The sequence below is a fragment of the Nilaparvata lugens genome, chromosome 10 (assembly GCF_014356525.2).
Source record: "Nilaparvata lugens isolate BPH chromosome 10, ASM1435652v1, whole genome shotgun sequence".
NCBI lineage: Eukaryota > Metazoa > Arthropoda > Insecta > Hemiptera > Delphacidae > Nilaparvata > Nilaparvata lugens.
In genome coordinates this window covers 14670858-14799267 of record NC_052513.1, presented here as the reverse complement: position 1 = coordinate 14799267, position 128410 = coordinate 14670858, and the positions used below count along the sequence as shown (strand labels likewise).

General features: G+C 32.9%; 2 protein-coding genes across 3 annotated transcripts in view; one reads left to right on the top strand and one right to left on the bottom strand.

Moving 5' to 3' along the window:
• The first annotated feature begins 9114 nt into the window (after positions 1 to 9114).
• On the top strand, positions 9115 to 113203 carry LOC111046824 (calcium-transporting ATPase sarcoplasmic/endoplasmic reticulum type). Its single transcript, XM_039436398.1, is given in 20 exon segments — positions 9115 to 9572; positions 32396 to 32531; positions 55827 to 55844; positions 62769 to 62851; positions 67438 to 67542; positions 69221 to 69359; positions 72200 to 72342; positions 73672 to 73935; positions 75315 to 75538; positions 77784 to 77997; positions 78895 to 79188; positions 81097 to 81381; positions 82906 to 83118; positions 85713 to 85742; positions 85744 to 85934; positions 87099 to 87387; positions 90304 to 90437; positions 91437 to 91554; positions 96109 to 96226; positions 112217 to 113203. Coding segments are annotated over 19 exon segments (3012 nt in total). The 5' UTR covers positions 9115 to 9572; positions 32396 to 32413; the 3' UTR covers positions 112249 to 113203.
• A 5127-nt stretch (positions 113204 to 118330) lies between these two features.
• Positions 118331 to 128410, bottom strand: part of LOC111048961 (glutathione hydrolase 1 proenzyme) — a 19803-nt gene continuing 9723 nt past the window's right edge. For both annotated transcript variants that reach the window (XM_039436396.1, XM_039436397.1), the window contains exons 7-11: positions 128212 to 128410; positions 124215 to 124405; positions 121289 to 121529; positions 119724 to 119837; positions 118331 to 118598 (exon numbers count right to left, since the gene is read on the bottom strand). The exon at positions 128212 to 128410 is cut by the window's right edge and continues 33 nt beyond it. In XM_039436396.1, the coding sequence (XP_039292330.1) occupies positions 118455 to 118598; positions 119724 to 119837; positions 121289 to 121529; positions 124215 to 124405; positions 128212 to 128410 (889 nt within the window). In that variant the 3' untranslated portion in view covers positions 118331 to 118454. The remainder of the gene's footprint in view (positions 118599 to 119723; positions 119838 to 121288; positions 121530 to 124214; positions 124406 to 128211) is intronic.

The window sequence follows — 128410 nt, the reverse complement described above, 5'->3', positions numbered from 1 at the left end:
TTTGGCCACACAGTCCAACCCATAAGAGCAAGCGCCCCTGGTGTCAGGCTGATGAAGCTCCTCTTCAGGAGTGAAATGCATTCCTCAATACTCCAAGAAAAGTAAGTGTTTTCAAATATTTACAAGTAACACAGTGTCAGAACTACAACAGAGTTATTGTATAGTGTTCGTCATGGAAAGCAAAATCAAGTACATATTGCATTATCAACAAAGAATATTATTCCTAAGCCATACAATGTTCGCAAGTTTTGTAAAAAAAATTCGCTCGGTGGAACCCCAGAATACGGTAAAAATTAATTTCAATAAGGAGTTATTTTCTCAAATATTCCGATTCCGTTGTTGGGAAAGATTATGAGAGGTGAATAATTTGAAAAGTAGAAGAAAGTAAGATGGAAGAAGAATTGAAATTGAAGAGAGACCAGAATTATAAAGAGGATGAGTGTTGATGCTGTTAAAATCGATTCGTTGCCAAGCTACTTTGAGATTTTTATAGCAGTTTCAATTTACTGTTCCTTTTCGCTAAATTCCTGTGCAGTTAATCGGGAGTTGAACCACTCGTTATTATAAGGTGTGTTCTAGAACAAAATTCGCTGCTCCCAAGAGACTTATTCTTGTCATTTGTATGAATAAAAGAACAAAGATTGTTTATTTTTTTTATTGATTCTTAATTCTTAGATTGATATATAATTGAAATTGATAGAAGGTTTTGATTTATTGATAGAAACAATCGAACCTATAGAACCAATAGATTAAATGAACTAAATGAAGAACTAAAACTAAATGAACCTATAGATTTTTCCACAGTTGAAAATTTATCCATACCTGGGTACTACAGTGAACCATTACAACCAAACAAAGTCTGTGTCCTTACTAACAAACGCTTATATCTATTGTAGTACCTATATAATATTGCGATAATTATACTCTTACACTGTATCATAGTATATATCTGTGGCTTAGTGCAAAAACTACCAATGTCAATTTTTTCAAAAATGAGTTTAATACAGTAATATAGGTTATTTTCAGTTCCAGAAGTGCCAATGTCCTATCTCAAAGCAATAAAAAGTCATACAATTTATACTGCCAATGTCATGGTTTAGTAACTAAATTATAACTGTTATTCCACTCTCAGAGTGCGAAAACTACCAATGAAGACATACTGTAGGTTTCTATATTGTCATTCATACTCTGTGCCAGAACTACCAATAACGACTTCTGCACTTCTAGCACTCGCATTTCCATATTGAAATGCCGTAGATCGAAAATACAGAGTGAACTTAAGAATAAGAATAAGAATAAGAATGCTTTTATTCCTTTGAGCACATAAAAAATGGCAATTGGAAACGATGGCAATCTCAAGCTGATTTGTGAGAAAGTTGATATTTTGACATAGCAGGTAGTTCTAGCACCAAGCCACATATATATTCTTGCATGTGTTGTAAATTTACCACCCATATTCAAGGATTACATGGAAAGTCTGATAGACTGATTTTGGAGTACGGTGTACGGTATCTTATCATTTCATATGTGTATGTGGGATATTATAATTAATTAATTTTTTCAGATACCAACCAAATTTCTCTATTATAATAAAAAACTAGATTTTTTGGTTTTGATTCATTCTATTCCAAGTCAAGTTCTGTTTCTTACTTTCTTGTAACGTATGATTTTCTTCCTTTCAATAAATAATTTTATTCATTTCAAATGCGTGTTCATTTCTTTCCACTTAACATAACAAAACTGTCATTGAATGCCATCAGCAGTACGGTATTCAAATTTATATTAATGTCAGAGTCAGATAGCCTTATATTATAATGGAGTAGATCAAATTAAATAGATAAAGAAATATTGATGATGTATTGATATAGCAAAAGTAGTAGGTGGAACCACAGCATAGAAGATAGAATATAAAGGCTTCAGTGGAGATCCTGTAGAGTTACATAATATTCTACTACATAGTACTTTTCATAATATCCTAGAGTAACATACTATTCATAATATTCAGTAACTCTACTGGATCTTCATTCATGATTAGAGCCTTATATTATATCTTCTATGCTGTGCTTTCATATACTACCTTTCCTATATCAATACATATCATCAATATTCATCATCAGGTTTTTGATTTTGTATTCAAATTTTTTAAATAAGTGCAATATTTCTAAAGTTTTTAATTTATTGTGATACATTCTGTAATTCATTTAGAGTATAAAATCAACCTTCAAAATTCAAAATTTCAAATCATCATTCTTGGACCGAAAATCAAGTGACGAAGCAGTGTGTGATTACATAACCTTATCTTTTGGACAACATTTTATCAAAATTTTTGGAGAGAAATAGTACAGGCTCAGCCTAGTTCTTCCTCCAATGTCATAATTGTATTATGATTATAGTATTTTATACAATAAATGAATAAATGAATAGTAATACATCATCAATCTAAGTAAGTCCTGTATGGTAGGGTACTACTTGTTAGAATAGCAAAATTAATGACTGACAATATAAAATGGCAGAGCATTGTTATTGAGGGAAATTAGCATTTGAGTGAGGAAGGCACCTTTCAGTTTCCATAAAATTATTTGAGGGAATGAAAGAGCTATCGCGCATCTAAATTTAAATCGTAGACAAGCAACGTGAAATTCAAGGTGATAATTTTGTTTAGTATTTGGCAAGCTTTCAAATTTACTGTCGGTTCAGTTTTTGATTTTTAACTGAAAACCTGATGGCTGTTAGTAAATTACTGCTTGATGAGTTTCAGCGTAGAATATTATGGTCGAGTTATTATTCTAATAATGAAATTGATTGAGTTTCTTGCCAAATACCTGTTAGTAATCTATGGAAGATTGGAGGGCTTCACAGATTTATCATGTGATTTGGCCTACTTTTCAATTTTCTGATGCGGTAGGTACCGTATTCTTGATCTAGTTTTGGTACCGTAGAGTGGTACGATCTACGGTTAACACATTACTGTAATTCATATATATTGGATAACTCAATGGAAGATCATTTAAGTAAAATGAAATGATAATACAACTTTATTGACTGCCAAACAAACAAAACAAGGCAAAGTCATAATTTCATACACATTCATCAGTGTAATAAATATAAAAATCTGGTGTGGCGCACTCACACAACTTTCCTTGCCGTTATGAAAATTGATCATCTGACGCTAGTGTTCCCGCGCATCTCAAGTCTACTTATAAACAAAGATCTGAGCCAGCTGGTGACAGGGCAATAACGCTGGAGACACACATGAGGTCTGCTATCTCTTCATAGTGAATCATTTAATAGAATCAACAATAATTTGCAATTGAATAATCACATTTTGTCAAATTTGGAGCTTATTTTCAATTTTAGGTGAAAATGTTACTGAACATTAATTGTAGGGATTTTCATGCTCAATCTACTCCACTTGATTTTTTACCTATGGTAATAGGGCAAGGAAAGTAACAACACAAGGCAAAGTCATAATTTCATATACATTCATCAGTGTAATAAATATAATAAAGTAGGCTAAACAGTAATTTTTACATATTGAGATCACATTGTGGCATTTGATAGAGCTTATCGATGACTATTTTGGGTATAAATTTGATCAAAATCGTTGGAGCCGTTTGCGAGAAAATCACGAAACACACACACACACACACACACACACACACACACACACACACACACACACACACACACACACACACACACAACACACACACACACAGACCAACACCCAAAAATCATGTTTTTGGACTCAGGGGACCTTGAAACGTATAGAAAACTTGAAATTAGGGTACCTTAATTTTTTTGGAAAGCAATACTTTCCTTACCTATGGTAATAGGGCAAGGAAAGTAACAACACAAGGCAAAGTCATAATTTCATATACATTCATCAGTGTAATAAATATAATAAAGTAGGCTAAACAGTAATTTTTACATATTGAGATCACATACACATATTCAAGTATTTCTAAAAGAAAAGCCAGAAATACAGACCAATCATCAGACAAGCATGGAGCTCGTTTCCTAACAAGTTAGGCTACATCATCCTTTATGATTGATCACTTTATTTATTAAATGATTTAATAAATAAATAATATTATATTTGTTGTTGGTTATCCATCTTGTTTCCACTATTATTATTACTATTAAATTTTATAAAACTTTAAAGTGAAAAAGCACTCACATTTTTTGATGTGGCGACGTCCGTTTCGTGCCGGTATCGCACGTACATTTTCAAGCCAAACAGGAACTGACTGTCAGTGAAAATGTGCGATACCAGCACGAAACGGACGTCGCCACATCAAAAAATGTGAGTGCTTTTTCACTTTAAAGTTTTATAAAATTTAATAATAATAATATTATATTGCATAGCATTAGATAAATAAGAGACCATAATAATGTATTTCATCTCAGACTTATCTAATGCATACGGTAGATAATTTTGTCACATTCAATTTCTTATATCTATGATAATCTACTGTACTTACAATTCTGTCACCGTTCTTCATGCAAAAACTATATTATTAATTGGATTTTCATAACAATTCATTATTATAGCCTAATTTGTGTATATATCATCATTCATTTTATATACCTAGTGTAAATCGTTTAGTTAGAAATAAAATATGAATAAATATATTTCATGAACACAATATTATTAATTACAATTTGATCATGCAATACGGGGTGAATTTGATTGACAAATGTGTTTAAAACTATTGAATTTTTTCATTAATAAACCATTAATTTGATTTAGTTCACATGACGTTTATTTTTTTTTCAAATGCCTTAAATAAATTGAACATTATTATTCAGTTATCCTTGAAATTGTTCGATTAGTCACCAAAAGCTTTCAATTTATTTTTTTATTTGAGCTGAATCAATGCAATTGTTACCAATCAACCATTCATATCCGATATCTGTTGTAGAAACTATAATGAATTTTTTTTTAATGTAGGCCTATAATAGGCTTAGTTTCAGTATTTCAATTTGTTGAACTCTTTGTTGTTGGATAATAGAAAAATTGATAGGAATATAGTTTTTACTAGAACAAGAACAGTTATAAAAAATTCCAAAAAAGATATAATATAAAAACATTATTATCATCTGATAGCCACACCAAATGAATGTGAGTGATGTTTTTTTACTTTAAAAGTTATAAAAATGCAATACTAATATAACATCATTATTTATGACAAAATATTATGTTTCTGTAGGATGGTTATAAATGAACTATTTTAGCATAAGAGCTTTATATCTGAAACAATGTTCCCACAAGTAGCCTGCAAAATAAGATGTACCTAAGTAACTCTATAGCAAAATAGGAGTTGATTAAAAAACAAAATACGGTACGAATATAGCTCGTTAGTATATACATCAGATTCACGCTTGGGGAGAAAACAAAATGATCCATTACTCGGGGAGATAAAAGCTGTTCCATTTTACAAAATAAACCATGATTGATTACAGTACACTCTTTTGAAATCAACATAAACACCTTTTCTGAGTTCAAAAAGGTTTTGTTTTGAACCTAAAGCAACATGGTTTGTATTGATGATAATACAAGATCTGATTGCTGGTATGATTATTCGTAGCTGTCCATTAGTAAATCGTTTCTTGTAAATCTATGTTAATTAGAGACTTTTATAAAACACGGTACTGAACAAAGAAAAAAATAACTTTTGATTCAAATCTAGATAAAATATTATTATCAGGGAACCAAAAACTATAGGCCTATTCATTATCCTTCAAGAGGATAATGAATAAATCAGGAGAATGTGGGGAATAAACTTTCAAAATAAAATAAGGGTGTAGTTTGAGTAGTGATTTATGTGAGTTAAGCTGCGTTTACACCAAAGTTACTAACAAAATGTTAATAGCTTAATCCTTATAGATTCTATTAGATTGAACATAACTTATCATACACAACATGATGAACATATGTGTTTGTCAAGTTCCGTTCAATCTAATAGAATCTATAAGGATTAAGTTATTAGCATTTTGTTAATAACTTTGATGTAAACCCAGCTTAACTTAGAATAAATGTTAAATGTATGTAAAGAATGTAGAGAGTTTAGAAGTACCGTATACAGTAAGCTATAGAAAAAGTAGAAGATAAAAAACAATGATGATACTAACTTGTTTTCAATATTGTTTCTTGTTGATGATTTATTTATAAATTTGAAATAAATAATGGAAGAGGAAAATATTAAGGGTTATTCATTATTTATAATTATTATTCATTATTTATATTATAGCCTTTTACCCAATGTGGGATAAGCTTGAAGGTATGGAGCATTAAAAGGTCGGAATAATCCCTATTCGCTTCTGTTGAAGATAGTCCACAGCATCAAAAAAATAATGATGTTATAATATTATAAAACTAAATACTTATTATATTATTTTGATCATTTACAGAATATTATTTATTTGATAATAATCATGAATATCAAAGTAGTGAAAATTAGATAATACATTGACCAATGTTGGTGAAACTCGCTTTTATTCAATAAGTAGCATACGGCTGTAATAGATGTTGTGATATTGTAATAAGGATATTTCGTTCATTTATACTTTATTTGTAAAGTACTAATGGCCAATGGTCGAAACTAGTCGTTAAAATGTTTTAAAGTTTTTAAAATGTTTCAATAAAACTACAAGTTTTTATATTGTTTTATATTATTTGTATTATTGTTTTGTATATGTTTTGTATTAAAGTAGCCCATATAAGTGAAGTGATTTTGTAAAGTACCTATTAAAACTTTTTCAGGTCTGGATGAAATTAATTCAACAACCTCAAAATCTATCAAAATAATAATCATTAAATAATTGGAAGAGCGGTGCGGCCGGGTCGCATTCGTTTTTGAAAATTTTGCGCCATAATTGGTTTTGACTAGTGGCTGGTCGTTCCTTCAATTAAGCACTGGCAAAAATTCAAGTCTGGCCACCCGATTAAGTCCCGCTAAGTCCTCTCAAGTCCCATACGACGCCGGCAAGACGTTATTTTTGCTGAGTTTTACTTGGGCAGTAGCTATTCCTTCTATTAGAATGCCAATTAGCCGAACAAGACATTTCTGTTTCACGTTCTAGAACTATCTTTGTGCGAGAGTTAATCGGGATGCGCTTTTCTTATCAGGAGCACAATCACTGCTAACAAACCCTTAGTCATTATTTTGCCTTCCAAGTTGAAAATACACATGCAGTTGCTTATGATTTTCAAATAATATCCTACTAACATTTATGTATGTAGGCCTAACAGAAAATCTTCCTTAAAGATTCAGTTTTTCGGAAATTCAACAATAAATGTTTGAACACTGCAGACATATATTATTTTTAATCTTTGTACGTTCACCAAGTGTAGTTTATTGGATCTTATTGGCACATGATGTCTAAAAACTAAAATAAAGGCTACAAGAAATAATATTAATATAATTTTTGGAAATTCAATAATAGATATTTTAATACTGCGGACATATATATTCTATTTTTGATCTTTGTACGTTCACCAAGTGTAGTTTCTTAGATATTATTGGCACATGTCTAAAAACTAAAATAAATGCTATAAAAAATAATATTAATATAATTTTTGGAAATTGAATAATATATATTTGAATACTGCATACATATACTATATTTTTAAGGTTCACCAAATTTAGTTTCTTGGATCTTATTGGCACATGTCTTAAATATATAGGCTACTTAGAATATTATTAATAATTTTATTCATTTATTACCGGTACATTCTGAACAAACACTTAACTTTAGGAATGACACAAGAGGCTCATAAAAAAGTATGCATATTTATTGCCAGAAAATACATAAAGCTGGAATAATAGTATATTCTACATAGAAGTACAATTTATTTAATTTGTCCAATTCAGAAGAGAGACTTTCATTTAATTGAATTATTGACAATTTTTATCTTCAAATTAATAAAATAATGTGCACCGTATCTTTGAATACTATAAGGACATATAGGTAATATTTTTAATCTTTGTACTATAAGGACATATAGGTAATATTTTTAATCTTTGTACGTTTACAAAATCAGTGTCACACAAAATCTTGGATTTTATATGCATTTAAAATATAGGCTTCTTGAAATAAAGAAAATGTCATGTTTTTGTGATAGATAAATTAATGAATAATATATTGCCTTTCCTGTTTTCTCTATAGGGCTACTGAAATTATTGAAAAAATAAAAATTATCCACTCCTCAATATCGATATTATTAGCATATTCTATTTTTAAAGTACCTATGAATAGATTCCAGTTAAATATATATAGCCTCCATGATTTATTCATCTAAACCTTTATTAATTCTAATTTTGCAAAGTTCTGATTTAGAGTTTCATCAAATATAACTGAATCTTCTTACTGTTTTTTCATTAATGAGAGAAACAACACATTAGAATGAAAAGAGTGCATAAAATTTATGATAGATTCATGTAAAAGATGAAGCTATTGAAAAATGATTAGCCTTAAAATTTAGTTGTACCTCCTTATTTATTTCCATTTTAATCAATACTATTTATAAGAACTATTTCTTCAAATACTATATAGTAGCCCTATATACAGAGTGGTTCGAAGTCACTTATACAGAGTTATAATTCACTTATAACAGTAGCCCTATCTACAGAGTGGCCCAAAAGTCACTTATACCATAGAGAAACGATAGCGTAAATAGATATCCCATGGTATATATAATGAGTTTATATCTCAAATTTTACTGTTAACTCAAGCCGATTACTGTCGATTTTTACTGTTTTGGCTGGGTGAGAGTGTATGAACGGCACAATATGAGAGAATACCAGTGTCACACAGCTTCAAGGGAAAAAACTACGTGGACTATCGGCTTGAGATAACAGTAAAAGTTACGACATAAACTCCCTATACCATGGGATATCTACTTACGCTATTGTTTCTCTAGGCTCATACTCATTATGAGGCTTCAGCTGTAACCTCATGGATGGTTACAGAGTTACTTTTGGGTCACTGAGTGTTTTTCACGTGTCCTTTTTGTTGTACGAGTTTAGTTGAATCAATAAAGCTTTTATGGCAGAAACAGAATTGAACTGCACTACAATTTCCACTTTCACTTCATGACTTCGACATTCACACCGGGGTGGGTTCGTTGAGATCCCTGGCGGTGTTTCACGGGAGAGCGCTTGAGCTTAGACGCGAGGAGAGGAGCATATAGAGGAGGAGTGGGCTTAGACGAGGCGAGGAGGTGCATAGAGTGGACGAGCGTTCAAAAATACTTTCGTCGTTGACCAGGGGCGCACACCTGCTGTCCGAGCGCCCTCCCTTCCCCGCCAGTAGTTCCGATTTTGTCCAAGGCGCAGCGCTGCCACCGGCACTACTTAAAGACGCCCCCCTTCTACGGCTTTGCCCGTTGAAGCGAAGTCCCCAGTGTGCCGTTAACAGACACTACTCAAAGCAACACCCTCAAACATGCGACAACAGTGAAAACTCCAAGTGATTGTGTGGGCACTCTCTATAGACTGTCAGTGATATTTTTTTTTCTTCATACGGGATCGAACCTAGACAATAGTATACGCACGTTCATAAGTGTGGTGAGTACAGTTCTTCATCCACTTACTAGTTTTAAAATAAATATCAATAAGTTTCAAATAATATCAATTCTATATTGGACTATATAGTGCATAAATCAAAATTCGGGGAAGGAACCGTTTTGGGCTGTGCCTGTTGGTCCTTCCCCAATCATTTTAATGAATTCTGTGTACCAATAAATCAACAATTTCAAATAATCATGGACCTACATTACTAATTTTCCACAATAATATATAGAATTTATCAATATCAATAGGTACCAGTAATACAATTAATCAGATCAAGCAATAGATAAAATTCACATTATATACCAGTTAATAGAATATTAACAATCAGAAATGTAGTGCTAGTTGCAATAATATGACAATAATTTTATTCATAGATAAGAGTAGGCCTAGTAATAAATATTCGCCTCATGAAAGAATAATAGTAATAGTTAATGATTAATAGGAGTTATTTCATATTATCAGCTTATACAGCTAAAAATTATAGGCGGAATAGGAAAGTTGAATAGTTGCTTAGGCTAAATTAATAAATTATTATATACTTATTATCTAGGATGCATCAAACATAATCTTATACATCCATTGATTGTGATTATTATTATAATGGTTTATTTGTAAAATGCATAGTGCAATGATTTTGTCAGATCAATCAATAGGTGAAAATGTACATTTCATGCCAGTGAATAAATTATATAAAACAATCATGAATGTGAGTTGGAACACTAAATAAGAATAATATTATGTAGGGTTTCAATAATGAGCCTACAATAAATTTGATGGAAAAATATAATCATACGTATTTATTAATAAATTTAGAGATAATTTATTGGTATTACACTCATAAAGAATAAGGTGTTAGGTAGGTGGTTAATATTAAAAAAATTAATCTACCTAGCTAAAGGGCCTAGAAAGAGGCCTATTTTAAGAGTGTATTCAATTGAGGTCAACATATATACAATAAAGATTTGCATCTCCTTTATCGCATTTCCAAGTGAATGGATTTTAGATTAGCTTTAGCTTATTCATATAAAATGATGTAATCTCTTCAAAAAGTAAGATTAACTTACAATTTGAACAGAGCTTCCAGTAGTTTAAAATTCAAGTTGGCCACTTTAGTAATTATATATTGCAAAAATAGCCTGATAGGTTCATTGTTAATCAAATGAAGAGAGAGACTTGGTGAAGGGGGATGAAGATGAATAAGTGAAGGCAAATAATAACCTCATGCTAATAATTACAGGTAGCAATAACAAGAGTGTTTGAAGAGGGTGAAGTTGTGGAAAAATAGCAGCGTATTGTATTCAATCTACAATAAATATTTTAATATAAATTTTTGTAATTTGTGATATTCAAAGATTATCAAAAAATATATTAGAACAGAATTTTGAAACCATATTCCACAATTATCATTATTACGGTACCTACAAAAGAAGATCAATAATCCATAATAATATGATTCTACACTAATCATTGCTCTATCTATAATAATATTGATTCAAGAATGATCATAAATAAGAATTGTCTAAGTTGAGTTTATTATAATCAATTATTCTGATAAATTAATCTAGTTTTTGTCTACTCGAATATTAAACAAAATGAAATTCTTCTAAATCGTCCACACCAAGTTTTTGAACAAAAAAAATTGAAATTGAAAAAAATAAGATATGAACAGTGTTCGCATCGAAGCTATCAAACTATAGGTACGGTACCGTTCTCCATGAAATCAATAAATAATATTAGAACTTCACATGTAGCCTAATTCTATCAAATAATCAATATAACTGAATAATGAATATCAACTAAATTTATAGAGCTAATAGTGAAAATAATTATAATCTAGAAAGAACTGGCTTATACACATACGGGATAGGAAAATTATGTTTGACGCATCATCACGTCTGAACTACTGGACTGATTAACTTGAAATTTTGCATATAGATTCTTAATTTACCGAGGATGGTTATAGGCCTATTTTCAATTCTTCAAGTTTTCAGTTCGTCAAGTTTTAAAAAAGACCATTGCGGAGCACGGGTTTCCTGCTAGTTATGAATAAACTCAAATTCATTGAAAATTGGTCGGCATATTTAGGAAAATATGAGAAATGTTAATTGATTTATTTCAACTTAATCAAGTTCCTCATAAAATTCAATAAATTTTATAGGTAGTGTATGATTTATTCCTATGGTAAACAATATTACAATCAATGAAAGTAAATTATAATCGATTTTGTGACATGTGATAGTTCCTCGGCGAGTGGAAAATACCTTTGAATAGGTAGTTTGTTGTAGGCCTATAATGACAGAGACCATATTGCTGTGATGTTACACTGATGCGTCACGGTAGTTAGGAGAAGATTCCACTTCAATAACGTATAGGTTCTTACTTCAATCATAAAGTAAAGAAATATGTTAATAAAACGTTCACTTTGTATTTAAATATTATTTCTGTCCTCTCTGCTTTAATATACCGCGGACTGCGTTACTTGATGTTTACTAGTGAGGTGGATTGTTTGAAGGTTGCTAGTTGCTAGTTATCATCAGTGTCCATTAGCTGTTGTAAAAATCTATCGAATGAAGCTAATAGATTACTTCATTTGGCTGAAAGCCAGAGCACATTAAAATTAGTCAGAACCGAAATGGAAGGAAACATGTAATGATCGCCCGCTGAATGATTCAGACTGGAGCTATTTTAGACTAAGCACACTACCTGCTAAATGTCATCTTTTTTAGTCAAATCTCATACGGTGATTAAAATTTATTTCCAAAAACGGTCTAGTTATTTCCACAGAGATGGTTTGGATGTGTAGATTGATTCAAAATTTGTAGATTCTTTTTCAAATGTATTGTTCTTCTTCTACGCTTATCCTTCTCGGGGTTGTAGTGAGAAGGAATGATAATGATATCACAATGTGCAGCAGTAGTCCGTCCCAGATCATAAACGCATTCAGATATCCAGCTAGTTTTTATTATAGGGTACGCACTTGGAATTAAATAATTGAAGTGAATTGAGGAAACTTCATAAACTACTAGGAAAACTACAAGTGCCCTACGGTACTAAACTACCTTCTTGACTTCTTTTGAAAATTGTAGAAAATATATTATAAGATTGGGGTAGGCCTACTACAAAGTGCACTACCATCTCGATATGATATTATTGTGATAAAATAATTGACCGAGCGAAAAGAGGTCTAAGATTCAAGTCGACGGTTTGGCATTTCTCTTAATGTTTAAATGTTTATATGTTGCGCATTTACGGCGAAACGCGGTACGGTAATAGATTTTCATAATATTTGACAGGTATGTTCCTTTTTTAATTGCGCGTCGACGTATATACAAGGTTTTTGGAAATTTTGCATTTCAAGGATAATATAAAAGGAAAAAGGAGACTCCTTCATACGCCAGTATTAGAGTAAAAATCAGACTATAACATTTATTCATCATAAATTAGCTGACCAGTGATTACACAGAAGTGTGGAGAAGCCAGCCTATTGCTGTATTTCCATAAGGTCTATAGTTTCAATCAGGTACTTGTGGATGAGAATACTGCGTGAGGTCTACTGTTCACAGAACTACTAGTAGATTATATTGTAATAATTACATTAATCGGCGTGGGTTAAACGAATAACTCACAACTCTTCGACAATGAAAATCCTGTACGGTACTGAACTACTTGAAATTCTGTCTATTTCTGTCAAGGGCACAACCCGTAAAAATTGGCTATGAAATGGTGCACCCAACAATGAAATGCATTAAATACTTTACATTCTCATCAGGACATTACCGTACTAATTAGTATTTCATGGTACCGGTGAGGTATTTGAAAGTATGTTTGGAATTTTCATTTCTTGGGAAAACCTTTTTAAATTCCTTCACCGTACACCACAAGAATTTTTAAGACTGTTGTTTAGTTTTCCATTTACATTTTATTACCTTATACATGTCTGTCATGCTCCATATTATCATCTTTGTTGATAAACTGCATCCTAGGTACTCCAATAGTTTTGATCAATGATTCCTCAATTCGTGCAGAAAATATTCTGTACTTGCAGTTATCATATAGTACCTATAGTAAGGTCCACGTTATAATGACAGTAATTGATCAACTTTGATTTCGCTATCCTTGTCTGTCATTCGACAAAGCCGGTGATACTATCCTTTTCCAGGTCCACAACGATGCCAAGTATGTTTTTGACAGTGTAGAAATATAATTAATTAATGCAGAGAATCGGCATCGCTATTCTTTTTCCCTTATCCACTGCCATTATAACGTGGACCGCACTATACAATAACAAAGTATTATTTGATCAATAGGAATTTGAACATCCTTATTTTGAATTTATGAATGAAATATAACTTCTAGTTATAAAATATATATATCAGTGATAATATTTGCATAAAATTTGGACTGTATTTATGAAGACTGCTAAACAAATAGAGTACCGGGGTATGCCTACTTGGAATGAGAACTTAAGCATTTTACAGAAAAACACATATACCATACGGTACTTTCTATCAATTCTTCAAATGATAGTACAATTTGAATAAAATATTGCATTTCCTCTCTACACGTGTAGAGATTTTTATACAATTTTACACACTTTATTTATACATAAAGATGTAATAAGGTTTTACAATACCGGTAATGAACAAATAAATTGAAATGTGTCAACTTTTTCTTTATAGGGCTAATAGTATTATTTAAATAAAATAAGAATCATCCAGTACCCAAAAATGAGAAACAAAAAGACTTTAAAATATTTTAGAAATAGAGAAGGAAGAAAGCAGCTAAAAGAAAAATAAATTGAAAGGGAAAAGCTGGAAAGTTATAGAGGGAAAGAAAAATGACAGCAGCAGAAGAGGGAACGACTTATGATATCTAAAAGTGAGAAAGAAAGAAGACAAACAAAACGACGTTCTTTCACATGTTGATTAAATAAAAAGAAAAGGGACTTACAATGCTCAGGAAAAGAAAGGGAGAAGGACAGAGAATTGCTCAATGTTTTGATTAAAGAAGAGAAAGAGCTTATATGATGATGTTGAAGAAGGAGAAAGAAGACAGAAATCTGTTTCACGTTTCGGTTGGGTGTATTGACGCCACGGTACATTTACTCTTGAAGATGTTGAAGACCAGCGGATGCTGAAGTAGCCATGAAAATAGTTTCTTGAAACGATCTATTTCAACAGCAAGAATAGATTGCGCTCATAAAACCTGATATTTACAAACGAGATTCTGGTGGACGCTGGGAAAGATATTTTGGCAGCAACTGCGAATAAATTGATTTTGGTTGTTGCTGATTATTGGATGCTTTGTTTGTTTGAGGTGGATATTTTGTCAGCTTCAAACGCTCGCAAATTTTATCATATTTTGTGTAAGAGAAACATCAACAATGTGTGAAAGGTGTGAGTTTCAAAAAGGTGAATTCTGTTGTGGATTAATGTGAATATTTTGTCACCTTCCAACTTAAGCACGGTAACGCAAATTTTAATGTTTCCACTCAAAAGAAACAATAACAACGAATACTGTGTATAACTTTGTTGTAATTTGGCAAGGGAAAAGATAGAAATTCTACAAAGAGATTTGTTTATACAATGTTGCCAGAACAACCAACACACCACCATATTATAGTGAGGTCTACGTTATAATGGCAGTATTTGATTAGCAATGGTATTGCTATCCTTGTCTATCATTCAACAAAGCGGATAGCGCTATCTCTTTTTCGCTTTGCTCTGTTTCCAGATCGTCTTCTAGCAATGTAGAATTAATAATCAATTAACAAAATATTTCATCTTGATTATGAAAATTCAATTTAAAATTATTCAAAAATATAATTTGTTCCTTAATGAAATATAATTTATTATTTTAAACGAGAATCAACAGTTAATATTACATCAATATACCTGTATCAGCTACCGTCTATAGAAGGCATTGACAAGACAGAGGTAACGACAACTTTGATTTCCTATCTTTCTCCACTGCCATTATAACGTGGACCTCACTATAGTAAAAGTGATTAAAAAATCACCTTAATAGATCATAAGACAATAATAATTTGGTCTTTTGAGACTCATTTGAAATTCATTGACAAAGATTGTTAAATTTCAGAGTGATTGATAAAATAAAAATGTAAATTTCAAGGAGCACATTATTTCCTCTTGCAGAATTAATATTGGGAGCCGTATGATATATGATTTTATTTTTAAGAATCATTATATAGCTGTGGATTTTAGAATTAAATATGAAGTGAAATAGATTATTGCATATCGGTTGTGGAGGGAGGGAGTGAGAGGGTGATGAGGCGGAGGAGAGTGAAGATGGTGAATGATGTCAGGGAGGAGGGACAATACTAACTTCATGCTGAAGAGAATAGCACAGAACAGAGAGAAATGGAAAAGGAGAAATCATGTATGGACATACATCTATAATCATGAATTAATTTCCCCAGGGCAGAACACTGATTATGACTGTAAAATAATGAATTATTGAATACATTAAATTTGGACCTGCCCTAACTCTGCAGAACTCTGATGATGATGGTGATGATAATGATGACTAAATAATAAAATAAAATATAATGAATTATTGAATACAGTAATTTTTTCTGATTCTGAAATGCTTGAAACCATACATAAGTGATACAGCTCAAAGTAGAGATAATTTGAGGATTTGGATAGAATAAATACACCATCTTTCTAATTTTGTTATGGCTGATCCAATAAATGAAGTGCAATGTATCTTCTCTGCATGTAGTAGAAAGCATTTTCTGATTTTTTTTTTAACATTGATAATCTAATTGGATGAGGAAAGACTTGACCATCAAACATTAATCAGTAGGATAGGAGGAGAAAATTGGAAATGCATCGACAATAAAATATGTAACAAAATATGTGTTATCGGATGGACACTTTAAACTGTAGGTCCCGGCTGAAGTATGACAGTCGTAAGGCCCATTGACGGCTTAAATTATATATTCAGGCGGTGGGCCGGACCTTCCCGCAAGGGACTCCCCACCAACAAAAGCCATACCAATTTACTTTTTACTTTATGTGACAAAAAACAATCAAGAGGTAATTCAAGGATCAGAATATCAGAAAGGTCGTACATTTTTTCAGTGAGAAAAAAGATAAGATAAGAAGGTCATCAATCTGCTAGAGCTGTAACCTACATCATTCTTATATGCCCATCTTAATGCTTTATCCTTGTTATCAACCCTTGGAAAACCCTTCATAAATATAATATAATATGGATGAGATAAATACTGAGAGACCGACATCATTATAATTTTATCATAAAGGGTACCTACCTATATTCACTACCTTCTTTAAACTTAGTATGATAGTATTGTATCACTTATATCACCCTGTTTTGTGATAGTATACTCTTCTCAAGAAAATAATTTCAATTTTATTTATTTATTTTTCCATAAGAAAGCACTGATTGGGAGAGAAAAACTAAGGATACTCCTTGTACTATTCCTCTCCCAAATTTAGATAATATTTGAGATAAAATTAAGTCCGAGATGAGGTTATGATTCCACTTCTCTGAAATTTAGTCCTTTTTTACAAAAACAACAGAAACTAAAAATATAAGAATTATTATCTCCACCATACAACATAAATGCTAACACAAACCGAGGTGTAATCGAATATTGCATCTATACTGACTAAATAATACTTTGTTATTTTAGAAACATGTAGCTCATTTGTTTCTTTTGGAATCAACAGAGATTTCATTCCACTATTATACAATAGTTTTATTAATACTGACATTTTGGCCAGTATACTTACAATATTAGTCAGTATTGTACAGTATTGCACTATTTTTTTATGGAATAAAAAATATTTGATTTTATTTGAGTAATAGGTAGGTACTTGAAAGGATACCATTGAAACCAAGCAATTCAATGAACATGACAATCTCATTGGAGATCACATTCCAGTATTATTGAATAATCTTTGTTTTTTCAGCTCTGGTTACAATGTTTTGTAATAATGTTTTATCTTCTGAGAAATAAATTGATTTTTGAATTGGAAAAGAATTTTAAATAATACTGAAATTTTGACCAGTAGTCGGTGGTATTTGAAATTATTTATGTATTTAGCGTATGGCAGATACATAACAAATAGCCTATATAGCTCATGAGTCTCAAATGCCTAGATATACACTGTATATTTCCAAATTATTTTTTTTAAGATTTCGTCTTGGAGACTCCAGGAGGGAGTATAAGACAAGTCATTCTTAAGAATACTCAATTCCATACAATACAGAACAGTCAAAGTGTAACCTAAATCACCAATCCATATGGAATAGTCAAGTAAACATATTATAAGCAGTCGATAATACAGCCCTATTCTTATTACTCGTCATATTTAAATTCTTTGAAGCTTGTTCAATCTGAAAGGAACTCTTTGTAAGCTATTAAAAGCTGCATCAATTAAATACTTTTTCAATTGGTTTTTAAATGTCTGGGTATTTTCAATACTTTTCAGCATGAGCGGTAACCTTCATAGAATAATCTACCAGTATAGCTTGGTTTTTTTACTATTATGCCTCACCAAGTGATAGTCAGATCGGTTTCGTGTGTTGTAATCGTGAACGTCAAGATTTTGGGACTTATTTGAAAGACTTATTTGAAATCGAAACCAAGTCGAAACCGACTTTACCATCGAAACCAAGTAATGCAATGCAACAAACTCTGTTTACTCCCATCATTTCAATCGTTCCCCCCAGCAATCTGTAGAATGCAACAAAAAAGCAGCTTCATCGATTATGAGCTAAGTGTGCGCTGGCTGGTGCCGTCTTATGAAAGCCGCTAAAATATGAAAATACACTGCAGACCGCTGAGAGATATGGACCACAGCAGACCTGACTGCACCTATAAATAGCTTCTTGTTCTTCGCACACTTTTCAAACTCCTCACACTCTTACACAAAATACTTGAACAAAAGCTAGTATAGTATTAGTAGTGGTGATAACACACTTGGCGCCCTCTGTATTTTGAGTTACAATTTATTTTTGTTGTAGAATAATATATAATTAATGTAAACCTCGACCGTATTGACCTTTGCGAAGTTCCCCACATTTTTGTTGTCTGAATATTGCAGATTGTGTGTATAGCTTCTCCCTGAATTTCTTATTTTTATTTCATCTTCTTATTCTACTTATTCCTTCTCACTCTTCTCCCTGAATATCTTATTTTTATTCCATCATCTTATTCTTCCTCCTCCTTATTCTTTCCCTGGTGTTCGTCACACACACATCAGAGCCCGTACACTCTATTTTCAGAACGTCCTTACGTTCTCAGTCGTTCGTTTGCTTTTACAGAATTACTCAACTCAAATATAAGGGAACGGCACTGCCGCATCGCATCTCTGTGCCAAATGTGACGAGAGCTACCTCCACTTCTCTTTCTTATCTTCTTTCTCCTTCACACATACATTCTCCGCGTCAGATCTTCTCTTTCGAATCAGCTCCACCACCTTTGATATAGGTGCGGATTCGTTTTGGGTCTAGACGTTTTTATTTAATCCCCTAGCCCCGGGCTGAGTGTGAGGTCGCAGCTTTTATCTTTTTCTGGTGACTTAGCTGTCGCTGTTTGACGGCGCAAATTTGTGGAGATTTCTTACAAAACTGGCTGAGCTGTACAGACGTCAGGCAGGGAATTGTATCATATATCTTCATGTGAATATATGAAGATTTATTCTTACAAAATTATTATTGTCTGCATCGCAAATGCATCAGGAAGGAAATTGTATGATACGGTACATCTTTATGCGAATTTGTGAGAGATTTATTACAAACTAGTTTGATTGCAAATAAATCAGGGAGGGAATTTTATGATAAGTTACATATTAATGTAAATTTGTAAAGCTTCCTGACAAAATCGTTCAAATTTTACCAAAGTTGTGTTTTGTTGTACCGTATAAAGGTATTTTGTGTGTTTTTTTTTTTTATAGATATTGATGTACCGCGATTGTCAAATTTACATATTGATATACCGCGATTGTCATATTATAGAGGTTTATTTTCGATTGAAAAGGGGAAATTGATAGGAAGAGGGAATTATGTGGAGAAATATTGTTTTGGGAAAGGAAAATTGTGGAGGGACAAAAAATTGAGTTTTACATATAATGAAGTCTTTGTATGTATACAGTCATGTATATTATTATAATATCGCGGCACCGAGCTTCGCTCGTTATTTTTATTTATTGATAAACAGAGCACAATTCTCTAAAATGATCATGTTTATATTTCACAGCTGGCTATAAATGTCATCTTATGATGAATAATTTCGGGAATGCGATATTTTGATTTTTCACATACTCACTCACTTTTTTACTATCCACAGCTGTTTCAGCCAAGGATGAATTATCCTTTTAATGTCGTTCAGCGAGTTTTCCCAAGGATGAGACCTAGTGCAATCGAATTTTTATATCATAAACCTACTATGTTCCAAATTTCGTGAAAATCGTTAGAGCCGTTTTCGAGATCCGTTTAACATAAATAACCAGATATAAAAATATATATAAAAATACAGAAATTGCTCGCTTAATATAATAGGATAATTATGCAGGAGGGGAATTGACCTGTTTTTCTTCAAGCAAATTCGTAACGAATGATCTAAAAATTGTTCAAGTTGTACAAAGGAAACTGTAGTCGACTTCTAGGTTCGCTCCCAATTGAAAAAGGAAAATTGAGGAAGAAAAAAGGAATTGTGTGAGAAGAGGGAAGTCGTGGGAGAAAAATTTGTCAAAGCATAGGAGAAAGGCGGGAAAACAAAAAAGGTGGTAGAAGAAAATAAGTTTAGTGTTGGAAAGGAAGGAAAATTGTGATGATAAGCAGAACTTTTGAAAGAAAAAAGCCTGAAGAAATAGGGATTTTTTTATGGAGAAGAAAAATGTGATACTGTAAAAATGGAATTTGTGGAAGAAGGAAAAAGCTGGATTCTGTGGAACAGGTCTCTCTGAATGGAAAATCCAGCGATAGAAAGAAATTCCATTTATTGTCACAGTACGGGGAAAAATTCAAGTGCAACACTCACGTTATTATAACTAATTGGTTGCAGTCTGTGGTATTTCTCAGCACTTCAACTGTGCACTTGAAGCTAGACTCCTTCTTCCCCTTCTCACATTCCCGTTCCACATACTTCTTTCTCACTCTTGTTTCCCTTCTTTCACCTCTCACATGTTCCTCTCCTTATGCTTTCTCTGTTGTACTCGTCATAGCGTTCTTGGAAGAACAGATGGAATTAAATAGAGAATGCATTTATTCAAATGCTAATTAATATATAATTTTATTATTTAACGAAAATCCTAAATAAATGCTGTAAATCACCCCGAAGACTTCTGCTACAGTAGACATTGACAACAGGGTTAACAGCTAGATGGAAATTCGATGAGAACTACTATCCAAAAATTAGTTGCCAGCCCAGGAATCGAACCCGGTACCTCCCAAATGGGAGGTTCGATTCCCGGGCTGGCAACTAATTTTTGGATAGTAGTTCTCATCGAATTTCCATCTAGCTGTTAACCCTGTTGTCAATGTCTGCAGTAGCAGAAGTCTTCGGGGTGATTTACAGCATTTATTTATGATTTTCGTTGAATAATAAAATAATAAAATTATAAAATTCTTGGAAGAAGCTTATTCAATTTTCTTTTTTCAACAATATTTATAGTATTTTAAAAACAAGTGATAATATGTGAAATTTATAAACTAATATAGAAGCAGAAACACACCATAGAAAATTACAAGGTTTGAAAAGGAGTTGAAGAAAGAATGAAAGCCTTGAGATGTGTTTATAAATAATCAATTTAACAAGCCACTTATTTCAAGTTTATTTCATATATAGGTACCGTTCATTATACCGTGAATTCATCTAACTTGATTCCAATGGATAAATCGACTAATAAGTTTAAAATAAATTACTATGAACATCTTAAATAAATTATTCACAATAATGTGTGGATCGAATTCACATTATATTTTACAATTATACAATAATTATTATAAATGTAATTTTATGAAAAATACATTTCCAAAATAGCCCATTATATTATAATATTGTGAAAAAGTATTTATTTCTCATAACATTAAAAATACAATAATAACCTTTTATTTCTGCTTACATAAAATTCATTCATTCATTTATTGTATAAAATAATATAATCATAATACAATTATGACATTGGAGGAAAAACTAGGCTGAGCCTGTACTATTTCTCTCCAAAAATTTTGATAAAATGTTAATGTTGTCCAAAAGATAAGGTTACCGTATGTAATCACACACTGATTCGTTACTTGATTTTCGGTCCAGGAATGATGATTAATATATAATATATTATATTACTATTTTGTATTTTTATAGAACTTCAAAGTTAAAAAACACTCACATTGTTTGGTGTGGCGACGACCGTTTCGTGCTTTTATGGAAACTCTGAACAAATTTGAACAAAAAAAGAGTTTCTATTTGGCTTGAAAATGTGCAGCACCAGCACGAAATGGTCGTCGCCACACCATACAATGTGAGTGTTTTTTCACTTTAAAGTTATATAAAAATACCATAGTGATAATATTGGTGAAAACAAGATGAATAACCAACAACATATATTATATTTTTCATAAAATAATACTGTATAGTATCCATAATATTCTTTATTCATGTTCATATGCACCGTTCTCTTTTGTTTTTGTTTTCTGCAGAAACTTCCACAGGATGTTATCATAGAGAAACAATCAGTAGATATCCCATGGTATAGGGTGTTTATGTCGCAACTTTTACTGTTATCTCAAGTTGGTTGATAGTCCACGTAGTTCTTTCCTGTGAAACTTTATGACGCTGGTAGTCTCTCATATTGTGCCGTTCATACACTCTTACCCGGTCAAACCAGTAAAAATCGACAATAACCGACAGTAATCGGCTTGAGATAACAGTAAACGTTGCGAAATAAACGCCCTATACCATGGGATAGGCTATTGTTTCTCTATGGTGTTATACATACTCAGAATATTCTGTGAAAAAATAGGTGTCATTCCTACCACTAACTTAACAGAACTACTCCAAAATCACCCACTCGAATCCGTGATCTTGAAACCAGACATTATATTAAGATTCAAGACTTTTCTATTTTATTTTCAACCGGGAAACAAAGTTAGCCGAGGTGCGGAGTGTGGAGGAAGCTGAGTAAATAGAAGAAGAAAAAGCTCTGGCACCAAGGTCAGTGATCATGATTGATGTCGCGCGGAGGGCGAAATTAGAAAGGAAAGTGTCAACTTACTCTTTTTCTTCACTTTTAACTGTCAGCATTCTTTATGAATAACATCAATGCTCTCCTCCTTCAAACGATGCTGACACTTTAAAGTGCGCCTTGCAACATTGCTGGTCTCACCGCCTGTAACGAAAATAGTGGATAACAGAAATAGACGTGAGGACTTTGAGGTTATGTTAGAGCGGGTGGATGACTGGGTATGCTGAATGATGTGAGTTGAGTATTGTGCAGGGTTGAGGAGCTTGTTTCACTTTTCCTTTCATCATTTTATTCTCTCTAAAATTCTATTTCCCTCCTCTTTATAATATTATTCTTTCTACAGATGGAAATAAATAGGAAGTTGCATTTGTTCAAATGCTAATTAATGAATATAATTATAAAGAGGCGGGAAATATAATTTTAGGGAGAGAAATGATGAATTGGGATTTTTGTTTAATAATAATTATCAATTATTCTTTCCTTTTATTCAGCCATATTTCTATTTCACTCATCTTTCTTTCTTAGTTCTCATATCCAACTTTTTAAACAGCATTCAATTATTATTGGAATTCCAATAGAAACAAAAAAGATGTAGTGTATACACTAACCGATATCAGTACTAAGTTGAGAAAATTTCTGATCCTGAATCAAGCAATTTTCCATTTTCTGATTGAATGCATGCTTGATTAATTAATAAACTTCATTCTTTTTTATCAGTATACATTTTTTATTGGCTTTTATATTGCCAGCCAAATATTTTGTCGTTGAGTAAGCTAATTCATCGAACATTAATAATAGGTACTAAGTACAAAATTGGAGGAGTTTTGGTGATTAATCGTTTTCATCCTGTGTAGAAATCATTGATAAGAAATTATAACTGGGTTAATTAATGCACGTTCTTTTCTAAGTAACTAACATTGTAGTGCTCCTCCACATTGAAATATAAATGCTTCAATCATTCAATTATGAAAAAAATGAGAATCGTTCTATTTCAAGTACAGTATCCTATAGTGTATATATATATATATATATATATATATATATAATATATATATATATAATATATATATATACACTATATATATATAATTAAAAAAATCATATAAAGAGTGTTGATTAATTAATGCACTCTCTCAATAATCCTTCTACTGCTGAAGTGCTGATATACTGTAGCTTTGAGGAATTGATTTCCCAAAAGGCATTAAATTAATTCCACTCTCAAAATTAATTCAAAAATCAAAAATGAAAAATTAATTGTACTCTCAAAAGCATTGAGTATATTCAATAATATGTGGAGCTAGATGCTTTGAGGGTAGAAGACTGCAAAAATTGCATAAAACAAATAATCATTCACCCAATTGTTGGATACAATCAATGATCCACTAAAACTGTAATTAAAAGTTAAAATGTATGCGTGCATGTATGCCAACTTTCAAGCCTTCTTGTTAATGGTCCTCTTAAACTGTCATAAAAAGTAACTTTTATACATGCCAGACAATTATCATATTTTGATTTTGAGTAAGAGTATAAGTAGTGAATCTGATAGTGAAACTAAATTAATTTGATAAACTCACGGTTTAAGATTTCATGTTGATTCCAATATAACAATTTGTAATCTTTCACCTCCCTCTACCTCTTTAGAAAAATGAAAATCTCATCTTTGTGACAAATTTTATTAGCAGAAAAGTACTCATCGTGAAAAACTGTAGCATGTTTGAAGATGTCTTATATATTGGATGGTTTCATTTTTGAATGAGCTTTACTGACTCTCATCCACTGTTGACTCTCTTGCAATTAACCTCCTATGATTAAATTAAAGTTTGCTTCTAGCCAAATTACTGGTTTAATTCAGAAAGAATTGTATGATTATTAGGACAAAAGACAAAAATCATGTCACATTTTTCAACAGAAATGTAACTCCCCATTTTGTAAATGAACGTTTTGAACGGTGCGGCACCTCTCACTCAAAATTTATTATAATTAGACAGACTTATGAATAAGAAAACTTCAAAAAACGTAAAATAAAAAATCCAACATATTTTATAATGTTGGACTCACAGTCCAAATCTATCACAAAGTGGACTAGGGTATTCATTTTACAACACCGGGAAAAATTTTTATTCAATGCATTTAATCAGTTCTAGTGTTGGAAGAGACATATCATAATGGTTGATTATAATAAGATGATGGACTTTCAACAATAATTGGAACAAGCACACCTCAAATTAAAAAAAAACTGCAATGCTCCACTTTTAGTGACATCCGAAATTCATAAAATTGGAAACAACAGTTGGATGAGTTGCCAGGTTTGGGATAAAACCAGCTTTTCGGCAATAGCTGGCAAGGAACAAAGCCAAAGAATTTCGGTCGGGACTAAATACTAGAATCGTAGCTTTTTGGCGACACAACTGCAAATCTAGGTGCTGACTGAAATCGACCAGGTTGGCACAAAAATACGCGCAATCTCTCATCTCTAATATACACTTGCTGGTCGTCTTTCTTTCTATCTTTTAGCAAAGATCGACCGCCTTAGTTCAGCATACACAGCAATCGTCCGTGTGCTAAAATTGTCTAGTGGTGGGACTTGGCAGCCGCTCTCGCTTTGCCCGGGCAACTAGTCCTACGCATTGTAGAAATAAAAGTAACTTGAGAAAATAATAGTACCGTTTCGCGCTTTCACAAAAATGCGTCGCTCCTTCTTCTAGTGGTTGCCGCGCGCTCCGTACTTTGTGCTTTGTTGCATTTCTGTAGATGTGCTGACGAAGCTACTCCATCAAAAAGAGGTACCGTAACTCATGAAATACGATTGAAAAATATGGTTACAATATTTTTTTATTGTTCTATTATAATGATTTTATGAATGTCATATATGCCTACAACACATAGGGCAGGCCTCTCCTATCATCACTATAAAAGAAAATTATGATAATGAAAGTTTGCATTGATGAAAGAATTATTAGTTGTCTCCTAAGTATCTTATAGGCCTAGTTTGTATTTTTTTCTTTAGGGCTACTTTTATTATAAATAAAAATATTAATCTGTGTACCATTTTAAATTATTTTAGCACGACATGTTCCGGCTACTAATGCCATTTTCAAATCATATTAAATGAAAAAGACTAAGAAATTGTCAAAACCCACAGATTTATTGATACCGTACTTAGAAAGACCGGTTTCAAAAAAAAAATGTTCGAATCACTTTAAAATGGCATTAGTAGCCAAAACATATCGTGCTAAAATAATTTAAAAGGGTACCTACTCAGATTCATATTTTTATTTATATTCTAGTTTATATCCTAATAAGTTTTTAGAGCTATATGTACCGTATCATGTATACGAGTAAGTTACACTTGAATACACTAGAAAATACAGTAATGATACTATAATGCCCTAAAATTGAATTGTAAGATTAACCCAATAAGAAAATATCATGCATGGATGATATCCTTTGATGATAATTTGAATACTGTAGGCGCTACCATATTATCATAACAATAGATTCAATGATGAAGGTAGGACAGTTTTTTCTCAAATTACCTTATTCTACATATATATTTTTCTGAAATTATATATTAAATATCTAATTAATATATGATGTGTGAAGTTTGATTCAGCATAATAGAACTGTTTATTGTGTAATTTTGCTCTGATTACTACTAAAATAAAATGTGTAGCCTATCATTATAATAATAAAACATATTGTTGTTCAATAATTATTCTTCAAACCAAAAATAGCAGAATTCTTATTCTGTACCGTATTTTTTTATTTGTTGTTTAATGCTATAGTTTTATTCCCTTTATACAATATTGAATAAAATTATTGATCTGTTGAAATCCTTCGCTTTAAACTCATCCACATATCTCTGCTTGAATAGATGGTTAATCTGGAAGTTAGTTTATAAAGAAAACTGCAGAAATTGAAATGAAAAGTTACATTCTTGATTGAAACAAAGGAAATACCGGTAGGTAACAAGGCGACATAACAATTACATCAGTGCTGTTATTTATTTATTCCTGGTCCTTGTAAAATATGCATTTTCTATACCTATAGAGCTTATAGGCTTCTATAACCTGGTATCGCTTCTATAATAAGCTTGTATGGTGAAATCTACGATACATAAATTGATTAATGGCTTTATAATTTTCAATAAACTTTTAAATTCCTCAAGGTGGATGGATGGATAAGTAGTTCATTTTCATTACAGGCCATGTTTTTAGTAATTTTTCCATTGATATTACGTTTTTAATTAATCTATGAGTATTAATGGAGATTGACACTCTAAATGAATGAAGTAAATTACTGTCTAAATTTTTTTTAGAATATATTGTGAAAAAAGTCGGGTCAAGGATTTCGTCCCGAGAAATTTCAAATTTCCCACCAAACAGAAGCTGCTACGTCACAGCCACTCCACGTGACACACCAGCCAATAGAATCATTCCACATGAAGCTTGCTTCAAGAGCACTAAAATTGCGTAGGGGCTCACGAGAACAGCTGCTGGACATAAATTTTTAATGGATTATGTCATAGAACACATTATTCAGCACTGAAATACTTAGTTCCACATTTATTTAGAAATAATGGAGTTGAAAAGAAGTTTTTAGTGTAAATTCAAAACTTTTTCAATTTGTCAAATACAATAGCGACGGTGAAAAAGCAGTGACGTTATCTTTCGTTCAAGTTGGCATTGGTTTTAGTCGTCTGGTCTGAAGTCAGTGGAAATTGAAAATGTCATCGTTGTGCAAGAAAACTGTAAAATGATTCCGTTTTCCATCAATTTGTGATATTAAATAAGTTCAGTAAGAAACTTAGTAAAATAGTGAGTGGTTAGGTCCTATCAATAGTTTAGTGTTTTTGTTTTCTGCGATCAACGACTTGCAAAAACATTTCCTTGCGCGTGACGTATCTCATGCTCATTTACTTATTTCTTTCGAAATTAGGATAGGTTGAAAGGTGAGTCGATCCTTAGTTTTTGAGACAAATATTTCATTCTTAATCATTTATTGAAAACAATATCAAGTATAATTCAATGTAACTGAGTAACTTTTGCTATGTGGCGTTGTTCGACTTAGGTTATAACGACTTAACCTATTTTATTGACCGCTACCAGTTTTTGTCAATTATTATTATAGCAAATATTTTTGCTAGAATTCAAGGGTTTTATCAATATTCTATTCATAAATTTCTGTTAATTTCTACAGTTTAAATATTACAATTAATTATTTTGACCAGTATTTATTTGCAATTTTCATTTTGCAACGTGTTCAAGTTTTGTAACGGTTTGGTTTTAGTGATTTCTTGATTTGCTTCAGTTCTATCAAACTATCAAAATTGACTCGATTTAATGCTAATTTGTCAATTGCTGTAATGGTTATAAGATATTCAGTTTTTTCCGTAATTGCATTTTTGTTTTGAAATTTTTATTTGATTGAATAATTGTTATAATATCTAAAATAGTTAAAGGTTTCTAAAGTGTGAATTTCCCTTATTCTTCCCAATAGATTATACACTTGTCAGACAGATTAATTTTATTTTATATTTTTTATTGAAATTAATATAATGTCCATATGTCTAGAAATTCCTTAGATAATTTAACAATAAATAAATCTTATTGCTTGAAATTCAATAGTTATCTAACATACGCCTGCATGCAATTTATTGAATCCGCAAAATAATTGTGGTTGAAAATCTAGGCCTATGGTTTTGGATCCACCTAGAACTGTAGGACAGCATACTCATCTCTTGTCCCTCCCATGAACCGTATGTGAGAATACACTAATCAAATGCTAAAATAAATCCTCAAATAAAGAGATAAGTTAAAGTTGAATTATAAAAACTACAATAACGATTAATTTGTAAATATTAAAGAGTTTTCTAAAATATATTTTCTCAACAATATTACATCAAACTTTGTTAAGATGTATTTAAAAGTAAAAAATCAGGGTTTGATAAGTTTCTTGCTGAAAATAAAGGTACTGCTCTGTAGTCCTAAATGATTTTTTATTCAATTTATCACTAGGCCTACTAAATCTGATTCAACCTTAATTCCGTTCCAGCAAGATATTGTTCAGCACTTCAAGATGATCAAATTTGCCATTGTTAGTTGTTAGTACGCTTCGTTAAGGCTCAAATAAGAAGTTGGTTGGGGCATGTGATGAGGATGAGTGAGGCTAGAATGCCCAAAATAGTATTCAGTTGCACAGCAGACGAAAAAAGGTAGGCCAAGGAACAGGTGGGTAGACCAAGTGATGGATGGCCTGAGAAAGATAGGGGTGAGAGGATGGAAAAAAAGATCCATTGAACAGAGAAGAATGGAGGCGTGTTGTGAAGGAGGCCAGGGCTCACCTAGGGCTGTTTGTAGCGACGGATAAAGAAGTAGAGAATTGTTTCTACCAGACTATTTTAGCTGGTTTGAAAGGCTCTGGATTAATTCTAAAATTGAGAATAAAATATTGTGGCCTAGAACTCTAGATGCCTTCAACTTTTGCAAAGAATTTTGGCAACATTATGCAATGTCGTGTTCCTTGTTTATTTTTTGGCAATGATTTTTTATCTCACGGGTTTATTGTGTCGTGTCTGCAAGCTCAAGGTGAATTGAATCGCATTTTTTTTAGAATCTCATTTGGTGTGACAGTGGCAATGTGAAGAAATAATACATAAAAATACTGGGGAGTTTAACAGTTTTGACAGATATACAACAGGCCGGTATCTAGCTTTGTGAAGGCTCTGATAAAACAAAGTTGGTTTCCTCAGTGTGTTATTAGGTGAATGTAATCGCTAGTGTTATACCATTGTCAAATAATGTACAGCTCACTTTATTTGAGTTGAACACTTGTTGAGTTGAATAAGGTTTTGTGTGTCTGAATATGATGTTCTAAGTAGTATTCTAAGATCAATGTGTAATTTTTCAAATTGTTGGTTTGAGTGTTCTTAATCAGTAAGTCCCGTTTGATAATTTCGACTATCTCAATTCTTTAAATATTCCTTTCTAATGTATGAAACTTGGAAAATTTTGTGTGAAATACCTTAATATTAATGGAGTCGTTTTAAATTACAAGGTTTTCCATGGACTATCCAAATTCTAACTTCTGCAATCTGTGGTTCTTTATAAAATAAACTCTGTATTACTTATTGTTGTACATACGGTGATTTTTGCCGAAAGATTCTATTGCTTTTCAATATCCAAGCAAGGATAAATGCTCATTTATTCAAATATTTATGTCTGAATAGTTGAATATTTACATTATACCTTTTCCAATTTAGAAGTCTCATATTTTCGAATTCCTTTATGCAAGTCTATTAGAATTTCTGAAGTACCCACCAACTATGATGAGCAAGTTGTTCTCTATCACTTTCATTTTCAAGTGGAATTATTCAAAGAACAATAATTTCAAGGTTGTAAGTCACTGTTTTTGTTATTATGGTTTTTGAAGTGATAGATATTAGATAGGTATCTGACATTATTGAATTGTTTTATGATTTTACCACTCAAAAATGCTATTCTCATTTCAACAAATAGTTTTGTTGGCCTGCCTATCTATTGTAGCTTAACTATCTAAATTGGCTTTGACTCTCAGACAATGTTGAATTTACTTATTCCCTATGAGGATTCTCTTGTCACTGAACTGCGGACAAGGCAGAACAAGTAACGTGCAATTACATGATGAATTAACAAGAAACTCATCAGAATTCGATCAATATGTATTTTTAAATATTTAAACCTCATTTTTACTTTCCTTGCCCTATTACCATAGGTAAGGAAAGTATTGCTTTCCGAAACAAATTAAGGTACCCCAATTTCTAAATTTCTATACGTTTCAAGGTCCCCTGAGTCCAAAAAAGTGGTTTTTGGGTATTGGTCTGTATGTATGTGTGTGTGTGTGTGTGTGTGTGTGGTGTGTGTGTGTGTGTGTGTGTGTGTGTGTGTGTGTGTGTGTGTGTGTATGAGTGTATGTGCGTCTGTGTACACGATATCCCATCTCCCAATTAACGGAATCACTTGAAATTTGGAACTTAAGGTCCTTGCACTATAAGGATCCGACACGAACAATTTCGATCAAATGTCATTCAAGATGGCGGCTAAAATAGCGAAAATGTTGTCAAAACAGGGGTTTTCGTGATTTTCTCAATAACGGCTCCAACGATTTTGATCAAATTCATACCTAGAATAGTCATTGATAAGCTCCATCAACTGCCACTAGTCCCATATCTGTAAAAATTACAGGAGCTCCGCCCCATCTATGCAAAGTTTGATTTTAGATTCCTAATTATCAGGCTTCAGATACAGTTTAAACAAAAAAATCAAGTGGAAAAAATTGAGCATGTAAATCTCTACAATTAATGTCTAGTAACATTTTCACCTAAAATTGAAAATAAGCTTGAAATTCGAGAAAATGTAATTATTCCATTGACTACTGTTGATTCTATTAAATCATTCACTATAAAGAGATAGCAGACCTCGTGTGTCTCCAGCGTTATTGTCCTGTCACCAGCTGGCTTAGATCTTTGAATAGTAGACTTGAGATCCGCGTGAACACTAGCGTCAGGTGATCAATTTTCATAACGGCAAGGAAAGTTGTGTGAGTGCGCCACACCAGATTTTTCGATTTAACAATATTATAAATTGTGTAGTTCTTCTAGCAATGGGTGAAGATGATAGTTCTGTTTTTCTACAAGTGGGTTACTTAAAATTAGATAACTATAAAACTCCCATTGGCTGATGGACTCAGTATCGATAACTGTTGCTTGAATTTTATTTTTAGCCGACTAGAAATTTTGTTGAACCGCTATGAAGAAAATTGTGAGACTCACCGGACTGCACACCAATAAAATTCGGTTTCTTATTGAAAAGTTGAGTGGCGTTGATGCCCACGGCATCTGATTTATGCTGCTGTATTCACTGAGACAAAACTCGAATTTTATTGAGACAGTGGAGGCTCTGAAATTTTCAACTCACCCTAACATCGTTACATATTTTTAGGTTTGTCACTGTCAGTGCTCTGATCTGCACATTTGCTAAATTTCAAGCGGTCATTATTCATTTTTTTTATTTTCTGTAATAATTCCCAAGTGCACAATTTTTATTGCATCGTTTCATACGCGTGAAGTACAGATTGGACCGAGTTATTGCCTATTAAATCATAATTTCTATCCTCCCTAATATACTCGTTAATAATAATTGGTTGGGAAAGTATTACGGTATTATTTATGATGCTTCCAATGATTTAAAGTTTGCTGTGTATTCATGTCTCTTGAATAATTGACATATACTTATTCATATTCTGCCAGTAATTGGCTATTCAGATTTCTGTCAGAATGTCTTCTCTGCACTGTACAGGGAAAGTTACCATTTTTTCCAACTTCCAGTGCGTCACAATCTCTCAATTGTTGTATTTGTTGAGTATATCCATAGAGAAAAGATAGCTTTGGAAGATATCCCATGATTTGGGGCGTTCATGTTCTAAATTCACTGTTGACTGAAGCCGATATATATGTTATACCTTTACAATGACAACCTTAATTTATTTCGGTGTATGAATTTACAAATATTTTACTAATTTTTGTGTTTTTGTGTGTTGCAGAGCGTGTAACCGTCCAAAATGGAAGACGGTCATATGAAAACCGTTGAAGAGGCTCTGACCTACTTCAGCGTTGACCAAGAGAGGGGGTTGTCTCTTGACCAAGTCAAGAGGAATCAGGAAAAATACGGGCCCAACGGTGAGTTGCTTTCTCTTATTTTCATTTCACTCTTTACTTTTTCGTAATTCAAAAATACAGTAAGACACTTATTCTAGTTGCTATTATAATATTAGTGCCGGTTACACAAAAGCCAGTTAAATTTTAACCGTTATTAATTCCACGTGAACCAATCAGAGAAGCTGTCTTTCCAAAAACACCTTCTCTGATTGGTTCTCGTGAAGTTAATCACGGTTAAAATACAACCTTTTGCAACCGGGCCTTAGAGTCGTAACTCTATATTTAGCAATCCAATTTAATAGAACATATTGAAAAGGAATAGGTTGACATTTTGGCTCATACAGGGATAAAATAAAATATAAAACAAAATATTTCAAATTAATATTTATTTTACAGTTTTGAGCGCTAAGTAGAAGAAATTTTGTTTTCAATTCGGATCTTAATCTTTCTAAATTGAAATTTTATTATTTCAAGTGTTTGGTGAGAAAATTAGACAAAATTTTATAAAGTGAAGAAATCATAACCTTTTTTCTGGACTATTTTAATGAATCGAAATTCGGTGGAGGAACAGTTTTGGGCTGTGTCTGTTGATCATCCCCAAATTATTCTACATACTAATTTTGTTTCATTGAATCAATAAAATTATAATGATAATATTTTCAAGTGCCATAAATCCTTCACAAAGTACCAAGTTATACTTCAGGTGATATTTTAATAATGCGGGTAGTATTATGAAAGATAAATTATAATGATACACTTTGTAATGTTAACGTCGATAGGGATATTTTAGGTCTACAACACTGTAATTCATTTTGAGGATACTAACTCTATACATGCTCGAATATTATAAGAGTATCACCAGTAATTTGTGAAAATTGAAATGAATACATTCTTCATTTAGCGGAGCTAGGACTATTTAGTCCTCTCTCAATCTTGTTGAATTTCATGAATAAGAGAGGCTTTAACAATCGTGAATAGCAACTAGTAAACGTTATATAGATGTCATGGAAATAGATGAAGTATCTATAATAATTGTCAACCCAAAGAAATTTATGAAGCAGATTTATTATGACCTCAACTGTTTTACAGAGCTAGAGCTACTATTTTTTACTTTCCTTGCCCTATTACCATAGATAAGGAAAGTATTGCTTTCCGAAAAAAATTAAAGTACCTCAATTTCTCAATTTCTATACGTTTTAAGGTCCCCTGAGTCCAAAAAAGTGATTTTTGGGTATTGGTCTGTATGAGTGTATGTGTACACGATATCTCATCTCCCAATTAACGGAACGACTCGAAATTTGGAACTTATTGTCCTTACACTATAAGGATCCGATACGAACAATTTCGATCAAATGTGATTCAAGATGGCGGCTAAATGGCGAAAATGTCACCAACAGGGTTTTTCGCGATTTTCTCGAAAATGGCTCCAACGATTCTGATCAAATTTATACCTAAAATAGTCATTGATAAGCTATATCAGCTGCCACAAGTCTCATATCTGTAAAAAATTCAGGAGCTCTGCCACATCTATGCAAAGTTTGATTTTAGATTTTCAATTATCAGGCTTCAGATACAGTTTAAACAAAAAAAAAATTTAGTGGAAAAGATTGAGCATGAGAATCTCTACAATTGATGTTCAGTAACATTTTCACCTAAAATTAAAAATAAGCTCGAAATTCGAGAAAATGTGATTATCCAGTTGCAAACAGTTGGCAAGGTGTTGATTCTATTAAATGATTCACTATGAAGAGATTGCAGACCTCGTGGGTCTCCAGCGTTATTGTTCTGTCACCAGCTGGATCAAATCTTTGAACAGTAGACTTGAGATACGCGGGAACACTAGCGTCAGGTGATCGATTTTCATAACGGCAAGGAAAGTTGTCGTTGTCGAAACCAGATTTTTTTATAGACTTGCATATTGCTCCTAAGTGTTAGTGTTCACAGGCACACGACTGACTTTCATGTTGTTGACATATTTTTCCAACCGATTGCCTTTGTTCTATTTGCTGAGGGCAAGAGGTGAAGTGAAAATCTCAGGCATCAGTAGTTTTTTGTTGTTAGTCACTGCCAAAAACCCGTAAGGCCTGTGTTTGATGTTATGCCAAATGTGTCATTATTAATCAGCTCTAGACTGAAGAATGCAACTCTGATCCAAAGTGGCTCAAACGTTGTTCTGATTTATGCTATTGGAAAGAAATCTGTTTGTCGTTGCATGTCTATAGAGCTGGCTAGCCATGGTGTAACAAAAATTATCGATTTGGGTTGTGATTGATGTCATACGAGTAATGCTTCGTTACTTGAATTTGCGACTGATAGATGGATTAGGTTGTTGAGAATTGAACTTGCATCACCTGGCAACAGCTAATAGAGCGCATATTACGTAAATAATTCGGAATAGATAACGTTTGAAGGTCGTTACAAATCAAGTTGTAATCGTTTGAAGGAAAATTGAAGAATAGCATTCAGTAATTTTGGACAAAACTAAGTTTTTCACTTCTCCAATATTTAGGTTTGATTTGTGTTCAAAGACATTTTATTTTCTTTATTTCTCCCATTAGTCTCTCATATACATAGTACATCTCTTTGCTGAGGATGGCTTGAATCCCGGTTGCACAAAAGCCTGTTAAATTTTAATCATGATTAAATCCACAAAAACTAATTAGAGAAGGCTATTTTGAAAAGAAGACTTTTATGATTTGTTCTCTTGGAATTAATTACGGTTAAAATTAAAAAGGCTTTAGTGCAACCGGCACTTGACTTTTCCATAAGAAACTGGAGGAATGATGTTGAGATATGAATTACGGTTCACGAATTAATTACGGTTAAAATTTAACAGGCTTTTGTGCAACCGGCACTTGAACTTTTCCGAAATTGCAGAAAAGATGTTGAGATATGAATGTTCCTACAGTTTTTATTGGGTTCCTCCGAGAGATGGTTTTGAAAGCAGACATTTTCAAGAATTACATTCAATATTTCTTTTCAATATTGTAATGTTCTGACCTCTAACAAATGAATATGAATATGCATTCTCTCATCATGATATTTATCATCCGAATTGATACATCTATAGACTGATGAAAAATACTTCTTAACAGTCTGCTAGTTGGTTTATATCTTATACTCGTGCATTTGGTCAATGTCTTTTGACTTCCGTGAATTCCAGACGAAATATCATCCAGGCAGTGGTGGTTGGTAGATAAAAATCTTATTTATATTCATAAAATGTGATGAAATTGGTACTTTTGTTGATCTAATTAATCTTTCACACTATTTTGTCTATCGACTTGTGTTTATAAACAAACGTGATTGTGATTCATCAATATTGTTGCCTATGAGGAAAACAGGTTCATGAAATCAAGATCGATTCAGAATCTGTTAACAAGATTTTTACTCATTTTTATATAGGTTTCAATCTCTTTTTCAATTCATAAATTATTTATAATTTACAGTGCCTCCTTATAATTCACAGTCCTTTAGAAAATTTTCTCTGCCTCCAATTGTGCTAATTTCTTCAACAATTCGGTAATAAATTTTGTATTTGTACATTGAAGATAATGAAAATGTTCTCAGCAAAACAAAATTCATGAAATCAATATCTAGATGCAGAATATAAAAATATATTGTCTTTCATTGGCATATAATATATTAATATTAATGCCTATTTTTGTTCTGTATATCCAGTTCCATTCTATATTAATTGATGCATATTTTTGTGCTGTATATCCTGTTCCATTCTATATTAATCGATGCATATTTTTGTGCTGTTTATCCAGTTCCATTCTATATTAATTGATGCATATTTTTGTGCTGTTTATCCAGTTCCATTCTATATTAATTGATGCATATTTTTGTGCTGTATATCCAGTTCCATTCTATATTAATCGATGCATATTTTTGTGCTGTATATCCAGTTCCATTCTATATTAATCAATGCATATTTTTGTGCTGTATATCCATTACCATTCTATATTAATTGATGTAGCTATTTTGTACTCTATATCCGGTACAATTCATAGCGCATTGTTCCTTCCAGTTTTATAGTTCAAATTAGTTGAGAAGTAGCTGAAAATCGAGTAAACGTTGAATCTGTTCAAGCAGCGTCTCAGTTCTGTGCAGTTTACAAGCTAGAAAACGTAAAGTACAAACGACCTTCCTAACTGACGGCTAGCTCATTCATTGCTCATAAATATGTAAAGAATGAGTAGCATTATTACGTAGGCCTACCAGTGTAATGAAACTATTACTGTGTAAATACCATTACAATGCAACATGAACAGGCCGGAGATCATTTCGTTTTCAAATTAGCTGACATCTCTCCCAACTCGCTTGAAATTCTCCATGGATGTTGCCGTTTATAATTTTCATGTGCCAGATGCTTTGAAAAAACTTACGTCACATACGTTTTTTATTTATATGGCACATTTATATTTCACGATATATTTTAGATATACTTGAATTATTTCCAATCGTTGACTTTTATACAATAATCACCTTCATACTATAAATTATATTTTCGAACACTTCATACGCTAGATTCAAGTTTATATATTACATCCCTGATTAAGCTGATTTACGACTCACACTGGCGCACAAGGAATCTTCCTTTTGCCGGTGTTTTTGCCTCACCTATGCATGTGATCATAAATTGAATCTTCATTTTAAAACTATTATTTATAATATAAAGGATATCATTTCGTTATTATATCTAATTAAATAAATGTATGTATCTTGGTTTAAGTGCAGTAGTATATACTTATATTTATTTTTTGTATTTTGTTTTTGGCAAATAAAATTCATTCATTCATATTAGAAATATAATATTATATTTCATATTTTTAGATATACGTTTATGATTTTGTATATGAAAATAAAAACATTCTAGCAGTAAATGGTGATACATTTTAGTTGTAGATTTAAATGTTTTAGGTTTAAAAAGAAATCCTGTCGCTTATAAAAATTTCAAGAGGACTGTACATCTTAATTTGAATAATTTTCATATACATTTCATGAAATTGATGAGTGAATTTCTGAGTTCATGAATAATTTGAAGGAAATGTATTTATTTGTACTTCATGCAAGTTAGATATTAGGTATCATACCTAATAGGCAAGTTAGATATCTTCCACGCCCACATTTATCAATGTCATTCTCCATTTAGATCAACGTAGTCCTTCCATCAACTTTTTAGTTGAAACTATCAGCGAATTCGCTTTAAAAATCTACTCAGATCAGAGTGAATTTTGGAGGGGAAGTTATTTGAATGGTCTATGATTTTGAATGCTTCATTGAAAAATTGAATGATTGATAATTATTGTAGTCCACAGTGTTGTCTGTACAGCATATATTCTTGATCATTCTCATCTATCCTGTTTCCTGCCTGATATTGAGTATTCGCTTCCCCATAGGTCATTTTTTCTAATCCATCTTAGTGTTCGATTTATCATTATTTCCTTGCCGAATTGTCGCTACCCAACTTAATCCGAAAAATCACAAATAAATCTCTGTTCGAATGAAAGAAGGTCCCAAAAAAATCAGGGTGCATGATTTCCACCTCAGTTAATTATACAAATTTTGCCCGTAACCCAAATCTGTTTGATAAGAGAGAAGCCTTCCTTCACTGGTGCCGAGGGACTATTTCTGTCGACATGGCAGTGACTGATTATTCTGAAGGCAGTGTTCACCTGTTTTACCCCCCTGCTTTCCCCCCCACCACCCGAGGGGGCACCCCCTCATCCATCTATTTTGGCAAGCGGTGATCCGCTATCACTCGTTCACCGAGTGAGGCTTCTTCTTCTTCTCTGCTCCTCTCCTCCTTTATTTTTCTTCTTCTTCTTCTTCTTCTTCTTCTTCTTTCCCTTCTTATTCTTCTCCATCTTCTTCGTTGCTAGCTTGCCAAGTCACTATATTTGAACATAACGCCCGCCACCGTTGCTTCAGTGTCTTTTCGTGACGACGATGATGATACCGATGATGATAATCATCGTCATTAAATTCAGCATCAATCCCGTTCTTTTTCTCTTCACATTAACTATTCGCGTTCTAGACTACCTAGCGTATCCTTGTTCAACGTCCCCTGTTACCTCCCTGCTAATCTAATAAAAGTCTGGCAGCTGTTTTGTGAGATTTATCAAAATCTGTAGATTTTCATCGCTGGCTTGCGAGTTTGCTCTGTAGCTTTGTCGTCCCTCATGTTCCGTTTTGATTTTTTCTTGAAAATCTGTTGAGAATATTATATTATCTTTATTTTCATGAATTTATCCTGAGAATTTTGTTTGTTTTTTTGTGGGATGCGAGTGTGCACTGTAGTTTTCTCCCTCTTGTCCCAGTGAATCAAATCAAATCAAATCATTTATTTTCGCCATTTAAAAAAAACAAAAACAATCACAAATAAAGAGCAAATCAAAAATTATTAACAATAAATTTAAACAAAATACAAGTGTTAACTTAGAAATAAGAAAATAATAATACAAAATCATAAATATCTCTTTACATATGTAAAGAATCTTTCTCAAAAATCTGTAAAGAACATTATAACTTTATTTTTATAGATTTTCCCTGATAATTTTGCTTGCTTTTTTTGTGGGATGCTAGTGTCAATGTAGTTTCCTCTCTCTTGTTCCAGTGAATCTTTCTCAAAAATCTGTAAAGAATATTATTATCTTCATTTTCATGGATTTTTCCTGAGATTTTTTTTCTGTTTCCTTTGGGGATTCAAATTGAATAGGCTATTATGCTGAAATTTCCAAAATCTCATCTTATTTAAAGAATATTATAATATTTATTTTCATTGATTTTGGCAGAGAATTTTGGTTGTTTCCTTTGGGTATTCAAATTGAATAGGCTATTATGCTGAAATTTCCAAAATCTCATCTTATTTGAAATACTGTATCTTCAATCCTCATGGACTTATGGATGTTTCTTAGGAAACAATTTGAAAATATTGTATAAGCCTATTGATTTCCATGGTTCTCCCTAAAATTGTCATTTGTTTCTTGTAGTTTTGAATCTAGGATATTCGTCTGTACTTTCTAGAATCAGTCCAGTTTCCTAGAGTTTTTCTTTTCACATATAACTCTGAAATCCTGTATTGAGATTCAGTTATACTGGCGAAAATTTCATGTGACTCCCATAAAGGTTTAAAATTTCAATGTGATAGTATTTGAATTGATGCTAATTAAAACTAAAATATTCAAATTTATGCAAAAAAGCGGCTCTATGATGATGCTTTGAAATTCAATACGAAATTGGTTATTGTAACATACATGATTTTATTCAGAACACAATTAGTGAGGTACATATAGATGATGAGAACTTTAAAAGCACTACTTTCTCGAAATTAAAAAAAAAAAATGAAAGAAAACGAAGAGACAGAGAAAAAATGAAGAAATCGAATGAGTACTGTACGAGTGTTATGGTTCAGAGTTGAATGATATGTGTCTAATACCAGTTGACCTCCCGATATTTATGTAATCTGCAAACTTCTAGTAATTGAATGTAGAATTAGTGAGAGAATGGAAAATTGGTGAATAACAAGTTTTTTAAAGAGCCTAAGTCTTTACACTAACTTGGCAAATGTATTAGACTTAGCCTCAATCGAATTAGCGTATAAACTTCGTAACGAACTAATATAAATTCAAATCCCACATCCTGCGTTTGATTCCAAATTGGGAATTACGTTTTGTGGGATGTTAAGCCACCTGGTGTCTCTTTTTTGACGCAGTTGAGAGAAATACAATATAGAACAAACAACTTTTAGTACAAGGTCAAGATGGCCGGCTAAACTATTTCTGAGTGCTACCTTTTAGAAAAAGTTGGCATCATTTTTAAAATCGTGGTGCGTCTCACATTTAATCTGTGTTTTAAATGGGGTTCTATTTATTTTTCAAACTGTTTTTAAAATTGGAGGTTATATAGAATCCTGATATTCAATCAAATACATTTTATTTTCCATTTTTTACAATATATTCAGAGCATGAAATTACAATAGTTAATGAAATAATTACCATGTAACTAAAAAATCACAATTATACCCCTGAAGAACATTACAAAAAATAATTTTATATGAAAATAATCCCAAAGGCTTCAAAAACCTGTTTGGGCAGAAAAAAACTACTTGAAATAAAAAAGAAGTGTTACAGTTACAACAAATCATATTAATATTTTTCAAACAGTTCTTGAATCACAGTATGTATCGAATCCTGATTTGTTTGCATTTTTAATTCAAGCTGCGTTCAAATTGGTTTAATTTTTTCATTATTATTCATTCTAGTCGGAGTATTCTTCTACTTGCAGACAAATACCTAGGCTCTGTCCTGTCCCGACTCAAAATCAGGTTTTCATTTATATGTTATCATTCAGGCCAGTTTTCAAAAAACCTTTTAAATTTTAACCAAGATTGAATCCCACGAGAATTAATTAATTCTAAGAAGGCTTTTTTGAAAAAAGCCAATCTTCTCTGATTGGCTCTCGTGGGATTTAATCACGGCTAAAATTTAACTGGCTTTTGTTGAAACCAATTTTTGAAAGCCTGTTAAATTTTAATTAAATCCCAATTCTGAGGTTTTTTCTTTAAAAGAAGGCTCAAGATTTAAAAGACGTTTATGCAACCGAGCCTCAGTATTTTAAATCAGAGCTCGTCTCAAAGTCATCTGAGAGTATTGCGCTGTTGTATGTAATTTATTTCTCATAGATACTGTACGTACTAAATCAAGTTTGAACTATGAGCTGGAGTTAGTTACACGACTTTGTTTCCTTATTACAAGGTGATGACGTGTTTCCAGGCGATAGGGTGATGTTGAAAACGAACGGTATAAGAGAGAGACAGTGAGTGAGAGAGAGAGTGCGTGTGTGAGAGGGAGAGTGTGTGAGTGAGGCTGGTCAGGAGTAGGGAGAGAAGTTCTTTGAATGGGGAAAGTTGGGGAAAGAGAAAGAGGAAACTCTCCTGAAAGGAATGCGAATTGAGTGCTAAGGAAATGTCGTCTTCAAGGCAAATTACTTGGAAATATTGCAGAGAAAAAGGAGACGACAGAGAAGATGAAGTGGAGGAAGAATGAGAGGCAGAAGAAGAAGATGGAGAAGAAGAAGAAGATTAGCACGAACCTCACGCCCTATTTTCCTGAGACTCAGTTATGAACGTCTCTCGTTTCCTATTTCAACATTCCAAAAATGTTGAATGATCTTCTAATGAAGTTTTCCGATATTTTTTTACAGTTTTTCCTTCTTGTATGTTCCCTCCCTTGATCATATCACCTATTTGGTACTTCAGAACTCACGCATGATGTGTGAAGCTCCCTGAAATTTAGAATGAATAGTATATTTCAGTAAATTGAAGGGAATATTGCCAAAATTCATAACTTTTCAGTAGTTATGAGGAAGTTACTAGGGATTTATATGATCTTAGTACAAAATATTTCAAAAATCTTTATTTCAGTTTAGACTTTTACTTTTGAAATCGAGGTTTGATGAGTGGTCTCATTGTCTTCCTTTCAATTCCTCTTTCAATATTGGTTGATTCAGCCATATTTTTTTTTCAATTTTCTTGAAATTATTATTGTGTATTAAATAATATATCGAGTTTTTGCAACTTCAATTATGTCGCTTCTCACATCCCAATCGCCATCTTTCCTTGTTTATCCAGTCTCTTTCAAAGAGACCTCTACTCTTCATTTGAATGTGGACATTGGATACCCATTTCTTTCGCGGTCTTCTACGCCTATTTTTGGTCGCTGGTACCCAATTCCATACTTCCAAGGGTAGTCTTCCTTCATTCATTCATATTGTGTATTATTATTGATAAAATTATAAACTGTCTACTCTTGTGCATTATTATTGATGAAATTACAAACTCTACTCAGCTCTGATTCTAAACTGGCTAGGAATCTTTCATTCATCATTCCAGTCTCACATGCAGCAAAAAATAACTCAAGTGATTTTAGTTGTCGATAGTGGTTTCAGTTGTAGATTTCCATCAAGTGAGTCCAGTTCGTATATTTCTGTTTTGTAGTTCCCGTCATATTCCTGACTAAGATTTCTGGTTTTAGTGACTGATAACGCTCATCACAGTGAAGGAGAGTTTGCCGAAAAAATAGTCCAGACTCTTATTTTATTGAAACAAAATATTTTATTTTAATTCTCCTTCACTGTGATGAGCGTTATCAGTCAATAAAACCAGAAATCATAGTCAGGAATATGACGGGAACTACAAAACAGAAATGTACGAACTGGACTTTTCCTTCCTTCCTCCGGCATTTTATAAATTATTTTGCAAACTTTGACTCTGAGAAAACTGACTGACATGGTTCTGGTTGTGTGAACAAACCTTGAAGTCAGCTAATGACACTTTGTTCCACTTTCTTGCCATGCAGTGCAGCTAGCTACCTTACCTCCAAAACTATGTTTCTTGAGATGTATCTGAAAGATATCTATATCTATCTATCTATCTATCTGAATTCTAGGCTATTTTCTTTCCGCCAATATCACCTGTTTTCCACAACTGCTTCAGTGAGAATCATTTCAAATTGTCAGCATTGCATATAGTTAACATCAATGCTTTTATATTGAATCAATGCTGACAGTTCAAAGTGGACACTGACCAGTTACTACACAACTGTTTATCACTTTAAACTGTCAGAATTTCTTATAAATAACATCAATTCTTCCCATATTGAACCAATTCTAATTGTTTGAAATAAGTACTTTCTATAGTGAGGTCCATGTTATAATGGCAGTGCAGAAAGATAGGAGAACAACGTTGCCGATCCTCACTGTCTTGTCAATGCCTTCTATAGACGGTAGCTGATACAGGTTTATCGATGTAATATTAATTGTTCATTCTCGTTTAAAATAATAAATTATATTTTATTAAGCAAGAAATTATATTTTTCAATAATTTCATAATGAATTTTCATAATTAAGATTGAATATTTTGATAATTAATTATCAATTCTACATTGTTAAAAGACAATCTGGCAACAGAGCAAAGCGAGAAAGAGATAGCGCTATCCGCTTTGTTGAATGATAGACAAGGATAGCAATACCATTGCTAATCAAACACTGCCATTATAACGTGGAAATCACTACACACAACTACCACTTCAGTCAGAATTTCTTATAAATTAACCAATTCTTCTCATATTTATTTATTTATTGGTTGAAGCAAATAATACAATAGTCGGAAAAGAAAAAACAGGCTATTGCCCAAAACTTTTTCAATTTCCTAATTTTGTCTCAAATTGTTCAAATATTATGTAGGTTACGTCCATTTCAATTTCTACACCAAACCATTAATCTGTAATTGCAAATTTGAATTTATTTATTTCATTGGCATTCACAAATCATACTAGTAGTTCTGCGAACAGTAGACCTCGCTCATGAATACAACTCTCAATCTAATTAGAAGGTCCAGTAAGTACAGTATATTTTTGTGAAGATTTAGCCACGTCATCTATTATTTTCTCAATCGAAAGTGCTAGAGACACTGTTTGCAGGGACACCGGTCTTATCAAGGAGGTATCTTTATATCGTCTCCATATTCACAATATAAACATATATTACAACTTTTCTAATAATTAATTATAAGAAATCGGTCAACTGACGGAAAAATGGAATATGCAGTAAACAATTTAGATGATGAATCGTCTCACAGACGATGGTGAGATGGAAAATTATTCTAAATAAGATGGGTTTGTGGGTGACAATGACAGGAGGTTGCTAATGATGTTTTTCATGAAAAGTGGATTCAATATTATGACTTGTTATGCCAATGCAGAATGTTAATGTCACAAATCGGTTTCCGATCTCAGACCAAAAGGAAAACAAAAGACTTGACACTGTAGAGCGACACAAAAATGCACAAATGCCAATATGCGAAAAAGTAGGAACATGAATTGCTGTATCTTCAAAGATACTTTTGAGGTTATTCTACGGTTTTTCAAATATTACAAAAAAACCGGAGGTCTTACCAAAATTCGCAACACATACGTTTCTGCGCCTTGTTTCAAAGAACTTGCATACCAAATTTCATCCAAATCGGACAATAATTGCGACTGTAACTGCGGTACAAACAAACATACAGACAAAAGCCGATCGAGTCGAAACTAAGACCTCGGCATCGCTTCGGTCAATGATTGGGAGAAGACAACAGGCATAGCCCAAAATATACCGAAATGTTTCAAGTTTGTTATGTATGTTTATTATTTGGGAAATGTAAAGTGTATATTTTAAATCCAATAGATTTGAACTGCTACCTTGCCATTAGCATTGCGGTTGCAAATCAGAATAAAAAAATCTGGTGTGGCACACACACTCAACTTTCCTTGCCGTTATGAAAATTGATCACCTGACGCTAGTGTGCACGCGCATCTCAAGTCTACTTTTAAACAAAGATCTGAGCCAGCTGGTGACAGGACAATAACGCTGGAGACATGCAAGGTCTGCTATCTCTTCATAGTGAATCATTTAATAGAATCAACAGTTGCCAACAGTTTGCAACTGAAATAATAACATTTTCTCGAATTTCGTGCTTATTTTCAATTTTAGGTGAAAATGTTCTTGAACATTAATTGTAGAGATTCTCATGCTCAATCTTTTCCACTCAAAATTTTTTGTTTAAATTTTATCTGAAGCCTGATAATTGAGAATCTAAAATCGAACTTTGCATAGATGGGGCGGAGCTCCTGAAAGTTTTACAGATATGAGACTTGTAGCAGTTGATAGAGCTTATCAATTACTAATTTTGGTATAAATTTAATCGAAATCGGTGGAGCCGTTCTTGAGAAAATCGCGAAACACCCTGTTTTTGACAACATTTTCGCCATTTTAGCCGTCATCTTGAATTGCATTTGATCGAAATTGATCGTGTCGTATCCTTATATTGTAAGGACCTTAAGTACCAAATTTCAAGTCATTCCGTTAATTGTGAGATGAGATATCGTGTACGCAGACGTACATACACTCATAAACACACACACACACACACACACACACATACAGACCAATACCCAAAAACCACTTTTTTGGACTCAGGGGACCTTGAAACGTATAGAAATTTAGAAATTGGGTTACCTTAATTTTTTTTTTGAAAGCAATACTTTCCTTACCTATGGTAGTAAGGCAAGGAAAGTAACAAGGAAAGTCTGTTACTCCATGGCAATAGTATTGACCAGCTGGAGCTGAAAGCCAATTTGTGTTCAAATGAGGTTGTGCAGTTTTATAATGAATGTGCTCTCTCCGTTAATCCCGACAAGAGCTTCGCTATACAATTTAATTCAAGGAGAATATTTTCTTTCGAGCCTGTAGTCATGATAGGGGATAATGCTATTAAAAATGCTAATGCAGTAGATTTTACTTGGTTTGACTGTAGACGAAAGATTGTCATGGAATGAGCATGCTGATAAAGTAGCTGGTAAGATTAGCAGGGGTCTCTTTGTATTACGGTATATGGTAAGATTTGTAAATAGAGATATTGCTAGGTGTGTGTACTTCTCTCTCATTTACACTCACCTGGTATATGGCGTAGAACTTTGGGGAAGTACGTCCTGTTTAAACTATCAGAAATTATTCATTTTACAAAAACGTGCAGTGAGGTACTTGGTAAACCTGGATTACAATCAATCGTGTAGGAATGCATTTAAAGAACTACAATTACTCACTTTTCCATGTATTTATATTAACAGAGTAGTATTATTCATTGTTAATAAGATTAAATTATTGAAAAAGAATTGTGATGTTCATGGTTATTCTACTCGTGGCAATGGGGACCCATTTATTAATCACCACAGATTGATTGATTGATTGAGTACTTTATTTATGTAGATTACAATACTGGCTTATACACTTCTATACAATAGCTTACAATACAGCAAAATTATAGATGAATTTACATAATATAGACTAAGAAAATAATTATTGAACTGTATATGATATGAAAAAGCAATTTGTAATATAATAACTATAGATAATAATCATATTGTTATGCATCTACATAAATTGGCGGAGCTTTGGACATATCAATGTCCATTCTTCGGAAAGAATATTAAAAATATCCTCCCCACTTTTTCCTCCAGATTGAGGAGGATTGACAGATTGACAAATCCTCACAGATTGAGATTCTCTGACAAAAGTCCTAGTGTAATTGGTTTGAGACTGTTTTAAAATTTACCAAAATGTTTATATGCCCCATCAATAAATTTTAAAAGAGAACTCTATGCATACTTAGTGAATAGGGCTAACTATAGTGTAGATGAATTTCTGAATGATGACACTTGAACTCTGCTGTTGTATTATAAAATGTATTCTTACCATTGTTATATACTTAAATTTTTAATTTTACATTGTTATTCTGTCTATTTTTATGTTTTGACTTGGCCTGTATGTTCTTTTTTGGCTCAATAAAATGAATAAATAAATGAATAAACAATATTGAACTAAATATGACAGTTGAAAGTGAAAACAGGCTACCAGTCTACTACAGAACAACTATTTACCAAGGGCAGTGCAATACTATACACTACGATGTTGTTTGGTTACTACTGAGAAGGAATTACAGTATATTAGGTATTCGTAGAACGTCTTCCCAGCCGGTTTTCTAGTAGTCCTGGCGGGTGTGCGCGAGTGCGCGATTTGTGCGCGTGTGCGCGATTTGTGCGCCTTGTTCGGTTTGACGTCACCTGTGCATTGACGTCATTGACGTGCTATAGACACGTATACAACGGCGTATATTCAGCGTATATACGTATATAAATCCCATGTCCAAGTCCTTGTCTTATCTAACTCGGTTGCGCTGTCAATTTATGTAGCGATGACTCGCTATTGTGTTGCTGCATTACCGTTTTTGTCTTCGAAAAATTGTGGCTGTCTTCCTCCAACCTATTCAGACAATTACTGTTTCAATATTTTCATCCTGTAATTCCTTATTATTCCTTGTATTTGAGTATATAGTGAGGTCCACGTTATAATGGCAGTGTTTGTTTAGCAATGGTATTGCTATCCTTGTCTATCATTCAACAAAGCGGATATCTCTTTCTCGCTTTGCTCTGTTGCCAGATCGTCTTTTAACAATGTAGGATTCAATTCAATTCTTTATTGTCAAAATTTAAGAATGCAACAAATCAAGGTTAATAAATCAACACTTATTACAAGAAAATAAAATAAAATCAACTACCGAGAACTAAAAAACTAAAAATTGTTTCAGGCAACACCCACCAGCAAAAGAAAAGTCTTTGACCGCTGGTGGGAGTCGCAAAAAGTCCGATTTAAAATGAAAACTAAAAACAAAATACAAGTTACAATACAAAATCGAGTTGATGACAAGAAAAAATACACCACTGCAACAAACAAAAGAGTGATAACGAATTTTGAGAGAGAAAAAAAGATTCTCAAATAGGAAAAACTAAAATAAAACCGAGTTAAAAAAAGTATGACTACCATTAATTACTAAAATATTTTATCTTAATTATGAAAATTCATTATGAAATAAATTATTGAAAAATATTATTTCTTGCCTAATAAAATATAATTGATTATTTTAAACGAGAATGAACAGTTGATATTACATCAATAGACCTGTATCAGCTACCGTCTATAGAAGGCAGTGACAAGACAGAGGATCAGCAACGTTGTTCTGCTATCTTTCTCCACTGCCATTATAACGTGGACCTCACTATAGTAATATAGTAAGATTCATTCAAATCTTCCTCAATGCTATTTAGACAATCACTGTTTCAATATTTTTAACCCGTAATTCCTTATTAGACCTCGAATTTGAGTATAGTAGGATTCACTTCAAACTGTCAGCATTGTTTAAATGGGAATCATTGATGTTTATCCATAAGGAATGCTGACAGTATAAATCGAATTTCACTTTAGTTTTGTGATGAGAACTACTCAATCGTTTTTGGGGTTCATGAAATTATTTTGGTGATTTCTTGGTTTTCCTTGTTAGCTAGTTAACAAGGGAAATTTCTTTATTCCTTTTATCGCAACGTCAACAAATAAAAAAGTCATTATATTCTATATTGGAACCCACCTAAGGCTAGCACACACTAGTAAGTCAAGACAAGACAAGACATGATCAGTCACAATACTTCACATAGTTGCTTATGAAGCAACACACACTGATTAGTCATTGCAATTATACATGTCTTCATAAGCAACTATGTGAAGTATTGTGTCTAATCATGTCTTGTCTTGTCTTGACTTACTAGTGTGTGCTAGCCTAAGGCTAGGCACTCACCAGTTAGTCGAGAAAATACAAGACACGTTTAGTCACAATACTTCACATAGTTGCTTATGGAGACATGTCTAATTAAAATGACTAAGCAGTGTGTGTTGCGTCATAAGCAACTATGTGAAGTATTTTGTCTGATCATGTCTTGTCTTGTCTTGATTAACTGGTGTGTTACCTCCCTTAAGCTGTAGGTCCACTCATCTCTCATCATCTGTCTCATTACCCCAAGCACATGCCTAGAGCTCATGTGGACATCATCCTCTGCAAGAAAAAACATCATTCGGTTTAATCTCTATTGTCGTTCTCTTATCTTACTGTTCAATAAAAAAATCTTCATCTCTGAAGTAACTATTTTTTTTTGTTGTGATCAGCATTAGAAGTGACGTGGCTTAGAGACAGCAAGTTAGAATCCTTTGATGTATTTTCCTTCTTTCAGCGACTTGAGACTTGAAAGAAGTCTATAGAGGATCTTCTGATAAGAGCTGTACAGATATTATCATATATGTCTCACTTTAAACTGTTCAAAGCTACTTTTCACATCACAATATATTTAAAAATAAAATATTTCTGGTCTACTTTTTGAACTGTCATCACCTGAATTTGGAAGGAAAAATATTTTTAGCCTTAGTATTTTATACTAAATATCACAAGCCTTAGTATTTTATCTACCAATGTACATCAGTGTTGCTTGTTACATAAATAAATAAATAAAAACACTTTGACTGGGCTATTTAATCCATTAAGGTCCGATTTCTAGGACACTTATTACTTATTATTACCACACTAGACACTTTTTAAATCTAATGGACTATTTAATCTATAGGTTTAATGGTCTTAGAATCCAGGTCTAAGATAGTTCCTTTTCTTCTATAGAAGTACTCAGAAAATCTATTAGATTTGGTTAGATTATTAGTGTAGTGGTGTTTCAGTCTGCTTGAAAACTGTCATTATTTTATTTAGAAATTCACTAAAACTCAGGCTTGTAATCTTTGTTTTTACCAAAATATTGTGCAGATTTTTGTAAGATTTGGATTCTGATAAGTATCTCTGGAAGATTTCCTTTGATCTAGTAAGAAGTTTCGACCAATTCATTTCCAGTTTCTGATTTGTAGTTGGATTTCAAGGAAGCATTCTGCTTATCGTGAACTCTAGTTTTGTAATTTTGAGAATCAAATGCTATTCATGACGTCATTCAGATTAGATCTAAAGTTCAATGCAGGCTACCTAATATGAGTTATAGGCGGCCTTGAACTCAATCGCAATTATCTTCATCTAGAATGGACTAGACTTAATTAAGTGACTATGTGGTCTGGTCAACTTTTAATATCCTTGTTGGGACTGATTTGTGATGGAAAATGCTGCCAGTGAATGATTTTCTCGTACTGATTTTGTTCTACAGGAAAATAGATGTAGAAAATGAAATATTCCATGCTATAAAAATGTATATATGTTTGCAAGTAGAACTCATTTTGTTATTTTTTTCTAATCCTATAAATTGATGTTATGGCCAGTCACTAACGTGATGTTCCATCGGACATTTTCGACTGACAGGTAAACAGTGTTCTGTAAAAGTTGACCTGCAAGAGTAGCTACACGAACTACTGCACACCTGCGTCAGAAGTGACTGTCACTAACGTTCAGGTTTTCGGCTGTACAGTCGTATCCTACATGTGAAACGCTACGTTAGTGGACAGTAAACACTATTAAGGATGGAGCTAATACATGATATTAATGATGAAAATTGATTAGAACCAAATTACAATTCAGGGGTAAGGGAATGAGATGGATGGTATTGGCCCCATAAGATTTTTTGCCAATATCTGAACTTCAATTTGATCTGCTACTATTGACTTCTACTTATTGACTTTGAAAATAATAGAAGTTTTGGGAGAGAGAAACCTGTTATATCACTCCTTCACATTATATATTTTACCTGGCAAAATAATGAACATAAGATAGGAAAATAAGATAGTATGTGTGATTCACAAACGAAAATTCGAAATATGTTGTGTAAAAATAAAAAAACCGTCAAAAAGGTACTTTGATTTTTAATCGTTTGTATCAGATAGGAACCATAGAGAAACGATAGCATAAGTAGATATCCCATGGTATAGGGCGTTCATGTCGCAACTTTTAATGTTATCCCAAGCCGATAGTTCGCATAGTTCTTTCCTATGCAGCTGTGTGACGCTGGTAGACTCTCAAATTGTGCCTTTCATAAACTATCTCTCCAACAAAACAGTAAAAATTAACAATAATCGACAGTAATCGGCTTGAGATAACAGTAAAAGTTGCGACATAAACGCCCTATACCATGGGATATCTACTTACGCTATTTTTCTCTATGTAGGAACCTATTAGAGTAGTAAAGTGGGCGATTGTTACTAAAGAAAAAATTAGAACTCCAACAGTCTTTGAAAGAGAATATTTTGTTTTTGGGAAGAAATAACATTTCATTTTGAGTAGGCTAATCTTTCAGTGTTCGAAAAAGTTCTGTCCTATTTATTTATTAATTCAGTCATGTATAATTATCACACTTATGTGAAAAGGCACAACTGGCTTATGCCCAAAACTTTTCCTTCTCAAATTGTGAGAAGAAAAATTCAATTTTCAGAATTTATTACTTTTCCAGTGTTTGAAAAAACTGTTTGCTTAAGAGAATTTTTTTTCAAAATTCAGTATCTACTTTTGTAGTGTTTGAAAAATGTAAGTTTTTGAGAAGAAAATTTAGTTTTAATTTTCAGTAGTTTTAATTTTTCTGCTCAAAATTTTCAAATTTATTTCAATATTATTGAAACTTTCGGATTGTTTAGTGTTATTTCCGGCTCTTATCAACCCTTCGAAATTCAAAATTCATCAGTCATATCTCGAATACGTATTCTCTGAGTGTTAATCTTTGGTGAAAACAGAAATTAAACTTAACCTCACTTTGGACTATTTATGTGCCAAAATCAAGGAATTCAAGAAGTTTTGGGCGATTGCCTGTTTCTCTTTCCAAATATCGTGTTTGTGACTGTTCTAATAAATAAATAAATAAAACAGCAGTTTTCAAGGAAATAAATACTGTTTCAAAGATTAAAAGGACCAAAAAGAATTGGGATCCAACCGGATGAAAGAAAGGAAGGGGCTCCAGCTAACTAATGAGAGCATCCTGGATTCTGCGCAAACGATGCTGTAATTAAGTGTAGTGTGCTCCAAAAGCAAGCTCATCGTTCAACGTTTGAGATAGGGTGTTAGTGGACAAGACAGTATTTTCTTATTTGAAATGAATGATCCAAAAAAATACAAACTTTACTTCAAATGAAATCTACTCAAGAAATGAAAGAATATAAATTCTACTCAAGAATGTGAGGTGTTTTTACACGTCACAGTCTATCAAACACTTGGGCCAGGAGCACACCAGTTAGTCAAGACAAGACAAGTCACGTTTAGTCACAATACTTCACATAGTTGCTTATGAAGACTTGTCTGTTTGCAATGACTAATCAGTGTGAGTTGCGTCATAAGCAACTATGTGAAGTATTGTGACTAAACGTGTCTGATCCTGTCTTGTCTTGTCTTGACTAACTGGTGTGCGCTTTGCTTTACCAAACCAGTCTACTTACAGTACCAGTCTACACACAGTTTAACCAAAAAATACCACTGATGATGATGCCTTGCTAAAAATAAACTTTCTACTGTACTGGTGATATTTTTTTCGATTTGTATATCATGAAGCTATCAAAATGAAAAAGTTTTCTCAGGAAAACATTTTTTTCCGATCATTACTTTTTTTGAGATATGAGCGTCTAAAGTTTAAATTTTTGGGACAGAACATTTCAAGTACGGTAAGAGATAAATCCATGAGATTTAGAGGACAGATTATTCATGGTATTGTTGATCTAGTAAAACAAAATGTTTTTTGAATATGTTTTACTGGATATGAGTTTCTAAACAAACAAAGAGTAGGCAAGTAAAATGTGCATAAAAGTTCCAGAAGAATGGCTAATCAGGGAATGCTTGTTGAAAAGTGAAAGAGAACTGGATCAATATTACGAATATTACTGGATATCATTATTTATGGATGAGTATTTCTGTTTTACTGATCTTAAATGACATATTATTATAATCTTCCTTACAATATTAATTGTTTGTTTGTTTTTTGAGTGAACCATTTTTATTTCGTTTAATTAGATTCGCCAAGTTGTTGGTGTGAATTATTTTTCTTATACTCAACAACACATTGTGGAAAATACTCACAAATAGCTATCAAGCATATTATTTCAAAATTATTTTAACTGTTGGATGTTCGCTAAGTTGTCGGCCCAAGTTGTGAATTGTTTTTCCTATACTCAACAGCACATTGTGAAGAATAAAAATAATTATGAAGTATATAAGTTCTATATTATTTAAACTTTTGAACATAGTAATTCAGAAACTATCAAAAATCACCCAAGTTGACATATTACAGGAAAATTGTAACTGATTGATTAATAGCAAATATTTGACATTGTTGTGACATGATTGTAAGCTAGTCGATCTGTTGACTCTGTAAGTCGCATTAACATTGAATGGAATAATGGCTTTCAAGATAGAAAGGAAGGTGTCATTCTGAATCATTAGTTTGTATGCTCCAAGCCAGTTGCGGCAGTCAATCTTTATTATCCATTGATTCTTAGTTGGATATCAGTGTTGTTATACGAGCTATGCTCAAACTGCTGTGTATTTAGTTAGTAGGCTTAGTTATTCAATTCAATTAAACAAATAAAAACTATATGAATAAATAAATTAAATAAATAAATGTTTATTTCCCAAAAAAACTGAAACTACTACATCAATTACAGAAAATATTAGATAAATTACAATTACATACAATAGTTAGTTACAAAACATTTCTCATAATGTGTCCTCTACATGTTTAGTTTTTTTCTGTGTGGAAATGGATTATATAATTGTATTAAGAATTTTAGAAATTAAATTGTAAATTTGCTTTTTGAAATATATTTTTATTTCAAATGCAATATCATGAAATAAGTTGCCCTTTATGGCCCTATGATATCTTCTCATAATTTGAATCTAAATTCGTTGAGAAATATAGAGTGATCTCAATCATTAATAAATAAATAAATAAATAAATTAAATCAAATTAATTTAATTCGTTTCCGGATTCAAAAAAGAAAACTCCTTCAATTCCTCAAGTGAAAATGAAGTAATTAAACGTAATTATATTCTCTATTCATAGAAAAAGCATCTCAAATAGTATAGAATAATTCAATTTTTTTAATATGAATTAGTAATTTGGAAGCTGTATCTTCAACCCAAGTTCCATTTCCATACTTAGTATTTTATAGTATTTTAACCACACCATTATTACTGATTAGAATATGATAACTAGCAAAACAGGTAAATATATTATCTATACTCTATTCATAGAAGAAGCCTCTCAAATAATATGCAACAGGTCAAACTTGGAACCTCTATATCTTCAATTCAAAATATTATCTCCATACTTAGTATTTCTCTTAGCATTCTAACCATGCCATGTCCACTTATTAGAACCTGATTACTAGCTAAATAATAAATATTCATAGAATAAGCCTCTCAAATAATATAGTATCATTCCAAATTTGGAATTTCTATATCTTCAATCCAAGAATATCATATCTCCATACTTAGTAGTATTTCATAGCCATCTCTTCTTCTTCTAGCCTCTATATCTTCAATCCAAGTTTGCATTTTTGTATTAGTACTTATGACATTTTAACTAGGAAAGCTTCTTTATCTAAACATACTAGTGTGTTTAGGTGCATAGAGGATACTCTAAGTCGTGTGCACACCGTTATAAGCATAGCAAATAGTAGTCGGAATACATCAGAATGTGTAATAGTATTAAAACGTGAGCCGGCAACTTGACCTGAGAATAAGCGAGCCATGAAAAGAGAATAGGTGACGCAAGCAGAGCTGGTAATTGTGGTTACCTTTCCTTCTCTCCTTCTTCTTCCTATTGTTTCCTGTTCAGGATGTCTTTGTTCAGCCCCACTGAATCCTGCTGGATTTTCATGGAAATCCGCTATTTTCCCCTCAGTTGAGATTGTATTTGCACTGTCTGTGCCGTTTCACTTTGCTGGATGCACTTCATCTTCAATGTTGCATACTTTATTCTTTATTGATTCATACATTAAGTAGCCTTAATCATCAAAATGATAGGGAGAAAAAAATAAGGTAGCCTTATCCTCTAACAAATTTAGATAAGGTTACACATAGTCCGAAATAGGCCAAGTCTTGTAGTTGTTCACTTCACAAAATGTTCAGTCCTTATTGCACAAAAGCCTGTTAAATTTCAATCATGATTAGATGCCACGAGAACCAATCAGAGAAGTCTTCTTCATGGAAAAGTATTTTGTGATTGGTTCTCATGACATTTAATCACGATCAGAATTTAAAAGCTTTTCGTGCAACCGGGCCATAGTATTGTAATTTATATACTTTTTGTTTCTATATTCTGTATAATTTTATTTTCACAACGTAGATTTTTTAATTCAGATGCTTCAAACCTAAACATAGAAGAAATATTTCACATTATCCATACTACTTATTCATTTATAATTTAGACACAAATAAAAGACTGTACATTATTCATTTATTTTAATTGAGTTGTTTGTAAGTTTTATAACATAGAATTACTAGTACCCTTTCTATTTTTTTCATTATAGAAAATGAGAAGGGTGCTATAATAAATAAATATAATTTTATTTCCATTCAACTTATCATAATTACAGACTACGTCATATTCTAATTCTAATTCAACACACTGTAAGTATAGTGTGTTTACAAGTATTCTAATTCAATACTTGTAAATAAGGTTTTATATTGTAATTCTGATAAAACTGTACATTAATAAATGAATAAAAGATAAAACTGTACATTATATTTTATTAATAAATGAATAAAAGATAGTGTAAAGTTGTACGATTTTATCAATGAATGTGTAGGTATATTTTTCTCATAAAATTCGTATTCATATTTTATAAAATAATAATATCCTCTTAATATATTTGTCTTTCATATTTTGTTTTTGCATCTTAATAATTGAGTATTTTCCTCTGTTTCAGAATTGCCAACTGAAGAAGGTAAGTTGGGAACATCAACTAGTTTACACATACAAGAGCTTGTTAATGATAAATTCCAATACAGCCCACTAGCCAAGTCAAATAGTCATTATAATAATTTTACTGTAAATAAATTATTGTAGAATAACAAATAGTCCAAAATTTGAATGATGTCCAACAAGAATTGTTTTAAAACTTTGAATGATGTCATACTATTAGGAATTGTATTTCAAATAGTTGGATAGGATTTATGCTACAATGCAGTCAACTATTGTTATTTCATTAGGACAGAATACATCCTTAAAATATAAGACTCCTTTAGAAATATATGCTACTTATATTTGTTTAAAATAATAATAAAAATAAATAAAGTTATGACATATTAACTACCATCTAATTCAGCCTTGCAGATACATCACTATCAAACGATAACTTATCAAATTTTTATTTCATAGAAACCAAAACTTATCTAAATTAGCTAGTAGGTAAAACAAACCTTTTGTTAACAGAAATTTGTACAAAATTGTTCAGTTTTCAAAGTTTAAAAAAAAATTTAGGTGGGTTACAAAATTGTTTCCAAAATATGGACTCAAAATTGTTTTCAAGAGTTCTCAGTTCTTAAACCTAATTCACTTTCTGCATTGAGCCAAATCAAACCAATTGAATCTTCTAAAAATTAGAATCATATTTGCCCATCTATTGTTAAAGACCGTCTGTCTCTAATAATAGTCATCTATTATGACTAGCTGGTATTGCCATTCTCTAAATTATATTCAGCTCACCGAGCAGCGAGGAATGCAAACTATTTCACATTGGGAAGTTCTGTAACTGCAATCCAAACTTGTACGGTGCTGTTAATATTAATTTGGTCCATATTATGAGCCAGAGTTTGCAACAGTACCAAACTATTTAAGCTCAAACAAGAAATAATTTCAAAGTGTTAGTCTTCATTCAGAAAGTTTGAAAAATATAGCTGCTGTGCCTGATAATAAACTTTGCCAAGTTTGTTGGTGACCAAGGTTAATTCTGTCGTAAAATAACCTGGAGAAGTTACGTCAGTTAATGTTTAAAACACTCCTAACCATCAATTAGTTTTAAGATTGATGTGTTTCCTTTTGGATACTTTTCAATGTTAGTAGACCTACTTGAATATTGTTGGTAATAAATGTATTGTGCTGGAATTGCTAATATCAAATTTCAGTTAGGATCTCCATTTATCTATCATAATTATTTTATTTTACTAAATCAAATCAAATCATCGCTTATTGCCATAAAACATACAATATGTTGAGACAATAGTCATTATCAATCAAAAAATAGAAATACGAGTTGAAGAACTCAACTAGGCCTATCACAGATAAAACTTATACTACACACTACAATCCACACATATCTAAAACAACAATGGATCCATGAGCAATCACTTCAGCACAGCTGCACCGCAGCACAATAATAATAATAATAAAATAATAATAATAATATTAACAATGGTATTACACAACAAATATTATAAAACAGGTGATACCTAAATGTATGCGAGTTTTTCTGTGGCCAAAAAGTAGAACATTCACACTCATGAAGTCTATACAAAAAAATCATTGAATATAGGCATTTTACCACAAGAACTTATTTCATGTAAGATTTGAAACGTTTGATGTCCATGAGTCTCACCTCTAGAGAAAGTTCATTAAACAATTTTATAGACATACAATGCCAATTTCCCTGAGTACATCCATATTACTCTTTCTTGTTGTCTCAATGATGAAGATAAAACTTGTCTTTTCTGATTTTTATTCGGTTATGGTTGCTAAGAAGATGAAAACTTCATAATAATTATTTTTATACGAAAATCCAAACAAAATGCTGCAAATCTCCCCGAAGACTTCTGCAACTGCAATTAATAATAACTATTAATTCATTAGCATTTGAATAAATACAATATCTCAGAAATTTTCAGCTATGAAAACGTCACTTTCTCCTCCATACGTGAATGTGGAGATTATTCAATTAAATCCACTCGATAGATGTACATTTTAGATCAGCTACTATAACCTGACCTGCTCAACTTTTATCATACTGGTTCAAATGTTTACTAATAGTTGCTGACCAATTAAAACCAGTATCAGTAATTGAAGCTCTCTCTGTCAGACCTAATTTAAAATCTGCATCCAAAGTTTAATGCTACTTAATTGCCGTTATATGCTCTTTAAAGATCATTCATTACCTTTTCAGTTTACCCTTTCTGAAAATTAATTGCTCATCTTTCAATACTGTATGCACCATAAAACTCTATTTCCATACTTAAATATCGGGGCACCGAGCTTCGCTCGCTATTTTTATTTATTGATAAACAGAACACAGTTCTCTAAAATGATCGTGTTTATATTTCACAGCTGGCTATACGTCAGCTTATGAATTTTGGGGATGCGATATTTTGATTTTTCACATACTCGCTCACTCACTTTTTTACTATCCACAGCTGTTTCAGCCAAGGATGAATTATCCTTTTAATGTCGTTCAGCGAGTTTTCCCAAGGATGAGACCTAGTGCAATCGAATCTTTATATCATAAACCTATCATGTTCCAAATTTCGTGAAAATCGTTAGAGCCGTTTTTGATATCCGTTAAACATAAATAACCAGATATATAAATATAGAAATATCCTAAATAGGATACTCAGATCGTCACATCATACTCAGAAAAATCAACAAATGGTTGATCAATAATATTCATAAATTTATGTTTTTATTGCATTCTGTCTATTTTATGGTAATAAATTTGATTTGATTCAATTTGAATGTAAGATCTTATGGAGATTTAAAACTAAATCACTTATTAAGAAAGCGATTAGACTGAATGAAATGTTGGCATTTTTTTAGAAGAAATACTAGATCTCTTCAATTAGAATCTTTCATTACAAAGTTGTATAAGACACATAGATGTAAATTAAACCATATTCTATATATTCATTCTATTATATTCGGTTTTTAATAAAATCAAATTCAAAATTTCTAGTTTATTTACTTCTGGACTGAAAAGTGGACTCAAATCAATTCAAGTGGATAGCATAACCTATAATTTTTATTCATTCATAACTCTACCTTCATTGTATTTTCATTCATCCATTCATCATCACTTAGGCATAAAATACTTCTAGAAAGTCGCCTTTGTAAAATAATAAATAAATAAATATTTCAAACATACAATTTAATTTTTTAGTTTCAAATTTTCAAGTTTTATTGTTTACATCAGCAAAACATCAAAACACAGTACATCAAAAAAACATCCTATCAGATATAACTAACAATTTAAAGATACTACTTTTAAAAAGTTAATTTGACACTGTATTATAATGTAAATATGATACTATAATGTATGTTATTGACACTATAGTATAATTATTTTGAACGTGTTTTCTATATATTCTGTGAGAGTGGAAGCCTACCAGTAAAGAACACAAGATACAATAACGTGAAATCGGGTTACTGATGCCTCAAAATAGCGTATTCGTTCTTTTTCATAGCAGCCTTCCCAAGCCCAAACCTTGTAAAAATCGATCGGATCCCCGCAAAACTGTTGAAAAAGCATTCAGTGTGTATGAAAAGAAGGCTCAAAAGCCTCCTGTGTCATTGGTCTCATATGAAAACTCTATTTCCCTGTTTTTCCCCTGCGTCCTTCAGATACAAAAAGGCTCTAGACTAGACGGTCGATGTGAGCAAGATATTTGCAAGCCCATCCAACTGAGGGAATATTTGCTTCAACGAAATATCAAATTGATGAATCTGTAACTGTTTTAATAATAATAGTAGCACATTCAAAATAATTATTCTGTATTTTTAATCATCTAGTTTGAAACGGAATTATGTGCTAAATGTTTATAAAACTCAGAATAAAATGGAAGGATAATCTTTCGAGAACAATACAGATAAATGTGTTCTAGAGTATGTAATCAAGGTGACATACCATTACCTTTATTAGGAATGTTAATATTGTAGCGTTAATCTTATCTTCTTCATTGAGACAACTAGATAGAGTCATACGGATTTAAACCGGCTCTGTCTGATGTAATCCACCACCTTTGTGCACTTGACATTAACCTTATCAAGAATATCTCTCTTTCTCTCTCTGTTCTCTCTCTCTCACTCTATCTCTATCTATCTATCTATCTCTCTCTCAATCTCAATCTCTCTCTATAGGGTTGTATGGCAGAGGGGACCTGGAGTCCTAACTCCGCCCCTAATAAAGGCATTCAATCTCTCGTTGTCTTGCTTGCTCGTATTATCTTGAGGAATGCGATTTATTCGAACACTAAAAATGTATAGTAAATATTTAACCTTATTCTTTTTCTATGAAAAACAAGCACTGATTTCAACTAGAACTCATTTAACTGCTTATGACAATATTTTCCGGGTTGAAAAATTTCTCAGGCAAAATTCAGGTTAAATCTTATATTTATTTTTATCCTATAACGAATATAATGTTAATTGATGATGTTTAGATGTATTATAATTTATTCATTGAATTATATTCCTTTGCCCATATATTACATGCTTACCATGTATATGAATATCATTTTAATACTATTGAAAAAGTTCAGATTGAAACACAGTGAAATCCATCTCATTTTATGCTTCATTTTTATTCTAACTAGTCAAAAAGATAAATCTTATAACATTTCATATTCGTTGAATTTAGATTACTATATTTTCTAATAAATAATATTGACATTAAATATCATCATTGACTTATTGCATTATTGGCATTAGATATCATTACGTCTAATAAAATAATATTGACATTTTTTCTGTTGATTCTTCTATATGATTCATAGTAGTATTACTAATATTGAGGTACGTCTTAATAAATATTCTTTTCATATAATTATGATAAATCGTTAAATTGAGATTACAATATTTTCCAATAAATAATAATTTATTGACATTTCTTTTGTTAGTTATTTGTTTCAAAGTAGTATTACAAATACCGTGGTAGTTCTAATATACTCTTTCTATACAATTATGACTGCCATGTCTTGCCATTCTCCTATTGTCATAAATGCATGATTGTTTCAAGAAAGATAAACTTTTCAAACCCATCTCTCATCTTTCCTGGTTCTATATTTAATACTTCTTTTTAATATGCTTCAAAATAAATATATACTTTTAATCAATATGGAAGACACAATCTAGCTAAACTCAGTTCCTGAAATAACGAAATACCTAATCATTCCCAAATTTCGTTTTTAACAATTATCATTGCATTTTCAAAAATACAGACAGAATAGTGTTTCACTTACAAAGTTGACTGTTATCTTATCGCACACGGCATAGGCCACTAAAGAACTACTAATCTCCTCTGTACTTGCGGCTTGTGTATGTAGTTCTTGTCAAAAATTTCCCTCATTCAGAGATAAAAGCAAAACACGATACGAGTTCACGTTGTTCCGTCTCCTACTAACCTTTATGCATTATCGTGAACTCAGCCAAATGAGCTCATTTCACTATCAATCCAGTGGAAAGCAATAATTTTATCGTTTCGGGGCATCTTATGTTCACTTCCTCAGTCTTTATGAAATTAAATTCAATAGTTTTAGACTGTAAGAGTCTGATCTGAACCTTCTTAGATTTATTCAATTATTATTGGTTGAATGTAGATGTAATGACTGATATAAATAGGACTTGAGAGATGAATGGTATCATGAGGGAGATGCATATTATTTTATGAGAGAAATATCACTTTGAGAGTGCTTTATAATTGATTCACTGTAGCTCATTTTCATTTTAACCTTATATACAGTATTTCAAAATAGAATATAGTTAAGTCAATTTTATTAGGATACATTTGAAATCGCAATGAATAAGATGAGCCGTATAAATACAATGATGGTATTTCGTTACACATAAGCATGGCATATTGTTGAAAAATATTTAGCTTCATAATAGAGATCCTTTGAAATTGAGGCATGACAAAAACATATGGAAAAAGTATCAATATTTAATTACATTTAATTGTCATGTCAAATCGTCGAATGGTTATTAGTACTTAATTCTCAAAGATTACCAATGATAACGAGAGTGAGTTGGAGTGTAGAGAAGAGTTTGCAAGTCAGAAAATAAAGAGAGCTAAAAATTAAAATATTTTAACTACTAGTTCCGACCATAGGTCATTTTCACTTGAAATATATAGGTCGTTGAAATATTTTAAAGTTTTTAATAAAAGGGTACTAATAGTTTTTATATTGTTTTTATTTGAATCAAGTAGCCCATATAAGCCAAGTAATTTCACAAACCATAATTTATGCTAATTTTTATTTATAAAATCTATGCAGTTTTGTTTAATCAATTCTTAATATAGGTTTCAAATTAAACTTCTAATGTTTCAAATCAATATTCTAAGTTTAATTTGAAGCTCTTTCTTATAGATTTATATTAAAGTAATATGATGAATAAGGACTTGATCTAAATTACAGCAAAAGTATGAAGATTCAAATTTAGGTGTGATTATAGTTTTAATGATAATTTTAGCTTATGCTAAAAATGTGCAAATCAGAGTATGTCATTGGTTTGAAGCTTAGATTATCAAAAAGTGATATTCTCCTTGTCACTGAATGAAAGAAGGTCAGTTATGGAGTTTGTAATAATCGACACAATAATGATTCATTGCTTTCAACAAATAGTGAATGTTTGAGAACACTTCAAACGATTTGTTTTCGGTCCTGAAACTAGCTCAAACCCTTCTGTTTTGGTCTCTTCTCGAAACAAGATCTGAATTGTTGTTTTATGTTTGGTTTCCCTCTGTGAATTATTGACCGTTCTATGGACTTGTTTCAAAGATAGCAACTTTTATTGAACTTCTTTACTAACTTCTGTCTTTGACTTATCTTTGTTAGATGAAGAACCAGAAATTGATGAAATGATTAACATATTTTTTCTTTCTCTGTTACAGGAAAATCAGTATGGCAGTTAGTACTGGAACAATTCGATGACTTATTAGTCAAGATTTTATTATTAGCCGCTATTATTTCTTTTGTAAGTACAAACAATTTGCTACAACTATCAAGTTAACCATCTTAAGGAGCGTTTACATTAGTCACGTTCACTTGAATTATAAGTTATTCGTCATGCTCAATTTCAAGTTTTGTATAAAATGAATGTTTTTGCAAACTTGAAGACAAGTTTTTCATCTTAAGGGACGTTTACATCAGTCAAGTTCATTAATTGAATTCAAATTTTGTATAAAATGAATGTATTTTGCAAGCTTGAAGTCAAGTTCACAAGAACAAAAACTTGAATCCACAATGTAGACCTTTCTTCAAGTTTGGTTGATTCGAGTAGATGTTGAGAATTTTTTTTTTTTTTTTTTTATTCAACTTGAATCTTGAAGGTACAATCCAACCTAAAAATGAGAAAATGAGATAAAAACAGTTGTTATTTAATGTAGAATAGTATGAAGCAAGTAAAAATAAATAGAAAAGTATAATGCAAGAAAAGTGAGAAAAAAACTGTCAGCAAAATTGGTCCTTTCGTTCATAATAATATAATTTTGAAGGTCATGATAACTTGAATTCAAGTAAACTAGACTTCAATTAGTCAAAATCGCCCATTTAAATCAAACGTTGAAAAAAATGGGTAAACTTGACTAATTTAAACCCTACTTTAGTTAGTGTATTGTTGTCTTTCTCTGGAATTTTAGTTTTCCTAAAATACATTTTATTCAAATTTCAAGTATTTCCAATAATGCCTCCTACTCTTGCACGTATACGCTTCATCCTTATCTTTTCCAATAATACATTCCCTACTCTTGAATAGAGACGCTTTACCCAATTACCTTTTTCAAATTCACACCATTCATTGTTCAAGTGTTGGGAATGATCGATTTCTGACCCTTTATTTGAAGCGTTTTTCAATAATCTTCCATCAATCTTCAAAATAAATGTTCGCAATTATTTGCTTCTTACTAATACAGATTGAGGTATTCCTCTCTCAATATCGTTCTATTTATCGTCCAAGTGGTTGCAATTATTATTCTCTTTCGCATTTAAGCGTTTTTTCTATGCTGAAGCTGGAATGTTTAATGTTTTCTGTGAGTGTCAGTGCTTGTCCGACATGACAGACAGATGTGGTCCGTGAGTTATTTCGAGATAATGGACTGTTATTTTGATAGCGGCAAGCCTGCAATAATATAGATTTGTCCCTTCTCAAAACACCCTGTCTTGTATGTTGCTATGAAATTTACAATTTCAAAATAAATTCCTCTACAAACTTTCATCTTCATTCGCATTCCTGGTCCATTGATAGTTTTGACCTTTTGTTTCTCAGAGGATACGATTAAGTCATGGCTGCCTGTAGGTAGAATTATCCACAAATAAATTCGTCTAAAAAAGCTTGAAGTTACGTCAGAGACCCTGAAATCAATCAGGTGCGACCTAAAAACTCAGGTGGACCTGAGCCAGCCAGGTCACAGGATATTATTGTCGTCATATAAAAATGAAACTCGTCTGTAGAGTGCGATTTAAAAATCAATACTCCACTCACAAGAGACTTTCCAAAAATGAAATTCTCAAGACTTTCCAAATGAAACTCGACTGTAAAAAACAATTTCAAAAATTTCACTCAAAAGAGACTACAAAAATGTCTTTAATTTCAATTACCGCTCACCTATTTAAAATCCTTCAAAAATTATTCTGAAATCCCACAAGCCTTTATCATTAGACTATAGGCTATTCAATATCATTTAAACACCTTTTTGTATTAAGCCTTCAACATCTTGCAGCACTAATCTAATACACTGTACTGTATTATACTTAGGATAATGTACTATACTAAGATTATCTTAGTTCTAGAATCGTACTGATTGTTTTTATTGATTGTTAATCAATAAATTCATACTCCAATCTCAAGAATCGTTTATGAATACGGCCCTTAGTCCATCAGAATCCATTGAAGAAAAGTTTTGAGTTCTAGAAGTATTCCTTCTGAAGAATAGTTCATAAATACTGCCCTTAGTTCACCAGAATCCATTCAAGAAAAGTTTTTAGTTCCAAAAGTGTTCCTTATCATTGTGTAGTCAATATTTAAAATTCATTGCTCCGTATTACATTCTTGATTGGTCTGTCTGCTCCGACAGTATCCATTTATCATAGAAATTGAGAATTTTTCATTGAATCACTATCTACTGCAAATAATCCACAAACTAACCTACTTTTTTATAAAACGCTTCAATTTCCTGATTAATTGCATTTTATCGACTATATGCTGCATTTTAACGGACAATATTCTGAAATTAAGTGATAATTTTAGCAAAACTGTATTTCTCTCGAGTATAATTGTCGAAAGCAGCAGATTCGCAATAGAAATTGGAACGGCTTTGAAATATTGTGTGTGACCTTGTCTACGTTGATAAGGAGAGAATAGCGTATTAGTAAATTTCAGTGTAAATATTGTAATAACGTTCCTTTCTTTCTCTCTCACTCTCTCTCTCTCTCTCTCAAAACTAAATACTCGTTTCCGTTCCATTTATAAAAAATTCACATGTTTATATTATTACAAGATCATAATGATTCATTACACTGGTCCAGTGCTCATGAAAATTGAAGTTAGATTTTTCTCTTTGTTATGTATTTTTGTGACATCAATTTTTCGCTCATTTTCCACCAGAGAAGATTGGTTTGCACTTGCCATTGCGAATTTTAATGGTAATGAGAAAGCATGAGAATAGGTCCGTAGAATTTACAGCATGTTGACTATTTCTCAAATCATTTTGCTCATTTTTCTTGAACGATATCCAAATAGAAGGCCCCGTTTTATCACTAGACATGATGTGTATTGTAGTTCTAATTTTAGTTCCAAGTGGCCGCTATTTTTGTTATGCGATGATCTAGAAACTTGTTTCCCAGCCCTGATCTCAAGTTGTTCGTCCTCATGGCTTTTGAAAGATGGATGAATGACTTGTGTTTCTTACCAGAAACCCTTGTTTGAAACGTCATGTTAACATTGGTTGTGATCTTTTCTAATCAAAAATCTTACCCAATCCTTACCCAAAACCTTATTATTTCTCTATTCATTCATGGAATTTTTATTGATGCTGTGGAACCTCTTGATGAAGTTCAACTCATAAATACATGGTAGATGGTTTTTAAAATTTATTTTTTCCTCCACCTACTGTCTAAAGTACTAACTTTACTCCCTGAAACATAATACTAAAGTGTCACTTTTTCGCTCTCGGTAGTAAAAAACAGAAAAACTCCCTAGGGAGGAAAAGTGACTCCATTTAAATAACATGGGATGCATCTCTATTTTAAAAACGTACATTTGGAATAGGTCAGAAGGTCTAAGCTCAGATGAGAAAGCATAATAGAGGTGTCTGTCATTGAGTCAACTGAATTCAATACCACAACCAGAAATTTGATCAACTCATGAATTATATGTTTGTATGATATTATATTCTTAATATTAGTAGACGATAAAAATTTATACAATTTTAAAAATATTTTATTCTATTCAAAATACTAGCCAACACATATTTTTGATTTGCAATTCAAATCTGAACCGCGTGATCTGGAGTCAGCCATTTTTGGTAGCTGCCCAGCTGATATAATTGTTACAAATTTTGCCGATCGATAGCGCAATCGGCAGTGCCAATCAGACGACCGGTTTTTAAGTTTTAGATTTTAGGTTATGTTGTTAGGAAACATTGTCACCAATACGTAAGTTATTAGAATGATTTTATTTGCAGTTTCTATAAAAAAATGTAGCTGGAGGAAAAATGTTGTGTACATCACGAGCGAAAAATACTTTTTCACCCTCAGGAAAATTGTTGCCCTCGGCTTCGCCTCGGGCTTCAAACTTTTTCCCACAGGGAGAAAAAGTTGTACTTTTCACTCTAGATATACAAATAACTATCTATTTACTGACGGGCAAATTTAATAAAGGTTTCAATATCATGCATTTTTCTTTCTCTTTTTGTGTTCAGATTAGAACAGAATATTGACAATAATAAATAATACATCACATTTTTGTAATGAGCTACATTCATTGTTGACAAATGAATTGAAGAATGATTAGAGAACAATGATTTTTTTCGAATAGTAGAGTATCTTCAGTTGATAATCTCTTTGAAGTTGGTTTCAGAAATTCCATATTTCCAGCTGCTACATAATATGAGATTATACAACATTATATTTTCAGCTTTAAATCTCTTAAATATGAACTAAATTTGGAGAGATCTATCAAAAATGTTCAGAATCTTCAAAATTTTCAAGCTAACTATGTTGAACTATTTGTTATGTCACGTGACATAGTTGAAACAGTTTTGAAGTTTCATGTAGAATTTCAAGCTCTGTTTATCTATTGAAACATTCTGTGATTCTATGAGATTTGTTGCTCATTTTCTTACATAGGATTACTCAAAATAAAGATGTAAAAACTTCAACTTTCCGAAGTCCGAATCCAATTCCATTATTATCAAATTACGTTTCCGATAGCATTATTATGCATTGAAGGAATAAAATTATTCTTATTCATATCTTATAATAAGAATTTTTCTGAGTTTATCTAATTTTATTCTACTTTCTATTTATTTGTTTATTTATGTAAACTGTGATTGTTTGTTGCAGGTACTCGCGTTATTTGAAGAACATGATGACCAGTTGACTGCGTTTGTTGAACCTTTTGTCATCTTGTTGATCTTGATTGCCAATGCCGTCGTAGGTGTATGGCAGGTAAATACATTGAGAGCTACATAGCCCATACAACTTTGCAAACAGTTCAAGTTTGGTTAACTTGATCAATACTTGTAAATAATATCAATTAATTGTTAAAAATATATTCAAATTTCTAAATAATCGATTTTTAAGATATTTCCTATACTGTTACATTGTGATTTTAAACATTTGGCAGATGGCAAAACATGATATCTCTGACTTCACTTGCAAAAATTCTTAATAGTTAATTCAAATAAATGTTTTATTCCTTGATATTTTATATTTGAATAGTCAAAGATCAACTGATTATATTCTTTACTGAGTAAGAAAAAATATCATAGATAATTTTTGCAGTTATGCCAAACTTTCAAATTGCTCTCCTGAAAAGTTTACAAATCATGACTTATCAGCTTGTGTCATCTACCCACAGACATAATTTCTGCAATATTTATAAAAGATAAACATACTTGATATTATTTATACGGTATCTTTATTAAATGCCTCTGAAATTGTCTCAAACACTATCGTTTGTCAAAGTAACGAAATACTAGTTTGTGTTGTTACACCATTATCAGTCTGTAGGAATACGAATACTCTCTAGTTTAGCGATTACTGTAATGAGAGATTAATGATAGTTTGGCAACCCATATTTTTATACATCACAGACAGTGATTTAATCAGTGGTTACTTGATCTCTACATAAATATAAGTTAGTAAATGATCATTTATTACAGAAAGCACAGATCCGGAGAGAAAAACTAAGGATACCTTGTACTATTCCTCTCCCAAATTCAGATAACATTTAAATAGTCCGAAATACTGTAATAATTCATCTTTATTTATTTCACTTTTATATAAAAATCCCAAAAAGGTTGGGAAAAATTGGTAGCATAAAGGTCCCGTAATGGAAACTTGTTAGTGCGATTTGATCTTCAATCAGATATTTAGAACAGTATCAAATCAAATCAATTTCTTGCCACAGACAAACACTTTACAATTTGTATCGGCCTTGTCAATATTACAAACTATATTAGAGATCATTATCCACGAAGTCAGTTGTACCAAAGAGAAAAGATAGCATGCAAAGATATCCCATGTTATAGGTCGTTTATGTTTAGAATTAAAAGCTGATTTTTGTTAACTCAAGCCGATTACTGTCGACTACTGTCTATTATCACTGTTTTGGCTAGGTGAGAGTGTAAAGGTGCGTACAGACTTTCGCTCTGCTCCGCAACCGAACGTCAGTCCAGCAGAGCGATTGATGATCGACCGGGGAGCAACAGTGGTTCGACCGGGGAACGCGAGAAGATCTAACATCTTCCGTAACGTTCATGATGGGTGCGCGGTCGGAACGAGGATGTTGGGTGTGGTACGATGGAGGAACGAGGGCGGTACGAAGGCGGAGCGTGCTCGGTGGGGGTTGGTAGTGCGTATATGTGTACGCAGCTTAAGAACGGCACAGTATGAAAGACTACAAGCTTATTAGCTTCACGAAAAAGAACTACTAGGACTATGAGCTTGAGTTGACAGTGAAATTTGGAACATAAACGGCATATACCATGGAATATCTTCTTATGCTATCCATGTCAATATCTAGTTTGAGGGTACACAGCTGCTTACTAAACTTGTTATATTTTTGTTGAAACTGTTGATGCTATTTGGTGTATTGATGAATTGCTGTTGTGTGATTATTCAGGAACGAAATGCCGAATCAGCCATCGAAGCGTTGAAAGAATACGAGCCCGAGATGGGCAAAGTGATCAGGTCGGACAAGTCCGGTGTGCAGAAGATCAGGGCCAAGGAGATTGTGCCCGGAGACATCGTCGAAATCTCAGGTCAGCATTTCCACTAGACTCAAAATTGAACATCTCTTTTCAAAAGTTATGATCTGCGGAATTCAGACTTGTGGATGAGGTGATATTGTACAAGAAATCAAGATGAGCTAGCTGATATAATTGATATCAAACTAGAATCTTTTACAGTGGAAACATAACCTATTTTTTTGGACATTTTATTAATTTATCAAAATTTGGGAATGGAATAGATTTAGGCCAAGCCTGTTGTTCCTTCCTAATCATATTTATATGATTTGTAATTATGTCCACGAATAAATGATAAATATCGGGGCAGCGAGCTTCGCTCGTTATTTTTATTCATTGATAAACAGAACATAATTATCTAAAATGATCGTGTTTATATTTCACAGCTGGCTATATGTCATCTTATGAATTTCGGGGATGCGATATTTTGATTTTTCACATACTCACTCGCTCACTCACTTTTTTACTATCCACAGCTGTTTCAGCCAATGATGAATTATCCTTTTAATGTCATTCAGCAAGTTTTCCCAAGGATGAGACCTAGTGCAATCGAATTTTTATATCATAAACCTACTATGTTCCAAATTTCGTGAAAATCGTTAGAGCCGTTTTCGAGATCCGTTGAACATAAATAACCAGATATTTTTAATATATGAAAATATAAAAATACAGAAATTGCTTGCTTAATATAATAGAATATGACATACGATACAGAAATCATTAAGTGTAAACATAACCTATTTTTGGACAATTTCTATCTAAATTTGGGAAAGGAACAGTTTTGGGCTTTAAGCCTGTTGTTTCTTTCCCAATCATTCATAGTTGAGAATTATATTGTATCTATAAATGTATAAATTATTAAATGAATATTCATTTAAGTATTTGACTCTATAATATTGCGATTTGTTTATCAATGGATGAACCTTTTGACTTCAGGGACTTGGTTTGTCAATGAACGAATGAAAAGGGTTCGAAAAAGCAATAATTTAAAAAGCCCGCGTCTTGAGTAATGGGAATTATTTTATATAGGTTAGTCTTGTTATAATTAAGATGAGATAAGAGTAGAGTTGTCGTTTGGGAACGATACGTATTGGAAGCGGTTTGGTTTCTTGGTGGCGCTGATAAGCTACCGATAAGATAAGTTAAGATCCATTTGCCTGCTACTCCCTCACGTATGGGAGACCACTTTAAGAGCCGAACTCCTCTGAATACAGATTTCTATGTAAAAAATCGCTCCCCGGTGGGTCGGAACCCACCTATATCTGTAGGTTCATCATTCGTCTCATTACCCACTTGTTGCTCATGTGGGCATCATCCTCAAAACAGTTGAAGATTACTCCAGGATATGACTCTCTTAATATACTCAAATCTATTATCAAAATCAGATGAGAGTACAGTAGGTAGTCGATTTCTGAAATTTTGGTGGGATTACTCAAGGATATTTCTATGAATGATATTTAATATCTATTTGTAACTAAAATTCTACTAAAAATCAATTAATTTTAAACATCGAAGACAGCCCAATTATTTGAAACAAAGCAATGTCTTTAGAGCATGTAAGTCTGTAACCTGAGGCCGCACTGCTGAATGGTTACACACAGAACAGTCATTTTGTTTTTAGTCGGGGCGGTTAGAATATAATTGACCGAGCGAAGTGAGGTCTAAGATTCAAGTCGACGGTTTGGCATTTCTCTTAATGTTTAAATGTTTATATGTTTTTATGTTGCGCATTTACGGCGAAACGCCGTAATAGATTTTTATGAAATTTGACAGGTATGTTCCTTTTTTAATTGCGCGTCGTCGACGTATATACAAGGTTTTTGGAAATTTTGCATTTCAAGGATAATATAAAAGGAAAAAGGAGCCTCCTTCATATGCCAATATTAGAGTAAAAATCAGACTATAGAATTATTCATCCTAAATCAGCTGACAAGTGATTACACAGATGTGTGGAGAAGCCAGTCTATTGCTGTATTTCCATAAGGTCTATAGTTTCAATCAGGTACTTGTGGATGAGAATACCGCGTGAGGTCTACTGTTCACAGAACTACTAGTACATGGATGGTTATGGAGTAGCACACACTCTTGTCTACTATCTACCGACGGCTGTTGGATGACGCAATGATTATAAAAGCTGATTTTTATTTCTGTGTGTGGCCAGCTCACAAATCTTCTCTCTTAAGGATTACATGTAAACTCTGAAGGACCGTTGGAAAGAGTCCTGAATTCGGATTATAAATTTGATAGGCCATAAACCTGGTCCTGAACATAACGAACACAACTAAAAAAATCATCAAATTCGGTGCACACATAAAAAAGTTATTGAATGTCAAAATTTTAGGCTTGATTTTTATTCATATAGATGAATATTCTATAGTGTAATTGATCATGGCTAGTCAAATTTTGACGCAGATGATCCAGTGAATTTTTATCAACTCTCTTGATCCATAAGGTGCCTACAGATAATATACGCGCCGCAAACATGAGCAATTCACTTTTAATCAGCTGACTATATCAATATTTTTACAGAGACGGTAAAATAAAAAGCTTGGCATCAGCTGATTAAAAGTGAATTGCTCTTGTTCGCGGCGCGTTTATCTGTACGCACCTATATGCATCATCTCGGATTAAACGGAGATACATCAGCTGTTGCTTTAAACCAGGAATTAAACACATTATTTAGAATCTAGTCATACATTTTCATGGTAATCATGGTTCAGCGTTTAACGTAGATAGTGCATAAGGCACTTGGTCGATTCTAAATAATTCAATAACTATTTATATTTTTTTAGTAATTTATAAAGTTTTTCAGGCTACAGTTTCTAATGTGATGATTGTGGTGTTTTGCTTTGCAGTCGGTGACAAGATTCCCGCTGACTTGAGGATCATCAAGATCTACTCGACAACATTGAGGATCGATCAGTCCATCCTGACTGGAGAATCCGTCTCAGTCATCAAGCACACTGACCCCGTTCCTGACCCACGTGCTGTCAATCAGGTACATTGATTGATTCTCTGTTTGATTGATTCATTAGTCCATCGAAGGTTTGATTGTTCTGCAAAATCCGTAGAAATCAATCTGAAGAAATATTTTCATTATTTCAAAACAAAAGTGGTTTTTTACAGCGTGATTTAGATTTGATGAAACAATAATATTGAAAAACCAGCCCAGATAGACCTGGAAGCCTTCCTGAAGGACAAAATCATGCCTTTGTAAAAATATGAAAAAAGAATATCGTTTATAGATTTAATTCATATCCATATATTAAAAATCACAATATAAGAACATTAAGTACCCTTCATTTAAAATATTTTTAAATCATAGGTACTTTATGTTCTTATATTGTGTTTTTTAATAATTTTTAAAAGTAGCCTATGCTGGTGAAGTGTTCTCATATTCATATAATCCACCGATGGATATCATTAATATTTTGATAGTTTTCTTCTCATTGATTTCTATTGATGAATGAACCTCAGATTAACCGAAAACTGGTTCACAATCACTACATATTATGGTATATGATTAACTGTTTGTAAGAAACTAGGGGCTTTAATAGATCTACGGACTTATTCATGGTGAAAACTCAAATTCAAACTTATTTTATTTCAAAAAAAAAACATAATACACGAATTTGTAATACAATTTACAACATATTTTGGAATGCCCTTACTAGACTATCCAAATTTTAAACTTGACGTACTGAATGGCTCAAATTATTTCTTTCAGTATCTTAAGGACGGTTTAAAATAGGTGTTGACAAAGTTTTATTTATTCTTCATGACAAATAGATAATTTTGCTCTTAAAGGTGCATTTTCGTTTGTGCGTAAATTTCCGCAGTCGACGACGGCAAGCATTGTTGACATTCATATTGTCCAAATTTCAAGTGTGCTAAAATAGCTGATCAAATAATTTTTCATTATTTGTGTTTATTATTAAAAAATAAAAACATTTCTAACAATATCAACATATTGCCATTTGAAAGTATAAACTCAAGATCCACCATTAAAACATAATTGAACATAATCTTTTAGGTTATAAAACCTAATCAAACTCAAAGAGTTTGATTCGTTTGTTACCTTAGACAAATTGGAATCGACCCAATCTGAGATCCTCACCCTGTCATGGTCGACGACGGCATTTACGCACAAACGAAAACCCAGCTTAAGACCATTTCTACCATTGACTTTATTTTATAATTGTCTTATCATCTATCTATCTACTTATTGCCTCAACTTCGCTCACAACACTGGTAATATTTTAAATTGTGATAAATGAAGGAAATTGTCTATCCATCTATTTCTCACCTACTTATTTATTCTCTCCAGGACAAGAAGAACATTCTGTTTTCGGGCACCAATGTGGCCGCTGGCAAGGCGCGCGGTCTGGTAATCGGCACCGGTCTGAACACCGCCATCGGCAAGATCCGTACCGAGATGTCGGAGACTGAGGAGGTCAAGACTCCACTGCAACAGAAGTTGGACGAGTTCGGTGAACAGCTGTCCAAGGTCATCTCGGTCATCTGCGTTGCTGTCTGGGCCATCAACATCGGTCACTTCAACGATCCCGCCCATGGCGGTTCCTGGATCAAGGTCAGTTCTCATATCAAACAAAATTTTGAACTATTGTATTCCTTTAAGTGAAAAAACACTCACATTCTTTGGTGTGGCACACAGCAATATAAGAATACAGTAGTAATAATTCCAGTGAAAACAAGATGGATAACCAATAACGAAAATTTTGAAAATTGAAATTTATTCTTCCAAAAAATACATTGATTACAATAGATACAACTGAAAATAATGGAAAAATATTGTGTCAAAACACCCCTGAGTTTATAGTCATTTTTCAATTGATCACAAGAAATAATTCAATTAAACTTCAACTCCAACTATGAGCTATTAGAGGTATAATAGTGTTATCCATTATAAAAATTTGAAAATAGAATAGTTTTGGGGCAAGCCTGTTGTTCTCTTCCAATCATATTAAAATGATATATATTTGTATTCACAAATATATTAATAAATATGAAATGAAATGGAAACTACTCATTGGACGTAGTTAGGTCTTGAGAGTCCCATTAAGTAAAGTCCTCTTATAGTACAGAATGATTATAAAAGGACTTTACAACTTTGAAAGCACATAAATATTCATTGAAATTACTTACAGAATTTAAAAAGGTTTCATTCTGCTACAAAACACTTCAAGTTTAAGTTGTGGGTGTTATTTTGGTTGGATGTGACTGCCGTTGGTAATGCCAACGACAATACATACCACCGACAATCGATTTCTTGCCACTCTCATACCAACATATCAGGCGTTACTTGTGCAACCACAGCGATGATCCTATTTCGGAGGTCATTAAGATTGTCTGGTAGAGGCGGAACATAAACCTTATCCCTAATGAAACCCCACAGGAAGAAATCCATTGGTGTTAAATCCGGTGAGCGAGGTGGCCGTGCATTTTGCCCTGCTCGGCCAATCCAGCAGCGAAAATCCGAAACTTCTCCGTGGAAATGAGGTGGTGCACCGTCATGCTGAAAGTAAAAGGGCACTTGTACACCTTGTTCAAGTTTGTTCATGCATAACCAAGCGTGCATTTTTGCTCATACATGAATCCAATGTGATTGCACATTAATATTTCTAGAAAACAGTTCGTAATGTATCAAGAAATTCAAGATCGAATATTTCTTTATGAACATGTCCTGACCAGTATTAAATCAGTTACTAAAGGTGATGGTTTCTTGATCCATTCCGAGCTGCTTTGTATTAACACACTTTTTTATGTATTTGAACACGACATGCAGTCAATTTATTAAGTAAATAATTAAAAACTTTTACTTACTGACTGAAGCACTTTCGACCGTCTAGCGATCATTTTCAACAAATGTTTTTAATTTTTACAATCTAGTTACTAAATTTCTTTTAATATTTACAATCTAGTAAATATATTTGTTTGTTTTGTGTGCAGGGTGCCGTGTACTACTTCAAGATCGCCGTCGCCCTGGCTGTGGCCGCCATTCCGGAAGGTCTGCCCGCTGTGATCACCACCTGTCTGGCCCTGGGTACTCGCCGCATGGCCAAGAAGAACGCCATTGTGCGCTCTCTGCCCTCCGTCGAGACGCTCGGCTGCACATCTGTCATCTGCTCCGACAAGACTGGCACGCTCACCACCAACCAGATGTCCGTCAGCAGGTGCGTCATCAGTCAGTTAATCGAGGGTTTATCAGTAGGTTGGATTTGAAGTTAGTTGGTTAATCGAGAGTTGGGGTTGTTCGATTAATCAATGGTTGGATCCGCGGTTAATCGAGAGTTGAATCAATCAGTCATTTAATCAAGGGTTAGATCCAGAGTTAGTCGGTTAATCGAGGGTTATATTCAAAGTTAGTCGGTTAACGTCGAGCGCTTAGCTCTAGGGACAAACTAATTCCGCTAGATCGCTCCAGCTGTACTATTCACTTGCTGCCCGAGCATAGCAGGCGTAAAACCGTGCTTTAAAGGTACACATACCAGCGGCTATTATTGTGTCTATAAAAGAAGTTTAAGCATCAACTTTATTCATCAAGAACAGCGCTACAAGTTGCTATGAATTTGAAGAATTGAATGTGAAAAAGGAGTTTAAAATGCATAAAAATTTAATTTTTTCAGATTTTCAAAAACGAAGTTGACGTAATTTTTGCTATATATTGAAGAGGAGACTTGCATATTTTTCTCAAATTTTTCTGACCAGTAGTTTTTGTAGGGTATGTGTACCATCCGCCTCAAAAAGTGACTTTTGAAGCCCTATTGTTAGCTAACAGAAGCTGATAAAAATATTTCAATTGCATAGATTATGTCCTAAGAACCTGTCCAATAGATTAGAAAAAGAAAAAAAATCGAATGCACAACCTTAATCGAGGGTAGGATCTGAAGTTGGTCAGTTGTTCGAGGGTTGAATACAGGGTTGATCTGTTTAGCGTGGCTTGGATCCGGGGTTTGTCGTTTAAACGAGGGTTGGAATTGGAGTTAACCAATCTGAAGTTGGTCAGTTGTTCGAGGGGGTTAAATACGGGGTTGATCGGTTTAGCGTGGCTTGGATCCGGGGTTTGTCGGTTAATCGAGGGTTGGATCTGGGGCTAGTCGGCTAAGGTGGAACTGATTTCGTCCGAACTAGCATCGGAAGAAAACTACAGAACTCGACCGAACGATCCCCCAACAAAGAAAGGAGTAGATGCTCGTCCATTGCAACAGGCCGTGCATGGCCGTCACCGGGCGATCAATTTTCAATCCGAATTGAATGGGATTTTCCGGCTCTATCCGGCCGAACTAGCTAATCGAGCTGAGATAACAAAGTGTTCCTAACCTAAAATTGTTTTACAATCTTGTTTATTTTTGTTTTTTCAAGTTGTTCTGTTTTATAAGGTTGTAACTCTATGGACATTGAAAAGTTGATAAGTTTGGTTCAAGAGCATGTTCCATTGAGGGATAGGTATGCAAAACAAAAGATATCATCGTTGTGATGTTGAAAGGAATCTGTGAACAAAGATTGCTTAGTAATGAATAACTAATTCAGTGGATTTTGTTGAAGGTAAGATTATTGTTATGAATAACTAATTTAGTGGATATTTGTTTATTCAATTTTCAAAATCTCAATATAATCATTGTTTATGAAAAATTTTGGTGGCAACTAGATTGACGTAAACGGTTCCAATGGACGACCATATTCGGCCGAATTGACGGCCGGCAGATTCGTCCGATCCAACGGCCGAATGGATCGGTTGTATACGGTTCCAGTGGACGGTTACCCTAATTCAGTGTTGGATCCGATGTTAATCAGTCGTTTATCAAGCCTTCGATCCGGGTTTAATCAGTTGGTTAATCGAGGGTTGGATCCGTGGTTAATCAATCGGTAATAGAGGGCTGGATCCTGTGATCGTGGGTCTGATGCAGTGATCGTTGATTGCAGTGTTTGGATACACTTTACTAGTCTCAGATAAGAAGACAGAAACCCGTTATCTATTGTACGAGTATACTTAATCTTTTTATGAAAAAATAAGTAACGTGTACCTTTTTAACCTATCTTTCATGTTATTGTTCATGAAATTTGGGAGAAGAGAAGTTTTGGGCTGAGCCTGTTGTTCTCATTCACTCATAGCTATATCATTTGTAATTGTTTTCATAAAAATGATTAGATAAATAACGAATGTTGTTGAATTGTTGCAGTCTGTTAGAGATAAGCTCTCAAGTAGAACTGATTCAATTGACACCATCTAAACTCAGGTGTTATAATGATTAATGTATTGTTGCAGTCTGTTAGGGATAAGCTTCTTCCTAGTAGACAAGACCAATCATGTACCCAAACTCAGGTAATATAATGAATGTTTTACTCAACTCTTTACTTAACTCTATAATTTGGATTTTCGTTTGATAATAATTAATAATGAATGTTGTTGCATTGCAGACTGTTCTTCTTCGACAAGATTGAAGGAGGCGACAGCTCATTCCTTGAGTTCGAGATGACTGGATCCACATACGAGCCAATCGGCGACCTCTTCCTGAAGGGCCAGAAGGCCAAGGCTTCCGACTACGAAACCCTCCACGAGCTGGGAACAATCTGTGTTATGTGCAACGACTCCGCCATTGACTTCAACGAAATTAAGCAGTGCTTTGAGAAGGTCAGTCAATGCAGTTGATCAAAGTTAACGAAAGCTGTTAATAAAAGTTAGGAGTTTAGAAATCACATTTCGGTTTCTAGCGGTTGATAAGAGTTATCGAAAGCAGTTATCGAACGTTATGAAGCAGTTGATAAGAGTTGAAAAATCATATTTCGGTGACTAACAAAGCATTGATGTGTAAAGCAGTTAATGGAAGTTATCAATTGAATCCTTTATTTGTCATAGTCTTTAATATTTTAAAAGAAGGACTTATTCGGGATAGGAAATACACGTATGTCGCATTATCACTTATGAATTAATGAGCTGATTAACTTGCAACTCTACATAAAAATACTCAATTTACCGAGGATGAATATAGGCTTCATCAATTAATTTTGAATTTATAATTGAAACAAATTTATTAAATTTGCGATTCAATGTTAACACAACAATAAAAGCCCAACCAAACTGAGATTTCTCAAGTGAATCCATGGCGTAATTGTTACACACGCGACTCGCTGTAAGTTCGAGACCAGTCAAACTTTTTCGTTTCTGTTGATATTTTTCAACGCTGTTTAAGATTATCCACGTAATTTTGACAAAATAATAAATAGTTATTATATATTTTAATGTTTCCTGGATTTAAGGAAATAGCATTTCACAACACAATTTTTCCCCCGTGCAAAGCACGCGTTACCTACATAATATATAGTCATGCATAAAAAATAAATATAAAATACTGCATATCAATATACTACACCATTCTATTGAGTAGGACTACTTGAAATTAAGTATAAAATCTTACCCAATATGGTTTTTGTTATGTGGTATTTTGTTGTTGTAAAAACATCGATTTGTGTTGGCTCAAACAGGTTGGCTGAGAAATTTGTGAAAACATGAATTTTTTGTGTGTGACAGGTTGGTGAAGCCACCGAGACCGCTCTGATTGTGTTGGCCGAGAAACTGAACCCCTTCGGCGTGCCGAAGACCGGCCTGGACCGCCGTACCGCCGCCATTGTTGTGCGCCAGGACATCGAGACCAAGTGGAAGAAGGAGTTCACCCTGGAGTTCTCGCGCGATCGCAAGTCCATGTCGTCCTACTGTGTACCGCTCAAGAGCTCCAAGCTCGGCTCCGGACCCAAGCTGTTTGTCAAGGGTGCGCCAGAAGGTGTGCTTGAGAGGTGCTCACACGCTCGTATTGGAGGCAACAAGGTTAGCTATGACCTCAATACTCTCTATTACATATTCTCCACGAATAATAATATTGATATTGGGCCATATGAATAAAGTGGAGCATTTGCTTATTATTCTAAAATATGGAGCATTTGCTTCATTTTCTATGAATAAACGTGAGCAAAACCTTTTGCCCATGCTCATCAAAAAAATAGTTTGAGCATTTGCTCAAAAGTAAAAGCTTTTGCTCAAAATTGTATGAATAAACTAGAGCATTTGCTCAACTTTTGAAGCAAATGCTTCAAAAAAGGTGAGTCTAGTCTAGAGCAGCTTATCACCTTTTGCTCATAGTAAAATGGCTCAACTAATTCGTATGAGGAAGAGGAAACTATAACATATACGATCACAACCAATAGTTAAGAACTATAAAACTCTTTTTAGATTCAACCATGATATATATCACCATTATCCATACAAAAGAATAAATACAAAAGATAGCTACCTGATATAAAGATAGCCATCACAAAATAGGAAATAGGCATTTAAGATGATGAGAGTGTAGACGATTATATGGCTATTATAATTATGGCTGATTATAGGCTATTGATATTATAAGAATATGCTGAAGATTATTATAGAGATGACATTTTTTCACGCTATTATTTCAAAATTCTAAACTCAACTAACCTAAAACTTTATTTATAAATAGAAAACAGAGCAGACGACGCAAACACAAGCTGTGCCCCCTACTCGCATATTTAGCGCTTCCGTGAGCTATAAATACAAAGTAAGGCTACAAAAGCGAATCAGCTGATGAAAAATATTTAAAATACGTGAGCATTTGCTCCAGAGGTCAGGAGCATAAGGTAAAGCTTATTCATATAAAAATTAACAAATAATGCTTTTGCTCATGAGCAAAACCTTATGCTGAATGTTACACCATGGTGTAATAACCGAAACCGGTCTTTCTAATTATCAATAAATCAGTGGTTTTTTGACAATTTCTTAGTCTTTTTCATTCAATATGAATAATTACCACAATATCAACTTCTCAACTACACAAAAAGTGAAACCTTATGCTCCATGCTCTTGGTTTTATTTGCTCTGGTTTTATTCATATGAGCCAATATTTAGAATATCCCACGGAAGGTGTAATTGCCGATGACCATAGATTCTACATGAAATTTTCAACAAAAAATGTCCAGTATAATTTTATTATATCGACGTGTACTATCATCAAATAAATACTGTAAACCTTACATCCCTACCACATACAGTCATATCTAACACAATTTCTTACACACCCTATCATCATAGTCTTCATCCCTCATAACCTAACTATTTCATTGCTGTTATGAATATTTTTAAATGAATATACCCTTACATTCCTATCTCAATTATATCTAACACAATTCCTTACATCTTTTATCACCGTAGTCTCATCTATCCATTATCCCCCATATCTTAAATCGTTTTATTCAATGCTGAAGAGCCTATATCTTTTCAAATTAGTCAATTTCGAGTGTTCAGTGAAAGAAATTTTGTTGTTTAATATTGTTTTAAATCTTTCTGATTTCAAGATTTCTTGTTTGTGAGTGTTTGCTCAGTGAATTGGACACAAAGTGGAAAAATATAATCTTCTTCCTGGACCAGTATTGTGAATCTTTTTTTATTTATTTACAATGCAAATGACACTAATGTAATAACATTGAAAGATAAAATAATAAGATAGTCCTTGTGCTATTTTTCTTCCAAATTTATAGGTGAAAAAGTCCGAAATAAGGTTAGAATTTCAAAAACAAAAATGAAAACTTTGAATTTTGAATTTAGATGGCTTGATTAAGTCTTAATTCTGAATAATAATTCATAATAATCGATTATGAATGATTGTGTATCTTGAATCAATTATTAATAAATTATCAATTATAATGAATATTTTTGTTGCAGGTTCCTCTGACCTCGACACTGAAGAACCGCATCCTGGACCTGACCCGCCAGTACGGTACCGGCCGCGACACCCTCCGCTGCCTGGCTCTGGCCACCTGCGACTCCCCCATGAAGCCCGACGAGATGGACCTCGGAGACTCGACCAAGTTCTACACCTACGAGGTGAACCTCACCTTTGTCGGCGTTGTCGGCATGTTGGACCCGCCGCGTAAGGAGGTCTTCGACTCCATCCAGCAGTGCCGTGCCGCTGGTATCCGTGTCATCGTCATCACTGGTGATAACAAGGTATGCACGGATTTGTGCTGTGATTAGGTTTCATGTAGTAAGCAATGAATGAAGTTAGGCCACTGGTGTTTACTCTGCTCTTAACAAGGTATAGTGACACCATATAAGAGTCATAGAATGCAATCGAAAGCTGAATTAAATAATATAAATGATGAAAAATACAGAATTTAGTAAGATTGAAAAGAAACAAAATTGGAATATTACAACTCGTTATAATGAAAAAATTGAAAAAAGTTGGATAAACTTGTAACTTCTTCTAAGGTTTCCATCCTAACTTGAACTATTGATAAATAACTAAACTATATGATTCATTTTCATCATTTTACGAATATATTATTTCCACAACATACATGTTGAGTCTGAAGAGATTGCTCCTGCTATTTATATATTAGATTTAGCAATCTTCGTTTTTATAAATAGACGAATGTATGAGGAGAACCAGGTGAGTCATCCCCATAATACAAGATTTAGAGGTTTTGTTTACCCACATCACAGACTAAGCCTGCTGGAGAGTGGCCCGTTTTATATGGGAATGAGAGTATTTAATTCAATCCCATCTCACATAAGAGAAATTGATGGCTTGAAGGAGTTCAAAAAAACACTCAGGGAATTCCTTATTGTATTGTGTCCGTACAGGTTAGCAGACTTCCTTGATGAATAATGTTTGATTAATGTATGTTATGTGGGATCTGTTGTGTTGAAATAGGAGGGATGGTAGATATTAGATTGAACTTTGACGTGTCATATACTGCGGGATCGTTGCTCCCTTAATGCAGTTCAGTAATTGTGACGAACGAGAAAAGTAAAGTAACGTATTTCGGGGCAATGAGGCCCATCTTCAGCAGGTAAGTCAATACTGAAGCTTGATGTTAGTACAGTTTTTAGGTAATCCTTGCCTGCTGAATATTGAAACTTATTGTTAGTGCAGTTTTAATTTACTTCTTGCCTGCTGAAGATGGGTCCCAGTGCCCTGAAACGCGTTCAGACTTGACAAGTAAGTTGTAAATGTACTATTGTATAGTGAATCATACAGTTTAGAAACTTAGAATTTGTAAATACCGTAATAAAAATACTCGCCCATGAAAAGTATATCTGGTACGAGTATGTCATAATGATAGATTAATTCTAGGAGATATATTTCTTTTTGGACTCGAAATTGTTTGTGAATGAAGTAATTATCTGAACATAACCTCTAGACTATACTCTAAATATTAAGGTTTAAAGCATTTTTAGTCGTTGTTGTTTTTACATGAATTGTATATTATAAAAAAATATATGAAATAACTTCATAGTTCCCTTTTTAAACTTTTTCTATAAACACTATTAGTTTCACCAGTGTTAGTTGACCTTTATGAAAAAGGTCACTTGAAAATGACTTGAATGTTGAAACTAGTAGTGTTATTATAAATAAGTTTAAAAAGGGTACTATATAGTTATTTCTATATTACTTTAACTATTCAAGTAGCTTAAAATACTTTATTACTATATGAATATGATGACGGCATATTGTTGTTTTGTGTTTAGGCAACAGCTGAAGCTATCTGCAGACGTATCGGTGTGTTCGGTGAAGATGAAGACACAACTGGCAAGTCCTACTCTGGCCGCGAATTCGACGATCTGCCCGTCGCCGAACAGAAGGCCGCCTGCGCCCGCTCCCGTCTCTTCTCCCGTGTCGAGCCCGCCCACAAGTCAAAGATTGTTGAGTTCTTGCAGAGCATGAATGAAATTTCCGCCATGGTGAGTCGAAATTCAAATTATCTATTGACAAAAACACATAATACAATACGTCCCGTTGAACTATACAAGGTTTATCAGTAGGTGCTTGTAATATAGATATAATGTTGTAGGAAAAATAAAAACTTGAACCTCTGGAAAACTACTAGTAGTTCTGTGAACAATAGACCTCACGCAGTATTCTCATCCTCAAGTACTAGATGTCAACTGTTTTAAATGTTAACAAACTCAGTTCACGTTTGAATTTGTATTCCATATGATATAATTCATCCAGTTCCGTGATGATCTTTCTATCTGATGAAAATTAATTTTTTAGAATCAAAAATATTATAATTTCTCCAGCATTTAGTTCATTTGCTTATTTTTATTCACTTATTAAATTAGTTTTTTCGAATGTGAGAATATTGATACTGATGGGCACGCATAATAATACCATGACTGCAAAACAAAATATTGAAACCAAATACCTTAAAGCTGCGATTAGGCCAAATTTATTCAAAAAAATGTTAATAACTCAATCCTTTTGGATTATATTAGATTGAACATAACTTATCATACACATGATGAACATATGTGTTTGTCAACTTCCGTTCAATCTAATAGAATCTATAAGGATTAAGTTATAACCATTTTGTTAATAACTTTGGTGTAAACCCAGCTTAAAGATGCATACCTCTCTAATGTCTTTGATTGAAACTATAGACCTTATACAAATACAGTAATAGACTGGCTTCTCCACACATCTGTGTAATTACTTGTCAGCTGATTTATGATGAATAATTCTATAGTCTGATTTTTACTCTATATTGACGTATGAAGGAGGCTCCTTTTTCCTTTTATATTATCCTTGAAATGCAAAATTTCCAAAAACCTTGTATATACGTCGACGCGCAATTAAAAAAGGAACATACCTGTCAAATTTCATGAAAATCTATTACCGCGTTTCGCCGTAAATGCGCAACATATGAATATATATAAACATTTAAACATTAAGAGAAATGCCAAACCGTCGACTTGAATCTTAGACCTCACTTCGTTCGGTCAAAAAACCTTCTTGAAAATGTAAATTTGGGGAATAATTAGTTCGGGAAGTTCGATTGGGAAGAAGTTCGAATGAAATATTGGAGGAAGATGTTAGTTAACATAAACCCGTGTTTGAATACATGGTTTGTATTTCAAATGTGAGTTCAGTCTACTTGATAAGAATTTGTTTCTGTATGTATTGTATGTATTGTATTTATTACTATTCATGACAAGTAAATGAATTAATAAATAAGAAGTGTAAGTATGGAATACTGAAAGTAAGTAAAGTATGTGAACATATCCATCCATCTTATAGATGTTTATAGTTTTAAAATATAAGGGACTGTAGTTGATGGTATATGGGTTAATTGAATTCACAGTCAATGGGTTTATGAATAATTTAAATAATCTTTCGCCATGCAAGATGTTACGTTCACATGATATATGGAGCAGCATAAATCCGTGTTGTAATTCCAATACAAATATAGGGTTCTCTCTTATTTTCTTTCTCTCTATATCTCAATTTAGTTTCTGATTCAGACTTCCAACTTGAACTCTGTTCCCTGTCTCACTCCTTCGTTCCTGTATATCGCTCTTTGTTGAGCTGGCTCCTAACAAAGACTTGCTTGACCCAAAACTTGTGTGGCATTACTTATGTATCAGATTCCCATGGTTTTTATTGGCAGAGATATCCTTTCGGATGCTCTGCCTCGCGTATAACCCAATGTCACTTCCTTTTTAGACACTTCAGTTTATAGATTATTGACCGTGCGAAGTGATGTCTAAAGCTGCGTACATATACACGCTCTTCCAACCCGCACCGAGCACGCTCCGCCCTTGTACCGCCCTCGTTCCTCCATCGAACCACAGTCGCTCTGCCCACGCACCCATCATGAACGTTACGGAAGATGTTAGATCTTCTTGCGTTCCCCGGTCGAACCACTGTTGCTCCCCGGTCGATCATCAATCGCTCTGCTGGAGTGACGTTCGGTTGCGGAGCAGAGCGAAAGTCTATACGCACCGTAAGATTCAAGTCGACGGTTTGGCATTTCTCTTAATGTTTAAATGTTTATATGTTCGCATTTACGGCGAAACGCGGTAATAGATTTTCATGAAATTTGACAGATGTTCCTTTTTTAATTGCGCGTCGACGTATATACAAGGTTTTTGGAAATTTTGCATTTCAAGGATAATATAAAAAGGAGCCTCCTTCATACGCCAATATCAGAGGTAGAAATCAGACTATAGAATTATTCATCATAAATCAGCTGACAAGTGATTACACAGATGTGTGGAGAAGTCAGTCTATTGCTGTATTTCCATATTTAAGTTCTATAGTTTCAATCAGGTACTTGTGCATGAGATTACTGCGTGAGGTCTACTGTTCACAGAACTACTAGTATATTGGATTACATTTTTATTACTAGAAATTTCACAGAGAGATCCTTTCTAATGTTGTTGTTGTTGCCGTTGCCTTGCCGTTTTACACAATATGACTTCCTATTTATTCACCTCAGTTTATAGGTTATATATTGGTTTACATTTTTATCACTGAAATGTTTTGTGGTTAACAGACTGGAGACGGTGTGAATGACGCTCCCGCCCCTGAAGAAGGCCGAGATCGGAATTGCGATGGGTTCAGGAACAGCTGTTGCCAAGTCGGCCGCCGAGATGGTGTTGGCTGATGACAACTTCTCCTCCATTGTGGCCGCCGTTGAGGAGGGCCGTGCCATCTACAACAACATGAAGCAGTTCATCCGCTACCTCATCTCATCCAACATTGGTGAAGTCGTCAGGTGAGACATTAAGCAATTCTGCGATTTCATACTGGGGTATATTTTTGGGGTGACATTTACTTCAAGAATTTAGTTGATCTAGAACCTTGGTCAACTTTATTTTTTTATTTTATTTATTTATTCATAATTTTTACAAAGTAGCACTGATTGGGAGAGAAAAACTAAGGACATTTCTTGTACTATTACTCTCCCAAATTTAGATAATTTAGACAACAACTAAAGGGCATTGGGTAGACAACTTCAGCACGTCAAGTTGCTGTTGCTTTCAGAAAGTGCAGTGAATACAGTATTATTTACATTTTATTATATAATAATAATTCTGAATAATACGAGCATATTGCAATTTTAAAGCAAAAAAACTTGACCTATAACTAGCTTCTCCCTAACCCATTCTCACTTATTCCTCACTAGTGAACAACGGTGTAGCTGACTGTCTATCAGTCTGCAACGGAAACTTGATGCCGTGAAAACTGGAAGTACTGAATGGCTAAACTTTCCATTTATTTCAGAATAATATCTGAAGGACTGTTCAAAATAGCTACTTGAACTGGAAACTTGACGAACTGATGTACTTCCTGATATAAGAACTGATGTATCATACTATATTGAGGTCAACGTTATAATGAACGTTCTTTCATCTTTCTCCACTGCCATTATAACGTGGGCCTCACCGTAATCAAATCATAAACTAATATTATATTAGACTGCAAGTCATCAATTTAGGGCCGGTTTCCGAGCTCGGGATTTAGGTAAGTTCTAGACTTTAAACAGCTGGAGTCAGAAAATTGGCTTTCCAAAACGGGGCGTAGTCGCAGTAAATAGTTGCTGCAAAATAAATCTTTATTTTCTTATTTCTATAATTGGAAACGTTCTTCCTTGACGAAATGAAACATTCCTAAATAATTCAAAATAGCTGAAACTTTACACTATTTTCTATTTATTTTATTTTGTGTACAATTTTCAAGTTTTTCGAAATTTAATTTAAACATGACTACGACTACGCCCCGTTTTGGAAAGCCAATTTTGTGACTCCAGCTGTTTAAAGTCTAGAACTTACCTAAATCCCGAGCTCGGAAACCGGCCCTTAATGTTAAAATTGAAATATTTGGTTTGATTCAATTTGTGTTTTACTAATGTTTGTATATTCTTTCTGTGTGTTTGTAGTATCTTCTTGACAGCCGCTCTGGGTCTCCCCGAAGCGCTGATCCCCGTGCAACTGTTGTGGGTCAACCTGGTCACTGACGGTCTCCCCGCCACCGCCCTCGGTTTCAACCCCCCTGACCTGGACATCATGAGCAAACCACCCCGTAAGGCCGACGAGGGTCTCATCTCCGGCTGGCTGTTCTTCCGCTACCTGGCCATTGGTGGATATGTCGGCGCTGCTACCGTCGGTGCTGCCGCCTGGTGGTTCATGTACTCGCCCTACGGACCTCAGATGTCTTACTATGCTCTCGTACGTATTAGAATTATTTATTCAAGTAAGTTACAATATATTCTGGTTTATACACGAATTTACAATAAATTACAGTATAGCAGCTAATTATGCAACACATTTCACATATTATGAAAACTTATTAATTACAATGAAGATTGAATGCAACATTAGAATATTGATAATATAGTATTGTCATGTCAAAGTTAGTAGACAGAAGGTTGGTCACTCATCTATAGTATTTTAGTTGAAATGCAATTGGAGTGGGGGAACTGCAGTCGTGACGTAGGCTGTAGTACAGAGTAGGCAGAATATCGCATTCTTGAGAATCATACGGTGACGTATAGTCAAATTATATAACACAAACATTTTCTGACATGCAAGATTTCTGTTTCTGCTTTACAATAATTATCAAAACATTTAAATAATACAAGTATTTTGCCATATAAAAGCGAAAACCCCACCTCCTAACCTTCCCTTTCAAATCCTTAAGGTTTCTTCATCTTCTAGGTCGTGTTTATATTTGAAGTTTGGCTATACATCAGCTTGTGAATTCGGGGATGAGATATTTTGATTCTCGTAGAACATGTGCTCGATACCAGCATGTGTTCAGTGCATTTATATGAATGAAATTCTTCGGATTATTGGGATCGGTTTATCGGATTATTGCAATGCATTGGTTTATCAAGATTTTTTATGGGTTAATCTGAAATTATAATAGTATAACGTTGTCTACTAACGCTTTTCCAGCTTATTAACTTTTTCGTGTCACGTTTTTAGATTCTTGAAAAACTTTCAACTTAACTTTATTCATATAAGTTGAATGAACTTGAAGTATTTAACAACATCATTAGAATCAGTGATTCAATCGCTATAAGTATGGAAAATTATTTTTAAGTTCTAGGTCAATCTTGAGGGGATTAAACGACGATGTATTTGGAGATACAGTGAATAAACTGTATGCTCAGTGTGGTTACTCTATCACTTTTTTACTACACGTGACGCCACGCTGGCGTTTCCCCCACCACTTCGAATCTTTCACCTGTGAGTGATCAACCTTCTGTCTACTAACGTTGTTGTCATGTAACTACATAAATCGGCGGTGTTTCAACAATGAATAAATGATAATTTCAATGAATAAATATACACCTTTCACACATTCACACTATTCTTTGTTCACCATAAATGAAATTTCAAAGCGCGAAATTTTCCAGGTTCTTTGTTTTTCGATTTGCTTTAGTTCTTTGTTTTTTCAGAATGTTTTTCGATTTATGTAGATACAAGAAAGGGTATTATATGCATTTAGTTATTCAGTTATCTACAAAAATACATTATGGCCAAATCAATGATTGAGATAAAATGAACAGAGAACATCAAAATCAAATTGTATTTCATCTTCATATGACACAGGCAATAGACCACATATTGAATATTCACTTTAAACGTTTTATAAAACTCATTGAATAGTTGCGTTATTTTTAATCACTATAAACTCAAGTCTTATCCTGCATATATTGTTACTAGCCATCAGGCTCGCTTCGCTCGCCATATCCGTCTAGCCAGGGGGTTCCGCCCCCTGGACCCCCGACTGGATTGTCCAAGAATGAGATCAGCAGGCTCGCTTCGCTCACATGCATTTTTCATTTGAGCATTTTTATCATATGTTAGACGATCCAGTCGGGGGTAATAGACTAAACGGATATGGCGAGCGAAGTGAGCCTGACGGCTAGTAATATAATATTACCAAGAATAGCTCTGTTTGAAGTAGCAGTGCCCAATCAATTTTTCCACGATAAATGCATTTCAATCTTCAACTTTGTGCCAACCTAACAAAGTCAACTCAACTTAATGCCAACCTGACAAAATTATTAATTTAGTTACCAGTTAACAACTGTTTCGAAGAGGTACTCTCTCTAGATTATAGTTCTATATTAAGATATGGTATGGCCTTTTTTCAATTATAATCAAGAGAATAAGAAGAATTTACATGCTAAAAGACGAACTTTAAATCCTTAAAAACCACCCTTATAGTTGAAATATTGCCAAAAGATTTCTTAGTGCGCCTCTAAATGGCCAACTGAACATACCTACCAAATTTGAACGTTATTGGTCCGGTAGATTTTAGTTCTGCGAGTGAGTGAGTCAGTCAGTCAGTCAGTGAGTGAGTGCCATTTCGCTTTTATATAATATAATGTAGATCTATAAATCTCACTTTGGTTCAGTTTTTGAAAAACTGTTCTAGTTGTCAAATTTTTGGACTATAATATCTAAAATGTGAACTATATTCTTCATTATTGTGTTAGAAATACTGAGGGTTATGTCTGTTTTTTCTACCATTGCGTATTTTTGTCATTAAATGAAATAGATAGAATAATTTCACTTCTATTAATTAAATTACAGTAATGTATAGTAGGCGTCCCTTAGCTTTTCCTCCGTGACTTTGAAAGTGTATATAGGCGAGGTATTTTTCGCGGGGTTATATCCCTACTTTTAAAAAAACATACGCTCCAGAGTACCTAGATACCTAGATGGAGTAAGCTCCCTACAGATGTTCGATGTTTTTGAACGGGTAGTATTATTGTAGTCTAGTTGCTCTCCGCTGATAGGACCGGGACTGTAGTTTCGTATTGAAACTAACACATCTTTACTGATTTCTAACTTGGAAGATACATGGGAACAGCTGAAGATATGCTCGTTTCAATATGAATCTACAGTCCTGTAATTAAATTAATAGAAGTGGTACGACAACTGAAACAGTGTTTAACAGATTTGGACTCTAATTTTATTGTACGGTTCATAGTATAATAGAACAATTGTCATGTTTTTAAAACTTAGATCAATTATTATCTTTATTCACTATATAATCAATGATTGTATAGAGATAGTATGGAGATTGTATTAATATATTGTAATCAATGATTGAACTCGTGTTTTCAGACTCACCATCTGTCGTGCATTGGCGGTGGAGAGGAGTTCAAGGGCATTGACTGCCACATCTTCCACGACCCCCATCCCATGACCATGGCTCTCTCCGTACTTGTCACCATTGAGATGTTGAACGCCATGAACAGGTATGTCTGTCAAACACACTCATTATCAATTAGTCTATTGAAAATAAAATGATAAAATATCTGAATTGCAATACTCAAACTACTACGACAAAATGGATGTATGGAATAGAACTCCAATCTCAAGTTATAGTTTTATAGTTTAGCTTTTCCATACTAAGAGCCGGTTTCCGAACTCGGGATTTAGCTAAGTTCTAGACTTTAAACAGCTGGAGAGACAGAAAATTAACTTTCCGAAACGGGGCGTAGTCGTAGTTCAAGTTTAAATTAAATTTCAAAAAACTACAAAATTGAACACAAAATAAAATAATGTGAAGTTCAGCTATTTTGAATTATTTAGGAAAATTTCATTTCGTCAAGGAAAAACGTTTCCAATTATAAAAATGAGAAAAGAAAGATTATCATAAAAACTACGACTACGCCCACTACCTCCGTAAACAAAGCCATAGTGCATTCGTGTGACGTCAGCGCAGGTAGCGTCAGCGCTTCTACACCAATAAAAACACTAGCTGGTATAGATCAGCTGATATCAACGAATTTTCGTTTCGTTTTAAAAATTCGTTGATATCAGCTGATCTATACCAGCTAGTGTTTTTATTGGTGTAGGAGCCCTACATGTGCTGACGTCACACGAATGCACTATGGTTTTGTTTACAGAGGTAGTGCTACGGAAAGCCAAGTTTCTGACGCCAGCTGTTTAAAGTCTAGAGCTTAGCTAAATCCCGAGCTCGGAACCCGGCCCTTAATATGCCAAGTTACAAGAGTTCATTTTACATAAAAATTAAAAATCAAAATTGGCTCACTTATGACTTTTAAATTGGAATATGTTATGAAGCATTAAAATATTTGTTGAAAAGGGTTCTTTGATTTTTAATTTTTATGTCAATATAAGTAACCTTAAACAAGAAAATGAAAATTCTATTTTACTTTAATATGTATTCATTGTTTTATGAGCTATTTGATTGAGTTTTGAAATGTGAATTGTGTGTTGTGGTGTTACAGCTTGTCTGAGAACCAGTCTCTGATCTCAATGCCTCCCTGGAGCAACCTCTGGCTCATCGGTTCCATGGCTCTGTCTTTCACTCTTCACTTCGTCATCCTCCATGTTGAAATTCTTTCCGTAAGTTCATCTCTTATCTCTTTTTTACAATCATCTCCACTCAATTGAGGGCACCACGAACTCAATCTCATTATTGCCCTCATGACGCAAACTGAGCTGTACAATTCAAAAAGCAATACATAAATAAGAAAAAACCTAATACTACTGAGTTTTAAGAAAAAACTGAAAAAATACAGAATAATAAAAAACCTTGTATACATGAAACTTTTAGTATTGGCTGTACAAAATAATAATGATTTTATAATTGAACAAGTCACCAATGCAATCAAGACTAAATTGATCCTTTGATTGATTGGTATCCATTCTAATAATAATTGAATGTTGTAAGCTCGACTCTGGATTCAATTAATACAACTTTTTTACTACAAATTTATCAACCTTATATTACTAGCTTATATTTATCAACTTTATTCAGATAATACAAATTTATCAACCCTATCAAACATTATTCTGTATTATAATATGTATGTACGTAAATTATGTACATGATTATCAACAAACATGTGTAGATCATAATTTTATTATTTTTCATTCTCCTTCAAACCAAACTCTTTTCGTCATCGTTTATTTATTACATAGTAAATATGAAAGCTTAGAATCACTTTAGAAACAGTTGAATTCAAGTCATTCTGATTAATTCAAGTTATTTTGGTTAATTCTAGTCATTGGATTGGCAATAATTGTGAATTACACATTTTACTTTAAGATCCATGAATCCAAAATCAAATAATTGATCATTTTCATGAGTCAATGTTGAGAACAGTGATTATTACAGTTGGCTATCTATTGAGTACTTCTTAGAATAATCTGATTTTGAAATAACACACTAATTATGTTGTCTTCATTCATTCATTTATTTTGTATAGGCCAACTAAGGACCACAATAATTCACCATTAACTATTATTATTATCTACATTGGCCTCCCGCTTTCGCATCCAATACTCTTTCTTCCTCGCACACTGAACGATTCGTCTTTCTAACGACCAAGTTTCAATTCTGGGTTCTTCTGGGAAAGCGTTAACTTTAAGCTGATTCCGTAGCCCTGCTCTGATTAGTAAATCTGTTGTTGTAAATTATGTTGTCTATTCTACTCGATGTTCCTTTTTCACAAATCCCAGGGTGGTATAAATCTACTTGATGTTTTATTTTCACAAAACCCAGGGTATTAAATATATACTTCTTCTTCTTCTTCTTTCTCTCTGCCCCGGTGTGCCTCACAGCGTCGGGGTAGCCTCGGACAACCGCCTCCAGGTGTCGCGATCCGCAGCCAGCCTCCTCATCTGCCCCAAAGTCTTCCCTCTCTCCTCTCCCAATCTTCTAATGTGTTCATCATACGAGTACCGGGGACGTCCTCTCTTCCGTCTGCCTCCTACAACCACATTTGCGTACTGTTTCACTTTCCTCTCATCGTCCATCCTCTGTACGTGACCCCAATATCCTAATTGCTTTCTGTCGATAACTTCTTTTACATCTTTCATTCCAATTTCCTCCCTGATGCGGTCACTCCTTACTCTGTCTCTCAACGTCCTCCCAGCCGTTCTTCTATGGCACTTCATTGCCACTGCCCTTACTCTACTCATATGCTGTGTCTTCATGGGCCAACTTTCCACCGCATACAGAACTATAGGCTCTATTATACTTTTATAGACCCTATTCTTCACCATAGTACCCACTTCTTTTTTCCCGAAAATACAGTCTTTGGTACCATAGTAAGCCCGGCTAGCCTTGTTGATTCTGTTTCTCAGTTCTTCATCCAGTTTTCCATCTTCATTTATAATGGTGCCAAGGTACTCGTATGATTTTACTTGTTCCATCTGCCGCCCCTCCACTTCTATTATCACTCTCTCACCTTCAGTTCCATTCACCACCATCACCTTGCTCTTATTGATATTCAGTTCCATACCTTTTCTCTTGATCTCTTCATTCCATTCGATTACAGCTGCTTTTAGTTTCCTTTCCGAGTCAGCAATCAGAACTATATCGTCCGCGAACAGTAGAGCTTGAGCGAAAATGGGCCTTAAATTCCAGTGTCCGACTGTCATTCTCCCCGTTCTTCGTTTGCAGATTTTATGGATTTCATCCATTACCATGGTGAATAATAGTGGACTCAAGCTGTCCCCCTGTTTTATCCCCCTTCTCATTTGCAGAGGTCCTGATATCTGTCCACACGTTCTAACCACTGCAGTGACATTATTGAAGACACTTTTAATAGCACGCTGTAATTTTTGTGGCACATTCTTAGCAGCCAATGTCTCCCATAAGGCTTCTTTTGATACTGTATCAAATGCGGCTCTCAGGTCCAGGAACGCCAGATATACTTGCTTGCCTTTTTCAATAGATTTTGAGCAGATCGATCTTATTGAGAAGATGTGGTCTTGCGTCTGCCTGCCAGGCCTAAATGCACACTGTTCCTCCTCTAGCTGTTCTTCCACCACACTTCGCAGTCTTTTCTCTAATATTCGAGTGTACACTTTACATACCACTGAAGATAAGCAAACTGCTCGGTAGTTTTCACAATCAGTGGTATTTCCTTTTTTGTGGAGTGGAACTATAATATTTTGTTCCCATTCTTTTGGAATTGTACCTTGTTCCCAAACCTGCTGCAATAACTCAGGAGTCTATCTAAGAGACATTCACCCCCTTTCTTCAAATATTCAGCTTGAATATTATCAATTCCTGCTGCTTTCCCATTCTTTAACCTTTGAACAGCCTCCCTCACCTCATCCTTTGTTATTCCAGCATCCATCTGATGTACTTCATGAGCATTGTCATCCAACTCCAAATTCACTTCTTGCACCACCCTATCTTCATTGAACTTGTCTTCAAAAAATCTTCTCCATGTTTCAAGCACATCTTGAGTGGTTGTCACCAGCTGACCTTCCTTATTCTTAATAGACCTTGCCTGCTTTCCAAACTTTCCTCGCAGACTTTTGCAAACTGTCCAAAAATTTTTCACATTATTTCTATAGTTTTCATCTATTTCTTTCCCAAACTCCTCCCATGCCTTCTTCTTTGAATCTTTGACAGCCCTCTTTGCTTGATTCCTGCACTCTATGTATTTCAGCCAATCTTCATTTCTTCCAGACCCAGTGTATCTTCGGAAAGCCTTCTTTTTGTCCTTGACCTTCTGTTTAACTTCCTCTGACCACCATTTCGTCCTTCTTTTGAATTGCCCCACTTTTCTTTGGCCACAAACTTTATTTGCTGCTTTCAATAATGTTTCTTTGATACTTTTCCATTGAAACTCAATATTATTTATTCTGTTCTCTTCTTCTACTTGAGTTTCAATTTCAGCTAATTCCTTCTCTACTTCAGTTTGAAATTCATTCTGTTTGTCCCTATTTTGCAATTCCTCACTCTTGATCCTCTCATATTTCCTTTGTCTGATCGTGGCTATTCTTTGGAATCTAGTGTCAGCAACAAGAAGTTTATGGTCTGAGTCAATCTCTGCACCCCTTATGACTTTCACATCTTTGACCGCATATCTCAAGGTAGAAGGGTATAGAAAGTAGTCAATGATACTTTGGGTGTCTCTTCCTTCAGCGACAAAAGTTATTTTATGGATGGTCTTGTGAATGAACCATGTATTCCGATCAACAACTGGTTATCTATACAGAATTCCAATAGCCGCCTACCATTATCATTCAGCACTGATTCACCTGCATGTTTTCCCATACACCCATGCCACTGTTCATCCTCATTCCCAATCCTTCCATTGAAATCACCCATTAGAAAAACTTTTCTACCTGTCTCCACTTCTGATACAGCTCTTTGTAGATCTTCCCAGAATTCATCCTTTCCAATAACATCTGTATCTTCGGTTGGCCCATACACCTGTATAATAGAAATTTTTATTGAAAGTTCAAGGTCTAGTGGATGGAATGCCAAAAGTCCCAGGATTATGCGAATAGAAAAAGTGGATTAAATATATACTTCATGTTATATTTTCATAAAACCCAGGGTAGTAAAGACAACATAATTAATGTGTTCTTATATCTTCATGAAAAATTCTAGAACATCTCTGAAAACAGTGTTCAATCAATATGATTTCCTTAATTGAGACTAATTCACTAAGGCTGGGCACCAGTTAGTCAAGACAAGACAAGATCAGACACAATACTTCACATTGTTGCTTATGATGCAACACACACTGTTTAGTCATTGCAATTAGACATGTCTTCATAAGCAACTAGGTGTGTGCCTAGCCTTAGGCTGGGCAAGACTAGTCACGTTAGTCACGTTCAGTCACAATACTTCACATAGTTGCTTATGACGCAACACACGCTGATTAGTCATTGCAATTAGACATGTCTTCATAAGCAACTATGTGAAGTATTGTGTCTGATCATGTCTTGTCTTGTCTTGACTAACTGATGTGTGCCTAGCCTTTCATTTCAACCCATTCTACTCTCCAATATTTCCACCCACCTTCTTAATTATTCAACACATTTTTCCTGCTCCATATCACTTGCCAATTCTGCAATCAAATGTAATTATCTGTGATTTTTGCATCACTTCCCAATCTAATTAGTGATTTTTGGTTGTGTTTGCAGACTGTATTCCAAGTGACACCTCTGTCGGCCGACGAATGGATCACCGTGATGAAATTCTCGATCCCAGTTGTGCTGCTCGACGAAACACTCAAGTTCATCGCTAGAAAGTTCGCTGACGGTAAGAACTGGCTGCTAACCGTGCACGGCATTGTCATTATGTGGGCCACCTTTTTCCTTATCATCATTTACGGCCCACTCTAATGATGTACATGATAAATAGCTGTAAAACTAATGAGGTGATCCCGAATTCTGGTTCCAAGATTTAGGTCAAGGTCTGATTCCAGTTGATTCTAATGATGTACATGATGAATAGCTGTAAAATTAATGAGGTGATCCCGAATTTTGATTCCAAGATTTAGGTCAAGGTCAGATTCTAGTTGTTATAATAATCACCATGATAAATAGTAGTAAAATTATTGAGATATTCCCAAATTTTTTCTTCCCCATTACTGGTTAGTTTGATATTAGATATTGATCAGATTCTAAATTTTGATTCAAAGATTCAAGTCAAGACCAGATTCTAGTTGGTTATACTGAACAACATGATAAATAGTAGTAAAATTATTGAGATATTCCCAATTTTTTTCTTCCCCATTACTTGTTAGTTTGATATTAGATCTTGATCAGATTCCAAATTTTGAATCAAAGATTCCATCAAGGTCAGATTCTAGTTGGTTATAATAAACAACATGATGAATAGTTGTAAAATGATTGAGATATTCCCAAATTTTCTTCCCCATTAGTGATATGTTAAATATTGGATGATGATCCGATTCAAATGGAGGAGATAATTCTAAATAGTTATAAAATGAATGAGATAGTACCAAATTTCGTTCCTCATGGACGGTTTGAGATTAGATATTGATCTAATTCAAATAAAGGTGATAGTTTAAATTTTTTGTTACAAATAGTTATAAAATGATGAGATAGTTCCAAATTCCCTTCTCCATCATTAGTATCTCCATGGGTTTGTTTGATATTAGATAAACGATTCAAATGAAGGAGAATATTCCAATATTCTGTGAAAAAAATAAAATGAATGAGATGATTCCAATTTTCCATCCCCAACCCCCAAACCCCATTGGTTTGTTTGAAATTAGATGAACGATTTAAATGAAGGAGAAAATCCTAATTTTCTATAAAAATTATTATTTAATGAATGATGGCTTCTAGACTGAATTTAATGTTTCGATGTCGGAGTATGAGGATTAGAAACTGAAGTGAATATTAATTTTGTGGTTTTTGTAATGTTGGACCAAATTTTTCGTTGACGAATAAAATGAGATCCATCAAAATTTTGAAAATCACAAGTTAATTTTGATTTCATAATCTACCGTAAAACAAATAGATCTAAGAAGTTTTTTCAAAACCAAGCTTGAAGATGAACCTCAGAAATGTTATGATATTCTGGCTTTTCAGGATATATATCCAGGATTTATTGATCTATGATCCCTAATTTTTTTGATTTGTTTTAAAACAATGGATCAAGAAATAAGGAAGTATCATTTTTCAGTAATACTCAAATAAAACCTCGTGATATTCTTGTTGAATAAGAGGGGTTTGTTTGCACTAATCATGATATTATTAGTAGAGATTATATGTAGCAATAAAGCTGCTAATTTCAAAAGTTGGTAGTTGGAGATAGCTTAAGTTCTGTAGTGCTTCCATTAATTGTTGAAAATTTATCTTCCATTTTTTAAAAATGAGATCTTCCATAGCCCCACAGTATTTTCAGAAGGTTTCCTATTTTAGAGATCTTCCATTCCTCTCTGTTAAGAATAGTTGAGAAGTTGAAAGTTGTTGAAAATTATAGATTAAGTGAAAGTCCGGCCTCTCTATTTGTAATGTTGACAATACAAAGACTGGTTACAGGCTCCAATACTTCCCATGTAAGATTATCTTGTATTATTCCCATAAAAATGACACTAAACATTGACAATAAATATTATTCAACCTACAGGGATGAGATAATAAATTTAAATTTAACTTAGGGACATGTATTAATTTGATAGGGAACTTCGTGATGACATAATCGTGCAAGCTGGAGAAGATAAATTATATTTTGATAACAATTATATGTCACAAATATTCTAAAACCGTTCAAATTATGACTAGTTGTTATTTGATGTTTCATTAGTTGTGAGAAATAATCATTTTGAATAAATTCATGGTGTCGATCACCATTCTCCTTAAAATACGAAATTAAATTTGTTGATTTTCTATACTTGTTGTAAATTTTCTCTCAATCTTCCTCCCAAATAAAGTAATCCTTGAATACCGTAGATTATACACTGTTGTCCTGAAAAAATCCTTAAAATACGAAGTTTAAACATTGTTCACAGAAAGATGTTTGTTGGTTTTCTACAGTTGTTGTAAATTTTCTCGCAATCTTCCTCCCAAATAAAGTAATCCTTGACTAGCGTAGACTATACACTGTTGTCCTCATGAAAAAAAACTAATAAGAGATTTAATGATTTTATAATGGTGTATATTGTAAACTTCCATAATGTAAATGTGTTGGCTACCTTTTGATGTATAAATATAAACTATTATGTATAACCACTCCACTTATTTAGGCTACTTTATTCAAATTAATAATAACAATATAAAACTTGTAGTACCCTTTGTATTAAAAACATTTTAAAGCATTTTGATATGTTTTAAATGAAAAGGGTACAAGTTTTTATTGTAAAGTATTTTTAAAATGTACACTGCACTATCTTCGATAGCTAAGAAATTGTGAAATCATATTATCTGGAAATGTGTTTGAAATTGTAATAGTAGGCCTAATAAACCCCATACTACTCGACTTATATGCTAGTTGTTAGTTTGTGATGAACATAGCTATCAATCTGCATTGAGAGTAGAAAATTCCAGCAGAGTTCGAGCAGAAAATCAATGCAACCGTTTCATTTTACTTAGAACTGTTGAAAACTATACGAAATGAAAGCGTTATTGTGATGGTGTTTGTTTTGTTCTGTGTGTGTGTGACAATATTGTTAAGAGGCAGTGTTCAGCTAATTAGTGAGCGCTAGTTTAGAAAGTTATTTCTAGCTTTCCGAAAGGGAAACGGAATCAGGAGATGAAGAAGAAAATCAATCTTGGATTGGTTCCGGTGAGAAAAACTATGTTATGGAGTTGTTTGCGTTATGTATGCCTGCGATTGAGATAAATTAATAATTTTAATAAAACTACAAAAATAGAATATATTGAAGAACAGACCGGGTTTCACCAGACTGTGTGATCTTGGTTTAAGCTTTGTGTATAGTTGAAAACGTATATCCATTACAACAATAATAACTATAGAACTGCAAGTAATTTCACTGAATCCAGTTTGAAACTGTGTGGATATTAATGAGTTTGATTGAAACTGGGTGACATAACTAAATATAATGTTGAAAGTGTTGTTACATTGTTACAAACAGGACTAAAGGACAAGAGCCTTTGTTTGTAGGAACTTTTTTTATTTATTACTATGTTTTTCTCTGTAACTTGCAATAACATAATATCGAAACGGCTTTGTGAGTGTGTTAGTGTTTCTCGATTGTAACAGACTTACAAAGTAACTGAGAAATTATTATTAGTTTAGTTGAGTTATTTATATGTAGTAGCTATGGTCATTGGGAGAGCGGTGTGAGTGTGTGAAAATATATTTATTTCAATTATTTAATACAACGACAAAAAAGTTTATAGATTATTGAACAACAAAATAGAGTACAAATGTTACGACAACACAATAACATTTTTAAAATTCATTCTTGATAGAAATTGTGATTTTTATTTTCGGTTAGGTTATAGTATTGCGGTTTAGCTTTGCTATCCTAGAGGTTTTTTGTCGTTACTTTGACGTTTATATAACACCAAATTGAATTTACATTTTCCCCTATTGTCAGGTTGCATAATTCTGATACAACATATTCTGTCCTTTATCAATTCTTTCACTCTTTTTATGTCTCACTCTTGTTCGTTGTCAATCAGTCATCAATCATCTTTCATTTTTCTTCATCAAAGTGTCATCTCTGTCATTCCAGCTAGATTTTGAGGATGTTGATAATCTGTAGGAAATACCAGATATTTGTTCTCGAATAGGTGTTCGAAATAGTTTCAGGCAAATAATTTGAACCTCATTGGTGGTACCCCTTTGAAATTAAATGTATTTGTTTTCAGCTTTCAAAAAATATGATTCCAAACAAATGATAATAAACATATTTATCATATTTATGGTAGATATTTAAATTTGAATCGTGTACTATTTTTTAGTAGTAATACTGGAGTAATATTAATTGTAGGAGTAGTCAATAATCAAAGGGACCTAAATAGAGATTTGTAAGACGTTGAAAATATCAGACTGTTGATTAATTGAAGGGACCTTATAAGAATAGAATCGTTTGCTCAATTACAGGTAGATTGAAGCCCAGGGTTGTTGAAAATTTGGAATAGAGTATAGATTGAGGTCGGTTTATTCTTCCTAAAATAATCTCTCCAATAAAAATTCATATTTCTTAGGCCCCGGTTGTACAAAAGCCGGTTAAATTTTAACCGTGATCGTGGAATTAATCACGATTAAAATGTAACCGGCTTTTGAGCAACGGGTACATAGACGTATAGAATGTAGACTCACATAGTAACTTAACAAGGGACGTACCTAGTTTCTACAGCCAGCCTTATAGAGATAGTTGAAAATAATTCTCAGTCGTAGTTTCAGTTGGTGAAAGTAATTTCTGACATTTATTGGAATGCTTCAAATATTTCTTTAGAAGTTATAGTTGACATTTGAAAAATAATGAAGCTCTCTGTCATATACTTTTAAACATTAATCTTCCCAAAACAGATTTAAAATTCGGTTGATATAAGACAATTTGAATGTATTTGTACTGCAATTTATTCTAGAGACTTGTTGAATAAATGAACAAGGATTGACAAGAAAACTGGATAAGAGAATGTAGACTTTATGAACCTTGAAAAATCAACATCCTGAAAATCAGCTGATCATCTCTTCAGTTCGCACCTCACACACTCAATAGAAAATTTAGTAATTCTTGTTTCTTGAGTAAATTCATTCAAAAATTTTGGGAATGCCCAAATACGACAAAGTGAGACTATAGGAGTTAGCAGTAGCGAAATATGAAATGAATATAATATATTTTGTTAACATATATTTATAGTTAGATATGTGTATGATTGTACACGTTATTGATAAACTAACATTAAGATGTATGTCGAAAGAGTAATTAAAACAATATCGGCTTCCACATTCGTGATACCCAGAGTATTTCAAATTCGAGAAGGTTTCTGTATGTTTTAGTGTATTTTTTTGTAACTATTGTTACTTTTAATGGTATTTCTAGCCAGTTGTTTATGTCTCTTCCGGATGTTTTTGTTTAATAAACGAGCATCTTTCCATGTTATTGTTAAGACTGTTGTTGACATCTCCTCATCGATTTACTTAACTATTTTATCGATACTCAGTATCTTTTTATAATGAAATTGATGAATAAAACCTGTATAAATATTTATTTGCGTGGTGTAGTACTGTTCAACCCTTTCTCCGTTCTTTATTATTTCCAATTATAGCAGTATTTTCTAAGGAATGCAAATTTTATAAAGGAATTCTATTCATATACAGAGCAGTAGGCTCTAAATTTCTTGTTATTTTCCCCCTTGAAGGAAACAGCTTTTTTGATATTTCTATTCATATACAGAGCAGTAGGCTCTAAATTTCTAAAGGAAACAGCTTTTTTGATAACAAACAATTGTCATCAATTTAAAATTGTTCATAAATCCAGAGTTGTTGTAAATATGGTAAAAATATCAAAAAGTCATACAGATTTGCTTTACCTTGATTAGAAAGTTATCGATATTTCTATTGAAATACAAAAAACTGCATCCACTTTCAATTGATAATGGAAAGATAAGTTATGTCCATCTTCAAAACTCATTGGGTATTTTGTAATTGAATGAGTTGTATTTCAAGGAAGCTTTCCGTTAAATCGTCATGATTGGTAATCTTTATTTAGTTTCAAGTTGATAGTGATTAACTACGAAATTTGAACGAGATCTAACTAACTTCATAGATTTGAGTGTCATACAAGATACATTTACAGAGACAAAATATTCTAAAAACAAATTTGTGAATATTTTAATGCAACTAGTGCTAATATTTCTTGATATAATCATACATTTGATTATGTATTTCTGTAAATAATTTAATAAATAGAAAAAATAATATTGTGAAGGAATGAAAGAGGTTATGCAGGACATAGTCTTCAAAATACAATACAAATACAAATTTCTGACCAGCCTCAAAACCCATTCATCAACAAATATACTACGAGGTATCTAGTGAATACATTTGTATCTAATTCGGTAAAAAATCAGTATTCATTATTATTTTAGGTACAGATAAATTTCCTTCCAATTCTATAAGTTGAAAATCTTCACAAGTCCTGTAGCTTCTATTGAAATAGGTCTCTTGTAATCATTCTTCATGTAAATATAATTCTCTTATCATTCTCATACCTCTCTCTCTCGCTCTGTCATCTCTGTGGTTTCATTCTTTTTGGTGTTTCTTCTTCTTTCTCACTTCATTCTACTTTTGCACGCTGTTTCTCTTCTTGTATTCTCTTCTCGTTGGTATTCTTAAAACATGACTTGGGCTAAACAAATAACATTTATATTCGGTTTCCTCAGTATAGAATACTTGAAAAAATAGTAAAATCTAAGATAAAAAATGTTGATCTAAATAATTCAGTTAGGGTACGTACCGGTACCACAAATTTCAAAATTTGTTCATATTTCAAAATAATTATAATTCGACTAAAATATATAAAATTAATATTTTATTCCAACTTGATATGATTCCTTCAAATAGGATTAACTTGAAGTTTAAGCTGCGTTTACACCAAAGTTATTAACAAAATGTTTATTTTTCTGTTCTTATAGATTGTATTAGATTGAACATAACTTATCATATACATGATGTGCATATGTGTTTGTCAAGTTCCGTTTAATCTAATAGAATCTATAAGGACGGAAAAAAATTTAGTTGATAACTTTGGTGTAAACAAAGCTTAAGAATCCTATTTCAGTATTGTGATTAAAATAGATCATTACAATTAATAAATTCATTCCTCAGAAAAAAATATTTTTTCATAAGTTATCTAGTGTCTAGCAGACGACTACATTATCCATCATGATATATTAAACATGAAACACTCGTGACATATTAAACACTATTACTCTTTTCATCTTAATTATCTGTTCCAATTCAAACAAAAATATGGTTTAGAACCAAATCTCTTCAACATTCTTGAAATAATCTCATTGTAGATTGTCTAAACAACAATTATAACTGAGTAATTTAATTTGGATAGTGGTATTAAATATTGGAGAATGCAAATAAAAAATGGGATGTATCAGCTTTTAAATAATAAAGGGAAAATGTGGCATGAATGAAAATAAGTATGATCTGGGATTGATATGGTGTTGGGTAAATTTGTAGTTATTTCAATTACTACAGTATTAACTTGGTTACCATTTTTATAAATTATTATACTAACTTGAGATTAGAGAAGCAGAAGGCTCATAAATTCAAAGAATTCATTAATTGCAATCTTGAATATTTGAAAGCGAAGGAGATTTATCCTCATTGATCTTTCAACTTTAAGAATATAAAACTTTGATATTCCTGTAATTAGCTTTTTTCTTGAGGTTTGATCTTGAGCTTAATTCAAAGCTGAAGCTTAAGCTTTGTTGCTGCCCTTAATGTAAAAATGCAACACTGCAGTTTCAAACTTGAACCCATCACAAATTCTAAAATTATTTATTTTTCTGAAATATCATTCTGCTCACCTTTTATTCTTATTTTTCAGTATCTTTGTCTAATTTTGGTTCGATATTATTTTATTGTTTGCATGTCTGATTAATTTATCTAATTCTGGGTTTTATTATTTGCCAAGTCACAGTATTCTTGAGTCACTTTTTCAGAATTATAGCCTACTATCAGTACTTGTCAGTATTTATCAGTTGAAAAATTAACTTTTTATTTATAAGAAGCTAATTTAACTTCTTCTACTTATTTGTTACTCATTCCTCTCTCACAAAATACATTTTTCTCAGTCTTGTAAAAATTGTATAGATATTTTATTTTCAAATGAAGTTTAGATACTTTGAAATCACCAATATTCAAATCGAGTCCAGCATGCTTTGACTTGGCTAAATTGAATGCATTATAACAATTTTCAATTTTGGTTTTCAGATTTCTGTGTAATCATCAAGAAATTTGTAACGGTCTCAAATATCATTTTTGAAACAATTTTTAAATAATAATCTAATAATTTAAGTAGCAAAAGAAAAGTAAGTCAGTAAACTGATATTTATAATAATTGTTTGTAAGTGATACTAAGATGAGAATTCTTATTTCAACCACAACTTGTAATGAAAACAAATTGAGATTTCCAACCACTTTTATTCGCTTTAAATGAAAAGTGGTTGACAATTTAAATTTGTGTTTTCATTATGGAAAAGTACCACACCATCACACAAGACAACTAATAGTTTCTTATGAAAACTGTCAGAAAAAACTCCTTCAATTCGAAACTTTTCCTATTCTTTAGCCGCTGTAATATTATACCCGAACTCTCAATATTATACAGCCCCATGGATTAGTAAAACTAATGAAAAATTGAGAGTAGAATGAATATAATTAAATCTTGAATAAATATTTTCCCTATTTTTGTGTAAATTCAACTATGTCATCAACTATCAAGCGATAAACTGAAAAACTTTGATAAATAATAACATAGATAAACAATAGTGTAAGTAGATATCCTATGGTATAGGGCGTTTATGTCGCAACTTTTACTGTTATCTCAAGCCGATAGTCCACGTAGTTCTTTCCCGTGAAACTGTGTGATACTGGTAGTCTCTCATATTGTGCTGTTCATACACTCTCACCCCGTCAAAACATTAACAATCGACAATAATCGGCTTTAGTTAACAGTAAAAGTTGCGACATAAACGCCCTATACCATGGGATATCTACTTACGCTATTGTTTCTCTATGATACTATACAGCCCCATGGATTAGTAAAATTAGTACACAATTAAGAGTAGAATGAATATTGAAAATTAATAAATCTTGAATAGATATTTCCCTTATTTTTTTGTGTCAATTCATTGTTGTGTCGGGTCTCACAAGATGTCATCAACTATCATGCGATAAACTGAAAAACTTTGATAGACTAATCCGGAACTGAAATAACTTTTTTAATATTGTAGCTTAACTATGAATAGATCACGAACCACTCTAAATTTAACTACAAATTTCTTGATGATTACCTGTGTATCTACTTATTTCTTCTAATTTGTATTAATTTTGACGCTTCTCCCAAGCTTTGTATGATTTTTGTTAATTTTGTTTAACATTTTCATTTGGTTGCATTACCTTGGCCCTCATACATACACACACACAGGCGACCCGGCCGACAAGTATCGAACCAGTATCGTGGATGAAGTACCACTAAGAAGAGAGAGACAGGGCGAGGGAGAGGGGGAAGTGACCATCCTACCCGAATCGAAGAAATGAGTGTGAAAGCCCCGCTTCATTTGCATGATGATGATTTGAGCCGGCAAACGCGCGTGCGTTCTCTGTGAAAACAAGCAGATGAGGTCAATCTCTCATCAATCAGTCCGAACAATAAAAAAAAGATTGAACATCTATCCTTGTTCATACTATGATACGGAGATGGATTGGCCATCAATCCTTGTGCATAATCTTCTACGGACAATATTGCAATACTATAAACGTAGCTGTGAACTTCTGTATTCCACACTGAAGACTGAATTTAAATTCCCGTTTTGTGTTGATCACTAACCTAAGGAATCGATAGTTGTGGAATGTGTAATTTAATTATTAGGTTTACATAAAGACTTGTTTTTGTTATTAGTGGATGTTAATTTTTGAAATTTGGTTATGGTAAAGTATTATTGATGGTGTGGATTGGTTCCAAATTCATTGTTCAGTTGCTTTGTTTCTTACCCGGATTAGTTTTAAATTGGAATGAAGTAGGAAAATATTCTATTTTTAAGTTGTAGAATGTAAATCTAATAATAGCTCGGTTTAAGTCCCTGTTTCAATATTTGCCGTTTTCAGGGAATAGAAACGTATTGAATCAATACATTTATAGGGAAATATTGAAGGTACTTACTACAATATAAATATGTAGAATTCGTTTGAAAGAAATAAAATTCAGTTTCTGTCACATCTTTATCTACTTGGAATAAATAAAAATATTATTAGAATAAGTTTCAAATTCAGTATCGTAATTTTAGAAGAATACGATTATTAACTGATAATTCGTTCACAATAAACCTGTGTTCTGTACATTCAAATCAGGACCGTTTTCTTATGATTGGTGTTATTTTCAAGACTGAATATGAATTTGATATAGATCCCCCAAAACTAAATAATACTAAATAGTTTTGTCATAGAAATAAATTACGTTACAGATATCAAAATTTGATTAGTTGAATTGAGCAGAATAATAAGATTGATTTATGCAAAGGATTTCTTGAAAATGCTGTTCTAAAAAAATTGCTATTTCTGAATCGATAAAACATGAACTACCAAAAAGCGTTCACATGAAAATCGATTCAATTTTAAAATTCTATAGTGGGTGCTCAGGTTTACATGATACCAATTCTTCCAGTATGATTCAAATTATTCTCAGTTTTAATATCAATAAACTATTAATAACTCAAACCTCATTCTTTTTCCAATGAATCTATTGTTTTGGGAACAGTGCTAGATCATTTTTAAACTTTGGTTATATTTCAAGTCAATAACAAAATTGATTCCAGAGAAACATTAATTCAATTCATTAGAAACAAGAATAAATACTTATAGTTAAAATCATTTCTATTATTGAAAGTCATGAAAAATACTTTACAAAATTTAATCATTGTCAAAAGGGTATATACAAAACTTTCTGAAACAGTACTTTCAAATATGTTGGTGTAACATTGAAATTACCAACAAGTTAATAACATACCAGTACGTTCGGTATATTAATAACAAACAGTATGATTTTCTGATTTTTCTTATCTGAGAGTGGAGTTAAGATTTTATGTTCCAGTTACATTCCTGATAAATATTATGATTAAAAATACCCAAGGTTCAACATTAAATACTAGATGTAAAAAATATTGATTATTGAGCTCCTCTGAAACCCCTTTTTCATTCAATGTTTAAACTTTGAAATGGATTACATTTCTCGATAACTAGTAATCATTTCCATGATATCTTCCATTAAACAGTTATGTGAATAAATGTATTTTTATAAAGTGTTGAAATTTGAAATTTTATCTTGTAAATAAATTGTAATTCCACCTAATTCTGCTCTTGAATTATTTTTAAATGTATGGTCGAATATTCATTCAAATTTCTCTATTGAGAGATGATTTTTTTAGTTTAAGCTTAATATTATAATTGGGCTTTGCATTGAGTTCTTTGAAAGGGGTTTAATGTTGGAATTGCATGGCTTCGTTTAGAAGTGGAAAACTGACATTTTGGGGTGCATTAATTATCATATCAGATAACATTATTTAGTGATATTGTTTCATTCTATTATAAAAATTAAATATTCCAATTCATTTAAATTCATCTACTAATATAATATCCAGTTGTAATTAATGACAGATTCATTATGGAATGACAGACAGAAACTCTTGGAAATTCACATGAAATGTTTAACTAATTTTCAAAGTATAGAGAAAATGGAGAGATCAGTTCATTTATATTTACTCCTAATTCGAGAACATTATGGAAACAATTTTTTGAATAAATTACCGTAATGGAAGTGATAAAGTATTTGCAATTATTGGGTTTTCCTTTGGCGTTTATGGATCTTCAAATATATTATCGTTTTCACATTAATCAAATACGTTTTCTGAAGTTCTATAAACGTTAGAGCTGTGAAAAGTCATTGATTGCAAAATCGACAAAATATCTTGTTGAATTTTGAACGAGATAATTATATGGAAATTCAGGTATATTCGACTCAGCAGCTATCATAAGATATTTTGATAAATGTTGAAGATTGCAAAACTAACAAAGCAGATAAGTAAAGATTCTATAGAAAAAACTCTATACAGGAAGTGTAAGTCAAACGTAGAAGTTTAAGGCCTGGTTGCACAAAAGCCGGTTAAATGTTAATCTTGTGGTTAATTTCACGAGAACCAATCAGAGAAGGCTTTTTTTAAAGACGGCTTCTCTGATTGGTTCTTGTGGAATTAACCATGATTAAAACTTAACCGGCTTTTGTGCAACTGGACTCTAGAATATCAATCAAGCTTTGTTGTGAGGAAAATGAATATATCCTTGACGATAACAGGCTACTTTAGTTATTTATCGTAATATGTACTTTCCACTCATGCATACAGTTTTATAACCAGAGATACCTATTCTAGCACAGAACGCTATTGAAATATGTATCATATTAACCTGATTACATAACGAATATTTGCATAAACTTGCCATTGCATCAATTTGTTGAGTTTTACAGTGCAGTGACAGACTTTGGTTACAATTTATTAACAATATTTTGCTGTGCAAGAATCTGTTTGGCATGAATTTAGCTTCCAACTAGTGAGTCGTGTGAACTAAGAGAGTGAAATAAGACAGAGACAAAAGTCAAACGAGGGAGCTAAGAACCACAAACAACAGATTTTCAAGTAAGTATCGCTTTCAACAATATTTCTAAGCTGCTTATTTTGAAAATAATATCTACCTTCCAATTCAACAATTTTTTTTCGAAATACCGTAGTATTTTTTCCGTGAAATTTAATTTTTTGTAGTATATTATTTTGGTTTTTATAAGTATTTTGTAATTTATTGTTAGTCTTATTTTTGAATTGATTTCTTCTCTTATAAATAATTTTGTATATTCGTTGTTTTATAACTTACTTTATAAACGAATTGCTAATGTGGAGAACTTGAATTGACTTTTATGATGAAATGAAAGATCATTAGGCTTCTTCTATTCAAAATAATCAATTTCTATAAAATTTATGTTTTCATCATAATTTGAGTTCATAATTTAGCTATTTATCAGTTCTATGGTAGTTGAAGTAATTGTGCTATTTGTCAAGATAGTGTCTTATTTATCGTACTTCAAGAAGATTTTCTTATCACTATTGAAAACTCACCTCTTCCATAACTAGCGCTAATACACAGTTTTTTCAAGATGTCAACTGGACATCTTTTCAAGATGTCAACTACAGTTCTACAGTAGTTGAAAGAATGTAGTTTTGCTATCTTTCAAGATAGCATCTTATTTATTGCATTTCATGAAGATTTTCTGATTACTATTAAAAACTTATCAAACTTACCACTTTCATAACTAGCGCTAATACACATTTTTTCAAGATGTCAACTGGATTGACTTAGATTGCAATTTTGAATCAATTTAATGTAAATATTGTATTTCATGTTGTCATTTTCCATCTCAATAATCATAAATAATGTTTTAGCGCTGGTAAAATTTTTTATGGAAGATGGAATAAAATTTATGAATTATAACTTTGATAATTCAAATGCATATTATAATAATTGGTCTCTATTCTGTTTATGTACATCTTCATTTTCCATTTAATGATAATTATATATTACCATTATTGTTTCCATCACTATCAAATACCAGATTATTTTTACAATTTCATGCATTCATCATGAATTTCAGTAACATCAATGTTGCTGATACATTCCATTCATTACAAGTCACTTATAAATCCACATTCCACATTTTAATTACATAAATTTTACTGTCAATAAAATTTCTGAAGCAATTTTTTGTTATATTTGATATTTTTGTTCACTTTAATTACTCACGGTATTGTTGAAATGAAACATCAATATATTACAATACATTATAGAGTTGTTACTCATCACCTATTTATGTCGTGGTTTAATTTCTTTATATTGTTATATTTATTATTATTCTTGGATCTTTCCATCTCTCTTATAAATTTATTATCTATTTAAATAAAGTTTTCCAATTTCGTTTCCGTTTATACAGCTCTATCGTATACATTTAAAAGAAAACAACCTTCATTTCAATTTTTCAACCCTATAAATTTTGTTAAATATTCTCTTTGCTAATTTTTGAATTTTCAAACTTGCATTTCGGATGCATACAATCTCCCTAACTAACATTCGCATTGATCAGTACACTTCTTTCAAAAATGTAATACCACCTTATTCATATCTACATAAGACTAGATATGAAAAATTTCGCATGTTTTTTAATTTCTCGATTGCAAATTCCTCCAACACAAACCAAACATTCCACTAATTCACTCAATTTTTTTCAACTATTTTCATCAACCTGTGTGGTGAACCCCAAGAGTGTCCCCTTCATTTCTTAACCATTTTTTCTCCAATTTTCAGGAAACCCATTTTTTGAAAATATTTTTGCTCACCTCAGTTTTGCGACATGAGGTGTTATTTTGTGAACCACATTTTTTGAAAGCCAATTTGTTTTTTCTTCTCCAGTTATTCCTTCATAGAGTGTTGGAGAATGTACCCCTACTCCTTTTCCTTTAGCAGTTTTGAAGGAGTAATTTGTGTGAGTATTGACCCAACCTGTATTAATCAATGTCTCTTCTAACACTGTTGAATTTTTTTTAACAAGGGAAACTTTTCCAAACATTCTAAAAAAGTCATTCTACAAAAGTGTTACAGTACTTCTTACCTTTATACCTTGAAACTTATAAGACCCGCCGCAAAGTAGTAGACCCACGCTAATCCACGAAAAGCAACCCACTCCGTGGGATGTTTTGTAAACCATTGTTATAGAATTATCCATAATCAATCAGCTGACAAGTGGATTATTCATTGCATGTATTACACAGATGTCTGGAAAAGCCTAGCAATGGTTTACAAAACATCCCACGGCGTGGGTTGCTTTTCGTGGATTAGCGTGGGTCTACTTTGCGGCGGGCCTTAATGTTTAGAAATAATTTTCAACTATAAAGCCCTTGATTTCCTAAGCTATTTTTTTATTTATCTCTGAAAAATCTTGTGCATTTGTTTTACATCTGCACAATTAGATCCTTCACCATTAAGATGTCGTTTATGTAGCGAAATATTCTGTCTATCCATTAAATTCAGCCAGACCGTTTACTGATAATATTACCTAGAAATACTTAATTTTTGAATGATGTAAAATTTTTAAATTTCATGAATGATAATTTTTGACGCATGGTTGGAAAGATTTCTCTTGATCATGATAATATTATATTCATTTATTATCATAATAAAATATTATTTTTATTTGCCCCTTCTCACTTCTATTTTTTACAACTAGGTAAACTTGTAAACTTTTTATTTCCATCCCACTTCTCATAGCATAAATGCTTGTTTCTTATTAGGGGAGATTACTGCACAATATCTATGTTTATTTTTCACAAGCTATTGTTAACTTAATATTTTTTACGAAAGAAGTACTATAGAACTCTTTTATTGTTCACTGTACATTTCTACTAAATACTGGTCTATTCCTTGTTTCTAGATTATCATTAGTCATATATCTTGTTTTTTGAACTTGAATTGTTTTTAAATTTATTCAATCTGTTTTTTTAAACTTGGAAACTTGCCTAGTAGTATTATTGGTAATTTTTAAAGTGCCTTGATTTTCACTAATAAGTACTGTTTTCACGAAAAAAGCTTATCTTACTCTTGAATGATTAACTTAAGCAGACTCAATGATACTCATGCGAGCAACAAACGTTGTAATTGAAGATATTTTTCTAAACATCAGTTTAAAAATCAATACTTGTTCCATATACTTGTTACAAACTAGAAAAATAGAAACCAGCAAAATAAACGACATAGTTAAATATCAGTTACGCCACTAAATTTAATAATTGAGGTTAAATACTTTTATATTTCCTATCATTTATTGTATGTATATTACTTTCCATGCACTTCTATTATTGTAATATTTTCCTTTGTATTGTATGTAGTAGATTTTGTGTATTAGTGTTTGTATTTATTAGTTGCATTTGTGTCTTGCTGCATTCACTAATAGATTTCCTTATTCTTTTCCAGTCACGCCGGAGGTTGTTAAAGACAAATGGTGAAAAGCTTCAATTTTGTTTTATTTTGTAAAAAAATCAATAATTCTCATCACAACGGACAATAATTTATGCTTTGAGTAGTTTTAATCTGAAACAAATTCTGGATATCTTTTGTTATTTAAGATGGTAACTGTTAACGAAAAAAATTGAAAATAAATTCAAGTAAAAAATCAAAACTCGTGCTGCGGCTATTCATTTCAAAATGTTTTTAGTGATTTTTGGTTTTTGCTGTTTGATTGTTTGAAAAAGTAGGAGTTATTGTGATTAAAATCAGATTGAACTGATTTGTTGAGTGTACAAACGCTGTTATATTTCTTATTGCTCTATTCACTTGGCTTCTTTCTCATTTTTCCAGTTGGAGATGTTGCTAAAAGCAGTTGGTAATTTGTCAACTGCCTTCCACTTTCTGTCTCTCTTCCATGCTTCAGATTTCTGCTTCTTCATCTTCATTCATCGTTCATTTCTTCTTATCTTTCTTCTCACTTTCACCGAAATTTCTTCAATCTTAATCACACATACTTTCGCAATAACAAACCTTCCCTTCCTCACATTAATAACCATTCATTAATTTTCTCTTATAATTTAATTCTCAGTTAACTCAGCATCACCTCATTCTATAGCACTAATCATTCACCCTCTAACTGACATTTTCCATTAATGTCTTCCCTAACATTCTTAGCTTCTAGGCATTTCTTATTAATTTAAAGTTATAACTTCTCTAGCTAATTTCAGAGTTGCCTAACTGTGGTTTTTCTAGATAGACTGTTATGCCCAGTAGTGTTCCAGTTTTTCATTAATAAATCACCATATGCCATTCGAGGTACGACTCGAAGTTAGTTACCTGGTGTAATTGAAAATCAATAATACTTCAGACTCATCGAGAACTCTTCAATTGTTTTGTTTTTTATGTTATTGTATTTTGTTATATACATTATCTAGATTATAAATATTGAAAGTTTGTTGTTGAGTATATTTTGTAATAAAATTTGAAAGTATAAGTAGCCTACATTGTATAAATACCTATGATACAAATAAAGAGTAGTCGTCTACGTTATATGAATGCACATACAAGACAGAAGGTTGTTATATAAATTATGATCTGAGATTGAATAAAGAAGTGGATTACTTTTAAATTTAGGGCATTCAATTCATTTTAAATGAATATCCCATCAATCATTATTGGTGCCTTCTCTTTAACTGGAAATCACTTTTTTCTTGTATCATTATCTCTATATTTATTATCTTTATTCTATCTTTATTACACTCATTACCATTTTTACTATCATCGTCACCAGCATTTTTCATTTGTTTTGAATCATCTTTCTCACTTCAATATTACTATAGCCTGGTTTTCATTAGTAGAGTTAGTGGTGGAGTTCCCTGGGCAAGTGCTAACTAGTAGTTCTGTGAACAGTAGACCTCACGCAGTATTCTCATCCACAAGTACCTGATTGAAACTATAGACCTTATGGAAATACAGCAATAGGCTTCTCCACACATCTGTGTAATCACTTGTCAGCTGATTTATGATGAATAATATTCTATAGTCTGATTTTTACTCTTATATTAGCGTATGAAGGAGGCTCCTTTTTCCTTTTATATTATCCTTGAAATGCAAAATTTGCAAAAACCTTGTATATACGTCGACGCGCAATTAAAAAAGGAACATACCTGTAAAATTTAATGAAAATCTATTACCGCGTTTCGCCGTAAATGCGCAACATTTAAACATTGAGAGAAATGCCAAACCGTCGACTTGAAAACGTTGTTCGTAGAGTACTAGTTTTTAGTAGAGTAGTATAGCACCGGGGATAGTACTCTACCACTTGCCTTGCCCCACCACCGCTTCTCACTCTACTCTACCACTACTATGCCAATGAAAACAGTCTCGAGCTAGTAGAGTAGAGTCGTGCCGTAGGCTATCAAGTTTAAGAAGTATTGTTATTTATTAAAAATTATTAATTTATTGAAACTTATTAGATAATAAGGGATTGATTTATTTAATTTCCTTTGCCAGGTCTGAAGAGACAGACCTATGGCAAACATCAAGTTACAGAAATACATTGCAAACTCAAATCACAGAGATAAAGAAGAAATAAAAATATACAGGGTGATTCATAATTATGGTAAAATAGTTTAATACGTGATAGTAGAGGTAAAAATAAGAAAAAAAGTTCATATAAACATATATCCAGGACTAATAGCTCATAGGTTGTAGCTGATTGCAAATAAAATATTCGGTTTTTTATGAAAAGTTTGATTCCTATATGAAAGTAAAATATTATTTAAATGACATTAAACTTATACCAAAAGACTAAAGATGATGATGAAAGTGACCTCCGTTGTTCTTAATGCATATTATGTTCAGACGTCTTCTCATCGATTGTCGGACCCGTTCAAATATTCCAGGAGTCTGCTTTAATTATCATTCCTATTCCGTTCAAAATTCTTAATCGGAGTTCTTCAATTGTATCAATCGGAGTATTGTATACTAAGGTTTTCAAGTGTCCCCAAAGATAAAAATCCAAAGGATTCAAGTGTGGGACCTAGCTGACCATGGTACTGGCCCACCTCGGCCTATCCATTGATTTGGAAACCGGTGATTCAGGTGTTCGTGTTTACGAACAGCAACACTGAAGTGTGCTGGAGCTCAATCATGCATAAACCAAATGTATTGGCGCAACTGAAGAGGTACATCTTCAAGTAAGGTAAATAGCTCCTTTCTCAAAAAGTTTAAGTAGATTATGCCATTAAGCCTGGGAGAAAGCTCGAACAGAAGTAGATGATCTCCTATGATTCCTGCCCAAATGTTTACTGAAAAATGATGTTGTGGATGATTAGGATTGATGGCATGAGGATTGTCAGCTACCCAAATATGTTGGTTGTGGACTTTAACGATAGCAGTTCTTGCAAAGTGTGCCTTGTCGGTAAATGAAACGGTTGTTTAAAAGTTTGGGTTAACAAGTTTTTCTAAAAACCATCGGCAAATACCAGCACGGGGAATACAGTCTCGTTGCAATAGAGTATGAACTTTCTGGAGGTGGTATGGATGTAATTGTTGCTCTTTTAGGATCCTCAAACTAATAGATTAATTGACATTAAACTGCACTGATTATTCTCTCGTGCTCTTCTCTGGATCTTCATAAATTTCATTAAGAACTTGTTCCTTTAACTCAACAGTCCAAGTGGATCGGGGTCTGCCTGCATAAATGTGCTCTTTGGACATCAAAGAACCTGTTTCAGACAGACGTTGATGAATAGTGGCAAAAAACCTCGAACTTGGACATACTCGGTTAGGAAAGTTTTCTTGATACAAACGTCTTGATTCAGTTCTATTACTGTCTCCCATCCCATACATTAAATGCACGTCAGCTAATTCGGAGTATGAATAATGTCTAAAGTTACCTGCCGTTTTTTAAAAAGTTAACACTCAACACAAAAAAGCAAAGTGAAATGGTTACAAATAACTGGTTAATAGATTAAACAAAAAACACAGCGCGGTTACAGTAGGCCTAACTTACAGTTTGTTGTTTTTTTCAACAGTGAGCTAAAATATTTCTGAAAATAATTTTCAGCTGAATTTCTTTTGAATATTTTCTTATTTAAAACAAAATAGATCAGCTGTTTTGGAACAGCTGTTATTTAAATCCATGTTTTATTTGCAATCAGCTACAACCTATAAGTTATTAGTTCTCTCCTCATAAAACAGCAAATTTTTGTGGTGTAATGTACTACATTAGAATACATCTTATTCAACTTTTATTTGAATTTAGTTTACACAGATTACATAATTCTTTTCAGAGTTAAATTCTCTACAATTTTTATTTCAAAATAATTTTTGTTTACTGGTCATTAAAGAAAGTTATTGGGCATCAAACGTAGAAGTCTGTGTTTTTCTACGTAGATTTCTTGCATATTTTAACTTTTTTCTCAAAAACTTCTCATACTACAGCTTCCAGACTAGTTTTATTCAATTTCTCAGATATTTTTCCATATGAATCCACCATACGTTTTTTAAGAACTAGTCCCCAAACAATTCAGCATCGGTGTATTTCACCAGAGGAAATGAATTCCGGGCGAAATCTTTCACCCTGTATAGCTCGCTAATGAAGCGTTTATGGATATATGTTTATAAGAACATTTTTTTCTTATTTTCACCTCTACTATCACGTATTAAATTATTTTGCCATAATTATGAATCAACCTGTATATAAATAAATTTAGAGTGTTAATTTATTAAAAATTTTGACAATTTAAGGTTAGTCTGTTCACTAGACAACGCACTTTACCTACTATTCTCAATTGTAGTAAAAACAGTTACTCGACCAAGTAAGTAGAGTAGATTTAGCTCAGTAGAGTTACTATGCCAGTTACTCGACCACTAACTCTACTGGTGAAAACCAGGCTTATTTTTGGATCTGAAGTGTATCATTCTTCTCCAACGCATTTATTTCTTCTATGTAGAAAATTGAATTATATATCTTCATAACACTATTAAAACCTATCAAAACCAATGTCAAAAAGAATTTGATAGTCATATTGAGTATCTCACACACTATTCTATGCATCACATTTTCTGATAACTGTTGATATTTAGTCAACTACATGTGTCACTTCTTAAATGCTCAATCCAAATTGGTGCACATTGGGTAACTCTAAATGGACTAGCATATAATGGCGGTCAGACAAACTTATGTTCTCCTGACCAAAAACTACACAACATCTTGAAGAAATTGAAAAAAATATATAGTGTAGGTATATGTAGTCATTTGAGACTCATGAGCTTTATATGTGTTGTGTATCTGCCATACGCTAAATAAGTAATAAATGCTCAATCCATTATTTCTCAATCGTTACAGGAAATGAGATAAAACTAGAATCATATATTGATCAATATTTTTATCAGTCTTATAAAATAATTATCAAGAGTTTTCTGGTGGGAAGTCCTCACTGGTGAAAATTGGAACTCATTGCTGATAGAAGGCTGATCAAGCTTTTCCAACATTTATGAAGAAATACAGCATAAAAATCAACATCAAACAACAATATCCAGATAATTCGGTATGTTCAAAGTTTTATTATTCTCCAGGAAGGTGTGTAACTGGTGGTAGAGTAGAAAATATATTAATCTCATCTATTGAAGTGCATTATGCTTGCTCACTTCGATTCGATATTCATCTAAGTGTACGTTTTTTTTATATAAATTCTATACAAGTATGATGGAGAGTCGAATTTGAAAAAAATGGAAGTGACGTAGAATTTTGATTGTAGATTGAAATTATGTAGGTTGTTGATTTGTTGAAGGTATACATTCAGTTTCTATAGAATACAAGAGGCGTAGATATTTGATTGTAGATTGAAATTTGTAGACTGTGATTTATAGAAGGTATTCTCTATTCTGTATTGAAAGTAGCCTGTGTATTCTTGTAAAACCCGTCACCATCATACGATTGATTAACTTCAATGTTAAATTTTATCCAATTCACAAACTGGAAGCAACAATAATTAGCCTCTATAGTATTCAATCTCTTGAAAATATACATAACAAATGAAGGTAACAGCTTATCTTCTATCTGAACCAGCTTATCTTCTAATAACAATTGAAATATTTAGGAAGTCACATATCGTATGAATCATGTAAATTATTAGTGAAAGAAGTGAGGAGTTGTCGGGAAAAGAAGGCCGAATTACTAAATTTGAGCCTGATTGCTGCCAGCTTATTTGAATCTTACTTGACTGCCTTCCTTATTTTAGAATAGGGGTAGGATTTGTCTAGTATTGAAACTAGAAATTAAACTAGAGGCTGAAGACTAAACTATAGACTTCAACTAAAGAAGCAATTCCTTAGCAATGTCTCTACGATTCTAGCCGCGCGGGTGCTATTATTTGCTATAGATTCTAAATCGATAAATACATAGACTTAACAGTAATATACTATACAGTCATCGAGCGGCTAGAATCGTAGAGTCGTTTCAACACAATAAATTATTCAAGTGATTGAAAACACACTTCGATAAAACAATGCCTTTTCCTGAAACATTATCCATTTGAAATAAATTTGGTGCTGTAGGCTGTAATAAATAAATAACGAGAAATAAAACTGATTTATTGTGGATAAATAATATATCACAGCCATTTTTAATGGATACAACTTTAAATCCATGGTACCCAACCAAAGAAATTGAATTGACGGGTGACGAAAGTCTATATCAAAATCCATGGTGATTGCCATATTTTGATTTATCGCAATTAGCATAGATCTTTCCCTCTGTAACTGCAATACCAGTTACACCTGATCCCCGTGGTTCTCTTGCTGTTTTATGTCCGATTTTTCGCAAACCTTTTACTATGTCCTGTAAACAGAAAAAACATTTTATTTTCTTCAAAATTCGTGATAATTCATTATAGAAGCTCTGAATACTGACCTCTTGAATGTATATTTTCAAATATGCCTTGTAGCCCCTTTCATTCAAATCAATGATTTGAAAAATGCTATCAAAATATTCAAATCAATCTTTTAAATTCTTTATTGGTTCATACAATAAGTACATGATCAAAATGTTGAGGAGAGAAAATTAATGTAACCTTGTGCTATTCCTCTCCCTAATTTATGTAAGGTTACACATAGTCCAAAATAGTTTAAGTCTTGTAGTTGTTCACTCCATGAAGTTTTCAGTCCTTAATTATTTGTAGATGTTTCATGATCAAACATAGGACAAATATTTCATATTTTTATCACTAGTAGTTCTGTGAACAGTAGACCTCACGCAGTATTCTCATCCACAAGTACCTGATTGAAACTATAGACCTTATGAAAATACAGCAATAGACTGGCTTCTCCACACATCTGTGTACTGTAATCATTTGTCAGCTGATTTATGATGAATAATTCTATAGTTTGATTTTCACTCTAATATTGGCGTATGAAGGAGGCTCCTTTTTCCTTTTATATTATCCTTGAAATGCGAAATTTGCAAAAACCTTGTATATACGTCGACGCGCAATTAAAAAAGGAACATACCTGTCAAATTTCATGAAAATCTATTGACGCGTTTCGCCGTAAATGCGCAACATATAAACATTTAAACATTAAGAGAAATGCCAAACCGTCGACTTGAATCTTAGACCTCACTTCGCTCGGTCAACTAAAATAGTAAATATTCATATTTTGAAGCACCAAAAAACAATCTTAAATTTATAAGCACAGCTTATATAATTCTTTTATGATTGAAAAATTATTCTTATTGTAAAACTGTGTAATATAGTAGAATATTTATTTCCTTCTTCTTCTCCTCCTCATCAAGAAATAGGCTATAAGGAATGAAATAATCAGGGCTATAAACCTGATTTTTCATTCCCAATCATTGTATGATATGAGTGTTCTTATAATTGATGAATAAGCAAATAGATAATTTTATCAGTAATTTCATCTATTTAATTGTATAGGTGATGGGGTTTTTAAAGAGTTCAATATTCACCTTGGTTGTTCCAAATTCATAGGAAACTTGCATTGGAAATAGCTGATGGTGAATCCGTGGCTCGTCTATTGCTTCCTTGATAGTTTTATTGAACCACAAGTTCAGCATTGCAACCTGTCAAAAAGGACAATACTCAGTACACATTTTGATGAAATAAAAACCATGGTGACTATATACTTTGTTCTATAATTTATATCAAATTATACCGGCTGATTCAAAAGGGACTTTACAACTTTGAAAATTCATATAAATCTTATTAAACAAGGTACAGAGCTGGTTTTGGTGTTGTTTTTAAGGAAAACACCTATTTGTATTTTGGCTGCAGGACAGGATTTTATATTTTTGGGTGTATTCCCCCTCCCCCACTACTAAATTCGAAAATTCCTAAGGAATCCTGTTCAGAATTAATTGTTCTTTCACGTGATGTGTGGTTTATTATCTATACTAGAAAATATCCAAGTTGTTTAGGGTAGAAGTGGTAGGTTTGCATATATTTTGAAAACCCCTTAAAAAACCCATTTTTGAAAATTCGTAGCTCCGGAACCAGAAATGGTAGAATCCTGCGCGACCACTCAATTTATTGGAAATTTTATTATCTTTAATTTTGTAGAGAATGATTTTCCTCCAAAAACTCGAAGTTTTCGAGATTAAATGGAAAAATTAAAAAAGTGAAAAATTTTTGGGGGGTTTGGGGGTGAAGCCGCCGTCTGGCGTGGCAGCAAATTTCAGACTCGAATTCAGCGCCCCAAAATACATATAAAACCGTCGAGAAAAATTCTTTCGGGGCTATTTCCTGAAAAACGACCATTTGACTGGACTATTTCTTTGCAGTTCTCGAATAATCCATACGTTGCACATGCCCCAAGCCCCAACCAAGACGCGTCACTTTTATTTCAGCTACAATATCTGGGTTGTTGTATAGCTCTTGCAGCTCTTGGTTTGTGCGGATCCTCCATTATCCATCACTACATATAAGTCCATAAATTTTTCGGAGTATCTTTCTTTCCCAGACAATTTTTCGTCCCTTTGAGTCAGTACCCAGGTTTCTGCACCGTATAGTACCACTGGTCTTATGACCAGTGTTGTAGACTTGTACCTTCAAGTTTTTTGAGATAAGGCGGGAATCGAGGAACTTTTCAGTGCATAATAACATCCATACAAAACATTGAATAAGGATTAATATTCTTGTGTGGTGGTTTAATTGAGATTGATTCTGTTGTAACAACCGAAACTAGTATCTTTGATTATTGTCAAAATAAATTAGTGGTTTTGACAGTATCAACTCGTTTTTATTCGGTAATGATGAACATGAATTAAGGGAACCACCAAATCATCAGGTATATAATAAACAATGGGTTATGATATTCACTTCAAGTCGGCAGCATTGATGTAATTCATAATGAATGCTGACTGTTTCAAGTCATACCTATTGTTTATCCCTTATTAAGATCGTATACGATGGGAGCGCCCCCTATTGTATTACGTGGAATGTCACCCTTAATATATGATGAATGTATTACGGTATTATGAATAAGAATCAACTTTATGAAAGAATTGTGGCTGACCATAGCAGTCGAAGTGGTTATCTTAGTGCCTCCGGCGGATCCGACGACCAGCCGGACACTTCCGTCCGGGTTGACGACGACAGCCGGACACATGGAGGACATGGGCCGCTTGCCGGGCCGGATGTAGTTGGCTGGCGAGGGCGGGATGCCGAAGAAGTTGGTGATGTTCGGATCCGAGAAATCGTCCATCTCGTTGTTCAGAAGTATGCCTGTGCTTCTTGAAACAAACTTGCTACCGAATCTGAAAGCATTTTATCAACTTTTTCAATTCGACTTATCTGACCAAAACACAAAAACCAAAACAAAGTTGTGACAATTATAGTGAGGTCCACGTTAAGAAAGGCAGTGGAGAAAGATAGGAGACAACGTTGCCGATCCTCTATCTTGTCAGTGCCTTCTATGGAGGGTACGGTAACTGATACCGGTTTATTGATGTGATATGGCGCTATTTATACTGTTCATTCTCGTTTAAAACAATCAATTATATTTTATTAAACAAAAAATTATATTTTTCATTGATTGTGATATGGCGATATTTTATACTGTTCATTCTCGTTAAAACAATCAATTATATTTTATTAAGTAAGAAATTATATTTTTCAATGGTTTCATTATGAATTTTCATAATCAAATTTGAATATTTTGTTAATCATATTTCTAAATTATTAAAAAACATCTGGCAACAGAGCAAAGCGAGAAAGAGATAGCGCTATCTGCTTTGTCGAATGATAGACTGGGATAGCAGTACAATTGCTAATCAAACACTGCCATTATAACGTGGACTTCACTATAGAAGAAAAACAATTATTTTAAAAAATTGATATTCACTTTATTGGTAAGGGCTACTCTTATGCCGCATCTACATGTTGGCCCAATGAAAGCCAATGTCGGTCAGCGTCAGTGTGTGGATGGGTGGTTTGCCAACGCTGGCATACAAGGCCTAGGCCGCGGCCTTGTATTAGAGGTGGCTATGGTATTGGTCAAATCGTAGGCTAGACCAGACTAGGCTAGCGACTGGGCCAACATGTGGACTTATTTACATTATTTACATTAAAGTAAAAAAATCTACGTACCGATACTCTGTTTTCAACTTTATTTTATTTCTCACAATATGTTTCGATTATTAAGTTAAAAATGATATTAATAATTGAAACATGTGAAAAATAAAATATAATTAAATACAAGGTATCTACTTTGATTTCTTATTTTAATATCAATAGTACAATACAGTAGTAGAACTATATTTATGTAGCGTATATAAAACTCATTAGTCACAAATGCCTACATATTTTTATACACTGTATTTTTACTTTCCTTGCCCTATTACCATAGGTAAGGAAAGTATTCCTTTCCGAAAAAAATTAAGGTACCCCAGTTTCTAAAATTCTATACGTTTCAAGGTCCCCTGAGTCCAAAAAAGTGGTTTTTGGGTATTGGTCTGTATGTGTGAGTTTATGTGCGTCTGTGTACACGATATCTCATCTCCCAATTAAGGGAATGACTTGAAATTTTGAACTTAAGGTCCTTTCAGTATAAGGATCCGACACCAACAATTTCGATCATTGCAATTCAAGATGGCGGCTAAAATGGCGAAAATGTTGTCAAAAACAGGGTTTTTGCGATTTTCTCGAAAACGGCTCCAACGATTTTGATCAAATTCATACATAAAAAAGTCATTTATAAGCTCTATCAACTGCCACAAGTCCCATATCTGTGAAAATTTCAGGAGTTCCGCCCCATCTAGGCAAAGTTTGATTTCAGATTCTTAATTATCAGGCTTCAGATACAATTTAAACAAAAAATTTCAAGTGGAAAAGATTGAGCATGAAAATCTCTACTATAAATGTTTAGTAACATTTTCGCCTAAAATTTAAAATAAGCTTGAAATTCGAGAAAACTTTATTATTACAATTGCTAACTGTTGGCAACTGTTGATTCTATTGAATCATTCACTAATAAGAGATAGCAGACTTCGTGTGTCTCCAGCGTTATTGTCCTGTCACCAGCTGGCTTGGATCTTTGAATAGTAGACTTGAGATGCGCGTGAACACTAGCGCCAGGTGATAAATTTTCTTAACGGCAAGGAAAGTTGTGTGAGTGCGCCACACCAAATTTTTTTATTTTAATATCAATAGTGCAGTACAGTAGTAGAACTATATTTACTTAACGTATGGCAGATAAAATGCTGCATATATTTTTATTTTATTTATTTTTTCTCTGTCATTTAACCCATGTCAGAGGTATATATTAAACATGAAAAAACTTTTCCAATATGGAAAAAAGTCCTTTACATACTTGGATTAATTTCCTTAAACTATCGTGTAGCATCCCACTATAGAGTCTATGTGTCGGGATTCATTTAGTCTAAATTCTAAATATGTTTTAAATACAAATGAATATCCATACAATACATTCCATAATCTGGGCTGTTTCTACCAATTAAAACTCATGTCACAAATGCCTACATATTTTTATATACACTTTATTGTTTAAATTTATTTGCAATTAATTATATTACTAAACGAAAATCGAAATTAAATGCTGTAATTCACCCCGAAGACTTCTTCTAGGTACTGCAAATATTGACAACAGAGTAAACAGCTAGATGGAAATTCGATTTTTGAATAGTAGCGCTCATCGAATTTCCATCTAGCTGTTTACCCTGTTGTCAATATTTGCAGTAGCAGAAGTCTTCGGGGTGAATTACAGCATTTAATTTGGATTTTTGTTTGATAATATATATAATTCATTCATTAGCATTTGAATAATTGCAATATCTCAGTAATTTCCATCTGTGGTTATTTGCAATTCCTGAAATACGAAATACATTTCTAAACATCTTATAATGATTTTAGGTTCAGCAAAACTCATTTTCAAAAGTGATAATATTGATAACTATAAATTTATTTTGATATCATGAACTCACACCAAATTGACTGTGCTAGTGACAGACACTGCATCTCCAGTAGGGCTTAACACCACCAGGTTTGCGGTTCCATGGTCTTCAGTTAGGTTGAACTTAGCTCCATAGTATGAGTAGTTACTTGAGGTTACGCCATCATGTATGCTCTCTCTGATGCGCTGAATGTATTCGGGGGACCTGAGATCATTCAATAGCTGTAAAAATGTTCAACATCGAATTTTAGCTTATACGGTAACAACATTGAATTCATGTTATTATTTAGTAAAACTAGCTCTAAAATAAGGAAGTTTTTAATTAACAGGAAATTGAAATTTAGTTTCCACTACAAAGTGATGGTTGACCACATTATAAATTCAATCAATTGGAATTGGATTTAATAAACGAAAATCCAAATCAAATACTGTCCAAAAAATACCACCCCAAAAACTTCTGGTACTGCAAATATTGTGAACAGCCAGGAGGAAACTCGATGACAGCTTTTAAAAAATTATCTGCCACTCGAGATTCGAACACGGTTCCTCCTAATATCGTTTTTTAATAATTATTATTCATTAGCATTTATGCCAATGCGTCTCCTCGTTTATTTCTCGCTGATTTATACAATAATCACTAGTACCGTACGGTTTTCTGGCAATTATGTAATTTTGATCATTCATTTCAATTTCAATCCCATAAAAAGTTTAATCTTCATAAATATTTTGTATCTTTATAAGTATTTAATCTTCATATAAGTATTCTTCATAATCATGTGAAAGAATCCAAGCTGAAAATAAAGCATTTTACGCAAACGCAAACTTATTCAGGAGACGCCTGATTAGCAGAGACGGCGAATTAAAATCATACCTCAGATTAGTACGCCCCTGTAGTGACCTATAATTCAGAGACGTGGACAATGACAGAAAATGATAAAATAAGCTCCATGTCTTTGAAAGAAGACTACTGCGGAAAATTGCTATGAAGTAACTATTTTTTGTAATTTACTGTTTATAGAGACTTTCATTATAGTATTGCTATATTAAGAATATTGTAATTATTTTCTTGTCATTATTGTCTATTGGTACTTTATATTTCTAGGGTTAGGGTTACCAGTCGTCTCTTCAACTTTGTTTTTGTAATAGTTATACAGGCACAAATAGTTATAGTTGTAATAGTTATATTGTCTTTTAATTGGTAAAAAGTGTAACTATTGTATTTTACTATTGTCTTGATGAAATAAACATCTATTCTATTCTAATTGATGGCCCAATACGACAGGGGTTGGAATGGTGAATCTGTTCCAACAAGGAATTGGAAGACTTGAGAAAAGGTCAGACCATAGTTCGATCTATAGAGGCTCAAAGAATCAGGTGGTTGGGTTATGTGGAGAGGATGACCGCGAGCAGAATCCCAAACATTGTGAAAGGCTTCACAATAGGAGACAGAGAGGGAGACCCAGCTGGATGAGGTGTTGAATGATGTTAGGAGTTTGAGACTGAGGGGATGGAGTGGCATAGTCAATGATAGAGATGCGTGGAGGTTGATAGTTGCGGAGGCCAAGGCTCACCACGGGCTGTAGCGCCATTCGAGAGAAAAAAGAAGGAGAAGTATTTTAAGGCTGTACAAAGGTTAAAAATAAACTTTCTACTGGTGATATTTTTCAAAGTTTCTCGATTTGTATATAATCAAGCTATCAAAATAAAATAGTTTTCTTTGAAGAACATTTTTTTTCGATCATTACCCTCCGAGATATGAGCGCCTAAAGTTTAAATTTTTGGGACAGAACATTTCAAATTCTGTAAGAGATAAATCAATTAGATTTAGAGGATAAATACTTCATGGTAATTTTGATCAAGTAAAACAATCAACTTTAGAGAAAGTTATTCAATTGAATTGAATTGAATTGAATTGAATTGAATTTATTTCAGCAAAATTTACACAATTTACAATAATATTTCAACAGAGCAAATACACAACTTGAGATATGTAATACAAATAATACTATTAATACCTTATCCTATTCCCTAAATATATATCTATATTATATTTATGATAATAATATTCCTAGTTTAATCCAGTTCAACAATGTTTTATCATATATTACTGTGGTATAACTTATCTTATTGCACCTATCCCAAGTGGATTCACTCTATTTAATGAAATATAAGAGCCCACATAGACCTTTTTGGCCTGTTCGTGGGTCAATGAGTCCAGTACTGTGTGATTAAAGTATACATTTTTTTCCTGATTGAACTTAAGAGAAATAAGTTTTTTTCAATTTCATAATCGCACACACACACACACACACACACACACACACACCACAGACACACACACACACACACACACACACACCACAGACACGTTGGTCATCACAAGGTGAACCGCTAGGCAAAAAGATATATTGATTGGGACAAAGAGAATATCAAAAACATTAGAAGTAACCAATATCCTATTGATAAATAGATTGAAGTAGCCGTTCACATTGATCTTCATTCAGCGTTTTTATCCAATTTGTAATTATTGATTCATATTTTGAGAAACTACATGCGCCCGGCTGACTTATTTCTTGAGGAATGTTATTCATAATAGTGTGGCATAGGTATGATATATTCCTATCACAGGCTGAACGGGTGTTTCGTTGAAGACCCGAGTGATGAAAGCGGGAATGTCTTGTCATGTAATGATGATTGGACTCTGAATTGAAATATATTTTATTCTTGAACATGTACATCAATACTGATTTAATGAATAGCTGCCTGATTCTGAAAACGTTGAAGACCTGAAACAATCGTACGGATGGAAATCTTCTGCATAGACCAAGGCCAACTTTTATTATAGTTTTCTGAGTCACTGATATTTGATCTAACAACGCTTTGGGTGCACTTCCCCAAAGGATAATACCGTAGGAAATAATGGACTGAATGTACGCATAATACACTGTTCTCAAATGATTTATATTGAGGATTCCCCTAAGCTGGTTGAACACATTTTTCTCAGCCTACTATTAAGGTATCTAACATGAGAGCTCCATGTCAATCGACTATCTATATGAATGCCCAAATATTTATATTCATAGACAGTCTCTATTAAATCACAGCCACATGCATTACCCCAATCAGCCCCGCACGTGTGAACCCTCAATTCCAAGTTGGTAGGGGGAGCACGACTGTCACGCAGGAAAATAGGCAAACACTTAGTTTTTTTTTATTCATGCTGAGTATATTGATATCAAACCAGCTTTTCAATTGTCTTAGCTCACTTGAAGCTACTCTGTACACATTTTCCCAACTGTCTCCCTCAAAGTAAACGGCTGTGTCATCAGCAAAAAGCATCATTTTACCACTCATATTTACCTGAATAATATCATTAATGTAGACCATAAAAATATTCAAAAATAACTTCTAGTTGAGTTACTTTTGGTCATTTTCGGTAAATTGGAAAACTTTCTCAAAAATTGAAATTTTCAAAAGATTTTTGTTTTATTCAATCAACAATACCGTGAAGAATTTATCCTCTAAATCTCATGGATTTAACTCTTACCGAATTTGAAATTTTCTGTCCCAAAAATTTAAACTTAATGCGCTCATATCTCAAAAAGTAATAATCGAATGAAACATTTTTTATGAGAAAACTATTTTATTTTGATAGTTTGATTATATACAAATCGAAAAACTTTGAAAAATATCACCAGTAGAAAGTTTATTTTTAACCTTTGCACAGCCTTAAAATACTTCTTTTCTTTTCTGGAATGGCGCTATACAAACCGTGGTGAGCCTTGGCCTCCGCAACTATCAACCTCCACGATTCTCTACCATTGACTTTGCCACTCCATCCCCTCAGTCCCAAACTCTCAACATCATTCAAAACCAATCTTGTATGAGCTGGTTGATAGATTATGATTATATTAGTGATAGGATGAAGACTGTGTTACATTTTGGTCATCGTGACCTACAGTGTTAAAAAAAACAAACATTTAGGAGAATTTGTTATTCTTTTGTGAATAATTCTTGTTATCGTCTACCTGAGTGATATTTGTGAAGTAAGGGTCTCCCAGCTCACTGCGACGTCCGTATGCGTGTTTGAATGTCTCCACTATTCTGTGCACATTTTTGTGGTCCAAACCTCCATTGTCGAGGAAACCATCCAAAGTTTGAAGCATGAATGCCATCAGTGGTCCAGACCCTGGAGTAGGGACTGTGTATAATGTCTTTCCGTCTGAG